Here is a 134,801-nt window from a genome sequence, read left to right on the forward strand (position 1 = left end):
TCTGCTCAGAGCTGCTGCATGGTTTCAACTTCTGTTTTGTTTTTTGGTTTTTTTTCCTGCACCCACAGCATATGTAAGTTCCTGGGCTAGGGATCCAATCCAAGCTGCAGCTGCAACCTACACCACAGCTGTGGCAATTCCAGATCCTTAACCTGCTGCACTGCAGTAGGAACTCCTTAATTCCAGGAGACTTTTTCTTTCTTTCTTTTTAGGGCCGCCTCTGCGGCATATGGATGTTCCTAGGCTAGGGGTCGAATCAGAGCTGTAGCTGCCAACAGCCTACTCCACAGCCACAGCCACAGCCATGTGGGATTTGAGCCATGTCTGCAACCTACACCACAGCTCACGGCAACACTGGATCCCCAACCCACTAAGCAAGGCCAGGGATCGAACCTGCATCCTCATGGATCCCATTTGGGATCATTAACTGCTGAGCCATGAAGAGAACTCCTTAATTTCTGTATTCTTTTTTTTTTTTGCTTTTTAAGGCGGCACTCCCGGCATATGGAGGTTCCCAGGCTAGGGGTCAAATGCGAGCTACAGCTGCTGGCCTATGCCACCGCCACAGCCATGGCAATGTGGGATCTTAGCCGCATCTGTGAACTACACCACAGCTCACGGCAACGCTGGATCTTTAACCCACTGAACAAGGCCAGGGATCAAACCTGCAACCTCATGGTTCCCAGTCAGATTCATTTCCATTGTGCCACAGCAGGAACTCCTAATTTCTGTATTCTTGAGTAGATACTGTGAAGTGAGAAGAGTGGGGGAGATAAAAGCATTCCTTGCTAGATCTTCAGGCATTTGGCTTCTGGTTTCAATGTATAGAAGATCATTCCTCAGCAATATGAGCTCATTTGCAAGCCATCATTTTATTCATGGTTTGAAATCTTCAGTGTGACAGTGGTGTTCTCTGTTGACCCAGAGTCTTCTACTTCTCCTAAGTTTGATAAAACAATGGGAGGAGAGGGCGAATGTGGGAGGAAGACAAAGCAAGAGAGATAGCTAGCATAGATCATTTGGGGATAGAGAGCAAGGAAGATAGGGTTTGTTTTCAGAGGGAGATCCACCAAGCATGCTCTCAGTTGGAAGGGGAAAGGGAAGGAGAAGAGCATCCTTGCAGGTGCACACCGGGGGTGGCAACAGCAGCAGTTAAAGACAATGTAGGTAGTGAATCAAGGTGAGGACAAGGTCGGGGGAAGGTAGGAAGGAACTTCATTCTCAAATTTCTGTGTTCGGTTCTTGTGCCTTCATGTAGTGGTATGCAATTACTCTACCACCCTCCCCTGAGGCCAGCTCAGGCTGACATTCACATCCCTCCCAAGAAAAAAAAGCAGAAATAAAGGTTAAATGGCCCCACATGAGGTTTTTTTTATTATTGTTATTTTCATAATTATTAAACATGCTAAAATCACACAGAGTGGCTATTTCACTTCTGCTCTGATGGCATGGTGGGGCAGGTGGCCACAACAGGGGTCACTTGGTTTGTGTGGCCTCTGGGGATGGCTAGATGTGAGGGGTTAGAGGTAGGCAGCTCAGCAAAGCCCCAAGAATCCTTCATATTGTACACCTTCACAGGCAGGAACTTGTATCTTTAGAGATCTCCCCCTCCTTCATTTTTCTTTCCTTCCCCAATCTCCCCGAGCTCCCATTTCCCTGCTTGTGGCCCCTTGAACCTCTTTGACTCCTGCCCGTTATGATTCTAGACTAGATGATGAAGGAAACTTTTCCTTGTCTCTACCAGTCCCAGCCTCCCTTCCTTTGGTACTAGTCTACTTGACATGCACTAACATGGAAGCAGCTTGATTTAAGTCTGCTGAGGGGAGAGGGAGGTTCCAATCCCCACTGTGGCTTAGCTCAGAGGAGGGAAGTTGAGGTGCTGGTGAGGAGGACGTGAAGGGGGGAAAGTGCTACCTGAAGTGTGACTGTTGTAACCAGCAGAACAGCATACATGCCCTACCCTTGGGCACCCGACTCTGAAGGCGCTCTCTTCCCTTCCACATTGTCAGGGGTCCCTCTCTCAACCTTGAAGCCTCTTGTTCATCAACTTCATAGGGCAGGCATAGGTACTGATCAAGGAACTGTATCCCCTGGAGAAACAGGTCCACCCTTAGGCTAGTGGCTACCAATTGAATTATTCATCTTTCCCATGTTCCTTTGTGCCTCTATGGCTACAATGGGCCAGAGAAAATAATGTACAAGGGTTGAATTTGCCTCGCTGAGAAGCTAGAGGGACAAAGAGACAAAGATACATAGGAGAGTTGTGGAGAAGGAGAGAGAAGGGAGTAGGGTGAAGGGCAAGGCTGAATATTCAGGAGCTGGGATCCTTTTTCCTTTTCTGGAATCGACGGAACTTGCCCTGAATAGCAAGGGCAGCCTTCTCCGTTTCTGGTGCCGTCAGATCAATATCAATCTCCTCCTCTTCCTCAGCCTTCTTGGCATTGCCAGCTTTCCCTGCAGATAGTTGAGAGATTCATTAATGAGTAAACCTGAATATGCCCCTTTCTCCAGGCCCCAAATACAATGGTTAAAGTCCACTTTCTCCTGGACTTTGTGAGGTCCCCCAATCTTTGCTGGGACCAAGAATGCCTGAACACTCTCCTAGAAGCTTGAGTTCTGATTCAAGGTCCCAAGTTTGAGAATTAGCTATAGTAGTTACCTAGGAGCTTTGATATTCCTAGACCAAGATGACACATATCTTTTATCAACATTTATTCCTAAGTCCCACAATTCAGAGTCCCACAGCACACTCACTTTCCCCAGCTTTCCCTCAATATCTGATGGAGACAGAGGCTGGGATTATTTAATGAGTTTTTTTCCTACCACTGTGCCTGCTTCTAAGCATTCCAGAGCCAGTTTCTTTTTCTTTTTCTTTTTTTCTTTTTCTTGGATTTTAGGGCTGAACCCACAGCATATGGAAGTTCCCAGGCCAGGGGTCCAGCTGGAGCTACAACTGTCGGCCTACACCACAACCACAGCAACTCGGGATCCAAGCCATGTCTGCAACCTACACCACAGCTCACGGCAATGCCAGATCCTTGACCCACTGAGTGAGGCCAGGGATCTAACCTGAAACCTCATGGTTCCCAGTCAGACTCGTTTCCACTGAGCCATGATGGGAATTCCCCAGAGCCAGTTTCTAAAATCGAAGAGTAAATACTGGCAGAGTTACTTCTTAGGAAAAAGTGGAAGAAAGCCTATAGAATAGTAGTCCTAACTTAGCGCTTTGTTTCACTTACCCACATTCCTATTCCTGCTACATTGGATTTTAGAAGCTTTCAGACTTATAGCCCTACTTGACTTCATATCCCTATATTTCCCTGCTCTACAAATTGCCTAGCCCAACCCCACTCACCCTTTTCCTCTGGGACAGATGCCTGATTGGTTGCTGGGGATGTTTTGGTATTAAGCTGGAAAAGAAAAATCAGAATATTAGATATTCATGGAAGTATTAAAATGCCATCCCCTCAGACCCACCATCATCATTTTGAAAGCCCTCCCATTACCAGGTACCTTCCTTAGTCTTTTGCAGAAATGGGTCTTGAGATCAGAGAAAGGTAGAAAAATCATCAAAATTTATTCAACAAGCATTCATTGGTGCTAGGGAAACTGTAGAGGACAAAACAGACAAAAACCTTGCCCTGGAGTTCCCATCGTGGTGCAGGGAAAACGAATCTGACTAGGAACCATGAGGTTTCGGGTTTGATCCCTGGCCTCGTTCAGTGGGTTAAGGATCCTGCGTTGCCGTGAGCTGTGGTGTAGGTCCCAGACGTGGCTTGGATCTGGCATTGCTGTGGCTCTGGCGTAGGCCAGTGGCAACAGCTCCGATGAGACCCCTAGCCTGGGAACCTCCATTTGCCATGGGTGTGGCCCTAAAAAGACAGAAAAGACAAAAAAAAAAAAAAACCTTGCCCTCATGGAGTTTATATTCTAGTATATAGACAGATAAATGAATAAATGAAATTATTATGTTAAGTGGTGATAAGTGCTATAGAGAAAAGACAGGGAAGGAAGGTAGTAGATGCTGGGGTGGGAATGGAGAAATACAGTCTTACACAGAGTGGTCAGGAAAAGCCTCTCTGAAAGGTGGCAGTTGAGCCAAGAGCTGAAGGAGATAAGGGAGTAAGGCTGCAGATGTTAGGCAAGAGCTTTCAAGGGTCCTTGGGTGGAAGTGGGACTTGCCTGTTTGAGGAATAGCAAGAGACCAATATACCGGCAGTGGAGAGAAGGAGGGAGGAGGAACGATGGACAGAGATGAGATCAGAGATAACTGGAGGTGGGGGCAGATGGTGTAGAACTTCAGGAGTCTTTTTAAGGACTTTGACTTTCACCTTAAGGGAGGTGAGAGACCTTCAGTTTGCACAGACAGGGCATTGGGAGGAAACAGAAAAATCTGTTAAGAGACTTTTGTAGAAAATCAGGCAGGAGATAATGGTTGCTTTGTATCAAGAAGGTAGCAGTGGGCAATCCCACTGTGACTCAGCGGAAATGAATCTGACTAGTATCCATGAGGACGTGTGTTCGATCCCTGGCCTTGCTCAGTGGGTTAAGGATCTGGTGTTGCTTGTGGCTGTGGTGTAGGCCAGTGGCTATAGCTCCAATTTGAACCCTAGCTTGGGAACCTCCATATGCCATGAGTATGACCCCCCCCAAAAAAAAGAGAAGGTAGCAGTGGAAGTGGTGAGAAATAGTTCAATTCTGAGTATACAGTTGTCCCTCGGTATCCATGGGGGAATAGCTCCAGGACCCCTGAGGATACTGAAATCCATGGATGCTCAAGTCCTTCATATAAAATGGTGTAGTTATTTGCAACTCCTCCTACATACTTCAAATCATCTCTAGATTACTCATAATATCTAATACAACATAAAGACTATGTAAATAGTTGTAAATATAATGTAAATGCTATGGAAATAGTTGCTGGCTTGCAGAAAGTTGAAGTCTTGCTTTCCAGAAATTTAAAAAAATATTTTCAATCCAGAGTTCCTGTCATGGCTCAGCGGTAATGAACCAAACTAGTATCCATGAGGACTTGGGTTCATATCCCTGGCCTCACTCAGTGGGTTAAAGGATCTGGCATTGCCGTGAGCTGTGGTGTAGCTTGCAGACATGGCTTGGATCCCGAATTGCTGTGGCTGTGGTGTAGGCTGGCAGCTACAACTCCAATTCACCCCCTAGCCTGGGAACTTCCCTATGCTGTGGGTGCGGCCCTAAAAGACAAAAATAAAAAAATAAAATAAGATGGTAGAAATGACAGACTATTTGTGTATTACAGGAGCCAAGAACAGATCATCCATAGTAACTGGAGGGAAAGCAGAGCACACAGACCCAGATACACAGACCCTGGGAACATTTGCCAGGTCTCTTCTAATTGGCTTTGCTTTTGAAGTAAAATAGGTAACAAAGTTATCATCCAAGACAAGGGAAGAGGTATTGAAGGAAGGAGGGCAGGAGGGTGGGGGCTGGGGGTGCGAAGGGATGAAATACTCATCTAGGAGATTAAGGGGAGTGAATGGACTAGGACCACTGGGAAGCATTATGGCCCCTCATAAGGCCAAGATCATGAATTTGAAATAAGATTAATCAATTGATACTTGTGTGCTTTTTTTCCAGCCTCTCTGCTCAGATGGACAGTTAGATTTAATGAGTGATTTCCCTTCCTCAGAATCTTATCAATAGAACTGCTTCAACTGAACATTCTTCAGTCTCAAGATACAATTAATCTTTTTTTTTTTTTTGTCTTTTTGCTATTTCTTTGGGCTGCTCCCGCGGCATATGGAGGTTCCCAGGCTAGGGGTCGAATCGGAGCCACAGCCACTGGCCTACGCCAGAGCCACAGCAACGCGGGATCCGAGCCGAGTCTGCAACCTACACCACAGGTCACGGCAACGCCGGATCGTTAACCCACTGAGCAAGGGCAGGGACCGAACCCTCAACCTCATGGTTCCTAGTCGGATTCGTTAACCACTGCGCCACGATGGGAACTCCAAGGTACAATTAATCTTGAGGGAGTTCCCATCTTGGCGCAGGGGAAATGAATCTGACTAGGAATCATGTGGTTGTGGATTCGATCCCTGGCCTCGCTCAGTGGGTTAAGGATCCGGCGTTGCCGTGAGCTGCGGTTTAGGTCACACACGTGGCTTGGATCCCACGTTGCTATGGCTCTGGTGTAGGTCAGGAGCTACAGCTCTGATTGGACCCCTAGCCTGGAAACCTCCACATGCCACGGGTGCAGCCCTAAAATGACGAAAAATAAAGTATTATCCTTTATTTTACGAGGCAAACTTTTGTTGAATAACTGCCATATATGTGTTCTGCTTTAAGAAGCTGATAGAATTCAGTTTATGTTATACAGATTATGCTGTTTCTACCCTATTTTGATAAAAGTTTATCAAGAATTTACTTGTGTTCAGCATTATTCTATGCACCAAAGGGGTATAGAAGAAACAAGATTCATTCATTCAGCAAATATATTAATGCCCAATATATGCCAAGTATTATTCTGAACACTGGGGATACAGCAGTGAGCAAAATTAAATCTCTAAACTCCTTCAACAATTATGCCAGTTAGTGCCAAGTGCCAAGAAGGAAAATAAAACAGAGTAGTCTAGGCAGAACCCTGATGAGTGACATTTGAGTGAAGGTTTGAATGAAACATCAGAGCAAGCCATGTGAATGTCTAGGAGAGGAAAAGTTTAAGGCAGATAAAAACATCAAATGGAATATCCCCGAGGCAGGCTTTGTGCCTGGTATATTCAGGGAAGAGTAAGAAAATTAGCATGGCTGGAGCTGAGTGAGTAAAAGAGAGCATATAAGAAATGAAGTTGGGTAGGTGGCCAGAATATGAATGTCTCTGGACCAGAGCAAAAACTGGATTTTTGTTTTTTTGTTTTTTTCTGAGTTGATGGAAAGGCATTACAAGGTTTGAGGGAGAGGGAAACATGGTCTGACTCTTTTTTTGGGGAGGGGGGGGTCTTTTTTGTCTTTTAGGGCCATACCCATAGCATATGGAGGTTCTCAGGCTAGGGGTCCAGTGGGAACCAGAGCCGTCTGCCTATGCCAGATCCACAACAATGTTGGATCTGAGCTGCGTCTGCAACCTACACTGTAGCTCATGGCAATGCCGGATCCTGAACCCACTGAACCAGGCCAGGGATCGAACATGTGTCCTCATGGATGCTAGTTGGTTTGATAACCGCTGAGCCACGATAGGAGCTCCAAGTCTGACACATTTTTAAAGATTCATTTTGAAGTTGCCGTCGTTGATTTCGGAGTTCCGGTCATGGCTCAGTGGTCAATGAATCCAACTAGGAACCATGAGGTTGCAGGTTCGATTCCTGGCCTTGCTCAGTGGGTTAAAGATCCGGCATTGCCATGAGCTGTGGTGTAGGCTGCAGATTTGGCTCAGATCTGGCATTGCTGTGGTGTAGGCCAGCAGCTGTAGCTCTGATTAGACCCCTAGCCTGGGAACGTCCATGCCATGGGTGCGGCCCTAAAAAGCAAAAAAAGATTCATTTGACTGCTGGGTGGAGGTAGACGAGAGAGAGGCAAGAGAGAAATGCAGGAAACAATTATGAGGGTCTACAGTGATACAAGCCAGATCATGCGGATGTGGACTAGGGTAGTAATGATGGATGTGATAGGACAATTTTCATGGTGGAATATATTGGAGTATTTGGGTTTTGTTTTTTTTGCCGCACCTGTGGCCTATGGAAGTTCCGTGGCCAGGGACTGAATCCAAGCCACAGCTGAAGCAATGCCAGATCCTTAACCCACTGCACCAGGCAGGCGATGAAACTCGCACCGCTGCAGAGACATAGCTGGATCCCTAACCTGCTACACCACAACGGGAACTCATATATTGGATTTTTTGATGGATGTATGAGTAAAGATGGCTCTTTCAAGAAGCTTTGCTTTAAAGAGCCCCAAAGAAACTGGACAGTAGCTGGGGAGGGATGTGGGGTCATGGGAAAGTGTAAAATGGGAATGATTTAGTAGAAAAGGAAAAACTGATGATACAGGAAGTAGAGTAATATTTGCATATAATTTGCTCATAATAACTAGGGCGATGTCTTAAATAGGCGAAAGAAATGGATCTAGTGCACAAGTGGAGGGATTGGCCATAGAAATATGGACATCCACACTACAGGAATGAAGGCATAGAATATGGATATAAATGCAAGGAAGTGGCAAGAGTAATGGGAATGTATGAAAGCTCTTTTCTGATCTTTTCTATTTTCTCAGGGGAACAAGAGTCGCGGTTGTCAGCTAAGAGTGAAAAGGGTCAGGAAGTATTAAAGATTTGAGGAGAGAGGTGACTGAGTGAAATAGTCATCTAAGAAAGTCAGAGAGTGAATGACTAGTGAGATGTGGCAGGATTTCCAGGCAGCCCTAAGGGCCCACTTGAAGTTAATGGACATAGATTTAAAGTTAAAACCAGTCAAGATATTGTCCTTAACTTCCAGGCTGAGCAGGAGCTAAGACAAGCACCCAAATAATACTTACTGAGTCTTCATTATGTGTCAAACCCTATCCCATATAATCCTCTGAAATCTCTGGGATATCATTCTACTCTGAGTTGAGGAAACAGGCTTAAAGAGCATAAAGATCTTGCCTAAGGTCAAGCCACACCATCAGAAAACAGTGGGGAGTTCTGGCTGTAGTGCAGCAAGTTAAGGATCCTGTGTTGCCATAGCTGTGGTATAGGTTACAGCTGCAGCTAGGATTGATCCCTGGCCCAGGGGCCGGGGTAGGGGGGCTGGCCAGAAAAAAAAAAAAAAAAAAAAAAAACAGTGGAACTGGGACACAGTCAGACTGACTCCACTCCACACTTTTTTTTTTTTTTTTCTTTTTAGGGCCACACCTGCAGCATATGGAAGTTGCCGGGCTAGGGGTCAAGTCAGAGGTGCTGGCCTACACCACAGGCACAACAACGCCAGATCCCAGTGGCGTCTGCAAACTACACCGCAGCTCACGGCAACGCCAGGTCCCTGACCCACTGAGCAAGGCCAGAGACTGAACGTGCAACTTCATGGATGGTAGTCTGGTTCATAACCCGCTGAGTCACAGCGGAAACTCCACACTCTTAACCACCACATTCACAAAATCGAATACTGTCACAAATACGCTATTAACAATTATTGAATCTAGGTGGAAAGGATATGGATAGGCATTGAACAATTCTTTCATTTATCTAATAAATATTTATTAGATAAATTTTTCTAATAAAAAGGTAGGGGAAATAAAAAGAAAATAATGATTTAAAACAAAACAAAAATTAAGATTAAAAAAAAAAAAAACACTGATGGGAGTTCCCACTGTGGTGCAGTGGAAACAAATCCGACTAGTATCCATGAGGATGCAGGTTCGACCCCTGGCTTTGCCTGGTGGGTCAGAGATCCAGCGTTGCTGTGGGCTGTGGTATAGGTTGCAGACTTGGCTCAAATGTGGTGTTGCTGTGGCTATGGTATAGGCCGGCAGCTGTAGCTCTGTATTTGACCCCTAGGGAACTTTCATATGCCACAAGTGCAGGCCTAAATGGCAATAAATAAATAAATAAATAAATAAATAATAAAAGTAGGTTACAAATTTTAAAATTGTTAGGTAGATGGAAAATCCCATCCTCTTGGATGTTACTGTGACAATTTGGGGCAAAGGTGGCTTTATGGATCACATATGATTTTCAAAGAATATATTGATCACAGTGATACAGCTTTTTTAAGACTTGTGATTTGTGTATTTCTAGCATACTGAAAAATATGGGGATAGCAGACAGTTATAAAATAACTATCTAATGTTTTTAAAAGTAGATTATAAATTGATATGGTCCAATTTTGTAAAAGATACAGATTGCTTATCTATTTAAAAATCTGACGACTGGGTCATTTTGCTATACAGCAGAAATTTAAACAACATGGCAAATCAACTATACTTTAATAAAAATTTTTTAAAAAAAATCCGAAAGAACATGCACAAAAGTGTTCTCTGAACCCTACAGAATTCCTACTAGTCCCCCTCTGACAAAAAAAAAAAAAAAAATTCCATGAGAGGAAGAGTTGTTCCTGAGACTCTTGGGAGAGTGGCCACTCATTACACTTTTTGCAGCACAGCTGGATCCTTTAGCCCCCTGTAAAGGGCCTGGAGCAGAAGCTGCACTTCCACAGCTACCTGAGCAGCTGCAGTCAGATTCTTAACCCACTGCACCACAGCAGGAACTCCTTCTTACTCTTTTTCTCTTCCCATGATCTTACTGTAGCCTTTTTTTTTTTTTTTTTTTTTTGCACATGATCAATATAATGATCCTGTTAGCTAGGTGACACTGTCTACCCCGATACACTGCCATCACAGGAGGTTCCACATGACAGGGATGGGGTGTTTAATAATAGAAAAACAGTCAATAGTCTAGACAAGATGGTCATGGGTCAAGAGGCAAGTTCTATAGCCCCATAATCTCTGACTTCAATCCTACTTTCCCTATTGCCAGCAAATCCCTGAATCTGATCCTTACTTTAATCATTAACCCTCTCTCTCCCTCTCTAAGCCTGTTTCCTCCTTAATCCATACATTCCTTTCTCTCACCCCTCACTTTTGGAGGTAAATCTGGACCCCAATTTGAAATATTTCCCCTTGAGTACCTATGTCTTTGTCTACTTTCCTTCTCATATCAGCTTAGAGAATCCTCTAAGCAGGAGTATGTTTCAGGACTGAACCACACAGGCCACCTCTTTCCCTCCACCCTGCCAGCCGTCCCCTTCCTGAGTCTCTCCTGAGATTACTGTCCCTGGAATGGAGCCATGGCTCAGCTGCTGTCTGGCCACCTAGGAATTCTCAGCTCCATTTGGCTTAGATTTATGAGAGGTCACTACAGAGAACAGAAAAGGGTGCTGTAAAGGAGAAGAAAGCCCAAATTACGCACAGTGGCTCCTGAAATCTCTCACACCTTCTGCTAAAAAGTTATATGCTGGGGCTTTGTCCTGCCCCTCCTCCCTCCATCCTCTCCAGTTCTCAAAATAGTCTCTCTGAACACTCTGGATTTCTGGATTTAGTGGTTAGTGATTTGCTGAGGTCACAGGTGGGGGCAGTTAGCTCGCAAATTGTTAGCTCCCATCCTCCACATCCCACTCAGCTTTTTACTGGTCCCTGGTCTCTGACCCAACCATCCTGTGTGGTTTCCAGAAACTCGACAATTTTATTTATTTTTGGCCACTCCTGAGGCATATGGAAGTTCCTGGGCCAGGGATCGAATCTGAGCTACAGCTGTAACCTATGCCACAGCTGCAGCAGTCAGGTACTTAACCCACCGTACCACAGTGGGAACTCCACGGCAGTTTTAAATGAATCAAGGTCCTCTGGTGCGTCCATCTGACAACCATCAGATTAACTGTATTTCAGGTAAATCAAGGAGGCACAGAGGTCCACTCTGGGTGAATCAGAAATCACATGCAAGATTGTCTCTTATAAAAACTCACACCTCGGAGTTCCCGTTGTGGCTCAGTAGTTAATGAATCTGACTAGGAACCATGAGGTTGTGGGTTCGATCCCTGACCTCTCTCAGTGGGTTAAGGATCCGGCATTGCTGTGAACTGTGGTGTAGATCACAGATGCAGCTCGGATCCCGCGTTGCTGTGGCTCTGGCGTGGGCCGGTAGCTACAGCTCCGATTAGACCCCCAGCCTGGGAACCTCCACATGCCGAGAGTGTGGCCCTAGAAAAAGGCAAAAAAAACCCATCTCACACCTCTGGAGGAATGATGCTCCTCCATAAGAGCTGCGACAGGTGAGCATTTCTCAATCTCTCTCTCAGCCTCTCATTCTCATGAGGTATGGACTATTAACTTTCAGGTGCCCTTCTACTTTCAATTCTGAACTCTTCTGATCAGAAATAACAAACTGGAGTTCCCTTTGTGGCTCAGTGGTTAACAAACCCAACTAGGATCCATGAGGATGCAGGTTTGATCCCTAGGCCTCGCTCAGTGGGTTCAGGATCTGGCATTGCCATGAGCTGTGGTGTAGATGGGAGATGCAGCTCGGATCCCACGTTGCTGTGGCTGTGGTGTAGGCCAGCAGCTGTAGCTTCAATTAGACCCCTAGCCTGGGAACTTCCATATGCTGCAGGTGTGGCCCTAAAAAGAAAAAAAAGCAAAAAAAGGAAACAAACAACAACAACAAAAAAAAACAGAAATAACAAACTGTTTATCAAATCCTTCCTTTTCCTTATAGGACCCAGCTAGGGGAACTGGAAGAAATCAAGGACTTTAGAATGCCACCCCCACCTTATCTTATCCATAATTACATATATAGGAGTTCCCGTTGCGGCTCAGTGAAAACAAATCTGACTAGTATCCATGAGGACGCAGGTTGGATCCCTGGTTTGGATCAGTGGGTTAGGGATCCAGCGTTGCTGTGGCTGTGGCGTAGGCCAGCAGCTACAGCTCCGATTCGACCTCTAGCCTGGGAACTTCCATATGCCTCGGGTGCAGTCCTAAAAAGCAAAAAAGAAAGAAAGAAAACTAAGGTCAGAGGAGGTTAATTAACTTGCCTCTGTGGGAAAGCTTATGTGTTAGTTGAGAACCTGATCCCAGACCATTCCTAGAGACTCAGATTCCTGCTCTACTAGTTGAGCTAATAACTATGCTGATTCTAGCTTTCATCTTGATGTTTGCTCAGTGGGCTCCTGACGCACACCAGGCTGACCCCCAGGGGTTAACCATAGTCTAGGGGTGTTTTCTTCATTTCCAGGGCCAGATGCTAGCTTTTCAGATTTTGAGAATTCTATGTGCAGAATCGTTCCACTAGTTTCCATTTCAAAAGACTCCCTTGCTTACATTCAAGCCTGTTATTCCAAGTTTCTAGTGAGTTGGATCTTGGTTCAGTTCAGCCTCACTGATCACACAGGACTAAATGTTTCTCAATTCTCAACACAAACACTAATTAGCAACTGTGAGGCCCATCAACACTTGCCTTTCCCCGGAGGGCCCTAGTTTCTCTGTGCCTACCTTCCTATATTCCTTTTCTCCTCACCTCTGGGCCTATGTGCTCCAATGTTCCATTCTATCATCTTGGCAGTAGCTGCCAGTTCCCCATGAGTATACTTTTGTTTCCTCTGCAATTCAAAGTTGTGGACTCTCCCTTCTGTGGGACTTCAAGACTTCCTCAAGGAGATAAAACTCAAAAAGCCTCCGGCCTCATTCTCTTTCTTCATAGTAACTCCTTGGTAAGAGAGTATTTGATGCTGTAAGGTCAAACTAGGACTGCCACAGTGCTTATTCAAATCAGCAGAAGGGTGGTCCTTAAACTCCTGCCACTGGTCTGAACCTGAATGCAAGCTTCACTCCATCCCCCATCCAATGACCTGAGGCATATCTCCAACCTCCACCAGTGGAGCAAGGCTGCCTTGTTCTCATGGCCTTCTTGAGCAGTTATTAACTTAGAGTGGCCTCCCAAAGTCCCTAGGGTTCCCTCTCTATCTATGGTCCCTAACTGGAACTTCCACAACTACCAGTGTAACTATCGTACTCCATCCCTATCAGTTTGATTCCTGGCCAGGCATGCTGTGGGTGTGACCAAAAGAAAAGCCTGTTTTCTTTCCTTCCGTTAATCTGTTAGGCTGTTTTTTGTTCATTTGCAGGCCCCCATCACTGACAATACAGGGAAAATTTTTCTTCCCAACACTCTGGATTTCAAGGGGGTGTTCTGGGGTGGGCAACTTGCTCCACATTGTACCCTGAAGATGTCTGTTGGCTGCCCCATCTCTGCCCATGTGTGGGACCTTGTGCTTGACTCTTCGCTGGAAAGCCTCCAAACCTCATGGTGATGCAATCTGAGAAATTTACAGGAACCATGAAATCTCTCTCTCTTTTTTTTTCTTTTTAGGGCCGCACCCATGGCATATGGAAATTCCCAAGCCAGGGCTCTAATTGGAGCTACAGCTGCCGGCCAGAGCCATAACCACAGCAACTCCGGATCCTAGTGGTGTCTGTGACCTATACCACAGCTCGGCAGCACCAGATCCTTAACCCACTGAGCAAGGCCAGGGACCAAACTCGCATCCTCACGGATCCTAGTTGGGTTCGTTAAAACCCTTGGCAGCCTCTAAAGGGTACATTTATCATACAACTGAGCAATCCTACTCCTAGTGAAATTAAAACTTGATCTACAGTTAAAATTGTAAGTGAATGTTGATAACAGCTTTATAATCACCAAAAATTGGAAACAGCCAAATGTCCCTCAACGGAGGAATGGATAAAAAAATTATAATACATCCACCAAATGTAATACTGCTCAGCAATTAAAGAAAGAATGAACTACTGATTCAGACAACATGGATGAACTTCAAAGGCATTATACTAAGTGAAAGAAGCCAGACCCTAAAGGATACATATATATTATATAATTCCAATTATATGACATTTCTTCCCCCCCCCCTTTGGCCACACCCATGGCATGCAGAAGTTCCCAGGCCAGGGACTGAACCCACCCATGCCACAGCAGTGACCCAATCCATAGCAGTGACACTGCCAGATCCTTAACCACTAAGCCACCAGAGAACTCCTGACATTCCTTGTAAAGGCAAAACTATATTGACAGCAGACAGATCAGTGGCTGCTAAGGGCTGAGGTCATGGAAGAGGTCACTATAAAGGGAAACTAGAGAATTTGAGGATGAAGGAGCTGCTGTATATCTTGTTGTGGTGGTGATTATATGACTGTCAAAATTCACAGAATTATACCCTGATACGGGTGCATTTTACTGCATGTAAGTGACACCTTAATTTTTTAAAGGGGGAAAAGGTTAAGGAGAGGTCAAGAAGCCAGCAAAGGCTGAGAAGGAGCAATTAGAAAGGTAGAGTAGAAAAGTGACTGGGGTGGGGGTGTGGGGGTCCAGGGCCTCTCGAGTATCTCTTTTCATAGCTGGACTTCTCAGAACACTTACTATCTCCATTTCCTCACCTCCCACACACATTCCAATCCACTTCAACCCAGCTTCTACTCCTACTCTATTGAAATGACTCCTTAGAACCAATGCTCTCTATGATACTAAGTCAAATGCAAAAGTTTCAGCTCAACTTGTCTTGATCTCTTAAAGCATTCAACACTCACTCTTTTTTTTTTTTTTTGCCTTTTCTAGGGCCGCTTCCAAGGCATAGGAGGTCTAATCAGAGCTGTAGCCCCAGGACTACACCACAGGCTCAGCAACTCGGGATCAGATCGGAGCCACGTCTGCGACCTGCACCGCAGCTCACTGCAACCCGGATCCTTAACCCACTGAGCAAGGCCAGGGATCAAACTCGCAACCTCATTCGTTAACCAATGAGCCATGATGGGAACTCCTGCAGTCGGATTCTTAACCCAGGGTTCCACAGCAGGAACTCCTCATTTCATCCTTCTTGGCACATATTCTTTCCTTGGCTCCTGGGACATTGCAGTTTTTCCTAGTTTTTCTCCTATCTTTCTGGATACTTCTGCCCAACATTTGAGTATTGAGGGCTCTCATGATTTAGGGCTAGGCTCTCCTCTGTTCTCTTTTCCTAGATGATCTTACATGTATCTATAACTTCAGTTATCATTTATACCAGTACCGTCTAATAGAAGAGGTGTCAGCAAACTACTCCTCACTGCCAAATCTGGTCTGCAGCCTGTTTTCTGTAAATAAAGTTTTACTGGAACTTAGCCGTGCCCACTGTTTGCGTATTGTCTGTGGCTGCTTTGGTACCACAATAGCAGAATTAAGTAAATGCAGCAGAGACCACATGGCCCACAAAGACAAAGATATTTGCTACCTGGCCCACTACAGAAAACATTTGCAGACTGCTGCAATGATAGAAAAGTTTTATATCTGGGCTGTTCAATATATGGTATCCGCTAGGCACATGAGGCTATTTTAAAATGTGGCTAGTGAAACAGAGGAATAAAACATAAATTTATGTAATAATTAATAATTAATAAACTAAATAGCTACAAGTTGTTCATAGTTACCATACCAAACACCACAGAAGCTGTGGAGGACTCAAATGTACCACCTTCCCTTGGTATCTGAGGATGATTGATTTTAGGATCCCCAAGGATACCAAATTTTGCAGATGCTCAAGTCCCTTATATAAAATGCACAGTACGGTTGGCCCTCCAATACCCATGGGTTCTGCATCCTTGGATTCAGAAATTCAATTCGCTGTTGGTGAAACCTGTGGATGTGGCGGGCAGACTGCATATCTCTATCCCAGACCTCTTCTCTGAGCTTTAAAATATCTCCACTTGGATGTTTTATAGAAATTTCAAATTCTTTGTGTCTCAAATTGAATTCCTAATCCTACTTACCCAACCTAGTCCTCTGCAAGTATTCCCTGTTTCATCCAGCTATACAAGCCAGAAACCTAGAAATTGTTCTTGACATCTTTCTTCACATGGTATATCCAATTCAATATTAGGTCCTGTTAACTTTAACCCCCAAATATCTCTTAATCCATTCACTTTTCTCCACTGCTAACACTAATACAGTTTTTTCTTTTTCTTTTTTTTGTTTTTATCTTTTTGCCTTTTCTAGGGCTGCTTCCCATGGCATATGGAGGTTCCCAGGCTAGGGGTCGAATCGGAGCTGTAGTCACTGGCCTATACCACAGCCACAGCAAGGCGGGATCTGAGCAGCGTCTGCGACCTACGCCACAGCTCACGGCAACGCAGGATCCTTAACCCACTGAGAAAGGCCAGGGACCAAACCCGCAACCTCATGGTTCCTAGTCGGATTCATTAACCACAGCGCCACGACAGGAACTCCGAACACAGTTTTTTCTTATGTAGACCACTGTAATAGCTCAACTGGTTACTGATGCTCTTAGAATAAAGAAGAAAATTCTTGGAGTTCCTGTCTTGGCTCAGCGAAAACAAATCCGATCAGGAACCATGAGGTTGTAGGTTTGATTCCTGGCCTCAATCATTGGGTTAAGGATCCAGTGTTGCCATGAGCTGTGGTGTAGGTCACAGACGTGGCTTGTATCTGGCATTGAATGTCAATCTTCTCCATTTCTGTGCGCGTTTCTATGAGGGTAGGAGCAGTGCTATCTTATTCACTACTGTGTTCCTAATACCTAGCACAATGTCCCTACACATGACATACACTTAGTATTTGTTGATTGAATGAAGGAGCTTCCACTGTGCTTTATTTGCCACCTCACCTATATTTCTTTTCTTTTTTCTTCTGTCCTTTTTTTTTTTTTTTTTTTTGGGTCTTTTGTCTTTTTAGGGCCACACCAATGGCATATGGAGGTTCCCAGGCTAGGGGTCTAATTGGAGCTACAGCTGCCAGCCTATACCACAGCTCACAGAAACACTGGATCCTTAACCCACTGATTGAGGCCAGAAATCGAACCTACAACCTCATGGTTCCTAGTCGGATTCATTTCCACTGTGCCACGATGGGAACTCCTGTAGTTCTTTCTTTCTTTTCTTTTTTTTTTTTTTTTTTTTGTCTTTTAAGGCCACATCTGCAGCACTTGGAGGTCCCAACCTCATAGATACTATTTGGGTACGTTAACCATTGAGCCATGATGGGAACTCCCTCACCTATATTTCTGAAATATAATTTATTTTCAGATAGCTGAGGGCCTCCACGCTGTAGCTGGTTCTGAGATTTTGAAACCAGGTCACTGCTTTTCCTCACTTAAGCATATGCACCTAAAAGAGAGCTGAAGATGAATGGGATGAACTTATCTAAAAGTATATTTCATATTACCTATTTTATAGATTTTGTGTAACTGTCTTATCTCCCCTTCCCCACCCTCACCACCCCACCAGAGTCCATTTCCTTGAGAGCACAGTCCACACTTCCCATTTATTTATGTATCACTTGTAGTAATTGCAACCTATGTATTACACATAGTAGGTACTCAATAGATATTTGTTTATGTGAATTATATTTTTCACAGAGTTCCTATTGTGGCTTGGCAGTAATAATACCGACTAGCATCCATGAGGATACAGGCTCGATCCCTGGCCTTGCTCAGTGGGTTATGGATCTCATGTTGCTATGAGCTATGGTGTAAGTCACCGACACAGCTCAGATCCCACATTGCTGTGGCTGTCATGTAGGCCAGCAGCTGTAGCTCCAATCTGACCTCCAGCCTGGGAACCTCCTCCATGTGCTGAGGGTGCGGCCCCAAAAAGAAAAAAAATAATTTTTTTTTCTCAAGCCTCAAATTCTTGGGGGAAGCAACATGTCACATTAGGTAGAGTTAGACAGATCTAGGTTCATATCCTGGATCTACACTGACTATTCCAGCTCTGCCATTCTATCTGTGTGACATTAGGAAAATCATTTAGCTTTGCTATGCTCAGACCTCTCATCCACAGAAGACAAATAATATCTACCTGCATCGCTGCGAGCTGTGGTATAGGTTGCAGACGAAGCTCTGATCCCTCATTGCTGTGGCTGTGGCGTAGGCCGGTGGCTACAGCTCTGATTAGACCCCTAGCCTGGGAACCTCCATATGCTGCAGGTGTGGCCCTAAAAAAAGACAAAAAATAAAAAGTAAAGTAAAGTATATTATATACATATATATATAAAGAGTAGTTACTGGGCTGTTGCATGGTTAAAGTCCTAGAAGCAAAGAGTTGAGTTGCCACAGATTACACCTTCACTAAGTAGGACTGAAGGAGGAAGGGAATACCTGGGATTACTCCAAGGGCCCTTGAGGTTTATTCTGCTATCCAAAGAGTAACTGATCTCTTTTTACTTGAAACAACCCTGGAAATCACAATCTCCTTGTATTCCCAATGTGTATCCCCCAAAATGCTGACAACTGCTCTAAATCTCTGGTAAAGGGCCCAGCAATAGTCTGCTTGGATAGAAACTGTATTGTGGGAGTTCCTATTGTGGCTCAGAGGAAATTAATCTCCACTAGTATCCACGAGGACACAGGTTCAATCCCTGGACTCACTCAGTGGGTTAAGGATCCAGCGTTGCCGTGAGCTGTGGTGTGAAAGAAACAGAGAAAGAAAGAAAGAAAGAAAGAAAGAAAGAAAGAAAGAAAGAAAGAAAGAAAGAAAGAAAGAAAGGAAGGAAGGAAGGAAGGAAGGAAGGAAGGAAGAAAGAAAGAAAGAAAGAAAGAAAGAAAGAAAGAAAGAAAGAAAGAAAGAAAGAAAGAAAGAAAGAAAGAAAGAAAGAAAATTGTATTCCCTACAGCAGCTGTACTCTTAGAGCCTCCAGTGGTGGACAAGAGAGGACCACCAATACAACAACTCCATTGATGCTCATGAAACTCCCCATGTTTCATTTCAAAAACCCTTAGACACAAACACCTTTCTTTTTTTTTTTTTTGAGTTGTAGGCCACAAGGAGAAGATGGTTAGTGTTCAGAAGCGAATAAACCATATCTCCTCAATCAAATTCTTTCATCCACTTTTGTACTATAGAGATGATTATGTAAATCTATTCCTTGCCTCAGAAGGATAGTTTGTTACTACTGTCTTGGCAAAGCACCTGAGAATAGTCAAAGTGGTAGCAACTTAGATGCTGTTTCCCTGCTGCCACTACTGGGGACTAGGTAACCTACAACGCTAGGCCCTACTTGCCCTGCCCCCTTCTCAGGCTTGGATTCTTCCTTTCTTTGTCTCTTTCATCTTTAATGGTGTTGCCACAGCAACCATTGTCAGAAGAAGAGGCAAGATAGTGTCACCCCCTCTGCTCCAAGCAGCAAGTTAGAACTAACCATGGGAAAGATAAACTAGCCAGATTTCCCCATACTCTTCATCCCACCAGGCTCTTTAGAGAGGTATCACAGGTTGTTAACAGCAGCAACAGACAGCAACTAAGGAGCACTTCACCATACACCCTCCAGTATTCCTTTTTTATTTTTTTTTAAATGTTTTATATCTGATTAACACTATTTTGTCATGGATTACATATACTCTGACTTCGTGTGATATAGTTTGGATGCTGGGCAGATGAAAACACATTATATACACATCATAGAACTGTTAGAATTATTTAGTTCAGGAGTTCCCGTCGTGGCTCAGTGGTTAACGAATCCAACTAGGAACCATGAGGTTGCGGGTTCGATCCCTGGCCTCGCTCAGTGGGTTAAGGATCATGGCGTTGCCATGAGCTCTGGTGTAGGTCGCAGACTCGGCTCGGATCCCGAGTTGCTGTGGCTCTGGCAAAGGCCATCGGCTACAGCTCCAATTCGACCCCTAGCCTGGGAACCTCCATGTGCCGCGGGAGCAGCCCAAGAAATGGCTAAAAGACAATAAATAAATAAATAAATAAATAAATAAATAAAGGATCCAGTGTTGCTGTGAGCTGTGGTCGCAGATGTGGCTTGGATCCCGCAATGCTGTGGCGTAGGCCAGTGGCTATAGCTTGGATTAGACCCCTAGCCTATGGGAACCTCCATATGCTGTGGGTGCAGCCCTAGAAAAGATTAAAAAAAAAAAAGAATTACTTTGTTCAGATGAATAGACACAAGGACTCAGAATCCTATTCTACAGTCCAGGGCAGGGAAATCGAAAAAGGACCCGAATCCTAAAAATCCTAAATCTGAGTCCCAAAGCCCCCTTTCTTGCCTTTGTATTGACATAAAGCCTATTCTCCTAGGCTTTGTAAGCTTCCTGCTTGCTTTAGAGGTGCAGAAAGTGAAGGATGACAGGAGTTAGTGCGTCAGCTTTCAAGGAGTGACAGAGAGGCTTCGCCCCCCCGCCCCCTGGACCCTTCTATCCCTGCTAATATATTCTCCCCCTGCTGTTAAATGAAATCCACTGCTAAAGATCCTTAGAGAGGCCTTTGGGATCCCCTGGTGACCCTGAAAGACCCTGGACTGCTGTTTTTGGAGCACTGTTGGAACCATTTCAATTCTTTCAGTGCAGCAACCAGCTGCAGTCCTCAAAACAGCTTCGGAAAGACTTGCTCAAGGTCATCCTCAAGATAACAAAAAGAGAACTAGGAATCCTCACTCAAGGTTCTGCATACACATGTTCTTCTCCTAATGTATGGAATACAACCCAAATATCTTAGAGCTTAGGTGCCTCCTAAGACAGGAATAGACCCTAAGCAGTTTGAGTTCCCAAGCCCCCTGGTCTGTCCTTTCCCCCTCAGTCACCCCACCCCTGTTTCCTGGAATAGTAGTACCCCCCACTGAAGTCAGAAGCAGAATTCCTTAGTTATGCCAGCTCATAGTATGCAGTGAGTCAACAGCCCCGGCCAGTTCCCCCCAACAAGGGCTGCCACAGTTTAATTCGTGGTTATTTGCGGTGCTCTGCACACAGCTTGGAACTGCCTTCACCCCATACTGAGGGTAGCAAGTGGGGGAGAGAGAGTGGTGCCAAAGTATCATTTATTACTATAATCTTCGATGTGCATCCCACCCATGGTGTTAATGTCCCAAAATAAACGTATTAATCCCACCACAGCCTACAAAGCAAACACTCAGCTGGAGGGCTTTGTGTGGGAGGGAGGCAGCACCAAGGACAAAAGAACGGTAAAATAGCACCTCTTTTCCCTGGATAGGGGGTTGGGAAACCTAGGTGAACCTGCCTCCTGGAGTCAGCCTGGAATTAGGCAATAATCAGGGTTCAGGGAGGAGAATGTGACAAAAATGTAGGCACCTGCAGGGATGTAGATTTCTTAGAAAAGGTGGTTTTGGATCTGCTTCTGACTTGGCTTACTCTTGCAAGTAAAATAGTTCTGGGCAAGTCAAGCCATCTTGAGGAGCAGTTCTGGAATATGGATTTAGAAAATCATGCATTTAGTACTCATCACTTACTTTGCCAGCCCAATACATTTTTCTTTCCCTTTTCTAGATTTCTCCCCCCAAAGACTTTGTACTCTCTTTGCAAGTCAAGTGACCAAATGAAAGAGAACTAAAGGTTCAATGTCTCTTTGATCATTAGTTATAATATACCAATTTTACTTAGATATACCCACTTTTCTGCACCAGGTCCTCTAAGTCAAATACTTTAGAATTAAGAGAATTGCTCATTCCTTTCTTTCCAAAAAGAAAACCTCTCCTGGTCCTTGAGGCTCTACAGTTAAGGAAGTCAGTGATTGACACCAGAAACTAAGAACCATGAAAAGAGGACCTCCAGCCTTCCCCCTTCCTTTACTCCTATTAACTTACCTACACCACTTCAGCACATTCATTGCACCAGTTTTTAAGGTGACTGGGCATCTTGCATAAGGAAGAATAATGCTAACCCTGCTTAGTATTCTACCAAAATATACCCTGTTGAGAAATATCATCCTATGTTGGTCTATCTTCTTGCTCAGGATTTATTAAATCACACTTCTTAGATTTCCTACGGACAGTATTTGTAATACATGCCTTCAAAGTTGCATGCAAATTAAATCATTCTCTCACTGGAGTTGGATGTTAAAATAGTTTTAGGGTAAGTTCTTCAGGGATAAGAAGGCAGCAGCTCTGTGTCCTACTTTTGGTTCTAATGCAGTGCAAACTTAGATAAGGTTTAGGTATCAGTTTCCTCATCTATACAATGAGAAGACTGGAGCAAATGATCTTTAGGGCTCTTTAAGAAATCCAAAATTATATCATAAAATATTTTGATGTATTTGTATTTCTTTGTTTCTTTCTTTTTTTTTTTTTTTTTTTTTGGCCTTTGTAGGGCCACACCTGTGGCATATGGAGGTTCCCAGGCTAGGGATCTAATCAGAGCTGTAGCCACCGGCCTATGCCACAGCAACGTGGGATCCAAGACATGTCTGCGACCTACACCACAGCTCATGGCAATGTCAGATCCTTAACCTACTGAGTGAGTCCAGGAATCGAACTTGCATCCTCATGGATCCTAGTCAGGTTCGTTAACCTCTGAGCCATGATGGGAACTCCTCTTTCTTTCTTTCTTTCTTTGTGGCATGTGGAAGTTCCTAAGCTAGAGGTAGAATGGGAGCTGCAGCTGCCGGCCTACACCACAGCCACAGCAACGTGGGACCTGACTGTAACACATCAGCAACCTACACCAAAGCTCACAGCAATGCCGGATCCTTAACCCACGGAGCGAGGCCAGGGATTGAACCCACATCTTCATGGATACTAGTTGGTTTCATAACTGCTGAGCCACAACAGGAACTCCTATACCTACCTGTATTTCTATCTAGAAGGATTTTTACAAAACCAAGTTAATTTTTTCTGTGATAACACAAAATCATGAAAGACTATTTGGAACTATAGAAAAACAGAATGAAAAGAGGGGGAGGTAATCAGAAAACCACTACCTTGAAAGGCTATTATTGACCTGCTCTTTCTTCCTCCCCTCCTTTGATAACCCAATCTCCATCACTTTCATCATTTAAAACCCTCCATGGACAGACATAGAAGACACATCAGCTTTGTATGTTTGAACTTATGGGAGACTTATGAATCTGTAGAAACTTGACATTCTAAGACTTAACTGATCACAGCTGCAGCTTAGAAAAAAGAGTCATCTATATTCCTGGGTCATCCACTTTTACCAGCCAGAGTCTCCCACTCAAGCAGCTAAAGCCAACAACCTGGATGGGTGACTAAGAAAGGGTTGAGCAAGTTCTAGAACTAAGTTCTGATTTCCCTTACTTCAGAAGACAGATATTTCTAGAGGTGGAAGGCTTTCCAATACCAAGTACCTAGCCCTTCTATTTTATACGTCCAATATAACCATCATAGTAACAAAATACCATTGAGAGAGAGAAACTTGGATTTCCTCCAAAGACCTATCAGGTTCCCTAAAAACCGGATTCACAGAAAAAAACAGAGTGATGTCACCCTGACCAAACTTCCATTGTGGAGAAGGTTGTAGATTTGACAGATATGCACAGGAAAGAGAATGGGATCCCCAGAGTGTGATATCCCACTCCTATTACCTAAGAGGACAGCAGGCAGAGCAATATAGGAGGGAGTACTGGTTCTAAACACTCCCATAGTGAGGTTTCTAATTGCTCTGTCCTTTGCTCCATCACCCATCTGCTTGGGATCAGACACCATGGGACTAGCTACCAGTTGTCCATAACCCCCGTTTCAACAAATGGCTGCTGGACCAGGAGATCCCTCCAGCTGGGCTTCTTACAATTGAGAAGTACAACAGGATCACAGAACTGTGCTTTAAGCAGCCAGCTACAACATATGACAAGGGATTATAGCAAAGAGCCCTCAGGGACAGAAAGCATCTCTCATTCCCATCCTTCACTGAAACTAACAAAAAGTTATTAAACTATAAGAGATAGACTGTGATTCACAGCAATCAAGTCCTGCCTGCAGCTGTGAATGCAGACAAGCTGGAGATGAGTCCCTGCAGCTCCTCTGCGCATGAACACACACACACTCACCAGGAAATGCTCTGCTGCAGTACTGAGTGACAGCAAAGAGTCAGGAAGGTAAAGCACAACCAGAGACCCTCCCCAGCAACCCCACCAGGACCCTACATTTTCAGTTGCTGTAGGTCTGGATTCTCCTCCCCAATTATTGTTCTTCATTTGAAATGGGAATCTCTTAAGGAGATCCCAAATCCCCTCATTTCACGCAGGTTCTCTGAAGCAAGAAAAGAAGCAGGTGGAGGAGGTGAAGCTTACATAAGATTCAGGGTGCACAGAGCTTTCTTGGGCTAGAACTCCAGCCTGAAAGAGGAGACCCCTGGGGCTGAGCTGAGGGGAGTAAAGCAGTTTGGAATCTCCCTAGAGCTCCAGAGCTCTGAACAATACTTCCGCTTTTCATCATACCTTTTACAAGAGGAAGAAAACAGGCTGGGTCTTGGCCTCTAGGGAAGCAGAGACCCTTTGGGGATCTGGTTCAGAGAAGCTAGCCTCTGTATAAGCCCAGGTGGCTGCTTCTAGATTTTATAAATACTCATTGTGAAGCCATGCTCAGCTCCCAATTAGGAGGCAGCTTCGAGGGCTAAATTGCTAGTTAGAACCAGTTCACTCTGACAGGCTGGGAGGCTGGGCAGCCCTGCAGACACTGACAGTTGGTCCCATCCAAGGATCCTACTCTTGTCATTCTATTGAGCTCCTGATGGAGACTAGCCAAGTACAGGGCTCAGTCAGGATGACTTTCCCCTCAAACACCAAACTGTTTTCCTTGACACTGCTTTGTGACAGCTTTGTCACTTCAACAAATACCATCCTAAATCCCAGCCCCTGTAGTATATCCTACAGACAGGCTGTGCACTTCCCCCCAAAAGCACAGGCTAACCCCACATCTTCAAGTTGGTATAGCCTTCAGATCACAAACTCCCAGGGGATGGCTTGAATTGCAACTTGCAGATTTAGAAACACTAGAGGGGGCGTTGAACTCAGTGAAGAGGGCAGAGAAAACCTCTCTTATATTAGGGCTGAAAGAAGCAAGAGGAAAGAAGATTGAATCTCCCTGCCCCCACACCACTTTTCTTTCTGACAAGCTGCCATGGTCACAGTCACAACTATCTAAGGGACAGGAAACCACTTAAGTTCATCCGCAGCTCCTAGACTAGCTGAATTTTCCAGGATAAATTTAGTGGACCTGACAACCAAAATGTGGTAGCTGGCACTAATTGGCTCCCAGGACAACTTTTAGTAGGAGACAACAGTGCTCCTACTAAAGATGAAGATCTAAATTGAGACCTTGGCTCCAGGGTCCTATCCCTTCACTAACCTTGTATCCTTAAGATTTTTTTTTTTTTTTTTTTTAAGGCCGCACCCATGGCATATGGGAAGTTCCCAGGCTAGGAGTCAAATTCGAGCTGCGCTGCCTGCCTACACCACAGCCACAGCAATGCCAGATCAAAGCCATGTCTGTGACCTACACCAGAGCAACACCAGATCCTTAATCCACTGAGGGGGGTCAGAGATTGAACCCACAACCTCATAGACACTAGTCGGATTCATTACCACTGAGCCACATTGGGAACCCCTATCCTTGAGAATTTTTGTGCTGGTTTTCTGAAATAAATAATAATAATACTAAAAAAAAAAAAAAAAAAAAAAAGGACAGTAGCTAACATAGATTGAGTGCCTACTCTCTGCTAGGTACTGTTCTAAATAACCTGCATATATTATCTCATTTAATCATTAGAACAACCAATATAACCCTCATTTTGCAGATAAAACACTGAAGCAGAAAAAGGTTTAGTAAACTTGCCTAAGGTCACAAAGCTAGTAAGTAGCAGAGCTGGGATCTGGCGTTTAGCTGAGAAGTTGGATTTAACACAAGATCCTGGGTACTAGGAAAGGGACTGCAGATACTACTGCCCATACTGACTTTACTCAGAAAGGAAGATCCTTGTCCCCAGATGCCTACAAATGCAGTCAAACAATGGGAGAGGTCTTTTCCAGTCTCTGATCTGACTCCCACTGATGGACAGTGTTCTTTGACTAGAGGAAGTCACCGTTAATGGACTGGGTCTAGCTGGGATGACCAGGGAGCCTGTGGAAACTAGGGATGTAACAAGCACTCCAGAGGGAGGTCTACTCTTGAAGGGGACATCTCCTCAGGAACCAGACAAGCCCCCTCTATAGCGTTTCTGAATATCAGAAACGGTCCCTCCAACTGTTGGTTCTTGATTGAATGAGCGGAGGGCAGGATGCCACCTTCCTAAAAGGGGCAAAATGGCCCAGGGGGTGAAGGCTGGAGTTCTCCCCGAATGCTACACAAGAAATGTAAGAGCAATACAGCCCTAAGAGAGGGAGGACAGAAGGGAACGTTTTTCTCAGAAATCAGAGCAGTGAGGGAAGCCCGAGTAACCTCGGGGCAGTGTAAGACAGATGCGGAGGGCAGTATCCTGAGGATAAGGCAGGACCTGAGACCTCAGTGCTCCCACTCTACACCTGATTCCAGTTCCTCAAGATCGCCACCCACAGTCGGGGGACTTAAAGCCTCCCTCTTCCAATTGTCCCCCAGCGCCCTGAGGTGGGAGCTTTCCCAGAGGGGCAGTGGGGCGCCCCTGGAGGGTTCTCCGCGACTCTGGGCTGCCGTGCCCTCCCTCGCCGCCCCGGGACCCGGAGCCGTGATCTCCCCGCGCCGCAACTCTGGCCCTGGCCCGCAGCGGCAGGACCGGGCAGCGCCTCTCACCTCGCTCATCTTGGCGGCCGGACGCGGCGCGCAGGGCGCGGCACGTGCAGGGGAGACGAAGGGCCCTAGGGCTGCACGGGCGACGGCCGCCAGTTGCCGGGCTCTGAAGCAGGAGCCCCTCTGAGGAGGGAGGAAAGTTAGTGCGGAGAGCGGCTGCTAGTGTTCCCGCACCCCGGATCCTAGCGCTCCGCTCCGGGCTAGGAATCCCTTCCGACCCTGTCCTGTCAAAGCCGCTCGGCGAGTCGCTGCCTGCCCCACCTTTTATACTCAGCTCCGTACCCGCCTCCAGCTTGACCAATAGGAGCTCTTCCTGCCGCAGAGTGATAGCCCCTTGCATCCAATGGCGGCAGGCTCAGAGGTCTGCTGCATTTCCAAACTAGGGTAAGGCAGAGAGCGGGAAGGAGGCGGAGACCGTCGGGGGATGAGAGGACAGAAAATGAAGTAGGGGGAGCAAAGAAGGAAGGAGAAGAAAGAGTAGTATCGGAAGGAGGGAAGGAGACAGAGGAAAGGAAGGAGTGTGTGAGTTTGAGAAAGTGAAGAAAGAAGAGCTGGGAGGAATCAAGACGGTACGTGTGAAGCAGGAAACAGCGAATGAAAGGGTAAAGCCAAGAGATGCCGCAGATTAAAATTTAGTAATAGGATGGCAGTCTGAATAAGAGAAGGGAGGAAAGGAGCCAGGGAAGGAGGGAGAGAGGGAGAGACAGAGAGAATGGTATTCTGTGGCCAAAAAAAAAAGGAAATTTTGAAGTGCCTGTTTGGTTTGGAAGATCTTAGGAGTTGAAAGACATCTTAGGATTCATCCATCCTGCCTCCCACATAAAGCAAAGAGTCTTTTCCAACAAAATGATTGACCCCTAGCATCGACTTGAATAGGTAGTGAACTCCCCTCAAAAATTAATTTACAACTGTTTATTCATTCAATCTCAGTCTGACAATGTGTCCTCCACTGTGCTCCACTGTAGTGGTGAAACTATTAAAAAAAAAAAAAAAAAAAAAGAGGGAGACACACTTATTTTGACCTTGCACCCATTGTGGCCATTAAAATAGATTCCGGAGTTCCCGTCGTGGCGCAGTGGTTAACGAATCCGACTAGGAACCATGAGGTTGAGGGTTCGGTCCCTGCCCTTGCTCAGTGGGTTAAGGATCCGGCGTTGCTGTGAGCTGTGGTGTAGGTTGCAGATGCGGCTCGGATCCCGCGTTGCTGTGGCTCTGGCGTAGGCCAGTGGCTACAGCTCCAATTCGACCCCTAGCCTGGGAACCTCCATGTGCCGCGGGAGTGGCCCTAGAAAAGGCAAAAAGACAAAAAAATAAATAAATAAATAAACAAACAAACAAACAAATAAATAAATAAAATAGATTCCAATATGATAGTTCTATCTCCTCAAGTCCAGTGTTTGTTTGTTTTGTTTTTTCTCCCTTCCAAAAATTCAGGTAGCAACCTATTTGGTGGAATTTTTTTTTTTTTTTTTTTTTTTTGGTCTTTTGAGGGTTGCACCCCACGGCATATGGAGGTTCCCAGGCTAGGGGTCGAATCAGAGATGTAGCTGCCGGCCTACACCACAGCCACAGCAACTCAGGCTCCTAGCCACATCTGCGACCTACACCAAGCTCACAGCAAGGCCAACACCGGATCCTTAACACACTGAGTGAGGTCAGAGATGGAACCCGAATCCTTGTGGGTACTAGACGGGTTTGTTAACCACCAAGCCACAACAGGAACTCGGTGGAACATGTCTGAGTATCAAGCAAGTGGAGGTGTTCCCGTTGTGACACAGCGGAAATGAATCTGACTAGGAACCATGAGGTTGCTGGTTCGATCCCTGGCCCTGCTCAGTGGTTTAAGGATCCAGCGTTGCCATGAGCTGTGGTGTAGGTGGCAGATGTGGCTCAGGTCCCAATCCAGCGTTGCTGTGGCTGTGGTGTAGGCCAGTAGCTGCAGCTCCAATTTGACCCCTAGCCTGGGAATGTCCATTTGCCACGGTGCAGCTCTAAAAAAAGGAAAGAAGAAAGAAAGGAGGAAAGAGAAGAAAAGAAAAATGATTAAACAAGATGGAAAGAAATAGAACGCCTAGGTAAAAGTCATGATCTTTCTGATAACTTCAACTGGGATTCCTAGCTTTCATTTCTACTTAAAAGAAATCCTTTACTCTTGCCTGTGATACTTCTAGGCATTGTAAAACCTCTTAGCCTACTTAAGGCCTCAGTCAGCCAAAACCAAACACTTTCAGCTTTAGCTGTTGCACCCTTTTAATAGTTTCTTTCATAGCCTGTAACAACTCAGTCATTAATAGCTGAGCTTCTCTCAGCCAGCAACCACTGATCTCTTCTCAACAACCAGATTCAGATAAGACCTCAGATACCCTTTCTTTGGCTAGATCCTTGGCATGTTTACATTTTCTCTGCCAGTTCAGAAACAGAGAAGATGGGGGGAAAAGATCATATCTTATCCCCATCCACCTGGGATCTTCTGACTCTCATTTTCCAATGGGAATCTGGTTGCCTAAGTTACTAAATTCTAAGTAGGCTTGCTCCTACTCAGTCTATGGTGCCTACACTCTAGCTTCCCCCACCTTTCTATTGAATGGCTAATTAGCATTGACAAGATTATCTTTAGTGAAGCAGACCTCTCCAAAATTCTTGAACAGCTTTGCAAAGATTATACAGAAAATTCAAGATCCTAGATCAGAGGTTAACAAGCTTTTCTTGTAACAGCCAGAAAGTAAATATTTTAGGCTTTGTAGGTCCTGTACGTGAACTACTCAGAGTCTCCCTTTATAACTTGAAAGCAGTCATAGAGTATATGTAAACAAATAAGAGTGGCTATATTCTAATAAAACTTTATTTGTGGACACTAATGTGTGAATTTCATATAATTTTCATGTGCTTTGAAATATTCCTTTTTCTTCTTTTAAATGTTTAATGTAAAAACCATTCTTAGCTCACAGACTGCAAAAATAGGCAGCAGGCCAGATTTGGCTTATAGGCCATCAATTCTGATCCCTGCCATAGCTGATTAAATGCCCAAATATGCTACAATAATAAGTTGTATAATAGTAAATAGTAATGAGTCAAAGAAGAAAGACATTGTTGGAGTTCCCGTCTTGGCGCAGGGGTTAACGAATCCAACTAGGAACCATGAGGTTGCGGGTTCAATCCCTGGCCTTGCTCAGTGGGTTAAGGATCTGGCATTGCCGTGAGCTGTGGTGTGGGTCACAGACGCAGCTCAGATCGCACGTTGCTGTGGTTCTGGCGTAGGCTGGTGGCTAAAGCTCTGATTCGACCCCTAGCCTGGGAATCTCCATATGCTGTGGGAGCAGCCCAAAGAAATAGCAAAAAGCCAAAAAAAAAAAAAAAAAAAAAAAAGAAGAAGAAGAAAGACATTGTCTAGGACTGGGGAAGAGTCAAAAACTTCCTGGGAAAATGGGATTTGGGTTAGCTATTTATAAGAAAGGGTAAAATTTAGACAAATGATAGAATGAAGGGAGGAGGAGGAAAATCTGTGTCGATCTGGCATCTGGGTGATAAGAAAAAAAATGATGAAAGAAGACTGAGGTTTATGATGGGGAAGTTGCAGGATGTGTTAGGGCCTTGAATGTCAGAATAAGGAATTTAAACCTGACCCTCATACAAATGGCTTTTGTGTATGTGTGTGTGTGTGTGTGTGTGTGTGTGTGTGTGTGCCATGCCCATGGCATGCAGAAGTTCCCCAGCCACAGATCAAACCCACACCACAGCAGTAACCAGAGCCACAGCAGTGACAACACCAGATCCTTAACAAAACTGAACCACCAGGGAACTCCAACAGATGACATTTTTATATTATTCTTGCAGGGGAAACAGGACTAATTTGACAAGAGAAAGACCAAGAGCAGAGAGACTGGAGTTCCCATTGTGGTTCAGTGGTAATGAACTTGGCTAGTAACCATGTGGACTCGTGTTCGATCCCTGGCCTTGCTCAGTGGGTTAAGGATCCAGCATTGCCATGAGCTGTAGTGCAGTTTGCAGATGTGGCTCAGATCCCACATTGCTCTGGCTGTGGCATGGGCCAGTGGCTATAGCTCCAATTCAACCCCTAGACCAGGAACTTCCATGTACTGCAGGTACAACCTTAAAAAGACCACAAAAAAAAAACTTAAAAAAAAAAAGAGCAGGGAAACAAAGATGGGGTGTCATAGTTGCACAAAGTGCAAGAATGTGGGTAAGTGTAGTGACAGTAACAGAAGAAAAGGGACAACATCAAGAAATATAAGGCATGAGGAAGCAACAAGACTTGGTGACTAATAAGATTAAGGAGAGGATTCAAAATGACTCTTGGGAATTCCTGTTGTGGTGCAGCGGAAACAAATCCGACTAGCATCCATGAGGATGTGAGTTCGATCCCTGGCCTCACTCAGTGGGTCAGGGAACTGGCATTGCTGTGAGCTGTGGCATAGGTTGCAAACATGGCTCAGATCTGGTATTGCTCTGGTGTAGGCTGGCAGCCATAGCTCTGATTCAACCCCTAGCCTTGGAATTTAGGACCAGAAAATTGGGCGTTATTCAATTATTCCCTGGCTATTAGACATACATTATGGAATTCCTGCTGTGGTGCAACAGGTTAAGGATCCAGTGTTGTCTCTGTGGTGGTGAGGGTTCAATCCTTGGTCCAGCACAGTGGGTAAAGTTCCCAGCATTGCTACAGCTGTGCCGTAGGATGCAGCTGCAGTTCAGATTCTGTCCCTGGCCCAGGAACTTCCATATCCCATGGGTACAGCCCAAAAAAAAACAAACAAAAAAATAAACAACACACATTATGGTCAAGACCTTTGTTAAATGTTGGGAAAAGAAGACCTAGCCTATAGTCTAGAAGGGTCATATGAATGCAAAGGTGCAATATTGTTATGGGAGACACAGTGGAAATCTGGGCAAGTGAAGCAGGAGTCCAGAGAAAAGGCTAGAATGAGATCTAATCTGAACAGGCATCAACAGGCATCAAAAGCAGCTACTAAGAATAGCAAGATCTGTGCATGGAACTGGAATTGTAGATTTTTGAAGACATTCACATACTAGAATGAGGATAAATGAAATCATGTATGTAAAGGTACTCTGTAAACTGTGATGTTAAAGTATGAGCTATTTTTATTTTTTACCAGAGCCCTGTGACTAGATGAACTACTAGAGAAGAATATAGAAGAAAGGTGGGGCAATTCCCATTGTGACTCAGTGGGTTAAGAACCCGACATAGTGTAGTTCCCTTCATAGCTCAGCAGAAACAAATCTGACTAGTACCCATGAGGACAAAGGTTCGATCCCTGACCTCACTTAGTGGGTTAAAGATCCTGCACTGCCATGAGCTGTGGTGTAGGTTGCAGACTTGGCTAGGATCTGGCGTTGCTGTGGTTGTGGCTGTGGCTGTGGCTGGCAACTACAGCTCTGATTGGATCCCTAAAAAAAGGACTCAACATAGTGTCTATAAAGCTGCAGGTTCAATCTCTCAATCTCTAGCCGCACTCAATGGATTAAGGATCCCACGTTGGAGTTCCTGTCGTGGCGCAGCAGAAACCAATCCAACTAGGAACCATGAGGTTGCAGGTTCACTGGCCTTGCTCAGTGGGTTAAGGATCCAGTGTCGCCACGAGCTGTAGTGTAGGTCACAGACGTGGCTCGGATCTGGGAACTTCTGTATGCCACTGGTGCAGCTCTAAAAGGACAAAAGATAAAAAAAAAAAAAAAAAAAAAAAAAGGATCCCGCGTTGCCACAAGCTGTGGCATAAGTTGCAGAAGCAGCTTGGATCCTGTGCTGCTGTGGCTATGGCATAGGCTGGTAGCTGAAGCTCTGATTTGGCCCCTAGACTGAGAACTTCCATAAGAAAGAAAGAAATACAGATGGAGAATCAGGAATGCATAACATCATAAAGGCTAGATAAAAAAGGTGTTTCAAAGAAGATAATATGGTTGTCAGGGAGTCAAAAGCATGGTTATGATTGGAAGAAACGTAAGAGAAAACCCATTGAATTCAACAGGTCACAGGAGATCTTTAGCGAATTTATAGAAAGAAAATCAAAACTAGATTACAAGGTACAAAGGAAAGAAGGTAGCCTGAACCCTTCCTGCTTGAAAAAGTGTTTGTGCCAGAGCCTAGGAGGCCAAACAAGATAAAGCAGGCCCAGACTGGAAATTTGGCTCCATGGACACCTGAGTGAGGTTGACCACATTTTAAATGCAAACATTGCAGGTAAGAATAGCAGGTAGCAATGGTTCAGAAGTCAGAAAAGAGGCGGGAATCATACTGCAAGAATAGTGAATATCCTGTCAGAAACTCACGACAACAAGGATAATCAGCTATGAAAGAGCAGCTAGGAGTTCCCATCGTGGCTCAGTGGTTAACGAATCCGACTAGGAACCATGAGGTTGCGGGTTCGGTCCCTGCCCTTGCTCAGTGGGTTAACGATCCGGCATTGCCATGAGCTCTGGTGTAGGTAGCAGACGTGGCTTGGATCCCGCATTGCTATGGCTCTGGCGTAGGCCGGTGGCTACAGCTCCGATTCGACCCCTAGCCTGGGAACCTTCATATGCCGCGGGAGTGGCCCAAGAAATGTCAAAAAGACAAAAAAAAAAAAAAAAAAAGGACAGCTAAAAGGGAAACAGGAATGTACCCAGGAGACATGAAACCTACATCACTATAATAGATACCCATTAGGTATATATATATAATGAATGAATGTATTCACAAATAATAACATATGATGCCACGTAGAATGAGCATGAGTCAGACCTTAATTCATATCCTAGCCCATTTATTCATTCCACAAACATTTAGTATATGTGCCCAGAGTGTACAAGACCCTAAGGATCCAAAATAAAATATGCAGCTCTTGACTTCAACAATTCACCGCTTATTGACAGTCAGAGAGAAGGAGACAATTGTTCTGCAATATAAGGAAGGGCTGTGACAAATGTGTGCAGACATGTAGCTCTAGCCCACAGTTTCCCAGGGGTGATGTGCTGTGCTCAGGCCTGAAGGATCAGGAGGATGGGGGAGGGGGATGTGTGGTGGTTTGGAAGTGGGGTGTGTGTGGCAGTTCCAACCAGACAGAATATCAAGGGCAGATGTTCATAAGTGTGTAAGCATAGTGTGTAAGCATAGCTTGTTCAGGGAACTCTAAATGCTTAAGCACATGTAGAGCCAAAGTGTGATGTGTTAGGTCACAGGAGGGAAGCCAGGCTGAGATAGACGAGGGCAGAGTGATTAATAGGGCTAGATCATAAAGGACTTTGTGTAACATGCTAAAAGAGATTGGATTTTATCCTGAAGGTAATGAGAAGCAAATGAAGAATTTTAAGCAGAGGAGAGACATGATCAAATTTGCATTTTAGAAATAGCAACAGCATGGAGGATGGGTTGGAAAGAGATGAAGCTGGCCACGGAATGATTTAATAGGGTACTTGCAGTGATAAGTGGAAAATGATGAGTATCCGAAGTCAGCTAAGTAGTGGGTGTATAGAGGTTGGGAGACAGGAATGACAGGGCAAGGCATCTGATCATTTTTAAGGAGGAAGAAAAAGGAAGTTTGGTGACTTCCCAGCTTCTGGCTTGACATCAGGAGAGGGTGGCAGTGGAGAGAGGAAGGAAAGGAAGAGCTTAAGAGAATGAATATGTATTGACTTCCTTCTAAGCACTGTGTAAGGAAGTTTACACATATTACTTCATTTAATCTTCATAACAAACCCAGCTAGTGGGTATTATTAACTCTTTTTTAACAGATAAGAAAACTGAAGTTCAGAGAGTTTAACCCACCAGGCTACAACCAACACAACTGTTTTTCAGACCTGGCCTGGGAAAGGTGTGTTAGAAGAGGGTAAGGACATCTGTTTACCCTGAAAGCCTGTTCACCATGGATGCCAGGGGCATCCTATAGCACATCCCAATTTCAGTCTGCCCCATGGGAGGGACCCTGGGGCTGGGGGAGCATTTCTGTACAGAGAAGAGCAATGTCAGAGAGATGTGTTCTTTAGGCAACCCCATCTCAAAAAACTTCAAGAAGAGCAGGCTCAGGGCAATCCCTGGGCCCAAAATGAAGGGGAACCCCTGGGCTACAGCTTCTTTCTTCTAGCCTGAACTCCTCCCTAAACATTCAATACTGATCTAGGACAGGAAGTCAGCCTCCCTTCCCCAGTCTGGGAAGGGCCCAGCCTGATGATATCTGACTCCCATGGAGCTGGGTCTCAGTGACATTATATAATTTGGAAAGAAGCAAAAAAAAGTAATTCAGCTAGCAAGAACCAGAGCAAAGTCTGTATGAATCCAAAGCCCATGTTTTTTGTTTCTCTCTCTCTCTGGCTGCAACCACAGCATGTGGGAATTCCTGGGCCAGGGATCAAACTCAGGCCACAGTGATGGCCCAAGCCACTGCTGCAACAATGCCAGATCCTTAACCTGCTGAGTTCGTTATGGGAACTCCATAAAGCTGCCTTTTTTTTTGTTTGTTTGGTCTCTTTCTTTTTAGGGCGGCACCCGCAGCATGTGGAGGTTCCCAGGCTAGGGGTCAAATTGAAGCTGTAGCCACTAGCCTACTCCATAGCCATAGCAACATGGGATCCAAGCCGCATCTGCGACCTACATCACAGCTCACGACAATGCCAGATCCTTAGCCCACTGAACAAGGCCAGGGATCAAACCCACATCCCATGGATGCTAGTCGTTTTCAGTAACCACTGAGCCATGAGGAGAACTGCCAATAAAGCTGCATTTTATATCTTTTTTTTTTTCTTTTTAGGGCTGCACCTGCAGCACATGGACGTTCCCAGGCTAGGGGTTGAGCCAGAACCACAGCTGCTGATCAACACCACAGCTACAGCAATACCAGATCCGAGCCTCATCTGAGCACCACACCAGAGCTCACAGCAACGCCGGATCCTCAACCCACTGAGCAGGGTCAGGGATTGAACCCGCATCCTCATAGACACCAGACAGATTCATCACCGCTGAGCCACAATGGGAACTCCTCTTTTTTTTCCCCTTAGGGCTGCACCTGTGCAGTATGGAGGTTCCCAGGCTAGGAGTCCAATCAGAGCTGTAGCCACCGGCCTATGCCATAGCCACAGCAACACGGGATCCAAGCCTCATCTGAGACCTACACCACAGCTCATGGCAACGCTGAATCCTTAACCCACTGAGCAAGGCCAGGGATTAAACCTTCATTCTCATGGATACGAGTCAGGTTCATTAACCGCTGAGCCACAACAACTCCCAAAACTCCACTTTAGACATACTGAATTTAAGATGCCTATGTGACATCCAAGTGAAGTCATCTAATAAACTATTAGGTCAGGCAATCCTTGTACAAATTATTTAAATTCTCTGGCCTCAGTTTTTTAATCTGTAAAGTGGTGATTTTACCTATCTTTTAGGGTCAACACAGGTAACAGTTCTTACATGGTACACTGATCACATGGGGCACTCAATGAGAACAAGTTAACAAAGCTATTAATACCTATAATATGATATATATTCTTTAAGTTTGATTATGTATTTCCTTGTAAGATCTAGGCATTCCATTTACTTTTTTTTTTTTTTTTAGCGCCGCACTGGTGGCATATGGAGGTTCCTAGGCTAGGGGTCGAATTGGAGCTGTAGCCGCTGGCCTACGCCACAGCCACAGCAACGCCAGATCCGAGCCTCAACCTACACCAGAGCTCATGGCAATGCTGGATCCTTAACCCACTGAATGAGGCCAGGGATCATACTTGCAACCTAATGGTTCCTAGTCAGATTCGTTTCTGCTGTGCCATGACGGGAACTCCAGATTTCCATTTACTTATGCAATCTCCATCTTTAGGCATTAAATTCCCTGATAATAGGAAACTTCTCCTTTATCCCTCCCCATAATGCCTCACCACAGAGTGGGCACTTAATAATTTATCACAAGAGTAAATTGGCAACCATGGAAGTGAATAGGGGCCCAGGTATGGAGGGCCCTGGACTCCTGTAGTCTCTCTTCCAGTTGGTGGTACCATCATCCATTCAATCACCCATGCTAGGAACCTGGAGTCATCTTTAACTCCTCATACTCTTTCTCAACCCAGGCAGTCTAGTAATAACCAAATTCCAATTATTTCACTTCCTATGTATTTCTCAAAACTCTCTCCTTCACTATATCCTAACTCAGGTTTAATCCTCACCTACTTGAAGGCAATAGATTTCTAACCAGTTTCTTTGCCTCTTGTCCTGTCCCCTCAAATCCATCTTCCAAATAGCCACAGTTAGATATCTAGAATAGATTTGACCATGTCATTTTCCATATTACCCTTTAAAAGCTTCTTGATGGACTCAAGCTGCTTTCTCTGGCATATAAGTTCTCCCCTGAACTGGCCCTGCCTACATCTCAGTCTCATTCCATATCTCTCTAGACTTCTCTCTTCCCATTCCCAGCCTGGAATGTTATGCTCCAGCAAGAAAGGCTTGTTTGTGGTTCTACCATATCTACTTTTTTGTATCTGGCTTCTTCAACTCGGGTTGTACCCTCTACCTGAACTGCCTTTTATTTTTACCTAACTCCTCATTATTCTTTAAAAACCAACTCAGTTTTCACTCCTCCAGGAAGCCTCTCCTGCCTCCTCAACATCTCTTTGCCAAAGCAGGATTAGGTGCCATTCTTCTGTGGTCCTATAATGCTCTGTGCCTAGCATCATCAGTGACCTATGTTTCTTTAGATCTATTTAACAGTCTATCTCCACACTAGCACATTTAAACTCCATGAGGGCAGGAGAGCATCTTCTCCAGCATTTTTATCCCTAGTGTCTAATACACAGTAGGTTCTCAGTCAGTATTTGTTGACTGAATGAATTAGTATGATTTCCCATGGAGTTCCACTCAAGCAAAGATACCAAGAGATGCATACACATAAATATGCTCGCCAACTCCCAAGGACCAGATCCAAGCACCTGTCCTCTCTGGAACTCAGCTTCTTCCAAAATGCAGTAAATCATGCATAGTTGGGTGTTGTATCTACTTGAGCTGAAGAGTTCCACAAATTTATTCCAGGGACCTAAACAAGGCTCTCTTTCACTCAGTCTCTTCTGTCTCTGCCTCCCTCTGTAAGTGTGTTTTTTATGGCTCTAGTCTGCAGTTGGGTTTTTGGTGGGCTTTTTTTTTTTTTTTTTTTTTTTTGTCTTTTTGTCTTTTTATCTTTTTGCCTTTTCTAGGGCCACTCCCGTGGCATATGAAGGTTCCCAGGCTAGGGGTCCAATCAGAGCTATAGCTGCTGGCCTACACCAGAGCCACAGCAACACCAGATCTGAGCCATATCTTCAACCTACACCACAGCTCACAGCAACGCCGGATCCTTAACCCACTAAGCAAGGCCAGGGATCAAACCCACAACCTCGTGGTTCCTAGTTGGATTTGTTAACCACTGAGCCATGATGGGAACACCTGCAGTTGGGTTTTTATCTCAACCTTAGAGCAATATTAATTATAATTTAACTGAAGTAGATGACATGACAGGAAAAAAGAAAAGAAAAATGTTTATTCTAGTGAGAGAACACTGTGTAAGTGTGAAAAAGCAAGCACCCAGGGAGATGTGCAGTGAGAAAGACCTTTCAAATGGAAAGACTGAGATTTGGACCTTATTCCACTGTGGGAGGGATCAGATTTATCCAACATAGATTTTATCCAACATATTACCCATCCCTAAAATATCCAAATGGTTTTTGAAATTACTTTCTCTGGGAGTTCCCGTTGTGGCGCAGTGGTTAACGAATCCGACTAGGAACCATGAGGTTGCGGGTTCGGTCCCTGCCCTTGCTCAGTGGGTTAACGATCCGGCGTTGCCGTGAGCTGTGGTGTAGGCTGCAGACACGGCTCGGATCCCAAGTTGCTATGGCTCTGGCGTAGGGCGGTGGCTACAGCTCCAATTCGACCCCTAGCCTGGGAACCTCCATATGCCGCTGGAGCGGCCCAAGAAATAGCAAAAAGACAAAAGACAAAAAAAAAAAAAAAAAAAAAGAAATTACTTTTTCTGTTCACAGATGTTAGGAGAAGAATGTTAGGAGAGACATTCTTCAATGTCTGTGGAGCACCAGACAACCCCAGTGAAGACTTCTACTTCTGATTCTTAAACTTATACCATTAGAAGTCCTTCATCTTGGCTCCATACAGGACCAGGCACATAATTTGCAGGGCCCACTGCAAAATGAAAATGCAGAACCCCTTGTTCAAAAATCAAATCACTAAGAATTTCAGGACGGCAGCATTAAACCAAGCCTGAGACCCCTCTGACCACAAAGCCTGTGTGACTGCCCAGAGCACACCCCCATGAATCCAGCCCTGGTGCAGGAGCCCCCAGATCAATCCCAAATTCCTCTAATTTATTAGAGGTCCATTCTTTTTTGTTTTGTTTTCTGTTTTTTAGGGCTGCGAATGTGGCATATGGAGGTTCCCAGGCTAGGGGTTGAATCAGAGCTACAGCTACCAGCCTATGCCATAGCCAACACTGGATCCAAGCCCCATCTGCAACTTACACCACAGCTCATGGCAACCCAGGATTCTTAACCCAATGAGTGAGGCCAGGGATTGAACCTGCATCCTCATGGATGTTAGTGAGATTCACTAGCCGCTGAGCCTCGACAGGAACTCCCTAGAGGTCCATTCTTTTTTTTTTTTTTTTTTGTCTTTTTGTCTTTTGTTGTTGTTGCTATTTCTTGGGCCACTCCTGTGGCATATGGAGGTTCCCAGGCTATGGGTTGAATCGGAGCTGATCCGAGCCGCGTCTGCAACCTACACCACAGCTCACAGCAACACCGGATCGTTAACCCACTGAGCAAGGGCAGGGACCGAACCCGCAACCTCATGGTTCCTAGTCGGATTCGTTAACCACTGCGCCACGACAGGAACTCCTAGAGGTCCATTCTTATTTAATCCTCAACCCTCCCTCATTAGAAAGTGGAACCTCTTCTCTCTCTCTCTCTCTCTCTTTTTTTTTTTTTTTCTGGATGAATAATGCTTTCTTTTCTATTTTTCTCTACAAACATTTAGAATTTATTTTTGGGGAGTTCCCATCATGGCTCAGCAGAAATGAATCCAACTAGGAACCATGAGGTTGTGTGTTCCATCCCTGGCCTCACTCAGTGGGTTAAGGATCTGGCATTGCTGTGAGCTGTGGTGTAGGTCGAAGATGTGGCTCAGGCCTGGTGTTGCTGTGGCTGTGGCATACGCTGGCAGCCGTATCTCCGATTGGACCCCTAGCCTGGGAACCTCCATATGCCACAGGTGCAGCCCTAAAAAGCCAAAACAAACAAACAAAAAGTATTTTGGAGGGGAGATTGCAAATTTTATTTATTTTTTAAAATAATTTTTATTATAGTTGATTTACAATGTTCTGTCAGTTTCTGCTGTACAGCAAAGTGACCCAGTTATACATTTATATACATTCTTTTTTCACATTATCCTTCATCATGTTCCATTGAAAGTGATTAGATATAGTTCCCTGTGCTATACTCTTCTAACTCTTTACATAAGACCTTAATTAGATCCCAGTCTCTCTCTCTCTCTCTCTGTCTCCCTCTCTCGTTTTTATAGGGCCACACCTGCGGCATATGGAGATTCCCAGGCTAGAGGTCAAATAGGAGCTACAGCTGCCGGCCTACACCACAGCCACAGCCATAGCAATGCCAGATCTGAGCCGAGTCTGGGACCTACACCTCAGCTCATGGCAACGAAGGATCTTTAACCCACTGAGCAAGGCCAGGAGTCGAACCCACATCCTCAAAGATACTAGTTAGGTTTGTTACCGCTAGGCACTATGGGAATTCCCTAGACCACAGTCTCTTTTGAAGAACTTTCCTTTGGGGGGTCTGTACACTTATTATGCCTATTCTTTTACTGTTGACATACTCTGTGTGAAAAAGCTCTCTCACCCTCTCTCCTCCCAGCTTGTCCAGAATCTATGCACAGAGGAGGCTGCAGACCTAGCCTGAAGCTCAGCAGTAGGGTTCGATAAGCAGAGCTTCTAATAAGTCATGAGGTCCCTGCTTATCAGGTTCTCTCCCCAGGTGCCAGCCTCCAGCACTGTGGGCATGCTGGGAACACCTCCCACCCAAGCCTTTGCCCTGGGTCCAGAGTCTGAGTCCTATCTAGGCACTCACTGAAAACAGCTGAAGGCCACAGAGGTAGAAGTTCCTTGTTTTCCAGGTACTAAAGGCTATAATCCCTAACTTTAAATACTGGAAGCTCCTGAGATCAAAGGGAAAGCAGGGTTACAGTGGGAGTACGTGGAGAGGAATCCAGCACCAGATTCTGTGGCCTGCAGGTGACGTGCTGCCTAAGAGGAACAGGTAGGAAATCTTTGGGGACCCAGAGACTAATAGCAATTAAGTGCAGATAACACAGGGGGTCAGGCCCAGAGCAGGTTTGGGAAGAGGATCTGCAGAAGCAGGAGAAGAAGGTCAACGGTGGCCCAGAGCTGACTGCTAACCCCTATCACTTTCAGGGGCCTGTGACCACCATCCCAACACCTGAAGCCATGGCCAGCGGGGAAGATGAGCCAAGGAACTGTGCTGTGTGCGGGGACCGAGCCACAGGCTATCACTTCCATGCCTTGACTTGTGAGGGCTGCAAGGGTTTCTTCAGGTGAGAACTTCCTCACCAACATAAACAGCCTCCCAAACTGCCTGCCAGGCAGCCGTCATGCCCTGGCATCTGCCTGAACTTGTCCAGCTGCCTCGCTCCTGCAACCTGGAGCCTAACTACCCTAGGGCTAGCAAGCTACCCATTGCCAACCGCAACACTGTATATAAAGGTAGCAAAATAACAGAGGGAAGGCCAAGTGCTGGTTCTATGGATGCAACCCCTTAGTCATGTGTACTTACTCTCTACAAAGCACCAGCTAGTACAGCATCAGCCAGGCTTTCCTGAATGACTCTGTGCCCCCCGTGGAAATGCTTGAGATGCACCGTATCCTCTCCACTCCTAGGGACCCTGGGGCACAGCTCAGATTAGCCCATGTCACCACCGATTCTTTTAGACCATGTCATTTCAGCCCTTCACATACCCACCTTACTCGCTGCCATCTCCGACCCTCACAACATCTCTGTCCTCACAGGCGAACAGTCAACAAAAGCACCAGTCTCATCTGCCCCTTTGCTGGAAGCTGTAAGGTCAATAAGGCCCAGAGGCGCCACTGCCCAGCCTGCAGGTTGCAGAAGTGCCTAGATGCTGGCATGAAGAAAGACAGTGAGTTGTTCCCTTACCATCTCAAGGACCCTCTATGTCTCTCCACTGGCTATGCTTTGCCCTTGTTCCTGTAGTGTCTTCTCCACACAGTGGGCAGAGTAAGCTTTTTGAAATAAGTCAATATCACCATTCTGCTCAAAACCTCCAAGGGTTCCTCATCTCTCTTATGGTCCATGATCTCATGGTCTAGCTCCTCCAAATCACCTCTCAGACTTTACTTCCTACCCTTCGCCCTGCTCAGTGCATCCCAGCTACACTGACTTCAATGCTGCTCTCAGACACTCCAAGCACACGCTCCTTGGCCCTGTTGTAACTTACACTTGTACTTACTGTCACCTCTACCCGGAGTGCTCTTCCACTAGATATTCATCAGGCTTGCTTTTTCTCTTCTGTCTCTCAAGTGCCTGTCACTTAGTAGGTTCTTGATAATTGTTGAATTATTTAATGTTTCCTCTCTGGGCCAGATAATTACGCTCTGCCCCCAAAAGATAATGCAACTTGTAATCAACTCAAGTGACCATAGTCAACTTGCCCAAGTCCACTCAGCTGAAAAGGTGTAGTCAGGATTCACCAGATCCTTGCTTTCTCCACAACATCACATTATTTTTCTTCTTTTCTTTTTTTTATATTGATTTTTTTTTCTTTTTTCTTTTTTTTTTTTTTTTTTTTTTTTTTGCTTTTTGTGGCCACACCTGAGGCATATGGAAGTTCCCAGGCTTGGGACTGAATTAGAGCTGCAGCTGCTGGCCTACACCACAGCCACAGCAACGCCAGATCCTTAACCCACTGAGCGAGGCCAGGGATTGAACCTGCATCCTCAGGGCTACCAGTCAGGTTTGCAACCCACTGAGTCACAGTGGGAACTCCCTATATTACTTTTCAATATGAAGCAGTGGAAAGGAAACCGTGGCAGTCAAAACATCTTTAATTCAGTCTATATCAATAAGTATTCTGTGACTCTGGACCTGTCCCTGAAATGTCAGCCTGTTTACATTTCTGAAAAATATGGATAATAACACCTGCCTTCTCTACTCATAGGCAGGCTGGTTTCATTCAGTGAGATTTAACCTCAGAACCTCTGAAATTATAAGGTGCACCTTATGCAAACATAAGGTGATGTTTTTGGTATCAAGAGCCCTCCCACTTCAGTGTTCCCCCAGAAGCCAAACATCTTACACTTTACTCTCTACACTTCCTTTCCCTCCCACAGTGCACCGTTTTCTGCTGCAGTGCCTCACAGGTTGGGGAAAGTGGACAGGAGCTCCCTACCACCTGGAGGCTCTGGGACTTCAAGCAGGCCTCAGGAGCCCTCAGGAACTCTCCTCCCTCCCTGTGTCCTTCGTTGTGCAGAGCGTCCGAGAGCCCTGGACTACGGGCTGACAGAAAAAGGTGCTCTCTGCTGGTCTCAATAACTTTGTCACATCTCTCCCCGGGCACAGTGATCCTATCAGCAGAAGTCCTGGCATTGCGGCGAGCAAGACAGGTTCAGCGCCGGGCACAGCAAGCATCACTGCAGCTGAGTAAGGAGCAGAAGGCGTTAGTCCAGATACTCCTGGGGGCCCATACCCGCCATATGGGCACTATGTTTGATCAGTTTGTGCAGTTCAGGGTAAGCACTTACAGGATACCAGCTGGGCTGTGACCTAAGGGAGAGGGCTGCGTGCCATGCACCAATCAGAGGACAGGACTTCTCCAGAACCCCAGCTGAGGCAGACTCCTCAGCCCGGAACCCTACTAATATAAAGCTGAAGAGACCTAAAGGAGATCCACAGGTCCCAGGTCTCTCACTCGGGCTCTGATCTCTGCAGCCTCCAGCTCATCTGTTCATCCATCACCAGCACTTGCCACCCCTGGTGCCTGAACTGTCTCTGCTCATGCATTTCGCGGACATCAACACTTTCATGATACAGCAAATTATCAAGTTCACCAAGGATCTGCCCCTCTTCCGGTATGTGACCTCCCCTTACTTTTCAGGATGAACACACTCCAGTAAATTTTAACCCATCCCACCCCACCCCCTCACACACCCATGAAGTCACTACCCAAACGAACCCATCCATCCCTCAGCCCTTCCAAGCACCAGGTCTTGAATTCCCAACTTTAAGTGTCTCAATCAGAATCGGGAGTTCCTCTCCCTCTCTGAAGTTCTGGCTAGAGTCTGAAGTGCTGGCTTCCTGCTCCCCATAGGTCCCTGCCCATGGAGGACCAGATCTCCCTTCTCAAGGGAGCAGCTGTAGAAATTTGTCAGATCGTACTCAATACCACTTTCTGTCTGCAAACACAAAAATTCCTCTGTGGGCCTCTTCGCTACACAATAGAAGATGGAGCGCATGGTGAGATGGTGCTAGAACAGTAGAGGGCAGGCATCCCTTTGGTATGGTATGTGGTGAGGTGATCTGAAGGCTCCTAAGCCTAGTATCTCCCACAGTGGGGTTCCAGGAAGAGTTTTTGGAGTTGCTCTTTGGCTTCCATAAGACACTTCGGCGACTGCAGCTCCAGGAGCCTGAGTATGTGCTCATGGTTGCTGTGGCCCTCTTCTCTCCTGGTGAGCATCCCTCAAAGCCCAGAAGCTTTGGTTCCACCACCTCTGCCCAAGCTCCCAGCTCCCTGAATCCATCCATCCAGGCCGTTTAGTCTTCAAACTTGTGGAATGGGTCTATCCCAGCCTTGCCCCCTGCCCCCCAGAGCACTAGGCAAGCTACCTGAAACTCCCCACCTTGTCCTCCCCAACTCCCTATCTGGCAGACCGGCCTGGGGTAACCCAGAGGAAGGAGATTGATCAGTTGCAAGAGGAGATGGCACTGACTCTGCAGAGCTACATCAAAGGGCAGCAGCCAAGTCTCCGGGACAGGTACAGCGGGACTAGGGGCGTGGAGGCTCCACCAAGACAGGAAGGGGTTAAGGGGACACAACTCAGGACGAGTGCTTTTATTGTCCTTTCTTTTGGGAAACCAAGGCCCCCACCCCCTTGGGGGGGAGGTTCGTAGACCCCCAATATCCAAATTGCTCCTACTTCTATTTCATCTCACTTTTTCCAGATTTTTTTATTCAGTAGAGATGCAAAGTAGTAGCTCACAGGCTCTGAATAATAGCATTCCTGAGATTGATGACATCCATCACCTCACCAGTCCAGACTAAAGCAGCCTTTCGAGAGTCTTATTCACTCTCTTTCCTTGGCCCTTCCCCTCCTCTCCATTGGTCCAATTCCTTTCATTCTTCATTCCCCTTGAAGTTAGGGTCATTCAGTTTCAGGGCCAAAGCCAGTCTCTGGTTCAACAGTCCATGATCTATCCAGGCTCTGAGGTATGCTCCACTTCTGTCCTTGCTTATTTCTCAATGAGCCAGTTTGGCCAGAAGAGGGATGCGGTATACAATAGAACACGCTCATCTTCTAGAACCTGCTCTAGGCCAGATCCTCAGATTCCATACAGTTGAAGATCTGGCCAAGTCTGGGGCTTTTTCCACACTTGACCCTCAGCGCTTTGGGTTCAAGGAAAATGGCATGGTGAGAGAAGTCTATGTCAGATAGTGGCTCCTTTGGGAACCTTTGGAACTTTTGATGCATTTGTCATACCACAGCATATTTTCCCTAGTGTTCAGACCTAGCTTCACTGACAGGCAGTTCAGGGGATCAGGGCCTCAGGAAAAGACTCTCGGCTGCCTTATTTCCCTCCTCTTTCCCTGGTGACCCCAGTACTTCTTCCAAAGGTTTCTCTATGCAAAGCTGCTGGGCCTATTGGCTGAGCTCCGAAGCATTAACAAAGAATACTGGTACCAAATCCAGAACATCCAGGGACTGTCCACCATGATGCCGCTGCTCCAGGAGATCTGCAGCTGAGGCCCAGTTTGCCTCCTTCCCCAGCCCACCTGCACATGATGGACTGTGTACGGCATCCAGGGGAAAGTGCTGGGAGCCGTCAAAAGGGAGCCCACTGGTTGCAATGAAAGATTAAAGCAATAACTGCCTCTTCATGCGGTAATGGGGAGAATAAGGGGTGGCCGTGGGGATAAAGTTGTTCTCTGGAAGCACGGAAGATGGGGAAAGAGGAAGCCTCAGGGCTAAGAGGTAAAGAAGCTCCTTCTGGGAATAGGTGGCCCTACTTTCTGAGGTCAAAGATTTAGCCCTTCAGCCCTTCTTTCCCAGCCTTGGGAAACCCCGGAATGGAAAACAGGATGGGGAGCTAATCCCATGCAGATTTTTCTGCTCTGAAGAGGAAGAGGCTAGGAGCTTTAATCCTTAGGGAAATGAAGGAGGAGGGAGTGAGGGGAGAAAAATTCAGCCAGACATACCCCTTAATCCTTCTCCCTTAGTTCAGAGCCACAAGAGCATGGGAAGATGACACTGGGGCTGATGGCAGAAGTGGGAGCCTGAAGCCACTGCCTCAGCAGCTGCTCCTGTGGCAGCTCCAGTTCTGAGGAGGGCATGGTCCTGTCCCCACTCTGCTCCTGGGACCTAGAGGTCACCCAGCAAGGTGAGCTCTGGAGACGGGCCTAGTCTCTGGCCCTAGGGCACCTGACTCAGAGGTTCCAGCTGCTGTAGGGGCTGGCTCTGGGACAACCTCAGCCCACAGTGATGCTGAAGCCACAATGGAATCTGTTGCGCCAGTGATTAAGGAAGGCTCCGAGGGCTAGGGTGACGGGCAGGGGGGGCATCTTCTTCTCCAGCACAGCACCCACACACCAGTTACTATCCACCAAGCCTGTTGGGAAAGAGAATATACACTAGGTTATTTAATAGGTCTTGGAGAAAGGGATCTGCTGAAGTGAGGCAGAGTTTCCATCCCACTGCCGACCCCCAGTCCCTTAGCACCTCTGAATGTCATCTGAATAACCCTTACCTCTAAACACCATGTTGGCCTGGGGCAAAGTCAGGTGGTAACCAAAGGAGAAGGTTGTGTCTTGTAGCCTTGTGTTTGCCTCAAACTCTACTCCAACTTGAACCTGAGAACCACAGGCAAGGAGGGGAGAGGAATCTGTCTGAGTGAAGACTAGAGGAGTCCTGACAGGGCATCAGCAAGAATGAAGGCACTCATGAAATGCTTGTGCAGTGTGGGCAGGAGGAACAGAAGGTCAGCAGGTCCGGAGGGACTTGCTGGGGTGGGAGATGGGATCAGTAGACTCACCTGTTCATTTGCCCTGTGGTAATAACTTGCATGGGCCCCACCTGATCCCACATTCAATGTAGCTACCCAGTGTCCAGCTGTAAAAACCAAAGTACAAGAGAAAAGGAGCATTACTGTAGTAGAACACAGGCCAGGAACCCCAGCCGAGTCCTCCCCATCACTATTCCTCCTCACCCCATACCCGAGTACTTCCCAGCCAGTGTCAAGATGGCCCCTTCTTCTCCTGGCCTCCGATGATAAACTAGCTCTCCTCCCAGCACCAGCCGATGAGTGAGGCTCTGCAGGAAGTGAGCGACCATGATCACTGTGGGGAGACATGGAGTCAGTCATAGAGGAAAGCCTGCTCCCTCACCTCCAGCAGCCCCCACCCCAGCCTGCCCAAGAAGTTTCTTTACTAATCCCTGAACCAACAACGAAGAGGCACAGCCAACATTATTAGCAAATGGGCAGCCAAGACAAAAAGAACCCTGTGCCAATTCCTCACCCGATTCCCCAATCAGGTCAGGATTTCCTAAGGTCAGAGTGGCTGTGTAGTCATCTCCCCGATACTCGCCATCAAACTGCCATGTCAGGAACTTGGCCTGCTGAGTCTGGGTAGGGAGAGCAAGAAGTAAAATTGCCCTCCCTCTCTATAATCACTCGTGCTGCTTCTCCTCCCCCTGGAGCCCCCAGAGCAGGACACTCCTGGAGGAGAAGGAGGAAATGCTTCAGTGGATGGAAGCAGGAACCATGGGTCACCTGGAAGACAGCCTTGGCTCGGAGCCGCTCTGCCAAGAGAAGCAGGACCTGGGCGTTGAGGCTGCCACTGCTGTCCATATCTCCTACCACAGTGGGGAACACCTGTTGAAAAGTGTCCACAGTTAGGAATGAACTGGGTGGCACCAACTCCGACTAAAGCCAAATGTAGGATTTCTTTAACAGTGCCCAGCGCCCCCTAGTGGAGCCACAGAGACATCACAGAAATGTTTTCTACCCTCTCCCATTCAGCAGAAACACAGAGGAGGTGCCCTACCTATTCTTCCCCAGAACACACACATTTCCTCCTCCTCTACACCTGGGTCCCAACTGGGCTTTTCGGGGATAACCCAGGTGTGTGGAGCCCTCACCTCAGTGGGGCTAAGTTGCCAGTCCCCTGCATAGGCCGCATGGAGGTGATAGCCGGGCAAACCCAGAGCACTCATATGCACAGTGTGAGCCACCTGAAGAAAGAAAAGTCAGTGGAAGAGAGAACATTCCTGCTCCATTTCAATCCCCCATCCCACCCTTCATCTTCTCCCCATCCAGCGGGTCTTTTAAGAAACCCATACATTCCAACATATGCAGCGGGTCATCAGATTAAAAGCAACAAGTCCCACAGGCAAAGGAAGTAGAGCCCCCATATCCTCCCTCTTTTGTCCCATATAGCCTGCCTAAAACTGGGGTACAAAGGAAAGAAGAGGGTCCAGGGACAGGAAGGGAGGAGTAGTAAGGAGGGGCCAGAGAAGTGGGAGCACCTGGAAATGGCTGCTCAGAACCTTGTTGACAACGAGCTTCACTCCCTCCATCTGTGCTGGGAATACATCTGAAGGGAGTGGAGGGGAGGGGGGGAAGGGAAGGAATAAGCACAGACAAGGAACCTCCAACCCACGAAGTAGTCTCCCCTTTCAATCCCATAGACAGTGATTTGGAGGAATTGACCTCCTTTCAAGTGCTGCAACAGGAAATGCTCCCCTCCATTGGGGCACCTGATCCTCCCTGAGGCTGCATACCCCAGCTGTGACATCCTCTTTTCTGCTCCCATCACTGGACACCCAGCATTTCCCTCCCCTTCTCTGCCTCTTCAACCTGAGGCGTCCAAATGCCAAGTTCTCACCTTTGCATAGCCGGTGCAACTCATCGAAGCTCCCAGGGTTGGGGAGAGGTTCCTCTCGACGGGGGCTCCGGCGGGGCAAAGCGCCCATCGGTGCCAGGCCCAATGTGTTCCCCATTTCAGTCCAGAGGAGAGGGGAGGGGAGCCGGGGTTCGCCTGGGAAAGGACGCTATTGCTCCCGCTACCCACCACGGGCCCCACCCCCCATTATCTGGCTCCCTAATCCCAGAAACTTCCACATGGTCCGACGCTAGACCTGGAACAAGAAGAGTAGGTGGGAGAAGGCACTGGTGGGGAGTTTGAACCCCAAGCACACTCCCATCCCATTTTTAATTCCTCACCCCACCTGTCACCCCTGTACCCTCCCCCCCGCTCTAATTCTTGCCTCCACCACAGAGCTCACCCAGTTTCCTAGTCTTTCTACTCTTCATTCCCAGGCCCCAAGGCGAGGCTTGCGGTGGAGCAATAACCCTTACCGTCTCAGACCTTCATGCTGCCCCTTTCCCCCCGACACACCCCGGTCATCTTGATGGGGGCAGCCATCTTGAGTGATGGCATAACTGCGGCTTCACGCTGCATTCCCAGCGTGGTCATGGGCGCCATCTTGGAACCGGGCGAAAAAAAAAAAGATTTCCTAATCCTCCCTATATTGGGCTCCGCCCAATCTATTTAAAAAAAAAAAAAAAACTGCCTGGCTGCTGACCACAAGCCAATGGGAGAAGAGGAAACAAAGGAAAGACAGACCTCACATTCAGAAAGCTCCAACCCCGGCACTGCAGAGACAGGCGGAGCTTGATTGGTGGCTTCTTAGACTTACTCAAGTAGATGGCCTTAGATCGCCCTGCCTCTCCAAGGTCGGAAAGAATCTTTGAGCATGCAAGACACTAGAGGGAGCATCTTGGAGCTTGAGCCACTAAAGATCCCTGCACCATCTAACCTGAAGACACGTTTTGTGAAGTATGGCTGGGGGAACCACTGTGAAAACATTTTTGAACATTGCTTCATGTAACTCCTAGGTGCCCCCACTACATACACCCCCAGAACCCCTGGGGACTCTTCCTCAAAGTCCTTCATAGCGCACAGTACACCTTCAGATGACTTCGAGTCACAAATACAGCTCTCCCTAGGAAAATGGACCCACACTTCCCTCCCTGGAGGTCCACGCCTCTCAAAGTTCACCTCTCGGTAGAATGGAAATGGGTGTGAGAGTTTGGGGTAGAGGAGCATGGGATGCAGCCTTAGCTCTGTTCCCTGAAAGAACTGGCCCTTCCCTGAGTCCCTAGGCAGAGCTGGCAAATAAAATCTAGGCATGTGGACTCCTGCCCTCAAATGCACTCCACTCCAAAGCCAGGGACAAGTCAATGGAGTGCCCTTCAAGTACTAAGTGCTCAGAGTTCCCGTAGTGGCTCAGTGGTTAACGAATCCGACTAGGAACTGTGAGGTTGCCAGTTCAATCCCTGGCCTTGCTCAGTGGGTTAAGGATCTGGTGTTGCTGTGAGCTGTGGTGTAGGTTGCAGAAGCAGCAGGGATCCCACATTGCTGTGGATCCCACGTTGCTATGGCTTTGGCGTAGGCCGGTGGCTACAGCTCTGATTAGACCCCTAACCTGGGAGCTTCCATATGCCACGGGAGCGGCCCTAGAAAAGGCAAAAAGAAAAAAAAAGTTCTAAGTGCTCCACAGGAGAATAGTTGAAAATGGAATAAAATCTCTTGGGTTCCTGTTGCCTCCCTCACTATCTCTTACATTACCACTCCCATCTCTCAGGAATGTTCTACATACACGTCTGAGGGCAAAAGGATGAAAGATACAAATGCTTCTGATATCTGTTGAGCTGATTTCACCCAAAAGCCGTAGGCCTGGGGAATGCACCTCTGCCCTCCCTCACAATCAGTCCAGGGATTAGGGCCGGGGGCCTTGGTCAGGATACTATGGCCCCTGCTGACTCATACTGACTGACCACCGCCTAGAACTGATAAGGGGATCCAATGCCCAGAGACCTTCAACCTTTATCCTTGGTAGAAGCCTTTCATTCATTTTTCCTCCAGAACACGCCAATTCAGGGGCAGGGAAGAGGCTGCTTTCTGAATTTGTTTTATTGGGGGTGGGCTGTGCTCTCTGATCAGCTCTCAGGAAGGTCATTCTGGGCTCTGTTTTCTCCCCTTCTCATTCATTACACATTAACTCAAAAAGGGACAGAGTCAATCATACCTGCCCTCTGAACCTAACCCTTCTTCCCCTAACCTACATTCCCCTCACTCCTGCCCCTGATTTCATGTCCTTTCTTCTGTTCCCCAATAACCTCTCCGCCAAGTTGCAGTGAAGGGAGGTAGGCTTGGGAGATGATATCTACCCATGAAGGGACAAAGATGGCAAGGGCTATGGGCTTGATATGTCGGAGTTTTCTAGGAAAAAACAAAAACAAAAACAAAAACAGAAATCCTGCTTCCTAAAGCATTCAAATCCAAGGACTATTGGCCCCAGGCCCCAGAGGCATGAATCTTGAATAGACCTAAAGTGTATCCCTTTGACACCCACTTTGGCCTCCACTCCTGCCTCCCACCCCTTCATCCTGAGTCCCCCATGTTCTTATCCTCTCCTCCCCCATGTTTCCAATTTGTTTACTCCAATATAGTTCTTGCCTCACTGGGCCCCTCCAAAGTCCTTGTTACCTGAGAGGGGGGTGGGGAAGCAGACAGATATATAGCTCCTCCCCAGCCAGGCCAGGCACATTCGGCAAGGACAGCGACACTGACAGGTACCGTAAGGGAGCAAGAGGTGTGGGCAGCATCCAAAGAGGACCGGGATTTAATTGTGGAAAGGGAGGGAATCAGGTTGGTGTGGACATCTAGGCAAGGTGGTCCCTGGGGAGGGGCTGAAGTCAATTCAGCTTCATGATCCTCCCCTGTGCCCAACTGTTCGCAGGCCACTTTTCCCACCATTAACACCATGAAGCTGCTTGCCATAGCTGTGCTGCTCTTCACTATCTGTAGCCTTGAAGGTGAGTGTGCTATGGAGAGGGATCCCAAGGCGGAAAAAAACTGCTTGGGTCCTAGCTGTCCATCTGTCTGTGAGCCTATGCCCAGGTCTGACAACTGAAGCGCTTACAAGGAAAATCATGCCCTCGCTAAAGCCCATAAAGCCCATCCAAAGACCTGGAGCTGGATACCTGTTTGGGGAGGGGGCTGAGAGCTGGGGCTGAATACTGGCAGAGACGTGGGCCTCATAGTTGGGGACCCAGCTGACAAGACATGTGTGTTTGTGTGTGTGCGTATTTCTATGTACACGCAGGGGCTTTGGTTCGGAGACAGGCAGAGGAGCCGTGTCTGCAGAGCCTGGTCTCTCAGTACCTCCAGACCGTGACTGACTTTGGCAAGGACCTGATAGAGAAGGCCAAGGGCTCAGAACTTCAAACTCAGGCCAAGTAAGTCTCAGCAAAAGGGGTTCAAGGACCAGGGGCTGGGGAGAGAAAGAGGGGAAGCTCCAAGGTCCCACAGAAGATTGAGCTCAGGGATGGGGGTTAGGGAGGATGAGGTTTAAATTAGAAAGAAAATTCCAGAGTTCTCATTGTGGCACAGTGGAAACAAATCCAACTAGGAACCATCAGGTTGTAGGTTTGATCTCTAGCCTTGCTCAGTGCGTTAAGGATCCAGCGTTGCCTTGAGCTGTGGTATAGTTCACATTCTTGGCTCGGATCTGGTGTAGCCCGGTGGCTTCAACTCTGATTAGACCCCTAGCCTGGGAACCTCCATATGCCTCGGGTGCAGCCCTAAAAGGACAAAAGACAAAGAAAGAAAGGAAGGAAGGAAGGAAGGAAGGAAGGACGAACGAACGAACGAAAGAAAGAAAGAAAAGGAAAGAAAATTTCCTCATCTCCCCCTAAATCCAATGGACCTTTTGGACAGAGAGGGGCAGCATGAACTGGGCTTTGAATTTCTATCTCTAGAGTCTGTTCCTCTGCCTGGTAGAGGGCTTGCCTCTCCTCCTAAGAGCTTTGCCATGCCAGGAGAGACCAGGCACTAGAATTTGGTCACTTGGGTCTCACCCCACCACCAAGAAGGCCCCTGCCAGTCCCTCACACTAACTCTAATGTCTCACACATCCAGGACTTACTTTGAGAAGACACAGGAGCAGCTGACACCCTTGGTCAAGAAGGCTGGAACTGATATCTTTAACTTCTTGAGCAGTTTCATTGGCCTCAAAACTCAGCCTACTGCCCAGTGAGGTGTCCAGACCACTGTCTTCCATCCCCAGCTGGCTCCTGGAACATCCGCTGGAAAGACCTAGAGCTCCTCTCCCTACCCACTCCTTGTTTTCTACAATAAATATTGAAAGAGTCAAGTTGTGGGCATGGAATGTTTGAGAGACTAGGAAAACTGGGGGTAGTGTGGAGGAATAGGAGGAAGAATAAAAAGAAATCTTTTTTTTTTTTTTTTTGTCTTTTTAGGGTGGCATCTGCAGCATATGGAGGTTTCCAGGTCCCCAGCTCAGATCAGACCTGTAGCTGCCAGCCTATGCCACAGCCACAGCAATACCAGATCTGAGCCAAGTCTATGACCTACACTGCAGCTCAGGGCAAGACTGGATCCTTAACCCACTGAGCAAGGCAAGGGATCTAACCTGCGTCCTCATAGATGCTAGTCAAATTCATTTCTGCTGAGCCATCACGGGAACTCCAAGAGAAATCTGCTTCTAACAGGAGAGGGATTTTGTTGCAAACGGGTGGAGAAAAGGTTGAAGAGATAAATGCTGGAAATGACAGGGTGAGGGTGCTTGTGAATCTTCTTCAAACCCAAGAAATCTTCCTACAGGCCTGGGAAAGGCCCTGCAGGAGAGATTAAAGAGCCTTGGACATGGAAAGGCATGAAAGATTCATGAACTAAATCCCTAGACGCCTGGAGGTCACGGGAAATGAGGGCACCCTTCAGAATTTCCTCTATCACACCATGAAGAGGAGAAAGCATCCCCAAAATGAGCCCAGAGGTGTCACCCAAGGCCCCTCCCTTCCCTTCTGAGCCAGGGGAGCACAGTGCTTCCCTCACGTCCTGCAGTAAAAGGCCTGGGTTCACTTCTATCCCTGAAGGTGCTCTAATTCTTCCATTTGGAATTTCTCAGCTAGACCCTCTGCCTGGGAAACACACATTCTCAGCCTCTTTCCCTCTATTATCTGGGTGCAGTTCACAGAACTGGCCTGTTCTGGTAGTCATCTTAGAACCTGGAACTAGTAGACATAATAGCCAGTTAAAGGCCTGACAGGAGTTCCCATCATGGCTCAGCAGAAATGAATCTGACTAGTATTCATGAGAATGTGGGTTCCATCCTTGGCCTCACCCAATGGGTTGGGGAACCGGCATTGCCATGAGCTGAGGTATAGGCCGAGGACACTGCTTGTAACAGGCGTTGCTGTGGCTATGATATAGGCCAGCAGCTGCAGCTCTGATTCGACTCCTAGCCTGGAAACTTCCATATGCTGCAGGTGTGGCCCTAAAAAGCAAAAAATGAAAAATAAATAAATAAAAGGCCTGACAGATCTCCAATTTGGTGGACATGAGGGACTTGGGAAATTCTGGTAGCTGTGATACCTGGATTGAATCAAAATAGAATGGGAGGAGTTCTCGTTGTGGCGCAGCGGAAACGAATCGACTAGGAACCATGAGGTTGCGGGATCGATCCCTGGCCTTGCTCAGTGGGTTAAGGATCTGGCATTGCCGTGAGTTGTGGTGTAGGTCACAGACGTGGCTTGGATCTGGCGTTGCTGTGGCTATGGTGTAGGCCGGCCGCAACAGCTCCGATTAGACCCCTAGCCTGGGAATCTCTATATGCTGTGAGTACAGCCCTAAAAAGACAAAATAAAAATAAAAATAAAAAAATAAAAAATAGGAGTTCCCAACGTGGCGCAGTGGTTAACGAATCTGACTAGGAACCATGAGGTTGCGGGTTCGGTCCCTGCCCTTGCTCAATGGGTTAATGATCCGGCGTTGCCGTGACCTGTGATGTAGGTTGCAGACGCGGCTCAGATCCCGCATTGCTGTGGCTCTGGCATAGGCCGGTGGCTACAGCTCCGATTGGACTCCTAGCCTGGGAACTCCATATGCCGTGGGAGTGGCTCAAGAAATAGCAAAAAGACCAAAAAAAAAAAAAAAAAAAAAATCGTAAAAAATAAAATAAAATAAAATAAAAAATAGAATGAGAATCAGTCTGGATTGATGCAGGAGACTCGCAATCCCCAATGGGAAAATGGACATTTTCCAATAAAAGCTCATTTCCACTTAACCTTTAAAATAGTTACATCCCTACCCTGACTCATACCTCATAACTCATCAGAAATCGCCTTTTCCCTAGAATCGGAGATGACTCCAATTTCTTCTGTATATTAATCAATCTCTTCAGCCTGGCCTTCAAGACCCTTACCCCTTAGATTATTTTCTTCCCCTTTCTTTCTTGGTATCTTTTTTTTTATTTCTCATGTGGCAAAATGTGCAGGGACAGAGGTGATCTTGGGCAGGTTAATTAACTTCAAAGAGCCTGAATTTCCTCACTGGCTTAGTTAGTGGATCAAGTGGTACAACAGGCTGGAAAATATACTAAAAAGTACAAGTCACCATGCAGTGCCAATTTTTGCCCAGTATGGGGGGATGCTAGGGGTAAGCCTAGAGACTCTTGGCACATTCAGACAGGGCTGCTGGATCAGAGATATGACGGGCGGCATCAGATGGGATTCAAATACGTCCAGGGAATTGTGCCTAGAAACAGGACAGACACAGACAAGGGCGGTTCCTTCACCCCCCACCCATGCACTCAGAGGAGCTGGCCTCCCATCTGGACCTGATTTGTTCCCTTTGCCTTACTTACCTCCAGCTCTGACCTGGCCCTCTGAGGTCCCTCTTGCCCCAGAATCCACTGAAAACACTGTTCCCATAAGTCTTTCCATTAGGAGCGTTATGCAAGTTTTTGTCAAAACATCCTTTCCACATGTTTGGCTTTTCAGCTATGGTAATGCCCATATGCATGTTTGTTGTGTAAGCTGTGCTCACGCTGCTCCATAAGCCCACTCTGATCTAGACTGGTGACTATTTTGTTGCTGCCAGAAACCCAACCTTGTTTTAGCTTGTCAGATAGGCATCCAAGCTGGGTGTGGAAATCATTCCTTGGGTTTGAATGTCTCTAAATGTGGCTAGATTCTCAACACATCACTCCCTGCATCACCTCCATGCTAGAGAACTTGTTCTCAACCTTCTCCCAGTCAGTTAGCATTCATTCTTCAATCAAGCAAGACAGCCCTGAAGTATTAGACTATGAGTTCTGGAAGGTCAGGAACTGAGTTTGTCTTACTCAAAATATCTTCAATATCCAGACTAGGCTAGTAGAAGCTGAAAAAATGTATGGTTTTTTTTGTTTGTTTGTTTGTTTTTTTAATGGCCACACCCAGGGCATATGGAAGTTCCCAAGCTAGGGATCTGAGCCGTAGCTGCTGGCCTACGCCACAGCCACAGTAACGCCAGATCTGAGCCATGTCTGAGACCTACAGCACAGCTCATGGCAATGCTGGATCCTTAACCCACTGAGCGAGGCCAGGGATCAAACCTGCGTTTTCATGGATACTAACTAGTTGGGTTCATTACCGCTGAGCCACAACAAGAACTCCTGAATAAAGATAGGTTGAATGAATGAATGAACAGAGTCCAGTCTGTGGCGGCTTTATTGATGGTAGTCCCTTCCCATTGTTTAGAGGGAGTTGGGGATGGGGAAGATTTAGAAGGTTCCATAAGGGGGTGAGACAAGAATACAAACATTAATGAAGAGCATCTGAGGCCTTTGACAGGGAGGAGGAACCACTGGTGCCTATTAATGGGGGCATAGCATCATTACAGGGACAGGGTCAGCTGGCATTAGTGGCAGGGAGGCATATGTGATGCCAACCACGGGGACTAAGAGGAAAGTGGAAGAAGGAAGTGACAAAGGGCATCTGTTCTAAATTTACTGTGGTGGTTTCTCATGCTTCAGGGTCTCATAAGTCTCCTGGTTCCGGGTGCTCAGGCCCTGGAGGTAGAGGTCACGATAGTCAGGAATTTGGGCCCATCACAGGTCCTCCTATCCACCCCCACAGGCCCTACCCCTTCCAGAGGTCACTCAAAAGGCCACCATCTTCTGCTGACTTCCTGGGACTAGAGGTGAGGGGATGGGGAGACAGGTTCACTTACCGTGTAAACGCCGTCTGATTTCTGCAGAGACAGAAATGGCAAGGTATTAGAGACCCACACCTCCTCCAGGGCCCCTCAGCATCTTCTTCCCCATGCAGGGAGGTATCTGGCCAGGAGTGGCTAGCCCCCTTGGGCTAGAGGACACTCACATGGATACTCTGGAGCATGGATGCACATTTGCTCACATGGCTACAAACACACGTATACACACAACATACAACTCGCTCACATATTCACTGTCGCTCTTCACTAGACTCTGCCTCGTCACCTGCTGAATGTTTTACTTGTGACTTGGCTAGGTGGCAGAGTGGATAGGATGAGGTAGGAGGGGGATTCTGAAGCTTATACAGGCCAGCACCAGAGTCACATGCCCGCCCGCACCAGACCCCCCCAGATGGCTCAGACTTCAAGGCTAAAGTTCCAGAAGGGCTCAGAGTCTGAAAAATTGACACCCAGTTGAGGAAGGGTCCATACCTCATAGCTGTCTATAGCTGCCTTTCGCACCTGGAGCTGGAGTAGGGAAAGGTCGTTAGCAAAGATGAAGTTAGTGGTCCATCCACCCTCCCTCCCAACTTTGTAGGGGAAACCTGTTATTTCCTCTCCTTGAGGCCATGCTGCCACCACCTTCCCACTTCTCCTTTCAGCCCTCACCCCACCCTGCCCCAACCTTACCTTGAGTCGACAGTAGAGGAGGGTGAGGACAATGCCATACAGAAAGAGGATCGCATCCAGGATATAGCAGAGCTGAGGTTCTCCCAGGGCCGCTGAGGGGATAGAGGGTACTCATGGGGTCGGGGGCAGCAGGGAAGATCTGGTGCTTAGAGGAGAGAAGGAAAGGGCTCTCGGAGGTAGGACGGGACCTGGAGGGGAACCCTCCACGGGAAGAAACTTCATCTTCCTCTCTGGAGTCCTATTTCTGTCACTTCTCCCTCAGCCTAAGATAGTAGGGGTAGGACAGGACATACGAAGGGTTCTGTTGGAATGGTACTTAGAGGTATTGAGAGTTGACCTCCTCTTCAGCCCCCGACTCTCTCTTTTCAGCACAGTGGGTTCCTCAGGCACAATTGAGTACTCCATTGCCCTCAAGGGACCCATTTAAGTTCACTGGGCTAAGACCAAAACCTCAACCCAGGGAGGGGGGAGCAGTGACAAATTTCAGCAAAGAAACCACAGGGGTGTCTCTGCTAAGTCCTGTGACCTGTGGCTGAGGGCTGGACAGGAAGGATGTGAGCTAAGAAAGCGGGGAAGGCAATCGCTCTATTATTGGTCATCTAGTTTTTGCCACATTACTTTCTATCCCCTCATAAGACACTTAAATATGTAAAAATAAGGTGCCTACTTTCCTTGGCCTTATGTATACTGATGGCTCTGCACACAAGGCCGAGTGTCTTAGCCCAGGCTCAAGGGAATGAGCCCAAGCTACATGGGTTCCAGCTCTGTGTACTCTGCCCTTTTACTTACTCACTGTGGGCCACTGAGAGAGGAAGTTTTGTACAACTAAAAAAAACCCAGTGAAGTCTGGCTTCCAGCCTCTATCTGCTCCGATGCCTATCAGAAGTTCTCACAGGAATGTGGTATCGGTATAGTAGATTTTATTCCGTGACGTTCTTTCACACACGTTATTACCTAAATCTCAAAACAACCCTGTGAGGGAAACATCACCGCCATTTTGTAGATGACGAAACCGAGGCTCAGAAAAGCTAAGTAACTCCTTTGGGCCACAGAGTTAAGTGACAGAGCTGGAAATCAAATCCAGGTTTTCTGCTTTCAGAGTTTGTACCCTCTCTTTCATGCCTCAGTGGCCCTGCTCTCTCATCTCATGGCAGCGGGCTGGCCGCTCACTTAGTCCTTCCCTCCACCTTCACCGCTGGGCTGGTGGAAGTCCATCCCAGTTGGTCTCTTTTCATTTCCTTACTTTCCCTTAAGTTTCACTAATTCTTCCTCCCTAGACCCCAGCTGCAACTATCCCTCTTCAAAACACAGACACAACAACGTAAATCAACGGTACTTTGATAAATTTTTTTGAGTCAAACAGAAGAAAAAAAAAATTTGAAGCTTAAAAACAAAAACAAAAACCACATACACACAGACAACCCAGAGAATAAGAAGTGAGAGTTCAGAGAATGACTGGAGCCTCAGAGCTGCAGAGAACTTCCATTTCTGCCTCAAGTTCTCAGCCGATGCTCAGCTCTCTAGAACTGGGCATTATGCTGCCCACCCACCCTCTTACCAGCTGATGACAAAATGGTGTCTTTGTGATGACCCATAGAAATAGCAATCACAAAAAAAAGAAAAAAAAAAAGAAAGAAACAACAGTCACTTTTGACTATTCTTGCCCTGCTCCTCAACACAAGGACAGGGCCCTGCCTTCCTAAAGGGGGCTTTGTAAAAATTACTTAACTGGAGTTCCCATCATGGCGCAGTGATTAACGAATCCGACTAGGAACCATGAGGTTGTGGGTTCGATCGCTGGCCTTGCTCAGTGGGTTAAGGATCCGGTGTTGCTGTGAGCTGTGGTGTAGGTTGAAGATGCAGCTCGGATCCCGCGTTGCTGTGGCTCTGGCATATGTCAGTGGCTACAGCTCCTATTCAACCCCCAGCCTGGGAACCTCCATATGCCGTGGGAGCGGCCCAAGAAATGGCAAAAAGACAAAAAAAGAAAAAGAAAAGAAAAATTACTTAACCAGCTGGAGATCAGCTCCCAATGGACAGACCAAAGACACCCCACAGAAAATGCTAATCATGGGAAATGGAGTTTTCCTCCAGACCAGCTTTTCTTTTCTTTTTTTGTCTTTTTCTAGGGCCACACCCATGGCACATGGAGGTTCTCAGGCTAGGGGTCCAATCGGAGCTGTAGCCGCCGGCCTACACCACAGCCACAGCAACGTGGGATCTGAGCCACATCTGCGACCTATACCACAGCTCACGGCAACGCTGGATCCTTAACCCACTGAGGGAGGCCAGGGATCGAACCCGCAACCTCATGGTTCCTAGTCAGATTCATTAATCACTGAGCCACAATGGGAACTCCCCAGACCAGCTTTTCATGTCATACAACCACTCCCCTCCTCTGCCAAACTGAAGCCTTAGGCTTATATCAGTCCTGAAAGAAAAAGAAACAAGAAAGGAGAGAGAACAACGATTCCAATTTCGGTTCCCTCAGGGTCTCTGTGCCCGTCTTCCCAGTGCCAGCCTTCCTCTATATGTCCCTGCCTCGGCCCTCAGACACAAGCCCTTGATACCCACCCCCAGAGCCCAGCTCACTCTCCCTCACCAAACCCTCTCACCTGCTTGTTCAACCAAAAGGAGTAAGAGCAAGACCACTGCTGGAATCATCTTGGGTAAGGACTGAGGGGCCGAGAGCCAGGGATCGCACACACTGACAGCACTGCGCAGCTGTGCTCTGTGAGTGGTTCCCTGACCACAGAGTTCCCCCCTTCCTGCCACGCCTTCCTCCGAGCTCTGGCCCCTTCCCCTTCCTGCATTAGAGATCGGGCGGCTCCCGGAAGGGCCAGCCAAGAGAGCTAGATCTGGGCTCTTATGCCTCTGTCCTTCAGCGACCAAGCCCCTGCTACCACAGAAAGGGACTCCCATGATCAGGAAAGGCTATCTAAACCCGCCATCTCACTCCAGCCCTGCGCAGAGATAGAGCTGTAACCAACTGCCCCTCGAGATTCCCTAAGGCCCGGTGATAGCCCCTTTCTCCCCCACCTGAAACTCTGTACCCTGTCCTGACCCAAGGAATTTACCAATTAGTGTGGGGAGCACGGTTTAGGCAGTGAGGAAGTGAGGGGAAAAGAGGAAATGGGGAATGGAGAAGTGGAAAAGACAAGAGTCAGAAAAGGGGGTGGAGATAAACAGGAAAAACTGCTAAGCACTGAGTCTAATGGAGAAATGGAGGGTTAACAAACACTCATAAATTTCCCATCAAAGTCAAAGACAATAAGATACTAAGAAAGACACAGCAGAAGTTCGGGCATGGGGCCAGAAGATGGCTAATTTATTATAATTTCTCCTTTTCCAGTACATGCACAGAAAGCCTAACAGCTAAGCATTTATGTACATGGATACACACATACATACACAGTCCCATCCACTTCCAACGACAGACAAGCTCCGCAGATGGAGTGTGTAGGTGGGGAGAGTCAATGCTGCTCCCCTGCTCACCGATCTACTTCTCCAAACACAATATCTTGGGTACCTGAGGGGTCAGGGAAGGAGGAAAAAAAAGTGACGTTACCAAGGATCTAGAACTCATTACTGTGCCCAGGAGACTGAGGATTTGAGTCTATACCCATAGTCTTAACAATGCTGTACAGGAAGCATTCAGTTCCTGCCCCCAGTCGGAGTCCCAAACTCCTTTGCCCAGAACGCCTCTACTACACAACAGGCCTTGTACCTATGATGGCAACGACGTCCGCCAACATGTGTCCCTTAGACATCTTGTCCAAACCAGCCTAGAAAGATTTAAGACAGCAATAACGTTAGGCAAGATTAGCAGGGTGGGGGAGAAAGAACGAAAGGTCATAAAAATCTCAACCAAGGTCATTTAATTACTGGATTCATATCGTTGGGACTGGTTCTTACCAAGTGAGCAAAACCAGGAGCTTTGATCTTGCATCGATAAGGGCGGCTGCTGCCATCAGACACCAGGTACACCCCAAACTCTCCCTGTCCAAGGAAGAAGGTTGGTTGCCTCCATTAACAGGAAGAACATTTTTCTCTGCCAACAAAACCTCTATTCACCCTCATGTCCTCTCTCTCAAAGATGAACAAGCATTTATTTGAACATCTACCTTTGGTCACCTACTCCACGTACTGTCTTTTCCTTCCCCTCTTCTCCTCACCTTAGGAGCCTCAATGGCAGTGTATGTGGCCCCTGGAGGTACTTGGTAGCCCTCAGTATACAACTTAAAGTGATGAATCAGTGACTCCATAGAAGTCTGGAAAGAGGAAAAAGGGAGCATCAATAAACCAGATCGAAACTACAGCAGGGAGTTCCTGTCATGGCTCAGCGGAAACGAATCCAACTAAAACCATGAGGTTGCAGGTTTGATCTCTGCCCTCGCTCAGTGGGTTAAGGATCCAGTGTTACCATGAGCTGTGGTGTAGGCTGCAGACGAGGCTTGGATCCAGCATTGTGGCCGGCAGCTGTGGCTCCGAACAGACCCCTAGCCTGGGAACCTTCATATGCCGCGGGTATGGCCCTAAAAAGCTAACAAACAGACAAACAAAGAAACTGTACAGCAGGTCTTCCCACACCGAAAATAATCCCTACCTCCCATGGAAACAAAATTCTCAAATGTAAGTCAGAGAGCAGAGAAGATATGAAAAGAGAGAAGGCTCTGGGAGGTTAAGAATCTTATACAGTGAATTCTTTAAAAAAGAAAAACTGCAAAGTAGGACTTAATCCAAAGATACTCTTCCCCAGATGCTGCCCTCTTTGCAAAACCTCTTTTCTCCCTTCCTATAGCCAACCTTCATCTCTGCGCGTTTAGGTGGAGACACTTTGGCATCATCAACCTTGATCTCCCCGGGAGGCATTTTGTTCAGACACTGTGAGATGATTCGAAGGGACTGGCGCATTTCCTCCACCCGACATAGGTACCTGATGTAGATAAGACAGACTCAGAGCAAGGGAAGAGCAGTAAGGAGTCCCCCTGTGGCTCAGCAGGTTAAGGATCTGGTGTTGTCATTGCTGTGGCTCAGGTCGCTGCCATGGTGTAGGTGTGATCCCTGGCTGGGAAACTTCCACGTGCCACTGAGGAGGCCAAAAAGAATAAGGGAAAAAAAAGAGAAGAGCAGTAAGAGGATCAGATATAAGGCTGGGAGAATGCCTTTGCCTGAACTCAATAGTGCCAGGTAACTTTCCTTGTTCTCTTCTCCTGTTACATGTCTGCTTGGCCTGATCACCCACATAAAACCTAGTGTTCTAATTCTAGTACTAGGCCCTTCCCCAAATCCTCTCCTAGTTTTCTCAAACCATGTCCTGTAGTATTTCCCTCTTGAATTATCCTCTCAAACATCTTTTGGAGTATAGAACAGAAGAGTCAAAATGACTCAAAAAGAAAACAGCTTCGGGATTCCCGTTGTGGAGCAGCAGAAATGAATCCAAATAGTATCCAGGAGCACGCAGGTTTGATCCCTGGCCTCACTAAGTGGGTTCAGGATCCCATGCTGCTGTGAGCTGTGGTGTAGGTTGCAGACTTGGCTTGGATCCTGTGTTGCTGTGGCTGTAGCAGAGGCCAGCAGCTGCAGCTCCAATTCCTAGCATGGGAACTTCCATATGCTGTAGGTGTGGCCCTAAAAAGCAAACCAAAAAAAAAAAAAAAAAAAAGAGAGAGAAGAGGAAGAAAACAGTTGCAAATTTTACTTGGGGTCAGTAAGGAGGAATGGAATTTTAAGCTTAGAATCTAGTGGAAAAGAGCACTGGATCAGGAGGATTTGAGTCTCAAGCACTACTAATAGAGTAATTCCAAGCTAATCTTTAACTCTTATGCTTCAGCTCTCTCAGCTACAAGATGCAGTCAAAACTAGTTCCATCTAAGACATAAGGAAAATGTAAGGGTAAAATAAGATGTTTCATATGTGACAGTGCTTTGAAAAGCAACCTAGTTTAACACACACGAGAGCCCCAATAGATACTGGAAAATATGAGAAAGAAGAAAGTAGACAAGAGAAAAGTTAGACAGGGGAGACTAGCTGGACAACGAGCTAAGAAAGGATCTGGGCCTCACCTATCATAGCAGTCACCTCGAGAGCCAATAGGAACATCAAACTCCACCTGGTCATAAACGTCATAGGGCTGGGTCTTCCGCAGGTCCCACTGGATGCCTGAACCCCGGAGCATCACCCCACTGTAGAGTATAATGGGACCAAGAGTCACTTTCCACAAACCAAGAGAGGAGCATGCTCTCTTCCTTAGTCTCCCCTCCCTCCCTCCCTCACACTCTGGGCATGGGATACAAACTTGGCATGGCAAGGAAGGTGCCACACCAGAAGCCAAGGTGTTAAGCTGGAATCCACCCATCCCTAAGGACAGAAGTCTTATTCCTCCCACCTAAAACCATAGTTAAGTGCGTCTTCCGCTGTGACAACCCCAATGTCGACTGTCCGATTTCGCCAGATCCTATTGTTGGTCAGCATCTGTTGATCAAGAAAGCTGGTGTGTGAACACTCTTCAAAACACTTTTCAAACACTTCTCTCTTTCTTCACAACTGGGGAATAAAACCCTTCTTGGAGGAAAAGAGGGAGTTTTCCCACTGCCTGCTCTTACCTCCTCCAACTCATCAATCCGAAAAGAGAAGTTCTTAGAAAACTCATAAATGTCATCCAGAAGCCCAAGGGGTAGGTCCTAGAAGACAAATGGAGGATGGATAGTGAGTTCAGCCCAGCCTCCACCAAGGAGAGCCAACTCAGCCTCACCTCAGGGCTTCAGGGTCAGCATTTTCATTGGCCAGGGCTGCCCTCCAGTGGCCATAGAGGATATAGGCATTGGCTGGAAGCTAAGGGAGGTAGGGGAGCCTGCTCACCTGGTGCACGCCTCCTGGCCGGATGTAAGCAGCATGCATGCGAGCTCCGGACACTCGCTCATAGAACTCGAACATCTAGATAGGAAACACTGAGAATCAGTGACAAAGTCCTGGGCCCCTAAGTCCAACAACATGGTGGTCTACTCCCCCACCCCTCGCCTTCTTATGCCCAACCAACCGCTCATGACACAGGACTCCTTAAGAATATAAGCCAGGTTAAGTATACCTTCTCCCCATAAGTGTTCTCCCTATGTTCTCCTTTTACTCTTTCCCTCATACCTTCTCTATCTCCTTTACCTCCTTCCCTTTCCTCCTTCTCATACCTTCTCCCTTTCTTCAAACATCCAGAAGAAAGGTGTCATGGCCCCGATATCCAGGGCATGTGTGGTCACAGCCATGATGTGGTTCAAAAGTCGTGTGATTTCTCCAAAGAGCACTGCAGCAAGGTGAAGACAAGAAGAGAAGGATATGGGAGCCAAGGATCCAGGCTGACAGAGTCATTCTGGGCAGAGCCTAAGGTCTGCTTACTAAGCTCAGGTTCAAAGCTCCTAAGATGGGGGCAGTTGGGAGAGGCACTGCGCTGTACTCACAGTAGGCCACGGGAAGAAGAGGATGGGGCATACCTCGGATCCACTGTGCCCGAGGAGGAGGCTGGATGTTGAGCAACTTCTCCACCGCCAGTGAATAGGCCTGTTCGTTACACATCATGGACACATAGTCTAGCCGGTCAAAGTATGGAAGGGCCTGGGCAGAGAAAGGACTCTGGATCACATCTAACAGACTCAGGAACCCTCAGTCTGGCTGCAAGAACTGTTCTCAGTGGGCATCAGAGATCAGAGCTGCATAAGCCTTCCCAGACTCAGGAGCCTTAGCAAGGATGAAACACAATGTAGGGGTAAGGGTGGGGGAACCCTGATTTGTCATGTCTGCCAATTTCCATGATGAAAATACTCCTACCAGTTTCTGTTTTAAACTACCAACATTACATAACTGAACACAGAACTGGGCAGAGTAGTACACCATTATACAGTATTTCCACTATACAGATATGATAAAAGTAAATAATACCTCAAAAGCATAGCAAAGAAAAATGTAGTAAAATAATGAAGCCATGGATTTTAATTTTTAATACATTAAATTTTAAAATATCTGGTTTTTAATATGTATTACATTGCAAGCTAATGTAATTTAACTTTTAAGAGTGGCTGTGTTTCACAACTGGCTCACAAAATTCCTGAAAATTTAACAGTCTGTTCTTGACAGCCTGTATGAGCTGTCTCCAGCACACCCAATGCCAACTAAGCCTTCTGGGCCAAGCGACGCCCCTGTCAAAGAACGCCTCTCTGAGATATTGATGGAGAAAAGTAATCAGTCCTAGGAGGATATTAAGAAATAGCACCAAGACGGATGGGGTTTGTTTCTGTGGGAACAGTCAGGTAGAAACAGTTCTTCCCCGGAATACCAAGAAAGCTAAGTCCCAGCTGTCTGCTGAAGCAGCTTCAGCTTCCAGGAAGGAGGCGGGGCTAAGATGCCTCTATTTGGGACAGCCAGTTCTTGTCCTGATGTCACTGTGACGTGGGATAATGCTACGACGGTTAACTCCAGGGACTCCAAGAGTCACCACCATCGCCTGGAATCTCTGGGGAAATCACATTCTAGTCACTGGGTTCTAAATCCTAAGCCCATCATCCTCTGTTATCAAGACCTTTCTTCATGACAGTAAGAAAAAAACTCCAGATCCAATTTCTGCAAATCTGACCCTTACTACTTGGGTCAAGGAGTTCTCCCAATAACGGCAAACTCTGTCACGAACTCCCTCCTGGTCATTCTGACTCACTGAGTATTTCGAAAACAACCTTAGACAGCTGGAAGATACCAGAATCAGTTCTTAATCCTAAGGAGCTGACGTCTCCCCCACTTTCCCTGACCCCAGGGACATCAGCTTTGATGTGCTAGTATGATATAAGAGCAGGGAAACTGAGGCACTAGAGTAAGGGTAAAAGGGCCAGCCAAAAGTCAGCCAGAGAAAAGCTGGGAGTGTAGCTGTGGATCCAAAACATTTCTTTTTTTCTTTCTTTCTTTTTTTTTTTGCTATCTTAGGGCTGCACTGACGGCATTTGGAGGTTCCCAGGCTAGGGGTCCAATCAGAGCTGTAGCCACCAGCCTACACCACAGCCACAGCAACTCAGGATCCAAGCCGTGTCTTCGACCTATACCACAGCTCATGGCAACGTCAGATCCGTAACCCACTAAGCAAGGCCAGGGATCGAACCTGTATCCTCATGGATCCTGGTCAGGTTTGTTAACCCCTGAGCCATGAAGGGAACACCTTCAAAGCATTTTGTTGGATAAACCAAACCTGGATGACTTAAGTCAAGCATCTCTTGCCACATCCCTTCATCCTCCCAACCAAAACTATCATTATAACCTTGGTTTATACAACTCCCCCTCAACACCCTCCTCCCCTGAGGTTTTGGGTCAGCAAACTGGCAAAGTCCCAGGCTAAAGTATCCCCAGGTCCTGTCGATAGGCCCTTGTTCACCCTCCACACCTGCAGATAGGTCTTGTATTCAATGAGCTTCTCAGTGCCTCGGTGCAGCAGCCCAATGTGAGGATCGCACTTCCGCACCATCTCCCCACTCAGTTCCATCACTAGCCGCAGGACTCCATGGGCTGCTGGGTGCTGGGGCCCAAAGTTCAGGGTTAGGTTCGACACCAATGTGTCCTTTGGAGGGTCCACATCTGAGAGAAGTGGGAAATAGTTGGGCCAATAGTAATTCCCTTGAGATCCCCCAAGAGACAACAAGAAGTCAGCATTTCCATATAAACATTCCATCTCACCATTCCATACTCTGACAATTTCCTAATCTTTTTTTTTTTTTTTAATTTTAAGGACTGCACTGTGGCATAAAGAAGTTCCCAGGGTAGGGGTTGAATCAGAGCTGCAGCTGAGGCCTACACCACAGCCATAGCAACACCAAATCTGAGCCTCATCTGTGAACTACACCGCAGCTTGCAGCAATGCCGGATCCTTAACCCACTAAGCAAGGCCAGAGATCAAACCCGTATCATCATGGCTACTAGTCGGGCTCTTAACACACTGAGCCAAAAGGGGAAATCCCCAATTCCTTAATCTTTAACATAACCAGGAAGAAGACCATTAGATGGGAAAAAGGGAAGGGAGATCTAAACTTTCTTTTTTTCTTTTTCTTTTCTTTCTTTTTTTTGCTTTTTTTTTTTTTTTTTTTTTTTTGCTTTTTAGGGCCGCATTGGCAGCATATGGAGATTCCCACGCTAGGGGTTGAATCAGAGCTACAGCTGCCGGCCTACACCGCAGCCACAGCAACACCAGATCCACAGTTCACGGGGATGCCAGATACTTAACCCACTGAGCAAGGCCAGGGAACAAACCCTCATCCTCAAGGATTCTAGTCAGGCTCATTAACCACTGAGCCACAACGGGAACTCCAGATCCAAACTTTCTGATGAGAGAAACCAGCAATCTCACCCTCTCCATGTCTCCCAAAATACTTTTAAATATATACATATATATCAGTCCCTAATATATGCACTACTCTAAGCATTTATTTTAATTAATTTTCTCAAAAACCATATGAGTAGTTGATTCTATCATTATCCTCATCTTATTGGAGAACTTGAGGCCAGAAAGGATACATGAATTCTCACAGAGTTAGTTAGGTGGCAGAGCCATAATTTAACTTGGCCTGGTCAGCTCCAGACTCCACACCCTTAACCACTAAAATACACTGCTCTCCAGATGTATCTGATGAATGACCAACTGATCAGAAAATGTATACTTAATTCTTACTGTTGCTCAATGACAGTTTTTACCCTTAAGAGGCTTACAATTTAATTTGGGAAATAAGCACATGTGAGAACTAGCAAAACATGAAATTTACAAGTTGCCAAGTAAGTTTAACCCTTAAGTACTTAAAGGAAGGAAAGAACACTGTGAAAACCTCATGGACACAAGATCATGGATACAGGGAATGATTCAGACAGGCAGAGAGAAGAGGCATCCCAGGCTATGGAATGAACACAGGTCAAATCTTAGAAACAAGGAAGTAAGTATCTGTGGAACTCTTATCTGCCAAGAGACAGAAGATTAGTGTTGGCAGGCAGTAGGGGGTAGTGGTTCAATTATCAGTATTTTTATTAATGACACTTACGGAGGACTTAGCAACAGGCCAGTCACTACACTAAGTGGTTTATGTTACTAGCATCTCATTCAATCCTTACAATAATGCTATATAGTAGGTGCCTTATTCATTGGTAAATGGACTCTCAAACCAGAGTCTACCTTTGCAACCAAAATTCTCCTCCACAATCTTTGGAGTCAGACCTGTGTACAAATCCACCTATGTCACTGATCACGTTTTAATCTCCCTACACCATCATTTCCTCAAAATTGGGATAATGTTTGTATCACTCTCATAGAGTTGTTGTAAAGACTAAGTGAAATAAACAAAAACACTTAGCATATGGTTAACTACTAAGCTGTTGTTACAGTTAAATTTTTGAAAGGTAACTGGAAGTGCCTTTGAAGGTTTTTGAACAAAAGAATGAATGCCATGGTAAAATGATGCTTGGGGAAGATGAAGGCAATGACATTGTATAGGATAGTTGGAGGGAGACAAGATCAGTGGCAGGAACACAGCAAAGAGACTCCTAAAATAATCACAGTCTAATACAAAACAAATCTGAACAAGAAAGCAAGAAAGGGAGATAACCAGATATATAATGTTATTAAAGAATTTGCAAAAAAAAAAAAAGAATTTGCATGGTTTGGTGACTTACTGGACATAGATATAGAGGGCAAAAGAGAAGAAAGAGCCACAGATAGATGATTAAAAAGTTTCAATCCTGAAGGATTAGGAGAATGGAGGAGTCACTGATCAAAATTTAAAATCACAGGAGTTCCTGTTGTGGCTCAGAGTGTTAAAAACCCAACATGGTGTCCATGAGGATGCAGGTTCAATCCCTGGCCTCCCTCCTTGGGTTAAGGATCCAGCATTGCCACAAGCTGCTGAAACCCGCAGCATAGGTCGCAGATGCATCTTGGATCCTGTGTTGCTGTGGCTGCAGCTGATTCGAACCCTAGCCCAGGAACTTCCATATAAGGAAAAAAAAAATCATGAGGAAGAGCTAGTTTTGATGGGGAAAAATGTATTGTATTCCGTCGGGTTCCATTTGGGTGCCAGTGGGAAAATCACCTTGTCTAGAGGGAGGTGTCTAGGGGAGACTGAACCTCTGGAAAAAGGTGAAGCTAAAGATACAGATTTGGTAGGAACCTTCAAGGGTTTGATGGGACCTATTTGTTCTTTTCTCCTGAAATGTCATATTTGACAAATAACTTCTATTATCACTCTTACCATGTTTGCTGAGTTGCGAGGTTAAAGTAAAAAGGACTGGGGCTAAAATTTGCCTAAAACAGAGCTCAAAAGCACTTACGCGTCAGCTTGGGGACAGAGAGGGGTATGGGTTGAGACTGTGGCTCTGGGCACTTACCATTCCAAGGTGGAGGTTTCCAGTGGGCTGTTTCCTTAGTGGGGTACATGACAGCTCCCCCAAACTGCTCTGCCCATTCCACATCTGGCTGCCATTGCCGAGCCCCTCTGGAGAGGTAATAACAGATCCTAGACAAAGGGCCTGACAGGTGCTTGGTTCCTCTGTTCCCATCACTTTCAAGTGGGCCCAGGGAAGGGTGTCTTGGATTCTTCAATGCCAAGTCACTGGCAAAGAGTTATGTAGCTTTGGCAGAGCAAGCTGGAACTCCAGAGATTCTACTCTTACTAAAAACTTATTCCCAGAATCACTTCACCCATAATCCCTGTGCATGCAAAGTTAGGGTTCCCAGCTCCTTTAAATTCTGGCCATATTCATATTCCCATCCTGGTAAAAATGGTGTTTATTCAAGGTCAACCAAAGAGTAGGAATAGAAAGGGGGGTAGGGCATGCTGGCTCCTTGGCTCTGTTCAAGTATGGTGAGAGTGATGCACTGGTGCCAACCCGCGGTTCTTGGTTTATGCTACTCCTTTAAGACCATCAGAGGTGCTTTCCTCTTCTTCCACAGCACCTAAGGAGCCTTCTCACCAGTCGCAGCCCACCCCTGATGGGGTTTGCGAAAAGCAGTAGCACAAAAAGGGGAGAGTGACATTATCACTAACGCTGAAGGGCAGAGTCTCCCTCCAACTGATTTCACTCCTGGCACACGGAGCTCAAGACTCTCTTTCCTCCCTCGGACAGAACAGGTGCCGCTGGATCCTGGAGCCCGAGAGAGCAGGCCTGGGCGAAGGGTCACGGGCCTGGGTCATTCTTTCCTAAGGGGTCACAGGGCCCGCGGACTCCCCAAACTCGGGAAACCCTAGCCCTGGGGACGGCGTATCGAGGGCTTCCCTTGGTCTCACCTGCTAGGCTGAATCGGTAGTCGGGCCCCAGCCCCGGGCCGCAGCACCTGGGCCGCGACGCCCCGGAGGCTGCACAGTGCTCTGAGCGCCGCCATCTTGCCCCGCCACAGACTGCGGAAAGGAGAACCGGGCGGAAGTGCTTCGCGCGCGCCTCCTCGTGGGCTTCTCGCCCATTCGCACAACGCAGCGGCCCTCTTGGAAGCTGGCGGGGTCGCAGGACAGCCAACCTGAGGACATCCGGGTTCTGCACCTGGGCTTCATTTTCGCCTAAATACCCATGGCTGAGGACGATGCTTTCCACCTCTCCTGACTGGCCCTTCTAAGTTCCAGCCGCGGGCTATAGCTCCCTCTATGCTCCCTCGCCAATCTGTCTGCGCGCCTCGGAAAGTGCCCTACCTCCCTCCCGGGGCTGGGCACACACTCTCTTAGGGGCTCTTACCCTCTCCCCTCCTGGGCTGCCTAGCTGCTGTAGCCCTACCCTTCTGGGGTTGCTCCAGGCTTTGCCAATTCCCTCCCTAGCCCCGAATCCAAAGGACTTGGAGCAAAAAAAGCCAGCCAATTTCCAGATGGCCTAAATGGGTTAGGGGAAAGGGGCTCCAGTAGGGCTGGGCGGGTCTGAGAGCTCTGGCCAAACCAAAATGAAAAAAGAGTAGGACGCCAAGGCCACTAGCATTGGAATGGGCTGCTGGAGTGTGTAGGAGCCACCTCACCCCAGCTGAGGAGGGGAGGTCCCTTATGGGTGATCCTGACATCTGCAGGGCTTCCAGAAGCTCCAGAATTACAGACCCAGGAAGTGCCCTTAGCGATGCCTCATACCTGACTTCTATCCCAGTCAGACTCTTTTACCTCACATCTTTCTGACTCAGTCTCAGTCCTGGCCAAGAGCATAGAAAAGTAGTACCACCAGCAGTCTGATCCCAATTCTATGTGGAAGAGACAAAGAAGAGTTTTCCAACTTTGGAGCAGGTTCCTGTTCTTTCTGCTTCCAAAGCCAGCTCCGGCTGGGCCACCCATTGAGTTCTGCACATCCCTCCCACTTGGGGCCTGGAAAGAGGCCTTCCCGAGATCTCCCCGAGACAGCGTCCCTGGGCCACAGCCCACCAGCAGTGCAGCAGTGTAGCAGGGTGAGGCAAACAGGCCAGGAGAATGGCAGAGACAGGGAATTCTTAGCTACACGGAAAGGGGAAAGCCAGACTTCCAGCCTGGGAGTTGACCTAATGGGAACTGTACCAAAGGGTGGGGCCATATCCCTGGCTGTGAGAACTGACTGGGACCTGGGCAGACTGGCAGACCCCATAGAGCCAGGCAGAGGCTCTTCGTCTCTGCCTCCCTCATTCCCCACCCTCTCCCTGGGCCTTCTTTCCCTATATAGCTAAAACAATGAATGTGGTGATCGTGAGAGAGGACAATGTGGGGGACTGCATTTATTTGCCCTAATCCAGCCTAGAAGTCAGGGTAGACTCTGGGCTGCTCGGCCCTGGGGGCAACTGGAGTTGGAACTAGGGTGAGGGATCCTGGGGCGGGGGGGCTGCCTAGGACACTGCATCTTTTGTGCCTGTTCCCTGCTGCCAATACCCCCCACACACACTGCTGCTATGACTCTAAGGCCCTTTGTCTCTCACTGCTTAGTCACCCCCTTTGTCCTCATTTCAGATCGGGGGGGTGGGGTGGAAAGGGGCAGTAAGAGTCCTCTGGTGATAGCTCCTCTTGCCCCTGCCCCTTCTGGTCTCCCATCCTTTGTCTGACTCCTACAGCACCAACCCCCTCCACTGAGGACCAAGGTCAGGGCACGTAGCAGGTCAAGAAGTGGATCTGGCAGTCAGAAAGGGGTGGGTGATACAGGAATTGATGGGCACCAGGGCAGGTATTAGAGACTTGAACAGGAAGGGAGTAGATAAGGAAGTATTCTGGCGGATGTGATGTGGTAGACAGGAGGTGACAAGGCAGAGAGTGAATAGAGGAATGGGGGCAGGGGCAGGTGGTCCACCTCTGGGAAAGGAAAGTGCTGAGTATACTCTCCTTCCTGGGGATATCCTGGGGAAAGGAGTGGCCATAGCATGGGGTGAGCGGAAATTGCCCCTACTTCTGAACCCTTTGCTTCCTTGCCTTGAGAGTCCAGCCCCAAGACTTCTTTGCTGAGTTCTCTCTAGTCCAGAACCGACAGAATCAATTTACTTCCTTTCCTTAACATCACCTCTTCCTCCTCAAGCACTCTCTCCATCCCAGGCATGGGGTTCCTGTTTCTCTCAGTACCGTAAAATTCCGGTGTACACAGTGCTGCATCCACCCTCTCCCTGTCCCATGGGGAATGAGAAGTAAAAGATTACTAGATATTCCAGGAACCACTGGGTTCTTAGGACAAGGTGGGGCCAAAAGGGGGAACCAAGTGGGGATTCCCTCTGATGGATTGGCACAGGGTACATCTGGGTTCCTGAGAGAGCAAGTCTTTCCTGTGCTGGGGGTTGGCTGACTTGAGGCTGAGGGAGGGCTTAGGGCAGTTGGGAGTGGGTAGGAGCAGGGCCAAGAGCCTGGGGGAAGCTACTGGGAGCTGGGCCAGAGAAATGGGGAGTCAGGAAGTGGGGAGGGGGAGCCCTGGGGGGAATGAAGGCGGAATGGCTGTTTGGGCTTGGGAGGGGGCGGGGAGGGGAGTGGTAACTCAGGAAGGGGGAGCCTGAGGGAGAGAAGAAACATTAGGGAAGAGGAGGTGCCACCCTGGATCTTCCTTCTATAAAAGGAAAAGTTGTTAACCCCTCCCGCCTTGTTCTCTGCTGGCTCTATGTGTCCATTCTAAACAGACTCATTCTGGGAGTTCCCTTCGTGGCTCAGTGGTTAACGAACCCGACTAGGATCCATGAGGATGCAGGTTCGAACACTGACATCTCTCAGAGTGTTAGAGATCTGGCTGTAGGTCTGATTCGACCCCTTAGCCTGGGAACTTCCATGGGACGGCTCTAAAAGAAAAAAGAAAAAAAAAAAGATTCATTCTACCTTCTGGGCAGTTCACTCCCTGATCACTGTCTCCTTGCTCACCCTTCTCCCTGCCTCTGTCCTGTCCTCTTGATGCTTCCCCACCTTCTTTCCCTGGCAGCTCACTCAGTTCCCTCTGCCTTGGAAACCAGCCTCTAGGGGCAGAGGGCATTATGAGGGATCCTTGAGAAAAGGGAGGCTGTGGGAGGCAGTGGGAGCAAGAATTCTCCTGGGACCATGATCCTTTCTTTGCGTGTTGGCCAGGCCCTTTCCCTGACTTCCTACCCCTCCTGGGGCTCTGTCCCACCAAAGAGAGACAGCCAAGAGACTGTGGGGTTTGGGAAAAGGCTATGTCATCAGCTGGCCCAGTGCCCATGATCCATCCGGCTGGGTAAGTTCCACTTTTTAAAAAAAAAAAAAAAAAAAAAAACTAGGATATTTGGGAAGCAATGAGACACAGGACTCCTGGCTGAATGGCTTATAGCTCAGCCAATCAATCGTAGCGGCTCGGGATGCTTAAAAGAGCTGGCGCGGAGAGAGGCTGGGAAGAACCCACAGGGAGATTCACAGACACATAGACACGGGAGAGAGAGGAGGAGAGAGACAGAGACAAAGGCACGGCGGAAGGAGGCAGAGAGAGGGCAGGCACAGAAGCGAAGCCAGACCGAGCCTGAGAGAGTGCAGAGGCAGAGACTAGAGAAGCTGCAGAAACAGGCAGGGAGAGACAAAGATCCCGGAGAGGACAGTGTGGGAGGAGAGTTTGGAGGAACCAGACCACCAGGCACCTCTCCTAAGCCTAAGGGCCAAGTTTTCTCCATCTTCTCCGAAGGTCCCCAGCCCCTCTGAAAACTCTGCCTCTGACCTTGGCATGAGTCCGAGCCCCCAGGCTGCAGAGAGAAGCTTTCCAAAGCCGGGGCGGGGAGGACTTGGTGCCCAGACGGCCTCAGTCCCTCCCAGCTGCAGCACCAGTGCCATGTCCCGGACGGACTCGCATCCCGGGAGGGGCTTGGCGGGGTGCTGGCGGTGGGGAAGCCAGCCCCGCCTGCTGCTCCCCACTGTGCCCATCTCCAGGCTGCTGTGGCTGCTTCTGCTACTGCTGGCCTCCCTCCTGCCCTCAGCCTGGCCGGCCAGCCCCCTCCCCCGGGAGGAGGAGATCGTGTTTCCAGAGAAGCTCAATGGCAGCGTCTTTCCTGGTTTGGGCGCCCCTGCCAGGTTGTTGTACCGCTTGCCAGCCTTTGGGGAGGTGCTACTACTAGAGCTGGAGCAGGACCCCGGCGTGCGGGTCGAGGGACTGACGGTGCAATACCTGGGCCAGGCGCCTGAGCTGCTGGGTGGGGCAGAGCCGGGTACCTACCTCACCGGCACCATCAACGGAGATCCGGAGTCTGTGGCATCTCTTCACTGGGACGGGGGATCTCTGTTAGGGGTGCTGCAGTATCGGGGGACCGAACTCCACATCCAGCCCCTGGAAGGAGGCACCCCTAACTCTGCCGGGGGGCCTGGCGCTCACATTCTACGCCGGAAGAGTCCCGCCAGTGGCCAGGGTCCCATGTGCAACGTCAAGGCTCCTCCTGGGAACCTCAGCTCCAGCCCCCGAAGGGCCAAGGTAGGCAGCCCTGGAGTCTGTGTCCTGCAGTGTCCTCCTGCCATGTCTGTCCTACTGACCCCTATTCACTTTCTCTCCACCCCCTTCCACTTCTGGCCATACTGCTGCTTCCCTCCCTTCTGCCTGCCTCTTCTTTTTCCACTAGCCTCCTTTCCTGGGAAGATTCTGGATTTTCCCTGCCCTAACCCTTCTGGCCAGACTGCCGCTGATCCCAAGGGGTGGGGTTCCCAGAGGTAGGTCAGAAACTCTATGGTGGGAATGACTGCTCCCTCTCCCCACTCCGCCCCTGCCTGGCCATGGCATCCTACTGGCACAGTCCCCAACAATGAGGCCCGCCTAACAGCTCCTTGGCCTTGACTCTTTTCTGGGCCCCAAATTTGATTTTCGCCCGCACCATAAGCTAAAGGAGTGAGGGTTGAAGCCCAAGGGATTGGTCTCTGGCTTCTGACACTGCCTTCAAAGTTGTTCTGGCAAACTGCAAACTAGGGCAAAAGTGGACATGGGAGAAAAGGCATCCTGAACCCCCTCCTGGTCAGTCCCCTTCCTACACCGTGGACTGGCTGCAAGGCTGCCCGAGGCTCCATCCTTTCCTCCCTCCCACCCCCAGTCTCCCCCCTTCTTCCCTTCCTTCCTCCCTCCCTCTCTAGCTTTAATCCAGACCAGACGCTCCCTCCACACCCGCCACGCTGAGATCTGGCCCTGGCCCTAGCTGCTGACTGAATTGTTCCTCCAACCACACAGGGCAGACACGTTGCAGCCCAGCCCTCTAGCCCCAGTCCTGCAGGCCCCAGCCACACTCAGGCCTGGGGGACCCCAAAGTCCCTCCCAGAGGCAGTCCCAGCTGTTTTTCACCTCTGGGGCCCACACGGCCCTGGGACGTGGCATCCCTGTCCCCTCCCCTTCTCAGAACCCACAGATGCTTTCTCAGAGTTACCAGAAAAGCTCTGGGATTTGGAGTGGAGGGGAAGGCCCAACTAAGACCCATCAGTAATCCCATGGGATATGTGTGGCCCAGCTGGCTCTGCTGAGTTCCAGACCCAGGAAGTAAGGGAGGGGAGAAGTGATCCATGGGTCTGGGAGGCTACTTCAGGATCCTCCTCCCCTTTTTTCCTCTCCAGCGCTTTGCTTCACTGAGTAGATTTGTGGAGACCCTGGTGGTGGCAGATGACAAGATGGTGGCATTTCACGGGGCAGGGCTAAAGCGCTACCTGCTGACAGTTATGGCAGCAGCGGCCAAGGCCTTCAAGCATCCAAGCATCCGCAACCCTGTCAACCTGGTGGTGACTCGGCTAGTGATTCTGGGCCCAGGTGAGGAAGGACCCCAAGTAGGGCCCAGTGCCGCCCAGACCCTGCGCAGCTTCTGTGCCTGGCAGCGAGGACTCAACACCCCCAAGGACTCGGACCCTGACCACTTTGACACAGCCATTCTGTTTACCCGTCAGGTGAGGCCTCACTCAGCACCTCAGGCCATGCACTGCACCACCCTGGGAAGCACCACTGCATAGACTGTGATGTCAGTGGTGCTCCCGAAATTGTTCAACATGGTACCTGGCCCCGGCCACACTGCCAGTGCTGTCTGGGCCCTGACAGTGCTGCCTATGCAGTGCCCAGGTCCCCGCTAATCTGGATCTCAGCCCAGTGGACCTTGGTGTCTTGGTTCCTCATGTATTGTCTATGATCCCTCTCCACAGGACCTGTGTGGGGTCTCTACTTGTGACACTCTGGGCATGGCTGACGTGGGTACTGTGTGTGACCCAGCTCGGAGCTGTGCTATCGTAGAGGATGATGGGCTCCAATCAGCCTTCACTGCTGCTCATGAACTGGGTAAGGTGGGCGTGGGGTCGTGGGGCACCTGTGATGGGTGAAAGAGGTGTCAGGGTGTGAGTGAGGTGAGAGGGCAGTGAGCTCACCAGGGTGCAAATGGAAGTCACGAGGCATTTGTTTCCTTCTCCCCAGGCCAAAGCTGGGGCCATTGATTACCCTTTTCTGCTCTGGATGCAGATAAATGTTTAGATTTTTCTATTAAATGAGATAGTGTGTGGGAATCTACTGTGAACTCTGTGTGTTTGGAGGGGAGTGGCACGATATCAAAGGAGATTATTCACAAGAGTCAGTGGTAGAAGATAGAATCAGGATTGGGAGCCTCGGCTCTAAGGAAAAGTGGGCAGGGAGGGGCCCTGAGTGTCTTACAGGGGGAGGGGAGACAGAGCAATGGGGACTATGTATTGAGGAGCTCTCAGAGCGCCAGAAAAGGGTTGGGGGGCAGAGTGGGCTGGGGAATAGATCTGACCATCCATAGCTGAACCAGGTTCATGATGGCTCCGCAGCCCCCTGAGGGCATAGGGACTGGACCCTTAGATCCTAACAGGGCCTCTGCTCCCACAGGCCATGTCTTCAACATGCTCCATGACAACTCAAAGCCCTGTGTTGGTCTGAATGGGCCTGGGGGCACCTCTCGCCATGTCATGGCTCCTGTGATGGCTCATGTGGATCCTGAAGAGCCCTGGTCCCCCTGCAGTGCCCGCTTCATCACTGACTTCCTGGACAATGGCTATGGTAAGCAGATGGCACTCCCCTAACCCTGTGCAGGGCTCAGTTCCTGCCCCCATGGTACTTTCTCTTCTGCCGCATTCTGCATGGGCCAAATTTACTCCCTCCAGTGTGCCTCCTCTGCAGTGTGGGACAGGGTGAGAAATGCTACTGTCTTTGTGTGGTTCCCACTTCCTCTCAGAATAAATAGCACAGCTCCAGGAGGCAAGTTTTGGCTCAACAGGATTAGAACTGACTTCTAAGGGCCAGAACTGTCCAACACTGGAATGGGCTAGCTGTGAAGGAGGTGACTGCCTTGTCACCTGGGCTGTGCAGGCCCAGCAGATGACTACCACTGGGCAGGGTTGTTGATGAGAAGCTGACTCAAGAATTCTGTAGTTGGTTAGAATAGGTAGGAAGATCTAGTGCTTTGAGTTCCTATCCTAATCGTGTTCTTCAGATGTGTGTAGGTGTTTGTGAGTAAGCTGCTTCCTTACTGTGTAGCTGATCTATAAAATAGGCAGTATTTTATAGTAACATTAACCATCTCACAGGTGTTGGTCATGATTAAAAGAGATACAATTGGTCAAGCATTTAGTCAGTGCTCATCACAAGATAAGCTTCCAGGAGTTCCTGCTGTGGCACAACAGGTTATGCATCCGACTAATAGCCATGAGGATACAGGTTCTATCCCTGGCCTCACTCAGTGTGTTAAAGATCCGGCATTGCCGTGAGCTGTGGTGAAGGTCACAGACCGTCTCAAATCTGGCCATGGCTGTGGCTATGGCACAGGCCAGCAGCTGCAGCTCCAATTCAACCCCTAGTCTGGGAACTTCATATGCTACAGGTGCAGCCCTAAAAAGACAAACAAAAAAAAACAACAACAAAAAACTAATAAATTGTAGCTGCTATTTTATTTATTTGTTTGTTTGTTTGTGCTTTTTGTTTGTTTGTTTTGTTTTGTTTTTGTCCTTTATTTTAGGGCCAAACCCGAGGCATATGGAGGTTCCCAGGCTAGGGGTCAAATCGGAGAGGCAGCTGCCAGCCTACACCACAGCCACAGCAACACCAGATCCCAGCCGCTTCTGTGACCTACAACCACAACTCCCAGGAACGCAGATCTCCAACTCACTGGGCAAGGCCAAGGATCGAACCCTCATTCTCACGGATGCTAGTCAGATTTGTTTCCACTGAGCCATGACAGGAACTACCAGTAGCTGCTATTTAAAGTTTCTTCAAGTTCTAGGCTTTGGAATTTAGAATCTAGGAAGCCCTGGGAGCCCAAGCTTTCAGCTGATGATCAGCTGGCACCTTTTCAACCTATTGCTGACTTCATACCCCTACTTCCTTCCCAGGGCACTGTCTCTTAGACAAGCCAGAGGCTCCCCTGCATCTGCCTGTGACTTTCCCTGGCAAGGACTATGATGCTGACCGCCAGTGCCAGCTGACTTTTGGGCCTGACTCACGTCATTGTCCACAGCTGCCGCCACCCTGTGCTGCCCTCTGGTGCTCTGGCCATCTCAATGGCCACACCATGTGCCAGACCAAGCATTCGCCCTGGGCCGATGGTACCCCCTGTGGGCCCTCACAGGCCTGTATGGGTGGTCGCTGCCTCCATGTGGACCAGCTCCAGGATTTCAATGTGAGATCCCAGGGCAGGGATGGGGAAGAGGGCCTGGGGGACTGGGGACTGGCCCTGAGCCCAAGAAAGTATATTTATCCCACTTTTCTGTTCTGTCCTTCTACAGATCCCACAGGCTGGTGGCTGGGGTCCCTGGGGGTCATGGGGTGACTGCTCTCGGAGCTGTGGGGGTGGTGTCCAGTTCTCTTCCCGGGACTGCACTCGGCCCATCCCCCGGAATGGTGGCAAGTACTGTGAGGGCCGCCGCACCCGCTTCCGTTCCTGCAACACCCAAGACTGCCCAACTGGCTCAGGTGAGGAATGGGAGCCCTTGGGATGGATCAGTAGAATAGAAAGGATTGTTCCTTGAGTTCAGAGACCAAGGAGGTGTTGAGTTTCCCTGCTGTTGAGAGAAGCGACTTTACCCTCAGGAAAGTGACAGGCCAAGTCTGTGAGGGAGAGAGAGGCCTGGCCATCTGGAGGTCTAAGAGGCTAGCTGGAGGGGCTGGTGGGGCAGCGTAAAGAGAGAGGGCCTCTCTGACTGTTCATTTTAACCCTACAGCACTGACCTTCCGTGAAGAGCAGTGTGCTGCCTACAACCACCGCACGGATCTCTTCAAGAACTTCCCAGGGCCCATGGACTGGGTGCCTCGCTACACGGGTGTGGCCCCCCGGGACCAGTGCAAACTCACTTGCCAGGCCCGGGCACTCGGCTACTATTATGTGCTGGAGCCACGGGTGAGGACCAGGATGCCCCCGCCCCCCGGGCCCTGTCTAGGCTCACATGCTCCCCAACAGGCCCTTTCCTCTCTGATGGCAAAGTTCCAAAACAGCCCCATGGCTGGCATTCCCACAGCCATGCCCAGGGGTCCATTCAGACATCTCTGTCCATAGTTATTTGGGAAACCAGCCCTGGGCTCCGGATAAGTTGCCAATGAGGCAACAACTCTAGCCTGTCCCATTTCCCTTGTTTTCTTTTCCTCTCTCCCCATCTTCCAGTACTCCATTTTGTGAGAATGGAAGCACACACAGTCTTGGGGCATATCTTTTGACCCCCTTCCCAGGGGCTCCTCTGTCAAATTACAGAAGTGGCCTCACTGAGCTCATGGCTGGCCAGTCCCTCACTGAATAGGCCTCTGGAATCTGTGATGTCCCTGCACGCCATTGCCCCACTGCCATCTCTGTGACAGGGCCCTAGGTTGAGGCTGAAGAAGGAAGAACAAGCCTAGCAGTCTGTCCTCCCTGCCCCCATTCTGGGGAGAATTCCTAAAGGTTGGCTGCCCTCTAGCGTCCAGCTTGGTCAGTGCTACCAAGTATTACAAAGGTTTAGGGCTTGGTATCTGGAACTGAGAGCTGCTTGGCAGCTGTGTAACCTTTGGGCAAGCTCCCGACCTTTCTAAACCTTAGTGTTCCATCGCTATAGACCTCAAATAATGGTTATGAGACTTATATAGCACTTAACACAGTGCCTAATTCATAGTGAGTGCTCTGAAAATGATGGGTTGATTATCTTGATTACCATCCTTCATGGTGGCTGGGGTTCCCGCCACACTCCATCCATATCCCCTCCCTCGCCCAACTTTCCCGGCATCCCCTCCCTGCTGGGTTGTGGGCCTTGTTTAGCTTACCAGTTCCTTTTGACTCAGGAAGATCATTTCATCACTCCTTTTCTTCTCCTCAGGTGGTTGATGGGACCCCCTGTTCCCCAGACAGCTCCTCAGTCTGTGTCCAGGGCCGCTGTATCCATGCTGGCTGTGACCGCGTCATTGGCTCCAAAAAGAAGTTTGACAAGTGCATGGTGTGCGGTGGGGATGGTTCTAGCTGCAGCAAGCAGTCTGGCTCCTTTAAAAAATTCAGGTTCATCCACTATTTTTTTTTCCTCCTCCCACCCTCCTGGACACTATTCTGGGCCCTGGGGATACAGAGGTGAACTCAACGCTGTTTCTCCTCTCAAAGAGCTTACTTACAGTCAAGTGGAGGAGACAGACAAGTAAGCAGTTACAGCAGTGTCCCTTTTCAGAGATATCAGCCTGGGCTGCTGTGAGGGTCCCTGTGGGCATCAGGGAAGGCTTCCCTAGGAAGTGACCTCCTTCCTGGAGGAAGAGTAGGATTTGGACAGGTACCAATGAGGCAGGGCTTAGAAGGGTGCCCCAATAAAGGGGCAGGAGTGTAATTTAGGTCCAGAGAGAAGAGAAAGAAGGACACATTTACATGCAGCTCAGAGCCAGGCTGGACAACTCACATAGGTCCAGGGAGGCAAGCATCTGCATACCCGTACACACATGCAATTATGCAAACACAGCTCAGAAAGGCTGAGAGGATTCAGGAAGATGCTGAGTTCTCCTCCACTCCTTCCACACAGGTACGGATACAACGATGTGGTCACCATCCCGGCGGGGGCCACCCACATCCTAGTGCGCCAGCAGGGGACCCAGGGTCCCCGGAGCCTCTACCTGGCCCTGAAGCTCCCAGATGGCTCCTACGCCCTCAATGGTGAATACACACTGATCCCCTCCGCCACAGATGTCGTACTGCCGGGGGCAGTCAGCCTGCGCTACAGCGGGGCCACGGCAGCCTCTGAGACGCTGTCAGGTCACGGGCCCCTGGCGCAGCCCTTAACGCTGCAGGTCCTAGTGGCTGGCAACCCCCAGAACACACGCCTCCGATACAGCTTCTTCGTGCCCCGACCAGCTCCTTCAACGCCACGTTCTACTCCCCGGGACTGGCTACAGCGCAAGGCACAGATTCTGGAGATCCTTCGGCGGCGCTCCTGGGCAGGCAGGAAATAACCTCATCATCCCGGCTGCCCTTTCTGGGCACCCGGGCCTCGGACTTAGCAGAGGGAGAATGAGGGGCTCTGCGGCTCCCTCAGGCCAAGATGCAGTGGCGAGGGGCTGGGAGGGCGAGCTCTGCCCCTCCTCTCTGCCTTAATGCGCAGGCTGGCCCTGCCCTGGTTTCCTGCCCTGGATGGCAGTGATGGGTGGTGGATGGAAGGGGCTGGGAGGCAGTCCCCTACCTAAACTGCCCCCTCTGCCCTGCGGGTCACAGGAGGGAGGGGGAAGGCAGGGTGGGCCCCGGTTGTATTTATTTGGTATTTATTCACTTTTATTTAGCACCAGGGAAGGGGATAAGGGCTAGGGTCCTGGAGTACCTGTCCCCCTGCTCTCATAGCCCTCACCCTGGCTAGGAAATCCAGGGTGGTGGTGATAGTGTGTGTTTGTGTGTGAGAAAATGTGTGTGTGTGTGTGTGTGTGTGTGTGTGTGTGTGTGTGAGGTTCATCCTGCCCAGCTTTCCTCTCCCTAAATTTTATCTTTTGGGAAAGGAAGAGTCAAGGGTAGGATGGGCCTTCAGGGAGTAAGGGATTATCATATTTTTTAAAATATAAATTCTGCTATTTATGTGCTCCTTTTGGAGTCGGACTGATGTGGGTTGCACCCTGGCTCCACATCTCTGAACATTAGTTTCCTCGTTTGACAATAATAATACCTCCCTTGGAACTTTGTTGTAACGATTAAATAATGTAAATAAAGAACTAGCAATAATGCCTAGCACTTGGTAAGTGCTCAACAAATGTCAGCTGCTATCAGTTATTGTTCTGTCTACCTCCACTGTCCGTGGAGCTGCAGTGCACTTGAAGGTGAAGATCTGCATCAGTGGTGCTTACCTTTACCCCCAGGCTCCGTTCCTTTGGTTGGCAGAACCCTAGTCTGGATTCCGAAGGACTATCAGAGACAGGACAATTCTTTCTCTGATCTCTGGAGGCTCCCAACCTCATGGAGACGTAATAAACATGTGGCTACAAGAACAACTGACAAGCACACAAAGGTTAAAGATAATAAGAACAGGATTTCCCATCGTGGTGCAGCAGCAATGAATCTGACTAGGAACCATGAGGTTGTGGGTTCGATCCCTGGCCTCACTCAGTGGGTTAAGGATCTGGCATGCGGTGGCTGTGGCGTAGGCTGGCGGCTACAGCTCTCATTAGACACCCAGGCTGGGAACCTCTATATGCCGTGGGTACGGCCCTAAAGAGACAAAAAAATAATAAGAAGAAGAACAGCCACATCAATATAAACAAGTGCTTAGTAATGAGAGTGCTAGTTGCAGGGGTTCAGGGAGAGCTGTTACAAAAAGAGCATGGGGGTGGGAGCTGATGGGCTTGAATCTGAGTTGGGGTTCAGCATCTTACTAGCTGTTAGCGTTTGGTAAGTCACCAATGCTGAGCCTTAGGTGGCTTGTGTGTAAGAAGGCTAAAAACACCTGTTCACAGGGTTGTTCTGAATAAATGTTACAATATTTTCAAAATAGTGAAGGATGCACCCGTGTGAGAGATTACCTTTATGACTACAGAGTGACTGGTGCGAGATCCCCAGAATCAACCAGTGTAAACCCAGTAGACTTCTCTGAAGATAAGAAGTTAGAATGGAATTTAATAAGAGGAGTAGGAGTAGGGGATAGTCAGGAGGACAAAAAGAAGGCATGGAGAAGGAGCTGAGATGAGAGGGAGGCCAGTTGTTCAGTGGTGGCAGAGTATCTGAAGGGCAATAGGGTACTAGAAACAGTTCTGCTTTTCCTTCTGAGAGGTGGGTGACTTTGCTTAAGAAAGAACTTGGGCACTCCTGTGTTGTTATGGAGGGAATATGGTTGGAAAAGGGTGACAGGTGGACCCTGTTAGAATTTGGAGTCTTGGAGTTCCCATCTTGGCTCAGTGGTTAATGAATCCCACTAGGAACCATGAGGTTAAGGGTTCGATCCCTGGTCTTGCTCAGTGGGTTAAGGATCTGATCTGGCGTTGTTGTGGCTGTGGAGTAGGCCGGCAGCTACAGCTCCGATTAGACCCCTAGCCTGGGAAACTCCATATGCTGTGGGCAGCCCTAAAAATACATTAAAAAAAAAAAAAAAGAGGATTTGGAGTCTTGAGTGGCAGGAACAGTACTGTTAGGGATTGGGAAAGGGCTGAATGTGGAGGTGAGGGAGGAATTATTGGCAAAGATGACCCTGAGATGGAAATAGAAGAGGGGGAAATGGCAGAATTAGGGTGTTTCACTCTGCCACAGTAGCCTCTAGCTGGGTTCCCAAACACTGCTTGGCATATAGTGCTGGGACTAGGGGGTTAAAGCAAACCATGGAGGTTGCAGCCATGGTGGTTGTCTGCATTATGCTCCCTGGGGCTGGGCTTTGCTGCCCATGTTCTGTATCAGGCAGTACCTTACATAGTGTCCTGGAGTTTACACCACCAAGCATGGCACTTACTCCTTTGGCAGCACTGGGAACAGGGAAGACTCTTACTCTGCTCAGCCTCTTCTCTTCCGTATGCATGGCCCCTACTGCTGTACTTGGGCTCTGGCCCTTCCTCTTGTTCTCCTGCTAAGCAGGCTGGAGGAGGGAGAAACAGAAAAGGGGGAAAGACCAGAGTGATCTTCAGCTGTTTCATCTAATTAGCAAAATTGGACCATCAATAACATGTTTGTAGACCTTAATGCTATGAGCTATTGGTACAATAAACAAAGTTCTGTGCTAAGTCGATGTGAGGTAAAACACAAGTAAGATATGACTAAAGATGCTCACTACAATCTGGGGGAAGCTTTTGTACTATACCTCCAATACAAAGAGAAAGAATGGAGTTCCCGTCGTGGCACAGCAGAAACAAATCCGACTAGGAGCCATGAGGTTGCAGGTTCCATCCCTGGCCTCACTCAGTGGGTTGAGGATCCAGTGTTGCCGTGAGCTGTGGTGTAGGTTGCAGACTCAGCTCGGATCTGGCATTGCTGTGGCTGTGGAATAGGCTAGCAGCTGTAGCTCTGATTGGACCCCTAGCCTTGGAACCTCCATATGCCGCAGGTGCAGCCCTAAAAAGACAAAAGACAAAAAAAATAAAAAAAAAAAGCACAGAGAAAGAATGGATGGTACAAAGAACGGTATGATAAAGGCAAACTGAACTGCAGAGACAGATATCTGAGTCTAACGGGTTATGAGGGTTAAGAAGGGTGAGTCTTGGGCTAGGCCATGAAGAACAGGTAGTCGCAATAGCCCTTCTTACATTTCTTCAGTGCTCATGGTAATTCACACTTTGTAAGTCACTTTCTTTCTTTTCTTTTCTTTCTTTTTTTTTTTTTTTTTTTTTTTTTTCTGTCTCTTTAGGGCCACACCCACGGCATATGGAGGTTCCCAGGCTAGGGGTCTAGTCGGAGCCATAGCTGCCGGCCTACACCAGAGCCACAGCCATGCCAGATCCAAGCTGCGTTTGCAACCTACACCACAGCTCACAGCAATGCTGGGTCCTCAACCCACTGAGCCAGACCAGGGATTGAACCCACAACCTCATGGTTCCCAGTCAGATTCGTTAACCACTGAACCATGATAGGAACTCCTATAAGTCACTTTCATATGTATTATTTTAAGAGAAACCCCTTACTTACTGAGTAGGGTCCTGACTGCCATGAAGTTTTTCCCAGAAAGGTACGGAGATTTGAGGCCACAGTGTGGTAGGTGGATGTGTGATGGTGTATGGTGAAAGAGAAGAGAAAGCTACTCCTCACAGAGAAGTAATAGGCAACTTGGAGTTCCCTGGTGGCTCAGTGGGTTAAGGATCCAGCATTGTCACTGTGCTGTGCCTCAGGTCACTGCTATTACACAGGTTCCATCCCTGGCCCAGGAATTTCTGCATGCCCTAGGCATGGCCCAAGGGGTGGGGGAGTGATGAGCAAGGCCTCACCCCTTTCTGGATGTTCCTGTCCATACCACCCCTCTCAGACCTGACCTATAGACCACCTACTATATGATGTCAAGGGTCCAACAATTCTTGCTATAGAGGTGAGGGGTGCATACCTCCCTCTAAGAGCCCAAAGGTGCTCCGAATCCTCAGTCTGCTGCTTATTGCCTTCATGGGCCTGAGCTGGGGTGTAAGTAAATAAGCAGGAGGAGAAACAGGAATGATAGGAAGGAAGAAGGCACAGAGACAATTCAAGTGTCTGGTCCTTAAGGGGAAAAGAAAGAATGATGATGAGCTGAAGAAAGAAGAGCTGGTGACTGCTGAGGGCCAGATACCTGCAGAAGTTCAAGCAGAGATGGGCAATCATTTTATGGGATGACAAGTGTGCCTGTGTGTTTGAGGTGGGGGAGGAGGTTGAAGCAATAACTGTGAATTGCGCCAATTTCTCTAAGATCTTTCTCTTCCTGAGATTCTCTGCTTCTGTGGAGAGAGCAGAGGAAATCTGGGCATTTATCCAACCACTACTTTTGTTGGGGGGGGGAGAGCCAGGCTTTCTGGGGGTGCTGTGGAATGAGCTACTCATTTACACTTCTACTCTATCTCTAGCCCCAGTTCTTTATCCTCCATATAGTTTTACAGATTTTGTTTTCTAAAATACCAGATTGAGGAGTTCCCATCATGGCGCAGTGGAAACAAATCCGCCTAGGAACCATGAGGTTGTAGGTTCGATCCCTGGCCTTGCTCAAGTGGGTTGCAGATCCGGTGTTGCCTGAGCTGTGGTGTAGTTCGCAGATGCGGCTCTGATCTGATGTTGCTGTGGCTGTGGCGTAGGCTGGCAGCTATAGCTCCGATTAGACCCCTAGCGTGGGAACCTCCATATGCCACAGGTATAGCCCTAGAAGGACAAAAGACATAATAAAATATAAAATAAAATAAAATACCAGATTGACAGTAAGTGGCAAAACCAGCATCTCACTGGTCAGGCTTGTGGCAGAGGAAGGAGGAAGAAAGTGGAATTTAATGTGTCAACATTTTACTGGCTAAGAGGATCCTTCTGAACCAATTGCCTTCCTCATTATTGACTGTTGCTAGGGGGAAGCCAAAATCTTTGGCAGCAAGAGTAACCTGCTGGGAGTTCCCGGCGTGGCTCAGCGAAAATGAATCTGACTAGTACCCATGAGGATGCAGGTTTGATCCCTGGCCTTGCTCAGTGGGTTAAGGATCCACCATTGACATGAGCTGTGTTGTAGATCTCAGACTCGGCTCAGATCTGGCATTGCTGTGGCTGTGGCACCTCCATAAGCTGGGGGTGTGGCCCTAAAAAGAAAAAGAGTAACCAGCTGATAGTGGGAGAGAGGTGGGAGGGAAACCACCAGTTCTAAAAATGCTCAGAGAGAGGTAGGTGAGGGGGACGGGGAGCTTCAATACTGAACAACTTCCTCAGACAGAACCTTATATGGGGACAGACCCAGAGTACTTAAGTAGCTTTAGGAAGGAAAGGGAGGGGTGGAAGTAGATTTAAGGCATCCCTCACAATCTCTGAACAACCAGGAACAGGCCCTACAAACCCTGGAATAAACTGCTACACAAACTGACGCAGATTGACACACACATGTCCAACTCCATAGAGATATGTTAGCACATTCGCTTCATAATGTAGATGCAAATTAGCATTGAGAAGCTGAACATATGAGAATTGGGGCCTGAAAATGGGTCAGAGGACATATTTTAATTGACCTAATTTCCCAATGAAAATGAATTGTTCATCCTGTTTATTTGTCCAATAAATAAGCCATTTGGTTATCAGCTGGAATCAAATCATGCGCTCACAGCATCTGGAAAGGACACAGATTTCTGGAGCCAGACTGAATCTAAGCTTTGCAAGAGCCAAGATGCAATGACACAGATTTTTGGAGTCAGACTGAATCTAACTAAGCCAAGATGCAATTAAATTACTTGATCTCTGTGAGCCTCAGTTTCTTTATCTGTAAAATGGGTATATTACTTATGGAGAGGTTGTCAGAACTTAAGAATATAATGATGTAAATGCTTGGCCTTGTGTCTGGCTTATAGTAAGTCTCAATAATACATGCTGCTTCTTTTCCTCTCAAACCCCTTCCTTTCTCTGTCCACTTTCCACTCCTGTTTTAGCATGAGAAAATAACTATACCAAGGAACTTTCTAGGTGATATGTATGATGGGCTATTTTGTAGAATTTGTACTGAAATTTCTAGGTTCTATTCAGAGGATAATAAAAGGGAAGACATGGTCCCTGTCCTCAGAGAGTTCACAATCTGGTGTCTGAGACAGTCAAGTAAGACGAAAATTCCAGACCTGTATGATAGGATAGAGAAGGGGCATAGAATACGGGGTCACAGAGTTGTTACTGGAGGAAGTGTCTGCCTCCTCTTCTAGGAGTGAGCTGTAAGGGCTCCTGGAGAGTAGGGTAGAGGTGGAAGAAGAAAGAATTTCTGCTTGCCAGGGCAGCTCCAGGACTGTTCTCTGTTATGCAAAATCAAAGTAAAGTGAAGTAAAGTGAACAGACTTGAAGCTGATGGATAATACTGAAAGGAGCTGAGTAAAGTTGGAAGGGGTAGTTTTGGGGAGAAACTACCATCTTGGTGGAAAATGTTGACTGGGAGAAGATTTTAAAGCTATTGAGCTGTTCATTAAAATGTGCTCCTGCTCTACTCTCTCCTCCCCGCTGCCTCCCATATTTCCTTGAGATTTAAATTAGTTCAAATTAGTTTTTATTGCTGGATTGGGTTTCTTCTATTACATTGCGTGTCATGACTGGGCCTCCAGGGCCCCCAGGATTTATTCATAATATAGAAAGACAGGATGTTGTGGTAGAAACCAGCACATTTAGAATTTAAGGTTTCAGAAATGCAGCAGTTCTTGGTGATGACTAAAGCCCAGGGTGTGGCCAGGGTGATAGGAGTGGAGATAAAGTTTCTTGAAATCCGTGAGCTTACAAATGAACATAGGGGAGTTATCAGAAGATAGTAGACAGAGACAAAGGGATGGAAGGTGAAGGTCAGTTTTACAAGAATGGAACACCATGGAGGAGCAGAGGTTCAGAGGAAGGGTCTTCTAGGAGAACCACATTTCTTTTTCTTTTCTTTTCTTTTCTTTTCTTTCTTTTTCTTTTTCTTTTTTTTTTTTTTTTTTTGCTTTTTAGGGCCACACCCACAGCATACGGAGGTTCCCAGGTTCCCAGCTGCTGGCCTATACCAGAGCCACAGCAACACCAGAACTGAGCCCAGTCTGCGACCTACACCACGGCTCGTGGTGATGTCGCAAAGCCGGTTCCTTAACCCACTGAGCAAGGCCAGGGATCAAATCTGCAGCCTCATGGTTCCTAGTTGGATTTGTCTCTGCTGTGCCATGACAGGAAATCCATCCACATTTCAATTATCTGTATAAGTCTGTCTTTTCCACTACACAGTGAGATCCTTAATAATGATAATAATAATAATAATAATAAATCAAGGCTTTTCTTGGCTCCTACTTTGTGCTCAAAATTCAGATGTATTGAATATCTGCTGTCTGCTGGCCCTTTTCCCCCAGTTTTCACTAATTATCACAAAAACCCTTAAGATGGGTTCACTGTACAGATCAAACCCAGGGAGTGCACTGCTCAACATCACAAAGCCAGTGGGTTCAAAGCTGCCATTGTACTCAAACCCAGTATTATCTGCTTTTGAGTCTCCACAACATCTCAAACTCATTAAGTCCAAAGTTTAATTTGTCATCACTACCATTTCCTCCGAATGTGCCTCTTCTAAGTTTTGCTTCTCATTAAATGTTGTCACTATCTACTCAGTGGTCCACATTAGATTTTTGGGAGTCATCTTGGAGTCTTCTAACTCCCTGACTTGGCACATCTGGTCAATCACCAAGTCCCGTTTGCCTCCTATAAGTTCTCGAAGGTGTCCTCCTCCCTCTAGTCCCACAGATATTACCTTATTTTGCATGAGTTTCGTCTCACTCCTGGATTTCTTTCTTTCTCTCTCTCTTTTTTTTTTTTTTTTTTTTTTTGTCTTTTTGTCTTTTTTTTTCTAGGGCCGCTCCCACAGTATATGGAGGTTCCCAGGCTAGGGGTCCAATCGGAGCTGTAGCTGCCAGCCTGTGCCAGAGCCACAGCAACTTGGGATCCGAGCTGCGACTGCAACCTACACCACAGCTCACGGCAACGCCGGATCCTTAACTCACTGAGCAAGGCCAGGGATCGAACCCACAATCTCATGGTTCCTTGTTGGATTCGTTAACCACTGAGCCACGATGGGAACTCCTTATTCCTGGATTTCTATAGTAACGCCCTAAACAGATCCCTGCATCCAGTCTTGACCATTCCAATGATGCTCTGTGTTTCCACCAGAGTAAACATCCTAAAGTTCTCATTCTAGCACTCTCTGTTTAGAGGGCTTTAATGCCAACCTCTTACCCTCAGGATAAAACCCAGTCTCTTTTAATATGGTTTATGGAGTCTTTCATTATCCAGCACCTATTTACCTCTTCAGTCTCGTGGCTCATCATTCCCCTCACTCCATTCTTTAGTCTTACCGATTCATTTTTTAATTTTCCCAGCTCCCTAATTTCTTTCTCATTTCCAGACTTTTGCACTATGGTTTCCTCTATCTAGAACACTATTCATCTGTCAAAAGAAAGTTTTCAGAAAAGGGTAAAATTATGGCTTTCCCCTGTTAAAGAAAAAATTATTCTGACACTTGTTAAAATGGTAAGGAGAACTTTATTCAGGACTCTTGCAATAGGTGCCAAGACTATCTCAATCAAAGAGAGACTGAATTCAACTCCAATACATTAAGGGCAAGTGGATATTTATAGCCAAGGAGCAGAATGAATCAGTGGATGGAAAAATACATCAAGGGTAGGGAGATTCTTACCAAACCCACTTAGAATTCTTGCTAAAGGCAGGTCAGGATGATCACAAAGTCAAGGGTGAGGAGATTTTTGCTAAACTGACTTAGTAAGATTCTTGCTACAAATGGCTATAGGCCTAAGGATGAGGTCTGTTGGAAAAGAGGGCTCAGAGGAGCCTAAGTTTGATCAGGGAGAGAGCTTTTCAATCCACATGTAAAAACGAACACCTGTTAAAGATTTTATTTAACTCATGAGGAAACTAGCAGATGTTATAACTGCTGCAAATGAACCTCTATCAGACAGGACAGAATTTGCATGTGTACCTACACAGTTACAAAACAGCTGCATGGAAACAAAATCTTACAAAGCAGAAGGATGTGCTATAAACCAGTCCTTCAGGTCTCCCATTAGCCATCACTTCTTCTGGGAAATCTTTCCCAAACCTCGACTTGTGAATGAGGTGCAACTTCTGGACTATCACATTTATCACACAATACTGATTACACTCCCCCCCCACACACAAGACCACGAGATTTTTGAGGCAGACACTGAGATATTCAAGTTGCCTCAGTGTGAACATCTCCTTCTCAGGAGCACAGTATGCTAAGGGAGTAGTAGAAACCACAAGATAAACATTATTGCTTATCAGTGGAGCGTGCATTTTAGTCTAATACATGGGGAAATATTTTTACATTAAAGCAGACGAGGCCCTTCCATTCACACTCGATATTTCCTTGTTTTATTAACCACTTCTATTTCAAGGCCTGCGGGACATCTTGGGGATACAAAAATGCGCCAGAGCAGAGCAGTCTGCAACATTGTACCCTGAGAGAGAAACAATTTTGACAGTAAGCGGCAGTACGTTGCGGAGGAAGACACACTGGGAAAGGCGTTCAGTCCAGCAAGGGGGAATAGGTCTTCGGATGTATCAGCCTGTCGGTCAGTCACGGCCCGAGGAAGGTCCTGGTTTGACCTGATGTTTTAACAAGTCTGAGGGGTAGAGAACAGAACTCCACTAGGAGTCGGTCGGGTGGGGATAAGTGCCCGCGTTCCTATGGGGTCGAGCCCTTGGCGAGCCTCATTCCGGCCGCGCTGTCCACAGACCCAGCGATCCGCCCGCCTGGGCGGCTCCACCCGAGGCCCCGCCCCGTGACGCGAGGTCCAGCCCCCGCAGCGCCCGCTTCCAAGATGGCTCCAGCGATTCTTGCCCGGCTGTCGGGGTGGCAGTGACGACGGGAAGCAGAAAGCCAGGTAGGTGGGCTGGGGGATGGTGGGGTGAGAGGCCCGAGAGAAAGCTTCGGGAGATTGGGAAGGTGAGAAGTTTTGGATAATGGCTGGAGACAATCTTGAGCAGGGAGGGAACCTGGGTGCAAGTGTGGACCGAGGCCGGTGGGCTCACATTGCAAGGTAGCGCAAACACAAGGGGAGGTTGGGGTGGGATGAGGGTGCCCCGAGAGAAGGCAACTGTAACCTTCCGTAGAGCACTGACCACGCCCCTCTCGGTGATCTAGCCCAGGTACCTCTGACAGGTTCTGCCCAGCCCTCCCTCTCCTTGTCTCATTTCACCCGTAATCCTGATCCCCACCCCCGCTAGGACCCGGTAAATGTAGGAGAAGGTAGAGGACGCCACCCCCATCCTACTCGCCGCCGCGCTCCGGGGTTGTTTGCTTGCAGCTCCCAGGTGGTCACGCTCCCTGCACCTGCGGAGCTAGCTCCCAGAAACGTGGAGAACGGAAAGGAGCGAGTTTCCTCCGCCTCCCTGGGTTCTCTTGAGACCATTCCACAGTCCTGTTATAACTGCCTCACCCCCTAGTGAAAGTAATGTCTCCAATAGCTGCCCTGTCCCCACTCCCCAAACTGGTTGGTCCTGTTGGGATGGGGGATGGTTAAGTAAGGAGTGAATCTGACACACCATAGGGTTACCGCTGGAGAGGCCGCGAACCTAGCATCCCCTGCTCCTCCCCTTTTCTCTCCAACTACCTTCTCTCGCTTCCCCAGCTGGGAAACCGGCTTCACCCAGATCCTGATCTCTGCCGCTCTGCGGGTGGCTGGCTATCCTTGACCACTTCTGTTCCAGCTGGTCCCAAGATCGCTGTTGGAGTGCTGGATGGAGCCTTTCTCTGTCCTCTGTGATATTTCCAATTTTATATAATGCCTCACATCTCTGCTCCCCCGGGACCCCCTGGAGCCCCAATGATCCCGAAGAAGACCGCTTGAACCTAGGTGAGTCTATCTCTCCCCTCTCTAAATTGGAAGGGAGGTTCTCCAGAGAGTCTTCTGAAATGGCTTTGGGACACGAATGAGGTAAGCATTCTTGGGGGTGGGGACTGAGAGTTGGTGGTAGGAGTGGCTTGAGGAAGGGGTGGAGGAAAGTGAAACTGGGGCTGGAAGTAACAGGTGGTAGGGCTGCTGGTGGTTACATACTATTTCTTTCCATACACTTGTGTGCTTCCTTCTGTGACTTTGTTTTTTGCCTCTTTTTCCTCTTTACCCCTGGCACCACCTTTATGCCTACCCGATGATTTCTCTGCTGGCTTGCTCTTTTCCTGCTTGCCCTGGAACTCTCCCCTCTCTCCAGACCTCAACCCAGGATGTTGCGGAGGCTGCTGGAGCGGCCCTGCACACTGGCCCTGCTTGTGGGCTCCCAGCTGGCCGTCATGATGTACCTGTCGCTGGGAGGCTTCCGAAGCCTGAGTGCCCTATTTGGCCGAGAGCAGGAGCCAACTTTTGACTATTCTCATCCCCATGATGTCTACAGTAACCTCAGTCACCTGCATGGGGCCCCTGTTGCCCCAGGGGGCCCTCCAGCACCTCAAGGTCTGCCCTACTGTCCAGAACGATCCCCTCTCTTAGGTGAGTGCAGAAGCAAGGCTGAAGCAAAGAGAGGACCAAGGTGTGGGGATGGGGAGGCTTGGACAGGCATAGGATGGCAGGAGTGGGTCCTGGAACAGGAGGATCATGTAATTGGAAGGTGGGATGAGGTGAGATAGAATGGACTCTGAATTTGGAGTTTCACCGGGGCTCTTGGGTTGAACCACAGCTTTCCATTGCTTGCCTGTTTATGGGCTCTTCCTGCCTCGGGCTAGGATTGTTTCTTTTGTAGACAACCCCTGCCTGTTTAGCTAGTTAGTTGGAAGTCCTGTTCTCTCCATCCCCAAACTGTAAGTTTCCAACTTTGTGAGGCAGAAGAGAGTTATAGACCCCTGAAATAAGAAGGTAAAGTAGGTAAGGAGTCTTCACCTTCCAGATATTACAAAGCTGTCCCAGTGATGGGGAGCTCAAGGCTTTGTGAAACAATGTGAGTGAGCCCTTGGGGGAGCTGAGCCCCAGAATCCAACTGCCAGGGACAGACAGTTCTCCTTGTTACTTTAATCCCTGACCTTGCCATTCCCTCCCAACAGTGGGTCCCGTGTCCGTGTCCTTTAGCCCAGTGCCGTCGCTGGCAGAGATTATGGAGAGGAATCCCCGGGTGGAACCAGGGGGCCGGTACCGCCCTGCAGGGTGTGAGGCCCGGTCCCGAACAGCCATAATTGTGCCCCACCGTGCCCGAGAGCAGCACCTGCGCCTGCTGCTGTACCACCTGCACCCGTTCCTGCAGCGTCAGCAGCTTGCTTATGGCATCTATGTCATCCACCAGGTACCCCCAATTCCCACACCACCCTACCTTTCTTATAGGGAAGCCTCAAGTAAATTCCATTCCATTCTCATATAATGAAATAATTTTAAAAGGTCAGCTTTCTTTTTTTTTTTTTTTTTTTTTCCACTTTTTAGGGCTACACCTGTGGCATATGGAAGTTCCCAGGCTAGGGGTTGAATTGCAGCTGCAGCTGCCGGCTTACACCACAACCACAGTAACACTGGATCTGAGTCGCGTCAGCAATCTACACCACAGCTCACGGCAATGCTGGATCCTTAACCCACTGAGCAAGGCCAGGGATTGAATCTGCATCCTCATGGGTCCTACTTGGGATCATTAAATACTGAGCCACGAAGGGAACTCCAAGAGAGTCAGGTTTTTGAATGTGGGAAAGGAGCTGGCACTCCTCTGCCAACATGTAGCTCCATACTTTTCCTTAAGGACTATAGGATTATAGGACTTTTCCTGTCCTATAATCTTCTGTGATCTTCCCTTTGTTGAATTTAGAATTGTCCAAATTTAGAGTTGGATAGCTTTGGGCTAAAATTCTAGTTCTGCCATATGTTCCACATGGAACCTAGAGCAAGATACCTAACCTCCTAAAATGAGGCAAAGAGTGATAACTAATATACCACCTGTTTCATGTTATTGGTTGCCAGGATTACATGCTAAATAGTAGCATGTGTCAGGCACATACTGATGCTCAAGAAAATGTTTGTTGAATGAAAAAAACAAAGAAGTTATCTTTCTTGCCATTCTCCTTGTCCCACATCCCACTTTGATTTCCCTTTTCCCCTTTTATGCATCTTCATGCTCCCTACAGACATAGTTTAGTCCTCCTCCATTATCTTCCAGGCTGGAAATGGAACATTTAATAGGGCAAAGCTGCTGAATGTTGGGGTGCGGGAGGCCCTGCGTGATGAAGAATGGGACTGCCTGTTCTTGCATGATGTGGACCTACTGCCAGAGAATGACCACAACCTGTATGTGTGCGACCCCCGAGGACCCCGACATGTTGCTGTTGCCATGAACAAGTTTGGATACAGGTAGAAGGCATGAGAGGGTACTGGAAGCGGGGAATCCCACTATCTAGTGGAAGAAAAGAGAACCAGGGGGATAGTGGGAAGACTTGTGGAATCCAAAGATCTTTCTCTCTCCAGCCTCCCGTACCCCCAGTACTTTGGAGGGGTCTCGGCGCTCACTCCTGACCAGTACCTGAAGATGAATGGCTTCCCCAATGAATACTGGGGCTGGGGTGGTGAGGATGATGACATTGCTACCAGGTCAGACTTCCTCCCTTACCCCAGCCTGGATCTGTCCTCTGAGACTTCCCCTAGCCATAGCCCTCTGACACTGACCTTTAGCTGCCTGGTCCTGCACTGTGCCTATTCCTCTCGCTTAGTCTTTTCAGTCCACCCAGGTCAGGCTTTGCATGCTGCTTCCCATTCTGTTATCTTTAAGTCTCCTCCATCTGATTAGTTATGGTCCTGGGAGAGAAGAAAAAAATCAATAAGCTCTAGTATCATGGGATTCCAGAGCTGGAAAGGGGCCTAAAGAGTTAGTCCTGCCTCTGCTAGGGTTACATCCAAACCACTTCCTGTGGGGCTGGGAGAGGAGCGGCTCTGCTTCACATAGCCCACAGACACTTGAAAAGAAAGAACGAACGAAAAGGCCTGTGCCATTGGCATGGTGTCAACTCATTTTTCGCATGTGAAACATTTTGACCTTCAGCCTCAGCTGACCCAGTTTCCTATCTGTGGTGTAACTGTTTGGGCTTGATGTGCTGGACCCATTGCCTCTCCTTTCCCTTTGTCCACTGGGATGACTTCTCTATGAATTCTTGTCCTCTGTATGTACGTAAAGCACCCAGCAGTTTCTAAATGTATGTATTCTTTCAGTATCTTCCCAGACCACCTTCACGTCTTGCTTCTGTGTGTCAGACTTGGAGTTTCTTTCTTTCCAGGTCCTGATTACTTGGTTCCACCTTTCCTAACAGTGATGGTGGAGGGTTGGGGGGATGAGACAGAGGAGTTGAAGCAGCTCAGCCACCAATCTAAATAATTGCTGAGCTTGGGTCTGTGCCTCCCAGTCTTGGCCTATCCTTTTGACAAAAAGACTCCTCTCCCTGTCCTTTCCAGACAGCAAGGGCAGCTTCTGGAAGCCATTTAGGAAATAATGGTGGGAAGTGCAAACCTACCTCTGCTAATTGTTTAAAGGCCCCACGGTGCCTGGCACTAGGCCCTGAGGATTTGGATACGTCCAGCTTTTACATTCTCTTCATCCATTTACTTCTTTCTGTTTGACTTTCCCCTTTCAGTATTGGGCACTTTTTTGCTTGGCTAGGAATAGCTGTTCTTTGTGTACAGAAACATGCAATTCCTTCCTTGCTGGCCTTAGCTCTTCTTGCTCAGCTATCAGCATCTTTCTTCTGCTCTGGATCCTTCAAGGTGCCCCCTCACTTTTCCCATAGGGTACGCCTCGCTGGGATGAAGATTTCTCGCCCCCCCACATCTGTGGGACACTATAAGATGGTGAAGCACCGAGGAGATAAGGGCAACGAGGAAAATCCCCACAGGTAGGAAGGGAGGAACCGCCTTGGAATTGTTACTGGATCCTCAGGGTCCCTCACCCGAGCCAGACAGCTCCTAAAGTTTCCTAGATTCCTGGCTGTTCCTTTCTGGGTCTTAGTCTGCAATCTCTAACCCTCAGATTTGACCTCCTGGTCCGTACTCAGAATTCCTGGACACAAGATGGGATGAACTCACTGACATACCGATTGCTGGCTCGAGAGCTGGGCCCTCTCTATACGAACATCACAGCAGACATTGGAACTGACCCTCGGGGTCCCCGGACTCCCACTGGTCCCCGTTACCCACCTGGCTCCTCCCAGGCCTTCCGTCAAGAGATGCTGCAGCGCCGGCCCCCAGCCAGGCCTGGCCCTCTGCCTACTGCCAACCACACAGCTCCCCACGGTTCACAATGACTCCTCTTTAATCATGAAAGTGTATCTTGCCCACCTTAATCACAAAACCGAATCAGAGGGGTTGTATTCTCCCCACCCTCAGCTCCTCACTGCTTTTAGAGGGATGTGGGGGGACTAACTCCAGTACTGTGCTGGGGGCAGGGGCCTCTCCTCACTGCTGGACTGGAGCTGGGCTCCTCTAGCCCTAGGGGTCCCCCTTTCTTGGGTCACCTGCCAGGGCTTATGACTGTGAATCCTTGATGTCATGATTTTATGTGACGACTCCTGGGAGTCCCCTGCCCATAGGCAGGAGCAGGGCTGGACCCCAAATCCCTTCCTCTTCCATGGAGAGAAGAGCGATCTGGCTTCTCCCGGGACCTCTGTGAATATTTATTCTATTTATGGTTCCCAGGAAGTGTGTTTGAAGGAAGCCCCTCCTTGGGTATTTCATCCAGTGCTGGAGTAGCTCCCTCTTCTGGACCTGGCTCAGGGGCCTGGGATTTTGATATATTTTCTAATAAAGGACTTTGTCTCGCCTCTGCTCCTGCTTTCTGCATCCCAGGCACCCTTTGCCTGTCTCTGTTCACCTACCCCCACCTTATACCCATAGGTGACAGATCAGCCAGACCAAGCCACGCTCCAGCAACTTTAATTTTTGCAGGTGAGAGAATCCCTGCCAGCTGGGGCAGGAAGAGGTGGAAATTGAGGATCAAATATTCGACTCTGTGCCCAGGACCTGGGCTGCTGCCTGGCGCCCACTCTCTATACAGTCATTGACAGCAACCCCCTCATAGGAGGCTCCAGCCAGAGTCAAGGGCAGCTTCTGAGCAGCCAGGTATTGGGTAGCTGACTCTGGAAGGAAAAGATATATGTTATAGCTGGGGGGTCTATTTCCATGGTTCTCCTCAGCCCAGCTGCTTTCCCAACTTACGCAGTTTTTGCCAGTGGCCTAATGTATACTGGGGGATACAGTTCTGGGGAGAGAAGAGGGGATGGATACAGGGAGAAGATTATTATAAATTTCTCAGGCCTGGGTACACAATGACATATACACCAGTCCCTGTCTCCAAGGCCTTCAGTGGATAGCTGAGGAATGCTTACCTTATGTTACCAACTCACCTTGTGTAGATGGACCAAGCAGTGACTTGGTGGCTCCTTTAAACCTAACTGTGTGGCAACTGCTTTCTCTGCCTCCTGTTGGAACAGCTCCTGGGATAAGACACAGCTTCTGGCTTCTAGTGTCTGTAACCAGGAACCTCCCAGCATAACCTAAGGAAGGAATATGGCACTGACCAGCCTGGCCTTACCTACGATGGGGCACAGAGGAGCCCTTTGGAAATAAATGCCCACTAAGCAAAGCTGCCTTCTCTCACAGTCACTCTGAGGCCAGAAGGGCTTCCATCCTGCTCAGGGAAAGCAACTGAGTCATACACGATTCCCAGGATGACTGGGTCTTCTGAGGATGGCACCAAATGCCCAAATCCCTGAGGAAAAAGAAGAGTGTGGGTCAGGAGGGAAGGATTCCAGTTGAGACTCTGTCTCCCCATCCTCTGTGTCACACCTGGACAGGCAGACGAGCTCCTCGGTACTGCAGGTTCACCACAGCCACAGACACAGCATTGATGGTACTCAGGGCATGAGCCAGAGGTGCAGCCTCAGGAGGGAGCAGCTTGCTGAGCACTGGAGGAGAGCAGGCAGAGGCCTGCCTCAGGAGGCCTTCACACGACAATTTCATCAACCCTCCTTGGGATGAGATTCCCACAGGATGACCAGTTCGGGGGCATGGTACGGTCCTGCTGGCCCAGGAGCAAGCTGCAGTTTGCCTCACCATGGTTGGGGAAGGGGAGGGCGGCTACCCCATTACCTGAAGCTGGAACAGCACTAATAATGTGGTCAGCCTCCAGGCTGCTGTCCCCTAGAGACACCTGAGAGGATATGAAAACATTTAAAAGACAGAGATCATGGGAATGCCGCCTGTTTCCCAGGAACCCAAGTGGCAGGACAGAGACTGGGTGCTGACCCAGGATAAAGAACCGACTAAGTAGCACAAAAATCATCCCCTTATTACTCCAGGAAGTGGCCCAGACAGGCCAGTGGGCCACTTTGGAATGTCTAGTGGAGCTGGGTGACTCTTTCCCCTAGCTGTGAGTCACTTATATATAAGCACTACTTCCATCCACAGATTTGGATTATGTGGGTCTTGAACAAAGGTCCACAGATAAGGCCTAAGAACATGGGGTATCCCATATTTAAATAGCTTCTAAGGCAGGAAAACAAGGAGTAACTCCAGTCCTGCCAGCTAAAGCATTTAGATGGAGATGGAAACTAACTTACAGGTTCATTACACTCGAGGGAGCTCTCCTACCTTCCAGCACCCTTCTGCCTGGAGGCTGAGCCCAGAGACTGGCTGGCCTCTGAGAACACTGACACCCCTACTAGTCAGGTGGGCATTAAGGGCTTGGGGCAATGTCTCCAGTCCTCCACGGAGTGACCACTGGCTCCAGCGTTCAGCCCGAGCCTGGCGAATAAGTGCTGAGTCTGGCTGTGGACTCCGTCCTGCAGAGGAAGAAGCAGAGAAGAATCATTAAAATAGCACCCTGTGCCTCCAGTCCCTCATTCTGGCAGTCCTTAATATCGTCAACCCTTGAAGAAGCGCTGCCCTTACCTGCCCCCATCAGCAGCCCCAGTAATACGGAACGATGGGTTTGTTCAGCCTGGAAGAGGCTGGGAAAGCAGGACCTGATGCTGAGCTCACGACTGTTGCCTGCAAACACTCCACGGCAGAGACTGTCCATGGCTAGAGACGCCACCTTAAGGGCGAGACTGGGATTGAGAGGCCAAGGAATAAGCTGCACTAACTTCCACTGCCCTGCCTGGTAGGGACTGGGGGCGGGGTGGGGTTTAGTTGGAAAGCAGTCATGGTATAACAGAAGGATGGAAACACCGAGTTTTTGGGTCTTCGAGGCCTGAAGAGAAGAAGTCAATTTCAGATGATATAAAAAAGGCTCTAGGTGGTAGGTCTGAGTACAGGAATCCAAGGCTGGTTTAGGAGAAAAGGAATTGGGGGCTTCTGGGTGGTGTTACCTCAGGACCAAGGCGACGCTGGGCAAAACTGTGCACACTCTCATCAGGGTCTTTGCCCCGAGGCGTGGTCAACTCCCTCAGCCCAGCCCAAAACAGAGGTTTGGAGAAGGGAGGTGAACGGCAGAATAGCCCCCTGCATGGAGAAGCCATAGTGAAAAGCAAGCTCTGATTTACCACCCCAGCTCCAGAAGGTCATTTCCATTCCTTTGGTCCCTTTAGCTGGGAGGGCTGACAGTCTGGGAGGTGAGGAAATGGACGAGATGTGAGGTTTGGGGCGGGGGGAAGTAGAAGGAGGGCAGTAAGGAGGTGGTAGTGTTACCTGAAGCCAGAGGGCAGGGGATGCAGGGCACCATCTACATACAGGAACCTGTTCTTGGAAGCTGGATGGTCTCCCCGGACAGGTAACACTTCTGAGTCCAAACCAAGCTCAGAAACCTGCTCTCCACATGATCCCAAGAAGAGAAGAAACTAGGGAAATGACTGACCACCAAAGCTACTTCCTTCCCTTGACACTACGCTCTAGTGAAGGCCCCTCCACAGCCTCTCCTAGGCGTTCCACAAGCCGCTCACCATGAGCAGGGTCCGGGCTCCCAGGGCTCCAGCAGGCCGAATTCCTCGAGGTCCAAGTTCAAAAACAGCACCATCTGGCCCTCGTATTGAGCGGATCCAGCCGCCTAGGCGCTCGCTGCCCTCCACCAAGACCACCTGGGGACAAATCAGAAACACACTGCAGCGGGGTAAAGGATCAGGAGGCGAAAGGGTCAGCGCATTACCTCGTGCTGGAAATGGGAGAGGAATATTAAAGGAAGCTCCCTCCGGGTCGGTGGAGGCACTCACCTTGGGGGGACAAGGGGCCCGGCTCAGATGGTAACTGGCGGCCAGGCCGCTGATGCCTCCACCCAGCACGACCACGGTCCGGCCCATGGGGAAGCCTAGGGTAGAGAAGGCGATATGGACAGGCTGACCAGAAGCACCCTGTTCTCCAGACACCCTGCGGGTTCCGCATTCCATCCTCGGCCATTCATTGCTTTAGGGGAAACTAAGGGCTCGGGGATGGGGTGGTGGAACTGTGAGGTCCCCGCCCAGGGCCTCGGACTCACCCACGAGAGGGACAAGAAAAATGAGGGGAGGAGGAGGTAGAGGTCTCAAGACATCACCCAGCCGGCTCCGCGGGGAAGTGGATAAGGGCCACACCCACGCTATCTGCCAGCACAGGGCTGGGGGCACCGACTGGCCGCCAGGGCTAAGAAGCGCGTTTTCTCTCCCACCCCTCGCTAGGCCTAGTGTTTTCAGTCCGCGGCCTCCGCCCCCAAGATTTTCGGTCTCTCCGACTCTCCGTCCACACTATTCTCGCGGCACGATCCTAACCTTACCTTTCCTGCTCCCGGATTGGTGGGTTCTGGAAGGCCCCGGATCACATTCACCAATGAAAACACTGAACCGGCAGCGACTCCTCCTCCCTCAGAGGCGGTGGGGCAACCCTTGTAGAAGGCCGGGGAGCTGGAGGTTAACCGGTTCGGTGCCAGGTTGGAGAGAGCGGCCATATTCGGTACTGCCCTCCCCTCAGGGCTGGAGCGGCAAGAGCAGAATCCTGGTTAACATTCCCCAGCTCAAGTTTGCCAGGTCCAGCTAGGGTTGGAACCCTGGAGGAAGGTCCTCATGAGTCTTGGTTGTAGGGAGAGTAGACAGGGACACTGGAGGCTGGTCCCCGGGGAGGTGGCTCCATAAACAGCTCCTTGATGTTAGCAACAGCCTGGGCCTACGGGAGCTAGGGCGCCCCGGCAACGTACCGTGTTTGTCAACAGGGGTCCTTGGGTGCTTTGCTCTCGCGGGGCAGGCCCCTACGCCGGCAAACCCCGTCGACCCAGTGCCTGCACTCTGGATCCAGGCCTCCCTGCAGCCTTCATTTCCTCCCAATGTAAACCTTCACCGCTTTGGCAAACTTGGGCATCAACGCGTCCCGATCCTGCATCCCCATCCCCACCCTCAGCCTCACGGCTCCGAGCGCCCCCCATCGTTTAGAAAGGGAACTGAGTGCCAGGAAAACTACCCATTCGGCCCAGTTCTATATCTCCACTCGCTAGGCACAAATACAAAGAACATCATTTTTTTTCTTAATAAATTTATTCACAAAAAAGTGAGACTGCAGAGGGTGTGGGGACTGTACACGGGCAGGGCCTAGGGAGCTCTGTACATGGGGCTGGGAGACAAGGGAGCCTCCAGGTGGAAGGGTACTTTTTAATAAAAAAAATAATAGGAGGTACAACCACCCCCTCCCCCCTCCCCGATTAAAAAGACACAAAAATAGACGTCTCTGAGGTAAATGGGGAGCCTGGGGCTTAAGGGTGTTGAAAGGATTTCACAGGTGCCAGGGATTAAAAGGGAGGTCACAGGCACCGGGGTGGCTCCTGCATCAGTTGGTAGAACAGCACGTAGCCCTCACTGGATGCCACCTGGTTTTCACTGACAGGGGAGACACTAGGAAGAAGGGAGATGGGGAAGGAGGTGTGATCTTTCCTGTATAGACCCTCCTCCCCACAAGATCAACATCACAGTATCCGGGTGGTGCCTAGGAAAGACACCGCCCCCACACCCCCAATCCCACATCTCCTTTCAGTAGGCACTGTCTCCTGGGGCTTCTTCATACTGGGGAAAGGTGTCAAGGCTGCAGCAGGAATGGGGCAAGGCTGTTCTCACCGAGAGTCATTGTAGACATGCCAACCAGTCTGGCACCGGCACAGGGCTGTGTAGTGGCCATAGTGGACGCTGCCCGAGTGGTTGCAAAGGGCATACAGCTGATATATGGGGCTTCCTTCAGGGTTAGAGATGACCAAATTCTATAGTTAGAGCTGTGCCCTGCTCCGCCATTCTCTCCCTCCCCTTCATGGAACTCCTCAGGACCCTCCTTCCCAGACTCACCGGCTTTGTCACTGGCAAAGTCCCCTAGGCTCAGTCGCTGCAGTGGGAAGTCTACACCTACTGAACTTTTCTTAATGGAGCCTCGGGAGGCAGAAAATCGATTAAGATCTAAGTTCTGGTTAAGGAGAATTTGGGAGGCAGAGGGCCTCTGAGGGGGCTGGGGAACTGAATGTTGTCTACTCCCCTCCCTGAACACACACTGGGAGCACAGGAGGGAAAGATGGAGTGGCAGCCTTTTCCTAAGGCAAACCGAATCCCCAAATGTCCAGCCTCTGCAAACTTGGAGAATGAGGAAAAAGAATGAATGGGAGAAATAAGAATTTGAAGATTAGGATACGGAGCACGAGGATTCGGGGGAATCTTTGTACTGTCAACTTTTTAGTACTTCGTGTTTTCTGCCGACATCGGTCACACACCTGAATAAATGTCAAATAATGTTATAAGGTTAATGTGCTCCTCACCTCCGTTGTCTTTTCCAATACCCTGACTCACATAAATTTACTGTGCTCCCTATTACTTCTGTGTTCTCTGGGCCACTGCCCTTTGCCCTGACAGATCAGGACATATCTGAAAAATACTCCTACACAAATCTTTACATATAAGTGTTACTCCTCATACTAAGGCATCATGCAACCCCTTTTACCCACATGGAGCCTCCCCCACCTCCGGTATCCCACCCTTACTATATCCCTTGTGAACCTCCACATACTGGGGCATTCTCCGATTCTAGCTCTTCTTCCTTGGTGAAAAGGCTGAAACAATCCCGCAGAGACACCTTGCCCCCAGCAAATCCTTTCTGGGGGGAAAGGGGAGTGAAGGGTCAGCATGTTCTGAATTTCCTTTTCCAACTCTTCTCAATTAACCCAAGCTTCGATTCTTCTCCAGAGACCCACATGGTTCCCTCCCACACTGGGGGTGGGTAGGGTTGGGTCATAGAACCCATGTCCCATCCACCCCCGGAATCCTCTGGAATCCCACCTTGGGGATGGGCAGGGACAGGTCACAAAAAACCTCGAAGGTCGTGGAGCGATACCCACAGGCCTGGCACTTGAGACAACTTTTCAACTGGCCCACAAACAGGTCTAGATAGAAGCAAAGGGGCAGGAGAAAAAGTCACTGTGGGATGCCCGAGATGCTTTCTGGCATTCCTGTCGCTTCCCAGCCCTTTGCCTGACCCTTCTTTCCCATCGCCAACTCTCCCCTCTTAACTCTCCCCTCTTAACTTTTCCACATTTTCATCATCTTATTCCCAGACCCCTCGACAGTCTTGATTTTTTCCTGCCAAGTCTTCACCCCCACACATGAATTTTCCCCCATCACTTTGTCTTGTTCCATACCCACAATCTTGCTGTCCTCTCGCTCCAGGTAACGCTTCCACATTAGGTTGGCTCGGTCATCATCACTACCACAGATCAAGGGAAGTGGGGAGCACCCATGAGACAGCAGGAACACTGGGCACCCCCAACACCACTGAAATGATCCACGGAGCCCTGTACCCCACCCATACCCCAGCTCCTTCTCAAAATTGCAAGGAAGAGTCAAACGAGTAACGTTTCAGAGAACTTTTCGGGGAAATCCACGTGAGAGGAAAAGAAAGGAACACAGACAAGGGAAGAACATGCCGTCTTCCTCCACCTGGCTTCAAACCCCTATGTACCTTGTAAATTAATTATCCCCTCCTCCGTCAATCTGGTGACAGCCACAGCACTATCTTCTGCCTCCATCTGTGCCCCTCAGTCTCCCTCCTCCTCCTGCCTTCTTCCTACTTCTGCACTGCTTCTCAAACCAAATTCTACGATAAGCATTTCCTTGGACTCTACATCCTCAATCCTGACTAGCTCACTTCTGCGAAGGATGAACGCTGTTAATAAACTATGGGCAAGAGAAAGGGGGCGCGACCTTACCTTAACTCAGGTTCTTCCAGCAGCGCCCCTCCTCGGCGGGGTGGGGAGGGAGCTGGACTACTGGCCAGGATTGGTGGAGCCCGGCGGCCTCGTCGGTTGATTTCTAGGTGTAGCCGCTCCATGAGGAGCTTCAGAAACTCTTGGGCATCCTGCTGGCTGCAGCCAGACAAAGAGCGTGGGCAACTGACCCCTGCCTAGTCCACAGTCACTAACCCGTGCCCAGACATCTGACCCCACTTCCTAGATAGAGCTCAAGGCTCAGAATGATGCTGCCAGGGCCCCTGCTTGGCCCTATCCCCAGACATGGGCAGAGAGAAATCCCATACCCTCCAGTTCTCCCACCTGTATCCAGAGAAGGAGGGAACGTATTTCTGGAAGACAGCTCGGAATCGAGTAGGATTCACAGCTTCACAGGAGTCAGGGTGCCACAGGGCACCAATCACATCTGCAAAGGCTATTAGGGTGGGAGTGGGGAAGGGAAACAAAGGTTAACGACTGGAAGAGGGAAGCAAGAGGGTGGAAAACAACTCTAGGAAAGCAGGCACTGTGAAAAAGACAAAACTGCTGGCTTTCAGGGTTGGGGCCACCAACACTGGCAGATGGACCTACAATGGGTTGGGAAAAAGAGGATTTGAAAGGAGGAAGCAGGAGTTGTTGCCCCACCTTCAGTAAGCTCTTGGGCTCGGCCCCCTCCAGGAACCTCTTGCCGGAAGTCCCTTCGCAGACAGAAGTCCCGAAGAGGCCGAGTGCTGCTCAAACACTGTAGCACAGCATTCAGGAAGCACTGGGGAGCAGCAGAGACATTGCCATTATCTCTCCAAACCAGTGCCTAGGAAGCCCTGGGAGAACTTCAGTGCCCTCCTTCCCCATGCCTGTCCCCAGTACCAGTTCACATTCCCATTAGGAAGGACAGGAGAATGGCTCTCACCGTGTTCCCCAGATTTCGGAGGCCAACGTGACCAGAGCCCAGAAGCAACGTGTGATGAGCCTGGAAGGTCAGAGATCAGTCAGCAGGTTCCCATACATCCCACCTGGCACTTTAATCCTTTTGACAGCATGCTGTCCACTGCCTCCCCCACCCCATCCTTCACCCCCAAACGCTACACTCTTTCCCTCACTGGGTATTGGGGTCTCCCTACCTCACTGGCCATGAGTAGTAAGCCCATCACAGCTGAGTGTACCACGGACTCAGCCATGGCTGTCCCACCTGTTGCCCACTTACTCCTCTGCCCAGCTAGCCGGCGATGCAGCTCCTGGGGCAACTCCCCAAGCACTGGCATGGTTGCCCAGCTGCTCCCCACCCCCACCTTGCTACCCCCAAGGCCCCCTCCTGCACCCGTGGCCCCTTCCTGCACCCTCTCCTGAAGGCTCCAACTGCACTCAGCCTAGCTCACTCAGCTCGGGAAATGGGCAACCACATTAGCTCAGATGTTCTGAACCCGCCCCTCTTCAGCTCCAGAGATTAATTAGACTTAGGTAGCATCCTAGGAGAGAAGGTACAGAAAGGGGAAGTAAGGGCCTGGGGACCCAAAGAATTCCAAATGGTTGAGTTAATTCCTTGGGGAATGAAATGGCACACCCTGCTGGAGAGTCACAGACAACCCTGAAAAGGGTCTATGAGGCTCAAGGGCACTTAAGTAAGGGAGAGAGAGTCCAAACTGCTGTAACAAAGGGTTAAAAAAATGAACCTGGGGAAAAAGGGGGAAAGAAAAGCCACATGATGGCAAGAAAGCTGGAAGCATGAAGGAACATGAGCATGGAAGGCCATGTGTGCTGGCAAGTCCTCACCATCTTGTCATCGGAGTAGAATGGCTCAGAGGGCCGGGCAGATATCACGTGGAAGGAGCCATGGGAAGTAGGGGGCTCTGTCCGTATGCTGAGCAAGGTGGGTGGCCCAGGAAAGCCCCCAAGGCGGCGGAGAGAGGTGCTGCGTCTCAAAGTGGGTGGCTCAGGCCGGAGAGCCAGGCGGCTCAGTGCAGCCCCTAGCTCTCCGGTGCCACGGTGCCCTCCCAAGGCAATCCCCATTGGACGCAAGTCCCCACTGCTCACAGACTTGGAACGGGCTAGGTTGGTCCTGGATGGGAGAGGCAGAGCCACAGTTGGGGGTGGTGAGCCAGGCAAGGGAACTCCATGATCTGCCCGAAGTGGGCCTCTGGGACGAGGGCCTGAGGTTCGTCCCCGTCCCAGCTCCAGTTTCTTGAGACGTTCCTCAGGGGGACCTGGCCTGGGAGGCAGAGGTCTTAACATGGGATTCGGCCCAGGGGCTGGGTTTCGGCGCTCCTTGCTTCGGGCCCTGGGAGCAAATGGTAGCTTGGATCCCACTCGGGGCTGGACATTAAGAGGTGGCTCTCGGGTCCGTCCCAGGCGGTGCTCAGAAGCCTGGGGCATTGTGGACACCACAGGCTGGACCTGGGAGGAGAAGAGAGGGTCAGCATTTGAAAAGGGAGGAAGGAGGGAACCTAGCCTACTATACCAGCTTCTACATACATGGAGGTCAGGAACCATGTCCACCATATCAATCATTGTATCCCCAATACCTAGCATAGTGTTTGGCATAAAGTAAATACTTAACATGCACTGAGTAAATGAACGAATGAATGAATACAGCAAGCCAGGGCTTTGACTCTTTCCACATTCCTCACTCTCTTCCTGCAGAATATGAGAGAGCCAACAACAGATAGTTCCTATCTCTGCTGTCTTCATAATCTAAATACTCATGAGGGTCCCGCATTCCTAGCTAGTCAAGTGGGATGCGCCCTGGGTCACTTGGGACCTCTGGTCAAAGAGGGGTGTGGATGCAAGTATAAGAGCCCAAAGGACTGCATTCCATCCTCAGATTCCAGCCCCTCCAGGCTGCAAACGAAGCAGACTAAAAGAGTGACTTGTCAATCACTCCCTCCCCCACCTCTGAGCTCCAAAGTGGTATTGGGGCTCAGGGGTAGCGGCGAGGAGGGAGGACGAACAACTCCCTGACCTCTAATCTCTGCACCTCTCCCACCACAGCCAGCATCAACCGGGTCCGCCCCCCTCGAGGGCAGAAAGGCCGAGGCTGCTGATTGGCTACGGGGTCCAGCGGCGTATTCTCCAAGATCCACGGATGCTGGTCCCGCCAGCCCAGTTCTCCCAGGCCTGCAGGGCCCTCTGCTCTGCCTTTGTAGAGGGCGATCTCCCAGGTCTGGGAGCAGTCTTCCCTCGGCAACCCCCACGCCATAATGTCCCGGACCGTACCTGTCCCCGGGTAAGACGGCGGGGGAGGCCAGCCGGGGCCAGGCCCCAGCTCAGGGCCACCCCCTACTACCCGCGTGCAGCACCCCCGCGGGCCTGGCTGCAGCTTTAGCCGCAGCTGTTGCCCAGGTCTCTCCCGCCGCAGGGGCCGCCGCCATCTTTCTTGGTCCCGCCCGGGCACCGGCCGCCGGCTTCACTGTCTCTCAGAGCGCTTGCGCACCCACACTCAGAATCCACCCACCTCCTTCCTCGGCGCTTGCGTGAACCCGCCCCCTCGGCTCCGCCACCGACACCATGGAAACACAGCCAACTTTAGGACTCCTGGGTTCCCAGCTCAGCCCCAAATTGCATTTATTTATGTATTTATTTATGTATTTATTTATTTATTTTTGCTTTTTTAGGGCGGCACTGGGGCATATGGAGGTTCCCAGGCTAAGGGCTGAATCAGAGCTGTAGCTGCTGGCCTATGCCACAGCCACATCAGATCTCAGCCGTGTCTTCGACCTACACCTCAGCTCACAGCAACGCGGGATACTTAACCCACTGAGGGAAGGCAGGGATCAACTTGCATCCTCATGGATGCTAGTAAGATTTGTTTCTGCTGAGCCAGGAGGGAAGTCCCCAAGTTGTCTTTAAGCCATTGCTCCAAAGCAGCTCTCTAGAGTCCAGGAGTTCCCATCGTGGTGCATCAGAAACGAATCCGACTAGGAACCATGAGGTTGTGGGTTCGATCCCTGGCCTTGCTCAGTGGGTTAGGGATCTGGCGTTGCAGTGAGCTGTGATGTAGGTCGCAGACGCATCTCGGATCCTGAGTTGCTATGGCTGTGGTGTAGGCCGGAGGCTACAGCTCCGATTAGACCCCGAGCCTGGGAAGCTCCATATGCTGCCGGAGCGGCCCTAGGAAAGGCAAAAAGACAAAAAAAAAAAAAAAAAAAAAAAAAAAAAAAAGTACAGAATCCTATCCCCCATCATGTGGCCCTAATACAAGTCTATCGACTGACCAGTGGAGAAGTATCCACACAGGGATGAGAAGATCCCTGGAAGTCGGGGAATGCTGCCTTGGCAAACGCAGTCCTCAGCCATCCTGTAGGCTTCCTGCTAAAGGACAAGAGCAGATCTCAGCAGCAGGGAGAGCAGTCAGGATTTACTTTTATTCCCTAGCTTCAGACCAGAGCATCCTCCATTTTCCCTTCCCTCTGAAACAAGTATGGTTGTACATGTGCCTGCTGACCCTTAGCCTGCTGACCCTCTATTAACAGCCACCAGTTAGAGAACCACAAGCCACTGAAGGAAGCAGCTTTTATTGATGAATTACCACCCCAAACCAAAAATACTATGTACCCACTTTCAGTCACCACCTATCCCTCCAGGATCTTAAATTTTTCCACCTGGGAGAGGGATATTAGTTGCCCTTTGGTTTTTCAAGGCCCTAGTTTTTCCTCTTCCTGTGTAACCCAATTCAGAAATTCAGTAGCAATACTGTACTTTTTTTTCAGCAGTGTCTGCTGCAGCTTCTCAATAACAATTATAGGTGAAGGGGTATGGGGGGAAGCAGTTACATGAGTAAAAGAATGATGCACAGGAAAACAGGAATATAACCTATCAAAGGTCCCTCTGTACTGCCTCAGTGGCTCGGTACTTCATTGGTTGCATTTCTCTTTATGCTGTATCACTCCCTTCTGAATCAGATCAGGGATTTCCACTGCCAGCCATGGGCCCAGCTGCAATAAAAAAGATAGCTGTTAGATAACTACCAAACAAGCAATGCCTCTTATTCCCTCAGAAGCTACTTCCTAGAGATATTCTATGAGAACATGCCCAAAGGAAAACACTGTTTATTTGTTGCTTATTCTCAGTTACTTTTATACCGCTCAGGACCAAACCCCTTCCCTCACTGTATACCAAATACCAAATACTTCACACTTACCCCCAGAGCCATGAGATGAGCCAGTCCAAACTTAGGCACGTTCCTGGCCCACAAAGGCTTAAAGTGATCCGTTAGGCATATTTTGCCACCCCTATGAGAGGGACAAGATGAAGAAGGTATTGACATGCAAGTTGTACCATAAAGCACAGCAGACTCTTGGAAGCACAGGAAGACTACTGGTGATCAGAATTGAGAACATGGTCAGCTACGTGCTTTCCCCAGGCTTGGCAGATAGAGACCTGGAGCTCCTCTAGGCCAGAAGTCCCTGGGAAAATCCTGCCTCCCAGTGTCTTCCCCAAGGCCTTCTTAGACCTTTTTTGATCTCCTATTCAGTCCTACCTGTACATCTTTGCTGTTTTTCCATCTAGTTCAGGGACTGCAATTTCTGGAGCAGTAGTGGGGTATGTTATGGGAATCTGGAAGAATTATAAAGCTTTAGTAAAACAGAATCAGAATAGAAAGGAACTATTCTAATCAGGTATACATATTTCATGGTTGAGCTAACTCCTCAAGCAGCAGGAATACACCAGGATTCTGGACATGGAGTTGAGCTGCTATAACCTATGCTTGCTTCAAACCTCAGATTTTCCCTCCTATTTTAAAAGTTTTCTTTGGTCCCTCCAAGAAAGGTTAGCATGTTAACAATCACTTAATCCCTCCTGTTTTACCAACCTCCTTTATTCCCACTCCATCATACTCACGTCAAACTCGATGTCAAACTCATATTTGAGGAGGTCATGGATATACCAGCATTTTCCAAACCACCTGTAACAAAGAACAAACCTCCTCAGTCCAACTTCCCCATTTCTCTAACACTCAAATGACATCTTCCTGTCTTAGGTGACCAGACTGGGAGACTCGTGGGATGAGATTTGGGGAACTCTGAGGTTGTGAAAGTAGAGATTGAATGGAAAGGGGCAGGAAAGGCCTGGTGGTGGGCTTTGGGACACCAAAATGCTCAAGCTATGTGAGATCCCCACTCCCACACCTCCCAAAAGGGTCCGCCTACCGAGTCCCTTCCTTGTTGGACTCCAGTCGGAACCAATCATTGTCCGCGTTCTTGTTGTTCTCCACATACTAAAAGCAGAGAATGAGGTCTTTGATGGGGGAGTTAGAGCCAAGAGCAGGTTCCCTTCCCTCAAAAGAAAAGTGTGTGATTAATTCCTCTCAAGACGTTTACCCAATTTTTCTGACATAAACCTGAAGATAAAGCTATACTGGTTAGTAAAGGACTTTCCCAGAGCAGAGAATAGAATTCTTGGGTTCCATTAAATTTATGATAAACACTTTTTTTTTTTTGGTCTTTTTAGAGCCTCACCCGCAGCATATGGAAGTTCCCAGGCTAGGGGTTGAATTGGAGCTGCAGCTGCGGGCCTATACCAGAGTCACAGCAATGCCAGATCCTTAACTCACTGAGCAAGGACAGGGATTGAACCTGCAATCTCATGGTTTCTAGATGGATTGTTTCTGCTGCGCCACGACAGGAACTCCAAATTTATGATAAACACTCTATGATATTGCCCAGGTACTCTTCTCACTTCTTCTTTTTCTTCTTTTTTTTTTTTTTTTTTTGCTATTTAGGGCCATGGCATATGAAGTTCCCAGACTAGGTGTCTAATTGGCTGTGGCCTATGCCACAGCCACAGCAATGCCAGATCTGAGCCACATCTGTGACCTACACCACAGCTCACAGCAATGCCAGATCCTTAACCCACTGAGCGAGGCCAGGGATTGAACCCTCAACTTCATGGTTCCTAGTCAGATTGTTTCTGCTGTGCCATGAAGGGAACTCCTCTTTTCTCACTTCTAACAGTGTCTGCCCTCAGCCCACATGTCATTTTATGGTACCTTTATTCCCTGGAGGACCTCACATAATCCTGGTTTTGACCAGCGCACACATGCTGATGACTTCTAAATCTTTATCCTTAATCCAGACCTTTTCTCAGGGCTTCATACTTCATCATCTAACTGTATATTGAAATTTCTACTTTCATTTCACAAGTACCTCAAACTTGGCATCTCCCCCAGTTCTTCAGATTCATTTCTCCTGCATCCATCTCAGGTGGCAGTATTAGCAGCCAGTCACCCAAGCCAAAAACCTGGGAATCATCCTTGACCCTCCCTCTCCTTTACTCTATAAACCAATCCTTTATATTGTCCTGCTGATTTTACCTTTTTCTTTTTTTTTTTTTTTTTTTTGGTCTTTTTTTTTAGGGCCTCACCCAAGGCATATGGAGGTTCCCAGACTAGGAGTCTAATCAGAGCTGTCGCTGCTGGCCTACACCAGAGCCACTGCAACACGGGATCTGAGCCACATCTGCAACCTACACCACAGCCATGGCAATGCCAGATCCTTAACCTGCTGAGCAAGGCCGGAGATGAAACCCTCATCCTCATGGATGCTAGCTGGGTTCCTTAACCACTGAGCCATGACAGGAACTCCTGATTTTACCTTCTCAATATTCTTCAGTCTACCTCTCCTCTCTATCTTCACCTTAACTGCCAAGTTTAGATTTTTTTTTTTTTTTTGTCTTTTTGCCTTTTCTAGGGCCATTCCCACAGCATATGGAAGTTCCCAGGCTAGGGGGTCTAATCTGAGCTGTAGCTGCTGGTTTACGCCACAGCCACAGCAACAAGGGATCAGAGCCGTGTCTGCAACCTACACCACAGCTCACGGCAACGCTGGATCCTTAACCCACTGAGCAAGGCCAGGGATCAAACCTGCAACCTCATGGTTCCTAGTTGGATTCGTTAACCACTGAGCCACGATGGGAACTCCTAGATCATCTTTCTTTTGCCTGGATTAATGACAGCTGTCCTATCTTCAATCTTATCACAGTTGATTGTATTTTCCTCTGTATCGCCATTTTAATCCTCTGCTTAATATCCTTTAAAAGTATCCCAGTGCCTCCAAGATAAAATTCAAGTGCTTAAACCTATTTGTCAAGCCTCATCTACCACTCCCTACCATGTTTGATACTCTAGCAACTCTGAACTACTTGTGTTTCTTCATACATACCATGGTGTTTCTAGCTTCTATGCCTTTGCTCATGCCTTTGTTCCTTTTGCCTTGAATGTTCTTCTTTTACCTTCATGTTTTATTAGGCTAATTTATATTTACCCCTTAAGTCTCAGCTAAAGCAGTGCCTCTTCAACAAAGCCTTTCCTGATTAGGGACTAGGTATCTCACTTCCTGCTTCAAAATATCCTAGCAGGAGTTTGGTCTGGCACAGTAAGTTATTGATCCATTGTTGTCACTGCAGCGGCCTGAATTACTGCTGTAGCACAGGTTCGAACCCTGGCCTGGGAACTTCCACAGACCATGGGAGCAGAAACACAAACAAACAAAAAACACGAAAAACCCCACAGTCAAAATATCCTAGTGGTGTTCCCATCATGGCTCAGCAGTAATGAACCCCACTAAGATCCATGAGGACGATGGTTCGATCCCTGGCCCTGCTCAGTGGGTTAAGGATCCGCATTGCCATGAACTGTGGTGTAGGTTGCGCATGTGGCTTGGATTCTGCATTGCTGTGGCTGTGCCTGTGGCCAGCAGCTATAGCTCCCATTAGACCCCTAGCCTGGGAACTTCCATATGCCACAGGTGCAGCCCTAAAAGACAAAAAAAAAAAAAAAAAAAAAAAAAAATCCTAGCAATTTCTCAGACTCCTCCCTTTCTCCACATAATGTATTATAATGTGTTATAACAACATGTTTCTGTCTACCTCGGTAGGTTCCACTTTATTTGGCTTTGGATGCCCTTCCTAGGTAAGAGATGTACAATAAATGTCTTTTTAGTGAGTGAATACATGCAGCAGGAAAGCTGTCTAAAGGAAGTCAAACTTTCCTCTTCCACAGAAGGGAGGTTAGTTGGGAAGATAGCCCCTCCCTAACTGTGAGCTCAGCTCCTCAACTCCCTACAACTAATACCTACTTGAATTTTTAGTTCTAACGTGTATTTCTCCCTCAGGACAAGTGGGAGCAGAGAGACGCAAAACGGGATTTAGGGCTCCAGTAATGCCTTTTGACCACCTTTCCTACATCCAGGAGAACCACCTGGAGCCAGGAGGACACGTCATCTTCCAGGGCGGCTTATCCCTAAAATAACTGCTGCTTTCAGCCAGACAGCCTGGCCCCCACCCTGGGTCCTAACTTGAGTCTCTTCTGCTTTCTCCTCATCGCGCCTCCCCAAGTCACGCAGCCCCAAAGTCGCCCAATATCTATAAATTCGGAATTAAACTTTAAAACCGGAAGTGGCTTCCACACGGAGCCTATTTCTAGGGACCCCTGGTTACCCGTAACCCTTTTGCAATAGGCAGCAGAAGCACAACTGACCCGGATTAGAGACTGATATTCCTCCTTGAGTCTCTGCACCCACAGCTCCCGATCTCGAGGTCCGGCGTTGGTCTTCAGCACCGGGATCTCAGAGACCACACGCCGGGTGGCCTCGTCCGCCATCTTGAGCCAGGGCGCAAAAGAAACGGAAGTGACATTAACCTGTAGTTTACATTCCGGGCGACTCCATCTTTACTATGGGAAGATGGGGCGTTGGGCTGCCTTAAAACTGCTAATGTGATATTTATTTTCTAGTAACGAAGACAAATTTGTCACCTAGTTACCTGCTTGTGAGTGCAACAAGAAGCAAAGAACGGAAACGAGTTGTTCCGTCCTGAATATGGCACCTATTATTAAATCGCAGATTGCCAGAAAGGGTGACTTCTGCTCATGCTCAGAGACGTAATCTCAGAAAACCTTTCCGGACAATTCCCAAACTGGAAGAATGTTAGAATTTCAGGGGTTCTAGGCACTATTCCGTGTGCTGTCGTCCTAAAATGCGCGGTTTATATGTTTGGGCTTGGAATAAACAGTCTCAACTTCCACGGAGTCCGACTGAGGTAGCAGGGGACTAATGCAGTCAGACATTAGGAGGGTATTATTAAACTCCTGAGAATTATTGGAAACCACAGAGAATCAGTCCTGGCCCTGAAGAGTTAACACAATCGAATTAGAGATTTGTCTTTTTTTTTTTAAAGGCTGCACCCGTGCCATGTGGAGGTTCCTAGGCTAGGCGTTGAATCGAAGCTGTGGCTGCCGGCCTAAGCTACAGCCATAGCAGCGATGGATCCCAGCAGTGTCTGCAACCTACACCACAGCTCACAGCAACGCCAGATCCTTAACCCACTGAGCGATGCCAGGGGTCGAATGCTCATCCTCATGCATCCTAGTCAGGTTCCTTAACTGCCGAGCCACGAAGGGAACTCCCTGGCCTGAGAACTGCATGCTGTGGGTGTGGCAGAAAAAAAAAATAAGATTACTGATTCTTAGTAAAATTATAGAACAGTTATTAAATAGAGTATTTTATGGGAGTTCCCTGGTGACTCAAGGGGTCAAAAATATGGCATTATCACCTCTGTGGCTCTGGTTACTGCTGTGGTGTGGATTTGATCCCTAGCTCAGGAACTTCCACATGCCATGGGTGAGGCCAAAACCCTCCAAAACCAGAATTGCTGATGTTAGAAACTGTCATTGTAAAGTTTATAAACTGCTTTTTAAAAAAGAAAAAATAAAAGAGTATTTTACAAATGAAAAAGCAGTGATCCCCATATACCTACAGTGGTTCACCAAGATGTGATTCAGTCTCTCAAGGCTCTACCTTGCCTCTGGGCCTTTAGCAGGTATCCTCTCAGTCTAGGATATTCCTCCCTTTCTCTGGAAGAAGGGTAGCTCCTTCAGGTCTTTTGGGTCTCAGCTTCCTTATCACCTCCTCAAAGAGAGGCTTTCATTCATTTTTCTGTCACAGAATTGTCCTTTTCCTTCATAACTCCTATTTCAATTTAAAATGATGTATTCATGCAGAGTTCCCATCGTGGCACAGTGGAATCCAACTAGGAACCGTGAGGTTTCAGGTTCCATCCCTGGCCCCGCTCAGAGGGTTAAGGATCTGGTGCTACCATGAGCTATGGTGTAGGTCACAGACGCGGCTCAGATCTGGTGTTGCTGTGGCTGTGGCATAGGCTGGCGGCTACAGCCCCAATTAGACCTGAGAACCTCCATATACTGAGGGTGTGGCCCTAAGAAGACAAAAAGACAAAAAAAAAAAAAAAAAAAAGATGTTTTTGTGGAGTTCCCGTTGTGGCTCAGTGGTAACAAACCCGACTAGTAACCATGAGGATGCAAGTTTGATCCTTGGCCTTGCTCAGTGGGTTAAGGATCTGGTGTTGCTATGACCTGTGGTGTAGGTTGCAAACACACTGGGATCTGGCATTGCTGTGGCTGTGGCATAGGCCGGCAGTGGTAGCTCTGATTCAACCCCTAGACTGGGAACTTCCATCTGCTGCAGTTGTGGCCCCTAAAAAAAAAAAAAAAAAGACATACTTGCTATTTTCTTTCCTTAGTGTGTCTCTACCTAGGTAAACAGTGAACTACATGAAGACATGGACTATGTCTGTTTTGTTCACCTCTGTGTATCCTATCCTATATGCCTATCACAATACCTGACATTAATAAATGCTTAACATGTATTTATTAAATAAATGACAGAATGACTTTCCTTGCCAGTGTTACTAGATTAACATACTAGGAGAATATCAGAGATAGTATATCTTGTTTTCAGTAAAGCAAATTTCCTATTATACAATTATAGATGTATTAAATTCATTTGAGTAATAAATAAATTTTAAAAAAACCAGCAAGTTTCCTGATATGTTCTTTGAAAAAAGATAGTGAATTGGCAGAGTTCCTGCTGTGGCACAGCGAGTTAAGGATCTGGCATTGTCTCTGTGGTGATGTGGATCTGATCCCCAGCCTGGTGCAGTGGGTTAAGGATCTGACATGGCCACAGCTGCTACTCAGGTTGCAGCTGCAACTCAGCTTCAATCCCTGGCCCAGGGAATTTCCATAGGCCAAAGGTGTGGCCAAAAAAAAAAAAAAAAAAAAAAAAAAGAGTGAGCAAGAGATAGTAAATTGGCTAGAATACAGAACATCTTTATTTGATTGAACAACCAACTAAAGAGAATTAGTTCTCTAATTAGCTGGGGGGTAGTGGGTAAGACAGGGCTTTTTTGGTTATGGTCTGCCTGTAGGATAACCAACTTGAAAAAAGTCATCCCCATGGGGGCAGCAGAGAGCATTAACAAAGAACCAACTGAATTCCTTAAAACCTAGTAAAAATTGCTAAATATATTTATCTGATACTTATACAATGAGCTAGGCCCTGTGTTGACACTTCACATATATTATTTAATGTGACCGTTTTAAAAAAAATGACCTAGGAGATGGATGTTATTTTATATTTGCCCCTTTTACACATGAGAAGAGTTCAGTGAAGTTAAAGAACTTGCCCAAAGTCATATTAGTGAAAGTGACAGCTGGCAAAGGAACAGGTTAAGGAGAATTTTGGACAGTAGATCATTAGGATTCAGTGACTAATTATAATCCTTACTCTGCTTTTCAGAAGCCAGGAGACACCAGAATTCTAGCTAAGGGCTTACAGCTAGGTTTGAAGTACAACTGAAATTAGGAGCTAGAATGATGCCTGGGTGAAAATAAGTAACTGGAGTAGCTTGGAGTTAATGGGAACCAGGAGCTAGAGAGGACTGTCAGGTCAGCAAGTCACTGTAGGATAAAGTTCAAAAGTAAAGCCCGGGCAGGGACACAGGGATAAGTGTGGGCCAGGAAGAGTCAAAAGAATACTTATAACAATGTGCTGCTAATGGGGTATAGAATTCTTTTTTTTTTTTATTTCATTTTTCAAAGTTTTATAGAAGTATAGTTGATTTGGGTATGAAATTCTTTAAGGGAATGCCTGGTATAAGTAAGATTTTGGAGTTCCTGCTGTGGTGTGGTAGGTTAATGATACGGTTTGTCAATGTGGCGTTACTGGTTTGATCCCCAGCCCAGTGCAGTGGGTTAAGGATTGGCATTGCCACAGCTGTCACAGATGTAGCTTGGATTTGATCCCTAGCCAGGAAACTTCCATATGCTGGGGTGTGCAGCTGAAAAAGGAAAAAAAAAAAAGACTTTATTTCTGGCAGAGCTGGGGAACAACTTGGTCTGGGACAAGCAGTCTTAATAGAGTATACAGATCAAGAAAGATAAGAGATCTACTATAACTTGAATTGCTAGTACCACTGACTTGGAAAAAAAATTGTTTAGTAGGAATGTAGTAGGTACTTGAAGAGCTGACATTTAGCTATGATGTGTTGATCCAGAGAGGGGAAAAAAAGGATGAATAAATGGGGGTTACAAAGAGGTTCTTCTAAGTATAGAAAAAAAGGCTTTTCTAATCACTGAAATTTACAGTGCACCAAGAATTAGGTGAAGGAGTATGTGAAAGGTAGCTGAAGGATATCAGTTCTCAAGTTTCTGGTTAAAGCAAGGAGAAGGTGAAAAATAACATCAAGCAAGAGATGAAGTTTTTGCTTTAACAACAGAGATGATGTATATAGTTTAAGCTAAAGGGGAACAGATGTTTAAGCTACAACTAACAAAAAATCTTAAGTACTTGAAATATTTTTTCCCAGTGTTGGACATGAAAGTACCCTCCTCTACATATTTCCTTGATTTAGTGAGTATTTACTCCATTTCACCTCAGGAAATCTTTTTTTTTTTTAATTTTCTTTTTTAGGGCTGCATTTGCAGCATATGGAAGTTCCTGTCAGCCTACACAACCACAGCAACACCAGATCTGAGCTGCATCTGTGACCTATGCCAAAACTTGCAGCAGCACCGGATCCTTAACCTGCTGAGCTAGGCCAGGGGTGGAACCCACATCCTCATTGGACCCGATGAGCCACAACGTTAACTCCCACTCAGCATTCTTTATTGGCATTATGATCTCTTCGGCACCTATTATACCTCAAGGCTTCATGCTGTAGAGTGAATTTCCAGGGCCCCCAAACAGAAAACACTCCTGCAAATGCAGTCATGAATGGACTAACTTAGGAACAGCTAGCCAGGTAATTGTCCCAAAGTCTGAAATTTGTAGTGTTTAGTTAAGGTTTGGACACAAGGAAAAGGATTAAGACTTATAGAGAAAGAGGGATTACTTTGAAGGTTTAATGAAGAAAAATCCCAGCCCTTCACCCTTCCTTTAACAGCTTTCCATTCTGAGCAAAGAGGACAATCTGTCTTTTTTCCCTAGGCTGCAATGAGCAGATAGGACATCATACTATCCATTGGAGAAGGCAGTCCTCAACATGGACTTTCCTCTTTAATCCTTTAGATGGGGTTAAGTTTGGAAGAGAGATGGAAAGGAATCACTACCATGACACCAAGATTGCTAGGTGTCGAACCACTTCTGGATATGGGTAAGGAGAGACCATGATTCTATTTTAAGCAGTGCCTGGAACTTCTACTGTAGCACAGTGGGTAAGGATCCGGTATTGTCACAGCAGCAGCTCAGGTCAGTGCTGTGGCATGGGTTTGATCCCTGGCCCAAGGAACTTCCACATGCCATGGCCTTGGCTTAAAAAAAAGTAGTGCCTATGCCTGCCTCTTTGTGGGCTTATGTGGGTGGAGAACAACCCCTTTCCATACATCACAGCTAGCTACTGTCTTGATGACACTTCCTCAAAGGAAACTTAGAGAAATCTGTGAAGCAAATGAAGATATAGGGAGGTTTTTAAAAAGGAATTGAAGTTCCAGAATGGGGAAGGATGGTGGGGGGGGGGTAGACATTTTTGGCTTTTTCTTTCTTTCTTTCTTTTTTTGGTTATTCCCATGACATGTGTAAGTTCCACAGAAACTGAACCTGAGCCACAGCAGTGACAATGTTTTGTTTTGTTTTTTCTTTTTTGGTTGTCCCATGGCATATGGAGTTCCTGGCCCAGGGATCAGATCTGAGCTGCAGTTCTAGCTGCAGCAACACCAGTTCCTTAACATACTGTGCTGGGCCGGGAATTGAATCTGTGTCCTGGTCCTCCAGAGATTCCGCAGAACCTGTTTTACCACAGTGGGGACTCCAACAACGTATTTTTGGCTTTTTCATTTTCTGGCTGCATTTGAGGCATATGGAAGTTCCCGACCCAGGAACTGAATCTGAGCCATGACCTATGCTGCAGCTGTGGCAATGTAGGATAGTTAGCCCACTGTGCTGGGGATCAAACCTGCATCTCAGCAATGACCAGAACCACAGCAGAGATGATGCCAGATTTTTTTTTTTTTTTTTTTTTTGGCTTTTTAGGGGCCCAACCTCAGCGTATGGAGGATCCCAGGCTAGGAGTCCAATATGAGCTGTAGCCGCCGGCCTACACCATAGCCACAGCAACAGAGGGTCAGAGCCACATCTGTGACCTACACCACAGCTCACAGCAATGCAGGATCCTTAACCCACGAGCGAGGCCAGGGATTGAACCCAAGTCCTCATGGATGCTCGTCGGGTTTGCTAACCACTGACCCAGGCATGATGAGAACTCCAAAACAAGTTTTTCTTGATGGCAGCTTAAGGGCCATAACAATGAATGGGAAAGATAGCATTCTTGAGTGTGGAAACTAAGTGGTGCCAAAACTGGCTGGTGTTGACTGCAAGACCCACTGAAAGTCGGGGACTGGTAGTCATGACATGTAAGGATGGAATGGCACGGGGGGCTGAATTCCATATGATACCTGTGGGATGGTTCAAGACCTGGATTTGACCTTTATGCCAAGTTTCCAGGAAACCTGGGTCTGGAGCTTTTAACCTTTCCTTAGCTGCCTCTCTGGAGACATCTGACAGTTTTAATAATGTCTATCCTCTTGAAATACTCTCTTCCCTTTGACTCCATGACAATTATCATCCAGGTGTTTGGGGTTTTTTTCATTGTTGTTGTTTTGCTTGTTTTTTGTTTTTAATGGCTGCACCTGTGGCATACGGAAGTTCCCAGGCTAGGGGTTGAACTGGAGCTGCAGCTGCACGGCTACATCACAGCCATAGCAACACAGGATCTTCGACCTGCACTGGAACTTTGCAGCAATGCCAGATCCTTAACCCACTGAGTGAAGCTAGGGATTGAACCCACTTCCTCATGGACACTATGTCTGATTCTTAGCTCAATGAGCCACAACGGGAACACCACATTGTTTTTCTTTCCTCTATTTTTTGGCTGCCCCATGGCATATGGAGTTCCTGGGCCAGGGATCAGATCCAAGCCACAGTTGCAACTTATGCCACAGAGTATCCCTTAACCCGCTGTGCCAGGCCGAGGATCAAACCTGCATCGTGGTGCTGCAGACACCCTGCTAATCCCATTGCACCACAGTGGGAACTCCTTAGTGGTTTTTTTTTGTTTGTTTTTGTTTTTTGTCTTTTTGCCATTTCTTGGTCCGCTCCCGCGGCATATGGAGGTTCCCAGGCTAAGGGTCGAATCAGAGCTGCAGCCCCCCGCCTACACCAAAGCCACAGCAATGCAGGAGCCAAGCCTTGTCTGTAACCTACATCACAGCTCATGGCAATGCTGGATCCTTAATCCACTGAGCGAGGCCAGGGATCAAATCCGCAACCTCATGGTTCCTCATTGGATTTGTTAACCACTGAGCCACGACAGGAACTCCTCCTTAGTGTTTTTTTCCTCCTCAATGGCTGTTCCTTTTCAAGGATTCCCAATGGCTCTTCTACTTGTGACTTAAATGTTAGAATTCACCAAGGCACTCTTAGCCCTCTGTTCTCTGGGAACTTATCCAAATCTACAGCTTCAACTACCACTGAAATGGTCATTATTCAGAATTTCTGGCCCATATATAACTGGAGTTTTAAAAAAGTTTTCGTTTTCCTTTTACTAAAGTATAGTTGATTTACAATGTTGTGCCAATTTCTGCTGTACAGCAAAGTGACTCAGTCATACTTTCTCTTTTTTTTTTTTTGTCTTTTTGCCTTTTCTAGGGCTGCCTCCCTTGGCATATGGAGGTTCCCAAGCTAGGGATCTAATTGGAGCTGTAGCTGCTGGCCTACACCAGGGCCACAGCAACATGGGATCCGAGCCGCATCTGCGACCTACACCACAGCTCACAGCAATGCCAGATCCTTAACCCCCTGAGCAAGGCCAGGGATTGAACCCACAACCTCATGGTTCCTAATCGGATTCGTTAATCACTGAGCCACAACAGGAACTCCACTTTCTCCTTTTTTTATATTATTTTCCATCATGGTCTATCCCAGGAGATTGGATATAGCTCCATGTGCTATACACCAGGGCCTTGTTCTCTATCAAAAAGTAGTTTTCTGGGAGTTTCCGTTGTGGCTCGGTGGGTTATGAACCGTACTAGTATTCATGAGGACGTGGGTCTGATCCCCGGCCTCGATCAGAGGGTTAAGGATCTGGCATTGCCGTGAGCTGTGGTGTAGGTCACAGATTCGCCTCAGATCTGGCGCGACTGTGGCTGTGGCTGGTAGCGCTGATTCAACTTCTAGGCTGGGAACTTCCATAAGCCAAAGGTGCAGCCCTAAAAAGGAGAGAAAAAAAAAGGTAGTATTCTATAAAAGTAATAAATGTACACACACACAATGGTAACCACGTGAGGTAACTGATGTGTTAGCTTATTGTAACAGTTATTTTGTGATACATATGTATATCAAAACACATTGTACACCTTAAGCTCACACAATGTTATATGTCAATTACATCTCAATAAAGCTGGAAAAAAATAACTTATGTACCCAGTAAAACAAATTCAAACAGTAAAGATGGATTTAAAATAAAAAGTATGTTTCATCCCTCCCAGGCCCACTCTTCAAGATTAATTTTTTAATGTTTGTGAAAATATGCCATTTGCATTCTTCTATACTTGCCTTTTTCCACTTAATTTTCTCCTGTTTTAGATTTGTATATTCCATTTAGACATCTCCATCTGGCTATCCCACAGGTAACTAAAACTCCCTTTCTTTGGAATTCCCTCTCATGCTATATCCTACTGCTAGCCTCTTTTTACAGTCAACACCTGGAAAAATGTGTTATACATTGTGCCTTTCCAATTACTCAGTTTACCTCAATCTTGTTTTTACCCCACCGCATCTCTGAAACAGCTTTCTCCAAAATTACTAAGTGACTTAGTTGTTGCAAAATCCAATGGACACATTTTAGTCCACATCTTACCTGATCTGTTATGTTTAACACTGACCAGTTTCCTTGATACTTTGCTCCTGGTTTCTTCTTTCTCTTCTATTTGTTCCTTCTCAGTCTTTTCGGCTCCTTTCCCTTATCTCATCTCTTAAATGCAGCTATTCTTCTTTCTAGGCCATCTTATCCACTTCCATGACTTCAACAACCTTCTATATTCACATGCTGGGGCGCACCCCCCACTCCCCACGTTCCTTTTGGGTTCCCACCCACATTATCTAGTGTTCCATTGTCCAATGGATTTCCCACAGGCACCTAAAACTCATGACCCCCCCCAAATTCTATTTCAAATGGCATCATTATTCTCCAGTTATTAAAATCAGAACCCTGGGAAATATCTTGGATTCCTCCCTCAGCTTCGCACCCATTTCCGATAAACTTTTTTCCCATCTACACGCCCCCTTGCTAGGACAGACCACTATAGTCTCTTAGTTGGATAAAATCTTTCCAATTATTCTTGCTCCAATTTCATCCCCTCTTATCCATTCTCCCCGTTGCAAGCAATGATCTTTCCCAAACGCAAATATATTTGTTCACACCTCTGCTAAGATTCTTCGAAATCTATCTATTTCCCATAGGATAAAATAAACTAATTGACAAGACCTCGAATAAAGTGGCCCCTCCCAACCTCACAGTCTATTACCTCTCTTTTGACCGTGTCAGGCTGCTGGCAGCTCCAGAAGGTACCTGGCACCCCACCCTCAATTCAACAGTCAGCACTGAGCTCAGGCAGCACTTCCTTCTGAGTGCTCAGAAGGCAAAGGCTCAAAAAGTGAAATCCGAGAAGGCATTTGAGCAGCGCTTTCGGTTCCGGACTCAAGTTTACGGAACGTCCGGGTTACCAGGAAGCTCAGAGCAAAGGTCAAATCCAGATCATGGGAACCTTCCCCCAAGTTCGCAGGGCAATCCGACCCCCGTAATATTCCGCCCTTTTGCGTCATGGCTGCCAGTCGCAGTCTTTCAGTTGGTCTTGAAGTCGACACCAGCCAGCTCTGGCCCCACCAACGTTCCCACACTCAAGAATGCAACCCTCTCTCACGCGTTACTACGGCCCCCGAAGCTGCCTCGAAGAAAAACTTGCGTTGCCAGGTTGCCCCAAAGCAAGATGGCTGCCAATCTCTATTCTCCGCTACCAAAGTGAAGCTGTCCACTCCCCGTTTAATGCCGCTGCCAGGCTGCCCTCACCTAGCATGGCTACTTCGGCTCATGCCTCGCTATGGTCTCGAAGCCGTCACTAACCGGCCAGGTTCCGGGAGGCGCTGTTCAGGATGCAGCCACCCCCGCCCGCCTCTCCCCTCCCCCACGCCCGCGGGCGGCGGCGGCGGCGGCTGGAGCCCGGATGCGGCGCCGTGAGACAGGCCCGGGAGAGCGGCGCGGATGGATCCAACATGGCGGCGCCGAGCCTGAGCCGAGAGTGAGGCGGCGGGGCGGCCGGGGTGGGGAGGGGGAGTCGAGCGGGACGGGGCGGGGCCGGGCGGGGCCGCAAAGGGCTTGGGGAAGGAAAGTGGAGGGGGAGGCGGTAGCGACGTCCAGCCTGAGAACCTCAGGAGAGGGAGGTGACGGGACGCTGCAAGGTGGGGGAGGGGAGCGGCCGAGGGGGGCGTGCGGGGGAGGTGGCAACTGTGGGAGAGGGCAGGGTCGAGGCGGAGGAGTTGGGCAGGGGAGGGGCGTAAACAAGGGCCGAGACTGGGCCAGGCTAGGGGTATTAGGGAGGCCAAGGTGGGGAGTAGGGCAGGGATCCCGCCGAGCTGAGGGGGTGGGAGTGGGAGGGAGAGGCTGAGGGTGTGAAGGGGAAGGGGGCTTGTGGCATGTGGTTGGAAAAAGGACTGGACTCTTGCGAGGGGCGTTGTGGAGAGCTAGGAAAAGGTGAGGATTGGATTTAAGACGTCTGGGGGGAGGTTCTGAAAGTGTTAAATTGGAGGTGGGAGGGGGAAGGGCCTAGGGGAGAATTTGGGTGGAAGAGGAGAGAACGGAGGTTAGGGCAGTGGAGAGTGTGTCGGTGTGACGAGGGAATGGAGAAAGTGAGAGACTAGGAAAGTTTAGGAGGAAGGGGACTAGGATGGGAGATGGGATAGTGGAGCTGCACGGGCGATAGAGGTTCAGGGTTTCCCTTTCCCTTGTGGAAAGAAGAGAGCAGAGTTAAGCAGCATCAGTTGAAGCCAATTCTAATTGCCAGGCCTTTGGCTTTTTACTAGAGTGGGAAGGGCAGAAGGGAATGGTCATGTGAGTTTGGAGATTTGGGGTTGGATGAGGGTTCAACTGGATTTGCTTTCCAAAAGCTCCCTAGCTTACTGCTCCCTTGTTTTTCCTGGTTACAAAAAGAAGGGAAAATGGGGAGGCTGGTACCATTTGAGCGTGGAAGGAGTAAAGGATTTTTCTAGTTTTAATAAGCAATGCCAGAATAGGGAAACAGCCACACTATGTTGGAGGTCTCTATGCTAAAGTAGAGGTTCTGCAAGTCTGAGAAGGGAACAGAAAACACAGGACTGCATTTAGACAGCCATGCTAATTAAATGAGTGCTATAGTTTACAGACCCTTCTTTTGCTGTTTAAGTTCTAGGAGGGAGGGTCGGTATCCATATATAAAAAATATTCCCTCAAGAAATGTAAATGTTTGAGTGGATGCCATCCCAGTGGATATTTTGTTTTCACTGTGTGCTAGGTAAAGGGAAGAGTGAAGTTAGAATTTGGAGGATAATTCCGGACTCATAAAGGAAGTGATGGAAACAAAGTGCCTCCTTTAGCTGTAATCACTTTCCTCCTTGTTCTTCCTAAAGATGAGAGTCAGTGTTAATAGGTGGGCCTCATAAGGAATTGAGGAGTCAGGCGATGTATCAGAGGATAATTTGTTTTCCCACAAGTTGTTGAAATTGGGACCTTTCTTGCTCCAAGCCACTGAGGTTGGAAATTCTCCAGAGTTGGTATTGTTTTGTGAATTGGGTAGTAGAAGGTTGGGGAAGCCTGGGGACTTTGTTGGGAGTGAGTTCTCTCATTAAGCTTGAAGTGGATCATTTCAATCAAATGGCTTTAGGCTTGTCTTTCAGTTTTTGCAACTGAGGTTTACTCTTTGGGCCTTTGAGTTTCAAAATAAAGCTTGAAAATTGACTCTTGCTCCCCCCCCCATTTGTTTTGTTTTGCTGCTGGCTTTGAACCTTGTGCTAGGAAGAGACCTGGGAAATTAAGTTTCTTGCAGAGGTAAGTCTGGAAGTTTTATTGTTTCAAAAATGGAAGGGAATGGAAATGGCATTTTGGGAATTGAGCCTAGAAATGGGGTCGATACCAGGGAAAATGGGTTTTCACCCACCCAGCCGAGTGCATGAGATCTGTTGCAGTCATTGTCCCTTTGGGTAACTGGAGATTTATAGTAAGGAAAGGAGAGCAGAAATTATGTGTTTTGGAGCAAGCCTCCAGCTTTGTTTTATTATTATCTAGTTGTCTTGGTCAGCTCTCAGAGAAACATTTTTAAACATATGGAACATTGTACTCTAGTACAATGTCTACTAAATGTTGCCCTTGGAGGGTTGCTAAGGCATCTGCCATGGGAAGGCTTTTCCTCTGGCTTATTTTTTTTTTTTTCTACTTGTTCTGGAATCTTCATTTTGAAAAAATACTGTATAATTATGACCTTTAGGTATGTGGTTACATTTTCTTGGTCCTACTAGCCAGAAAGCTTTTTATGTAGTCTTGGCCATCTTTAAGGTTTTCCATGTCCTTTACATTTCGGGTTTTAAGACATCACTCTTTTTTAGTTCTTCCACATGACTTTCCTGCTCTAAGGGCTCCTGAGAGAGTCACATACCTCTAGTTCTGTTGGGATGAAACTAGACTAGACTATTCTCCCTTTTTTTGGGCTGCATCCACAGCATGCAGAAGTTCCTGGGCCAGGGATCAAACCCGTGCCACAACAGTGATCCCAGCCACTGCAGTGACAGTGCTGGATCCTTAACCCACTGTGCCACAAGAGAACTCCTAGGCTGTTATTTTCATTTCAAGACAGCACTCTTTTTAATTTCTTCCATGACTTCTAAAGGCTTCTGAGAGAATCAAGTTCCCAAAAAATAAAGACCTTATCCCTGGTTGGGATGACTAGAGTTTGCTTTGAAGTAGAAACTTAATAGATAACGATTAATCAACAGAAAGCTGAGTGTATTTGGTTTAAGGGGAAGCTGGCCATGTTCTTTTAGTGCAGAGTTGGATAGATTCTTGGAACCCCTGTCTGGATTGCTGAGTGAGTGAACTCATCATCCTAGATGATAATTAAGTGGGGAGGGCTGCCTATTAGCCTGCATGCCAGCCTCTTGACATTTCTCCTAAGGACAAACATGGCCTTGGGAAACAACTACTTCTACATTTTGCCTCATTGCATAAGCAGTTAAAGTCTGATCAGCAGCCTAACAAGGAAGGGTCTGCTATTGGTCTGGTTTTGGGACTTTAAAGGTGACCGCAAGGGTTAAGTGCAGGATCCTTTCTGTCTGTCTTGCAGAGGATGGCATTTCTCAAATCTTCATAGAAATCTAGACTGAACTAGGTCAAATCAGACCTCCTGGGATGGGACAGAAGGGAATGTAGCCCTATCACCTGCTGTTCACCTAAATGGCAACAGCAGGTGATAGAGAAGCCAAGTGTGGGATGGTTTAACTTAGTTAAGTTAAATGAGTCTTTGTCTGGCTTTTCTTCAGAAATATTGTTTGATTGGTTTGGGGTGGAGGGACCACATGACTTCTCCAGATATAGGGTGGAAAATGAAATGTTTCTTCTTTTGCCCCTTCATTGTGCTCCATCTAGACTAGGATTTCTTACCCTTAGCATTATTGACATTTTGGGCCAGCTAATTCTTTGTTGTGGGAGGCTGTCTTGTGTATCATAGGATATTTAGCAGCATTGGTTGCATTTACTCACTGCCCACCAGTGGCACCCTCCCTTACCACCCCTTCCCTCCCTCCCCCCCCCAAGGCATGACAGTCTAAAACGACTCGAGATATTGCTAAATGCCCCCTGGAGGGAAAAATCATCACTTGCTGAGAACCACTGACCTAGAAGCTCTGATAATTCTGTCACTTTGATCCAGCCTAGGATCTACAACTTAAAGGTGGCTGTTTTTACCTCAAGTCTTGGGAGTTAACCCTTAGGTTTGAGGCCTATTACGGAATTGCATCCATTGGTACATAATTAGGACTATAGTACTTTCCTATATTCTGCTTCATTTTCCAGTGACCAGGTATATGGGGACAGTATTTCCTAAATTCATGGGGTTTTTAGTCAGGACACTTTAAATTAGGGTGCTCTGGAGCAACCTGTTCTGATTGGCTGAACGTGAAACCTGCCCATCTGTTTTTTTTTTTTTTTGGGATCCTCATAATGAACAGCTGGCCAAGGGGAACAGGTGGGATAGGGAACATGGAGAAGTTGGAGGGGCTCTAAGAGGGCTCAGTTTTCTCATGTTGCTGCTATGAGCAAGAGGTTATTTTCCCTCAGTCCCTTCTATTTGTACCCAATGACTATAGCAGATGAAACGAGAGAACAGAGAAGGAAAACCAGTCAATAGTTGAATAGCTGTTTTCCCAGTTGTGTCCCATGCTTTGGGTGGGGTATCTGGGCTCTCATAACCAGATATGGGCTATATTTCCTGTGCACATATCTGAAACCATGTTGTGGGGCTAGGTGATTCTAGGATGACCTCCCATACAGTTTTCTTAAAAGTATGAGTCTCTCTGTGCCTCCGTTTAGGATTAAAAGAGAGGACCAAATCCTACTTGCTCTTCAGTTTTCTGAGTCCCCAACAGCATCATTTTATTCTTAAACTAGCCTCAATTTCTTGGAGTAGAAAATTGACAGAACTGCGTGGCACATAAACAAGGAGAGCTGAGTAGGGTGCTTTGTGTATGGATAGTTTCACAGTAGACATACTACCTAGAGTGGCTAGTTAGAGTGTATGAATGGTGCCTGAGTCGCTTGTACTTTTAATGGGTCCTCTCACTCTTTTATATATATATATATATATATATATATATATATATTTTTTTTTTTTTTTTTTTTTTTTTTTTTTTTTTTTTGTCAACACCAATCTTGTTTGTTTGTTTTGTTTTGTCTTTTGTCCTTTTAGGGCCACACCTGCGGCATATGGAGGTTCCCAGGCTAGGGGTCTAATCGCAGGTGTAGCTGGTGGCCTACGCCAGAGCTACAGCAACGCCAGATCTGAGCCACGTCTGCGACCTACACCACAGCTCATGGCAATGCCAGATCCTTAACCCACTGAGCAAGGCCAGGGATCCAACCTGCAACCTCTGGTTCCTAGTCAGATTCGTTTCCACTGCGCCACGACGGGAACTCCCTTATGTGTTTTTTTTTAACTGGTATTGCTTGTGGTGATCTCATGGAGATTCAGTTCAGTTCAACAACAGGTTGCTCCTACTACATGCCAGCCTCCATCCAGTGCTAGGCACTAGAGATATAAAGATGAATATGAACTAATCTCTTTACATGAGCCACTTAAAATCTAATAGGATAATACACAAATAATTTTAGTACGCTTTTTAAATGTTTTAAGGGAAATACAGACAGTGTTCCATAGGCGTACAGAAGACGACTTATCCCAGCATGGGGGTGTAGAGAATGAATTTGAAGATGGCATCTGAGCTGATTCTTAAAGGATGAGTAGGAGTTAGCCATCTGAAAAAGGGTGGTGATGGGGGATGTGGAAGAGAAGGGAGAGGGGCATTAAGGCAGAGGGAATAGTCTGAAGAAAGTTGCAGAGAAATGAACTGCATGATGTATGTGAACTACAAACAAACCGATAATGTTAGAGAATAAAAAGTTATGAGGTGGGCAAAGCAGGCAAGACCTGTTCTTGGAAGGCTGGTGTGTTGTGTAAGGAGTTTGGAGTGTTCTCATAGGTAAGGAGGGAACTCTAGGTAGGTCTTAAGCTGAAAAATGGTGTAGTCATTTCGAGGCCAGGGATTGAACCTGTGCCTCAGCAGTAGCCAGAGCCATGTCAGTGTAAATGCTGGATTCTTAACCTGCTGAGCCACCAGTGAACTCCACTTATGCATTTTAGGTAGTTAATTCAGCTGGATGTGGGGGATGGATTTAAGCAGGTTCAGATTGGTGGTAGGGAGAACCCTTAAAGAGTAATCCATGTAAGAAGGAGTTCCCGTCATGGCACAGAGGAAGCAAATCCGACTAGGAACCATGAGGTTGCAGGTTTGATCCCTAGCCTCGCTCAGTGGGTTAAGGATCTGGCATTGCCATGAACTGTGGTGTAGGTTATAGATGAGGCTTGGATCTGATGTGGCTGTGGTGTAGGTCGGCAGCAACAACTCCAATTAGACCCCTAGCCTGGGAACCTCCATATGCCATGACTGTGGCCCTAAAAAGCAAAAAAAAAAAAGTAATCCTGGTGAGAGATTATTGGGACTTGAACCAGGCTGGTGGTAGTAGAAGTGGAAAGGTGAGGTAGATTTAAGAAATATGTAGGAGTAGCATCAACAGGAATTTTAATTGGGAGTTCCCATTGTGGCTCAGTGGGTTAAGAACCTGACAGAGTATCTGTGAGGATGTTGGTTCAATCCCTGGTCTCGCTCAGTGGGTTAAGGATCTAGTGTTGCCACAAGCTGTGGCATAGGCCACAGGTGTGATTCGGATCCAGCGTTGCTGTGGCTGTGCTGTAGGCCAGCTGCTGCAGCTCCAATTCAGCCCCTACCCCAGGAGCTTTCATGTGGCTCAGGTGTGGCCGTAAAAAGAAAAAAAAAAAAAAAAAGCCCAGGAATTTATAATTGATTGGTGATTGAAGCTTGTGGTCAGAAGGTGGAGCAGTATTGGGAGGTACTCTCTGGTGGGGCAGTAAATATGGAGTGGCTGGAGTGGAGGTGAAGGTTGTTGGACTTCAGGATTGGTTATTGGCTGGGTCACTGACATTGCTTAAGGTGATGGGGGAAATTTGTGACTCAAATGCCAAAATAATATAATAAATATAAGATTATGATTGATCATTGACAGGGGATTGGTAAATGACAATCATGAGGAAAGGTTAGAAGATGGCATATCCAAATGGTGTGTGAATATCAGGGGAGTAGAGATGGCATAGGAGAATTACAAGAATGTTCAACATAGGAGCTTAGTAATGTTTGTTGATTTAAATCCATGAGCTTTGGTGGATATTTGATGAACTTTCTGAGCAGTTATTTCTCTGGACTTGATTGTAGGAACAATGAGGGTACGTTTTTGGCGGGATGAATCTGGGCTGCAGAGGCCAAAGGATGCTTATCTCATTGAAATTGCCTAATCATTTAGAGGAGGTTTGGAGTGGTTTCACATGCATTTTCTCGTAGGATTCTTAACAATTCTGAGTAGTTTCTTTCAATCCCTGTTTTGCAGATGGAGGCAATGAGACTTTTGAGCTGACTTGCCTAAGGTTACACAGTTACACAGTTTGTTAGTTGAAGGCAGAATTGAAGCTTGTTCTAACCCCAAAGATTTTCAGTTTTCCTGCTTTCAGTCCCCAAGTTCATCTGATGGAGCTTCTATATTAGAATTAAGAGTGAATTCTTGGGGAGTTCCTGTTGTGGCGCAGTGGTTAACGAATCCAACTAGGAACCATGAGGTTGCGGGTTCGGTCCCTGCCCTTGCTCAGTGGGTTGATGATCCGGCGTTGCTGTGAGCTGTGGTGTAGGTTGCAGACGCAGCTCAGATCCCGCGTTGCTGTGGCTCTGGCATAGGCCAGTGGCTACAGCTCCAATTCGACCCCTAGCCCGGGAACCTCCATATGCCGCGGGAACGGCCCAAGAAATAGCTAAAAAGACAGAAAAAAAAAGGGGGGGGTGAATTCTCTACTTTCCAATTTCGCCTATATTTAAGAGATGGGGAGTTCTCTTTGTGGTTCAGTGGGTTAAGGACCTTATGTTGTCTCTGTGAGGGTGCAGGTTTGATCCCTGGCCTACTCATTAGGTTAAGGATCTGGCATTGCCGCAAGTTGCAGCATAGGTGGCAGATGCGACTGGGATCTGGCATTGCTGTGGCTGTGATGTAGGCCGGCAACTGCAGCTCCGATTTGACCCCTAGCTTGGGAACTTCCTTACACCATGGGTACGGCCACAAAGAAGAGAAAAAATAAAATTAGAAGAGATGGCTTGGAGTTTCCCTTGTGGCTCAGAGGTAACAAATCCAACTAGTATCCATGAGGATAGGGATTTGATCCCTGGCCTCACTCAGTGGGTTAAGGATCTGGTGTTGCTGTGAGCTGTGGTGTAGGTCACAGATGTGGCTTGGATTCCACGTTGTTGTGGCTGTGGTGTAGGCTGGCAGCTGCAGCTTTGTCAGCCCCTAGCCTGGGAACCTCCATATGCCATGGATGAGGCCCCAAAAAGACAAAAAAAAAAAAAAAAAAAAAAAAAAAAAAGGAGAGAAATGGCTTTGATTGGGTGCTGTCAGGGAGCACATAGGGACCAAAAGCAGTATTTTGGAGGCCAGAGGAACAATCAGGGTAACATTTAAAAGCAACTTCTGCTGAATACGGAGCACTAAGATTGCAATGAGGGAGTTCCCGTCGTGGCGCAGTGGTTAACGAATCCGACTAGGAACCATGAGGTTGCGGGTTCGGTCCCTGCCCTTGCTCAGTGGGTTGACGATCCGGCGTTGCTGTGAGCTGTGGTGTAGGTTGCAGAGGCAGCTCGGATCCCGCGTTGCTGTGGCTCTGGCGTAGGCCAGTGGCTACAGCTCCGATTAGACCCCTAGCCTGGGAACCTCCATGTGCCTCGGGAGCAGCCCAAGAAATAGCAAAAAAGACCAAAAAAAAAAAAAAAAAAATAAGATTGCAATGAAAAGTCTCACTTAGTGGAAGTGACTCTTTCTCTAGTAGGATCTGGACTTAGGGCAGCATCTGTTGGATATGTTGAGTTCTAGGCTTTATTTTTTATTCATTTTTTTGTCTTTTTGCCTTTTCTAGGGTCGCTCCTACGGCATATGGAGGTTCCCAGGCTAGGGGTCTAATCAGAGCTGTAGCTGCCAGCCTACGCCAGAACCATAGCAATGCCAGATCCGAGCCGTGTCTGTGACCTACACCACAGCTCACAGCAATGCCGGATGCTTAACCCACTGAGCAAGGCCAGGGATTCAACCTGCAACCTCATGGTTCCTAGTAGGATTCATTAGCCACTGAGCCACGAAGGGAACTCCTAGGCTTTATTTTTTAATAAACACTTTGTAAAAGTTAATAAACACTAAAGCATTACATTGTGCCAGGCATGGGTTAGGCTCTGGGAACAACAGGAATGGATAAGACTAGTTCCCGATATTAAATGGCTCACAGGTTCTCTCCTTGTCCTTACAGTATAGTGGGGATTGTGGCTGCTGAGCAGGGATTCTGGAAAGCTTTGTGCACC

The 134,801-nt window shown here is 48.0% G+C and overlaps 12 protein-coding genes across 35 annotated transcripts in view; 5 read left to right on the forward strand and 7 right to left on the reverse strand.

Moving 5' to 3' along the window:
- Positions 854–27,261, reverse strand: PCP4L1 (Purkinje cell protein 4 like 1). Its single transcript, XM_003125657.5, has 3 exons — positions 27,014–27,261; positions 3,356–3,410; positions 854–2,454 (listed from the first exon to the last, which is right to left on the reverse strand). Exons 1-3 carry the CDS (start codon positions 27,020–27,022, stop codon positions 2,312–2,314), a joined length of 207 nt encoding a protein of 68 aa, XP_003125705.2. The 5' UTR covers positions 27,023–27,261; the 3' UTR covers positions 854–2,311.
- Positions 40,723–46,190, forward strand: NR1I3 (nuclear receptor subfamily 1 group I member 3). 2 transcript variants are annotated; one of them, XM_013996822.2, is made up of 9 exons: positions 40,723–41,183; positions 41,482–41,621; positions 42,094–42,224; positions 43,664–43,833; positions 44,033–44,172; positions 44,412–44,557; positions 44,653–44,769; positions 44,970–45,075; positions 45,933–46,190. In XM_013996822.2, exons 2-9 carry the CDS (start codon positions 41,515–41,517, stop codon positions 46,060–46,062), a joined length of 1,047 nt encoding a protein of 348 aa, XP_013852276.1. In that variant the 5' UTR covers positions 40,723–41,183; positions 41,482–41,514; the 3' UTR covers positions 46,063–46,190.
- TOMM40L (translocase of outer mitochondrial membrane 40 like) lies at positions 45,138–49,913 on the reverse strand. Of its 5 annotated transcripts, none has more exons than XM_003125660.4 (10): positions 49,673–49,913; positions 49,200–49,452; positions 48,841–48,908; positions 48,454–48,546; positions 48,086–48,187; positions 47,832–47,937; positions 47,529–47,651; positions 47,348–47,424; positions 47,063–47,165; positions 45,138–46,924 (listed from the first exon to the last, which is right to left on the reverse strand). In XM_003125660.4, exons 2-10 carry the CDS (start codon positions 49,312–49,314, stop codon positions 46,785–46,787), a joined length of 927 nt encoding a protein of 308 aa, XP_003125708.1. In that variant the 5' UTR covers positions 49,315–49,452; positions 49,673–49,913; the 3' UTR covers positions 45,138–46,784. The 5 variants fall into 5 exon arrangements, with proteins under 5 accessions (XP_003125708.1, XP_013852281.1, XP_013852280.1 ...); XM_013996827.2 differs by having other exon boundaries at positions 49,200–49,352; positions 49,673–49,833; XM_013996826.2 differs by having other exon boundaries at positions 49,600–49,828.
- On the forward strand, positions 51,923–53,535 carry APOA2 (apolipoprotein A2). The gene is made up of 4 exons (NM_001186294.1): positions 51,923–51,952; positions 52,120–52,195; positions 52,486–52,618; positions 53,301–53,535. Exons 2-4 carry the CDS (start codon positions 52,144–52,146, stop codon positions 53,416–53,418), a joined length of 303 nt encoding a protein of 100 aa, NP_001173223.1. The 5' UTR covers positions 51,923–51,952; positions 52,120–52,143; the 3' UTR covers positions 53,419–53,535.
- Positions 56,876–60,753, reverse strand: FCER1G (Fc fragment of IgE receptor Ig; the record flags this gene model as incomplete). The annotated part of the gene is given in 5 exon segments (NM_001001265.1): positions 56,876–57,234; positions 57,396–57,416; positions 57,870–57,905; positions 58,068–58,159; positions 60,683–60,753. Coding segments are annotated over 5 exon segments (261 nt in total). The 3' UTR covers positions 56,876–57,171.
- NDUFS2 (NADH:ubiquinone oxidoreductase core subunit S2) lies at positions 61,367–71,499 on the reverse strand. 2 transcript variants are annotated; one of them, XM_005663166.3, is made up of 14 exons: positions 71,357–71,499; positions 70,458–70,564; positions 67,480–67,709; positions 65,552–65,672; positions 65,252–65,364; positions 64,929–65,003; positions 64,673–64,750; positions 64,456–64,541; positions 64,133–64,252; positions 62,874–63,003; positions 62,243–62,338; positions 61,983–62,066; positions 61,795–61,852; positions 61,367–61,596 (listed from the first exon to the last, which is right to left on the reverse strand). In XM_005663166.3, the coding sequence occupies exons 1-14, from the start codon at positions 71,449–71,451 to the stop codon at positions 61,559–61,561; spliced, it is 1,431 nt and encodes a 476-aa protein (XP_005663223.1). In that variant the 5' UTR covers positions 71,452–71,499; the 3' UTR covers positions 61,367–61,558. The 2 variants fall into 2 exon arrangements, with proteins under 2 accessions (XP_005663223.1, XP_005663224.1); XM_005663167.3 differs by having other exon boundaries at positions 67,480–67,670; positions 71,357–71,498.
- Positions 74,763–83,647, forward strand: ADAMTS4 (ADAM metallopeptidase with thrombospondin type 1 motif 4). Its single transcript, XM_003481414.4, has 9 exons — positions 74,763–75,929; positions 77,048–77,371; positions 77,621–77,753; positions 78,315–78,485; positions 79,814–80,100; positions 80,207–80,393; positions 80,642–80,817; positions 81,761–81,936; positions 82,442–83,647. The coding sequence occupies exons 1-9, from the start codon at positions 75,192–75,194 to the stop codon at positions 82,866–82,868; spliced, it is 2,619 nt and encodes an 872-aa protein (XP_003481462.2). The 5' UTR covers positions 74,763–75,191; the 3' UTR covers positions 82,869–83,647.
- PPOX (protoporphyrinogen oxidase) lies at positions 92,393–103,355 on the reverse strand. 7 transcript variants are annotated; one of them, XM_021089528.1, is made up of 14 exons: positions 103,150–103,355; positions 102,733–102,928; positions 102,197–102,291; positions 101,930–102,064; positions 101,679–101,794; positions 101,360–101,492; positions 100,941–101,085; positions 100,641–100,831; positions 100,140–100,200; positions 99,837–99,955; positions 99,649–99,759; positions 99,395–99,544; positions 99,207–99,249; positions 98,909–99,127 (listed from the first exon to the last, which is right to left on the reverse strand). In XM_021089528.1, the coding sequence occupies exons 3-14, from the start codon at positions 102,281–102,283 to the stop codon at positions 98,985–98,987; spliced, it is 1,434 nt and encodes a 477-aa protein (XP_020945187.1). In that variant the 5' UTR covers positions 102,284–102,291; positions 102,733–102,928; positions 103,150–103,355; the 3' UTR covers positions 98,909–98,984. The 7 variants fall into 7 exon arrangements, 5 of the variants coding, with proteins under 5 accessions (XP_020945188.1, XP_020945187.1, XP_013852286.2 ...); XR_002343378.1 differs by lacking the exons at positions 98,909–99,127; positions 99,207–99,249 and adding exons at positions 92,393–92,666; positions 96,672–96,800 and having other exon boundaries at positions 102,733–103,334; XR_303070.3 differs by lacking the exons at positions 98,909–99,127; positions 99,207–99,249; positions 103,150–103,355 and adding exons at positions 92,393–92,666; positions 96,672–96,800 and having other exon boundaries at positions 102,460–102,736.
- On the forward strand, positions 92,665–98,816 carry B4GALT3 (beta-1,4-galactosyltransferase 3). Of its 6 annotated transcripts, none has more exons than XM_001927348.4 (8): positions 92,665–92,927; positions 93,675–93,899; positions 94,255–94,529; positions 95,078–95,313; positions 96,169–96,359; positions 96,474–96,596; positions 97,784–97,888; positions 98,023–98,816. In XM_001927348.4, exons 3-8 carry the CDS (start codon positions 94,268–94,270, stop codon positions 98,294–98,296), a joined length of 1,191 nt encoding a protein of 396 aa, XP_001927383.1. In that variant the 5' UTR covers positions 92,665–92,927; positions 93,675–93,899; positions 94,255–94,267; the 3' UTR covers positions 98,297–98,816. The 6 variants fall into 6 exon arrangements, with proteins under 6 accessions (XP_001927383.1, XP_013852288.1, XP_001927370.3 ...); XM_013996834.2 differs by having other exon boundaries at positions 92,665–92,989; positions 93,754–93,899; positions 98,023–98,812; XM_001927335.6 differs by having other exon boundaries at positions 93,754–93,899; positions 98,023–98,812.
- Positions 103,465–109,641, reverse strand: USP21 (ubiquitin specific peptidase 21). The gene is made up of 13 exons (XM_001927782.6): positions 109,411–109,641; positions 107,971–108,591; positions 107,111–107,170; positions 106,846–106,966; positions 106,525–106,636; positions 106,183–106,338; positions 105,616–105,680; positions 105,257–105,360; positions 104,988–105,074; positions 104,616–104,694; positions 104,279–104,386; positions 104,057–104,171; positions 103,465–103,837 (listed from the first exon to the last, which is right to left on the reverse strand). Exons 2-13 carry the CDS (start codon positions 108,568–108,570, stop codon positions 103,747–103,749), a joined length of 1,698 nt encoding a protein of 565 aa, XP_001927817.1. The 5' UTR covers positions 108,571–108,591; positions 109,411–109,641; the 3' UTR covers positions 103,465–103,746.
- UFC1 (ubiquitin-fold modifier conjugating enzyme 1) lies at positions 110,690–125,740 on the reverse strand. 3 transcript variants are annotated; one of them, XM_003125654.4, is made up of 7 exons: positions 125,069–125,687; positions 115,670–115,792; positions 112,344–112,411; positions 112,036–112,099; positions 111,674–111,750; positions 111,335–111,425; positions 110,690–111,128 (listed from the first exon to the last, which is right to left on the reverse strand). In XM_003125654.4, the coding sequence occupies exons 2-7, from the start codon at positions 115,790–115,792 to the stop codon at positions 111,048–111,050; spliced, it is 504 nt and encodes a 167-aa protein (XP_003125702.1). In that variant the 5' UTR covers positions 125,069–125,687; the 3' UTR covers positions 110,690–111,047. The 3 variants fall into 3 exon arrangements, with proteins under 3 accessions (XP_003125702.1, XP_020945194.1, XP_003125703.1); XM_003125655.4 differs by having other exon boundaries at positions 110,693–111,128; positions 125,611–125,740; XM_021089535.1 differs by lacking the exon at positions 125,069–125,687 and having other exon boundaries at positions 115,670–115,794.
- DEDD (death effector domain containing) overlaps positions 125,717–134,801 on the forward strand; it is a 12,385-nt gene continuing 3,300 nt past the window's right edge. The window contains exons 1-3 of one of the 5 annotated variants that reach the window (XM_003355092.4): positions 125,717–125,839; positions 127,588–127,620; positions 134,750–134,801. The exon at positions 134,750–134,801 is cut by the window's right edge and continues 337 nt beyond it. The gene's annotated coding sequence lies outside the window, so the exon portion shown is untranslated. Of the gene's footprint in view, positions 125,840–125,906; positions 126,000–126,228; positions 126,292–127,587; positions 127,621–134,749 lie in introns of those variants that run through there. The other 4 variants (XM_013996836.2, XM_013996837.2, XM_001927364.6 and 1 more) reach the window with 4 other exon arrangements.

The sequence above is a fragment of the Sus scrofa genome, chromosome 4, assembly GCF_000003025.6.
Source record: "Sus scrofa isolate TJ Tabasco breed Duroc chromosome 4, Sscrofa11.1, whole genome shotgun sequence".
In the NCBI taxonomy this organism is placed as follows: Eukaryota; Metazoa; Chordata; class Mammalia; order Artiodactyla; family Suidae; genus Sus; species Sus scrofa.

Excerpts from the sequence above, each read along its gene's own strand:
- PCP4L1 (XM_003125657.5), bottom strand. Across the intron at positions 2,455-3,355 it reads ATCTGTCCCAGAGGAAAAGG|GGAAAGCTGGCAATGCCAAG; the intron begins GTGAGTGGGGTT and ends AACTATCTGCAG.
- NR1I3 (XM_013996822.2), top strand. The coding sequence starts at position 41,515 with ATGGCCAGCGGGGAAGATGAGCCAAGGAACTGTGCTGTGTGCGGGGAC. Across the intron at positions 44,558-44,652 it reads AATAGAAGATGGAGCGCATG|TGGGGTTCCAGGAAGAGTTT; the intron begins GTGAGATGGTGC and ends TATCTCCCACAG. Across the intron at positions 45,076-45,932 it reads CAGCCAAGTCTCCGGGACAG|GTTTCTCTATGCAAAGCTGC; the intron begins GTACAGCGGGAC and ends CTTCTTCCAAAG.
- TOMM40L (XM_003125660.4), bottom strand. The coding sequence starts at position 49,314 with ATGGGGAACACATTGGGCCTGGCACCGATGGGCGCTTTGCCCCGCCGG. Across the intron at positions 48,909-49,199 it reads GTTGCACCGGCTATGCAAAG|ATGTATTCCCAGCACAGATG; the intron begins GTGAGAACTTGG and ends CACTCCCTTCAG. Across the intron at positions 47,425-47,528 it reads ACTGGCTGGGAAGTACTCGG|CTGGACACTGGGTAGCTACA; the intron begins GTATGGGGTGAG and ends TGGTTTTTACAG.
- APOA2 (NM_001186294.1), top strand. The coding sequence starts at position 52,144 with ATGAAGCTGCTTGCCATAGCTGTGCTGCTCTTCACTATCTGTAGCCTT. Across the intron at positions 52,196-52,485 it reads CACTATCTGTAGCCTTGAAG|GGGCTTTGGTTCGGAGACAG; the intron begins GTGAGTGTGCTA and ends ATGTACACGCAG. Across the intron at positions 52,619-53,300 it reads GAACTTCAAACTCAGGCCAA|GACTTACTTTGAGAAGACAC; the intron begins GTAAGTCTCAGC and ends TCACACATCCAG.
- NDUFS2 (XM_005663166.3), bottom strand. The coding sequence starts at position 71,451 with ATGGCGGCGCTCAGAGCACTGTGCAGCCTCCGGGGCGTCGCGGCCCAG. Across the intron at positions 67,710-70,457 it reads GAAACCTCCACCTTGGAATG|GGAATTACTATTGGCCCAAC; the intron begins GTAAGTGCCCAG and ends GGGGATCTCAAG. Across the intron at positions 64,751-64,928 it reads GGCCAGGAGGCGTGCACCAG|GACCTACCCCTTGGGCTTCT; the intron begins GTGAGCAGGCTC and ends TTTGTCTTCTAG.
- ADAMTS4 (XM_003481414.4), top strand. The coding sequence starts at position 75,192 with ATGAGTCCGAGCCCCCAGGCTGCAGAGAGAAGCTTTCCAAAGCCGGGG. Across the intron at positions 80,101-80,206 it reads ACCAGCTCCAGGATTTCAAT|ATCCCACAGGCTGGTGGCTG; the intron begins GTGAGATCCCAG and ends GTCCTTCTACAG. Across the intron at positions 81,937-82,441 it reads GGCTCCTTTAAAAAATTCAG|GTACGGATACAACGATGTGG; the intron begins GTTCATCCACTA and ends CCTTCCACACAG.
- B4GALT3 (XM_001927348.4), top strand. The coding sequence starts at position 94,268 with ATGTTGCGGAGGCTGCTGGAGCGGCCCTGCACACTGGCCCTGCTTGTG. Across the intron at positions 95,314-96,168 it reads GCATCTATGTCATCCACCAG|GCTGGAAATGGAACATTTAA; the intron begins GTACCCCCAATT and ends ATTATCTTCCAG. Across the intron at positions 97,889-98,022 it reads AACGAGGAAAATCCCCACAG|ATTTGACCTCCTGGTCCGTA; the intron begins GTAGGAAGGGAG and ends TCTAACCCTCAG.
- PPOX (XM_021089528.1), bottom strand. The coding sequence starts at position 102,283 with ATGGGCCGGACCGTGGTCGTGCTGGGTGGAGGCATCAGCGGCCTGGCC. Across the intron at positions 102,065-102,196 it reads GGGCCCCTTGTCCCCCCAAG|GTGGTCTTGGTGGAGGGCAG; the intron begins GTGAGTGCCTCC and ends ATTTGTCCCCAG. Across the intron at positions 99,250-99,394 it reads GCTTGGTCCATCTACACAAG|AACTGTATCCCCCAGTATAC; the intron begins GTGAGTTGGTAA and ends TTCTCTCCCCAG.
- USP21 (XM_001927782.6), bottom strand. The coding sequence starts at position 108,570 with ATGCCCCAGGCTTCTGAGCACCGCCTGGGACGGACCCGAGAGCCACCT. Across the intron at positions 105,075-105,256 it reads TGTCCCTGCCCATCCCCAAG|AAAGGATTTGCTGGGGGCAA; the intron begins GTGGGATTCCAG and ends CTTTCCCCCCAG. Across the intron at positions 104,172-104,278 it reads CTTTGCCAGTGACAAAGCCG|GAAGCCCCATATATCAGCTG; the intron begins GTGAGTCTGGGA and ends CTAACCCTGAAG.
- UFC1 (XM_003125654.4), bottom strand. The coding sequence starts at position 115,792 with ATGGCGGACGAGGCCACCCGGCGTGTGGTCTCTGAGATCCCGGTGCTG. Across the intron at positions 112,100-112,343 it reads TCCAACAAGGAAGGGACTCG|GTGGTTTGGAAAATGCTGGT; the intron begins GTAGGCGGACCC and ends TCTTTGTTACAG. Across the intron at positions 111,426-111,673 it reads AAAACAGCAAAGATGTACAG|GGGTGGCAAAATATGCCTAA; the intron begins GTAGGACTGAAT and ends TCCCTCTCATAG.